Below are 121,896 nucleotides of genomic sequence, written 5' to 3' on the forward strand. Positions count from 1 at the left end.
TGTCAGTGTAATGAATTTTACCTACACATCTGCTCCCTGAAATATCTTAATATCAGAAAAATAAGTGAAATTTGACCAGTATGTCTTAGTTTTTCTGCATAATGCAGATATGGTACTGTGGTAAATGAAAGAAATCTGCCAGCACTACTCTTTGGGCTTACATTTTAAAATTACTCATTGCCCAGCCATTTACATAGTAGATAGTGAAAAACAAGAATTTATCTGTCACTGGCAATTAATTGTTTGGAAAACTATTGCATTATTTATAAAAAAAAAAAAAAATACTATTAAAAGCACAAATTCAGTTCAGTGGAGTGTTGGCCCAGTCCTATTTGGGCCACCGAAGCTTATGTTTGATTCCCATGGTCTTCTAAATAAACTCCAAGCAAACTACAACTTGATGTTTTTACACCTGAAGTGCAGTGCACAAAAAGAAAAAATAAAGCCTTCACGTCTGGATGAAGGGCATGAGGGTAAAACATTGTGATGTTTGTTGACAAGGTTACCTTTTCACTTCTGCATTTTCAACTAGAAACAAGATTCTTGTTAGTGAGCTCCATAGATTTGAAAGGTATTATTTGTTTGCTTTGAAAATCTATTTGTTCCCCAGTCGTCACACTCTTTAACCTATCAGGCTTTTCTTTATTTTTATTAATTAAAATGGTTCAAATAAAGTGATTCTACAGTCAGAATTTAAAAAAAACTAAAACAAGATCCACTTTAAATGGAAATTCCCGAGTGTGATGTCAGTCTTCTAAATTAACTCTCATTAACACAGCTCTAAAGCCTGGTCACCAAATAACAAGCATTTTTTAAAGTGTTTGGAGTTTGCAAAAGCCTCCTCTGAGATGTCATATCTCAAAGCCTTTTATTGTTGGATGCTGGTCCTGCTGACATATGTTTAATTATCTCTTTCTAAATGTTTATGACACACTGATCACCAGAGAACAGAAGGCACAATGCAGACTACCCGTTTAGGCAGCAGGAATAATGTATGTTCAGTCGGAGGTGCAGAGTGTGCTGAAGGCTGTGTGTTTCTCTCTGGTTTGTCCTTTTGAGGGAAAGCGGGCTATTTAAAGCTTTAGGGGAGGTGGAATAGGTGTAACATTGACTTGGCAGTGTAGGCTGCAAAGAGTTTGCAAAGTGGGACATAAGAGTGAGTCCCTCTATTCTTCCAGCCTCTCTGTATCTTTTCTTTTCTCCACTTCCTCTCCCCATCTCTGAGTGAGAACGAGAAACACAAGGTGCAAACCCAGAAATGTCAAGCCAATGTCAAGGGGATGGAGTCTTTCTTTTTATTAAACATCCAGCTCTTGCATAATAAACTCTTTTCCTTTCCCCTGAGGCAATGCTGCCCACACAGCACTATGAAAGATGAGAAGCTATCCTGTTGTAGCTCACGACATCAATGCAAATGCTGCATTCCCTTCTCAGACAAAGACTGGCGGTCCGAGCGTGTCAGTGTGAGTTTGTCGTTAAATAAAGTCGAGTGTGTGCTGTTGGTGCGTTGTGAGTAAAAAGCCACAGGTAAGGAAGCTCACCTCAGAATAGATTTCAAGCGGCTCCGTAGCATCAGTTGTTAATGGTAACAGACCACATATAACAGAGCTGCCTGCATCTGACCTTATTGAGTAGGCTGTGTGTACGATTGATTATTTGCTTCACTCTGCATTGCTCCCGCCTGCAGCAATGTGGAAGTAAGACCGGATTATGACACCATTCCTGCCTCACTGAAAAAGACACGTCAAGCACACAGAAGGCTTTCTTTTTGTGCTTCTTAACTAGCACATAAATAATCATTAAAAGTGCCACCGGATATACCTGTTCTTGTCATATATGCCCTCATATATGCCCTTGCAATGAGTTCCTGTTTTTAGAAGAAGGAAAAAAAGTTAAGGGGAAGTATTTTAAATACGGACACACTAAATTTGCATTTGGAAGCTGACAGAGAAATTCTACATTTAGGTAAACTAGGTTTGTACCCTGCTTTCCTTGTGGCATCTGGCAACTGCTATGCAACGTAGGCAGAGAAGTCCCAACTGAAGATATGTGATGAAAGCAAACAGAGTAGGGAGAAAGCAGAACTGGGGCTAGAGAGGAAGAACACAGTGATGAATGGTCTCTCCTTTATGTAGGACGAGGTGTCTGCAACTTTTCAGTAGCCCCAGAAAGCAAACTTTCTGCCTGATATTATTCTGGGTCAGGAAGCCTCAGGGGTAGATGAGAAGCAGAACAGGCCTGGCCTGTCTTTGGCCCAACAGCACACTGGTCTGTGTATCACTTAGTCCCACTGTGTCTTCCCGAGAAGCTCTGCACGTGAGCTGAAAAACTGACCAGCTTGGTCTCGGAACAAGCGTCACATGGACTATTTGTCAGCCCAGGCACCTTTAGGTTTATTTAGAAGCTGCTGCATGTTGAATTTTTCCTATTTTAATCTAAAGTATGTGTTGTAAACCACGAGCAAGGACACGGTAACAGAAAATCAATGACAGCCTGCCACCTGCTTTAAAATATAGTCCACCTGCCATCTAGAGGACACGAGCAGAATGAAGAGAAAGCACAGACACTGACTCTTTGTATGATCATATAGTATCTTTTACTTTGTTTTAAAATTATTGTCTTGTAAATAAACATAAGAAAACATCTAGTACAGTACAAAGTCCAAAACACTGATTATGTAGATCAGTGCAATCAGTGATTCATGTTTCAGTCCACGTCTGCAGATCCGCTCCAGCTCAGTGAGTCTTATACAAACATGGATTTATAATATACTTATTATAGGGATTTAAAATGTTAAAGACATAGTTTTCCACATTTTCCCAGTAGCTAGTATATTAAGTACAGTAGTTGAACCTTTTGGTCCCAGTAATGAATGACACTCATTTGTACAATCATTTCTTTTTCAAATCAGTGCAAAAGGCATAGAAACTACTTATTCACGTTCATCTCCACAATACAGTACATGGCAAAGCAATAGACACTATTATACATATAAAGTTACTCCCTATTTGATGCAGCCTGTGCTTCAGAGCATATTTATGGAGATCCAGTGCAAGAACAAATGTTGAAATTAAGGCATAAATAATGCATGTTTGACTAAAGATGAGGCCATTTCTGAGTTACGCTGACAGGTGTTATTATCTTTTCAGCCTCTTCTGAAGTATTCAACATATTCAAAATATTGTTAGTAATAAAACTTGGAAATAATCGACAGCATTTCACCACAATTTGGAGGAGTGACGCTGATCAGCTGCTGGGGGAAATACAGGTCACATCATTGTAATGTTCCACACTGTCAGGTATCTGGGCCAGTGCATCTCGTGGTTCTCAGCATCACACCTGCTCTACCAGCAGGCAGGGAACACTTGGAGGTTGACAAAGTAGGTGATCATGTCCCTTCTCAAAGAACACAATGTCTTCTTTTCTTCAGTCCAGCTGGCAAGTTATAACTTGTAAACCTGCAGTAATAAAACAGTGTTTGTTCCTCTTCGCTGTGGTTTCACAGTCAGAAGTTTTTTGAGGGGCGCAAGTGTGTGGAAAGAGAAAGGCAGACTTTTCTTTCAGCTTATTCTATAAAACTGTGGCTTCCTCCATGGCGTTTGCCCATCTGCACAAGGAAAAGATTTTAGATCAGAAAAGAGTCATTTTAGTCTGCACCACCTAACAATAACCAGGGCTATCGGGTGGCTACGTTATTCACTGAGCTAATTTTATGTCTTATATCTCAGTTTTTAATATTAGTCTATCTTGGCCAAGGATGGTAGCTTTTCTGTTTTCTCCCCAAATTTGGTGCTATTCATGCTTAAACTGAGTTGAAGAATTGCTGTAGATGGTCTGTGGGTTAAGGTCAAGTTGTTCTCCCAGAAAGCAACAACCCGTCAATGCGAAGCCATCATTTAGTTATTTTTACTGGCAAAGACACTGTGAGTTCCCAAGATCAACACCAGCATCCATACAGCAGTAATGCTTGTTGTGTTTCAAACTGAGTCAGGCTAAGAGCTAAGCCTCTTTCCATTTTATGGGCTATCAGGTAAATGTGCTTCTCACCTCTGGGCTGTGTTGTTATCTTCAGCTTTGAAAGTGTAGTACAAAGTGTTTTTGTGGTACAGCTGGAAGACATTAGCCTCTTCATCTCCCCTCTGCTTGTCAGGCAGCCTCACTGTGAAACCCAACAGAGGTAAACTCTCTGACGCTACCTTCTCCTGCAGATGGAAGATAAATCAGAGGAAACTAAACAGGTTATAACATACAACACTTTGTTATTAAACCTCGCCATTGCAGTCTGTATAGGTGTAAAATATGTGTGGTTTAGGTTAAAGGGGAGTGCATATTTCCCCTCACCTCTTGGGCTCTGTAGGTGTAAAGCACCTTGTCTTTTAGGAGGAACCACAGTCTCTTCCAGTTCCTTTTGCTCTTCTTGCTTCGCTGTAGACTGCCACTGATTGAGCCCTCCTCCGACACTGTCACCTGTGTAACAATGGCAGTTTTACTTAATAAAATGGCATAGCTGTCACTTCATTACCTGCGATTCATTAACCTTCATAATGCACAGACTCTGTTGAATTTACCTGTGTGAAGGATGCAGTGCCTTTCCGATGTCTCCAAATATTGGGAGGATGAATGTTCTGGAACACGGTGGAGAGCGGACGACTGGAGCGGTTTGACCGAGGGCTAGTCTGCCCTGACATCACAGCAGCATCTCCGCCTGTGGAGAGAGCCCACACTCTTTCAACCAGCGTGAAGGACAGCTGCTACAACCAATCAAATGAGAACTCACAGCACAGGCATATTTGTTGTGACTATGAAGACGTGCACGAATAACGATGAAAACTGCACAGTAACAACTGTGTGAATTCAAGTAATATACTAATGCAATGATAACACAATCACATTTATTATTTTGTCTGACCACTTACCTGTAACAGGTAACTGTACCGTGGTGCAGCTGACAGTAAAAAAGCTGTTGTACATAATAGCAGCCCAGGAGTTTCATCTTTAATTTAGATTGTTTATTTTATTTTCCAATAGTACAACTTCCTGTCTTTTCCGAATACACATTTCAAAGGTCCTGAGCTTCATTTCTTTATATTTTGCTTCCAGACTTCCAGAGGAGCCAGACTTTCTTGATTTTTTGTTTTTTGTCGTGGTTTTGAGCTAGGGGTTAGCTCTCCAGGCTTTCTCACAGTTCTTTGGATGTTGGCAGCTTTTTACTCAGTCCCATCCACGTTCTTGACCATTTTTGAGAGAATTTGTTAATTTGTTTGTTTGTTTACTGACCTATGAATCATTTAAGCATACAAAGACACCTAACTGAAGGGATGAACCAGCAGTTTTAAACAATATTATAAGGTACATATTTCCCTGTATTTTCCTGTTTGTTTGCACACGTTTCACTAAATCAATGCATCTATTTCAGATCTTCTGGCAAAATATAAAGAAAGGAGGGGCGACTCAAGACTCTTGCCCAGTATTGTACCTTTGGTAAAATAAACATTTTAATCTTCCAGCTCTGTTTGACTCCACTCACACTCAGTCCGAGCATAAACTTAACTAATCAAAAGGACCTGCATGTACAGGTGAAGACAAAGGAGATGGTTGTCAAACATATGGCTCAGTGCCCCAAAGCGGCCTGCCAAAGACTCCAATCCGCACCGTCACATGTTCGATTGATTTTCTACTTTTAACTGTATTTTCAGAAGTTTTACAGCCCCTATGGGGGCATTCGTACTACACCACAGTAATCAAGTAATAGGTGAACATTTAAATGAAAGAAATGTTTCACATTATTCACTTAACTACAACAGAAAGTATTAAAGTACATTTCAATGTAAGTATTTCTTTGTCATGTAGAGAAACTGGGACATGTTTTTGAAATAGCACTTCTTTTTCTTATATATAGATAACTGAGGGATTTAATGTGTGATTAAACTTCTTTATACTTAAAAAAAAAGGGGGGGGGGGGGCTTCACTGTTCTAATCCATTTGAGGTCAAAGTCGGCTGCATGTGACTCATGATGTAAACTGAGTTTGAAATTCTTAATATATGATATTCAAATGTATTTGAGCACATTTTTCTCACCTCTCTTCTTTAGCTCATTGTAACAGTGATCGCACACTTTGGCCATGCGATCCTTCATGTACTTCAGAGGGTATCTGTTCCTGGAGCAGCTCCGACAAACAATCTATGACACAAATATACGAAGGAACCACAAAGCGCATTAAAACAAGCTCTAATGACGATTAACACTTGTGAAAGCTACAGTTTGCTGCATCCTGTCTAAACTGTAGATTTTAAACTATCTTAAAGCTCAGTGTTTTATTTGTATGTGGCTCACCCGTCCACAGCCGTGGCAGTGGTGTCTGCGAAGAGTGAGACTAAAATCTGAGGTGCAGTTCATGCACATCATCACTTGTGAGACGGGAACAAGTGTGGGAGCCTTCTCTCCTAGAGTCAGCCGGAGGCGATCTCTGGCCTGGCACACACACACACAGAAGCACACAGATATATCAGTCTCATTGTGGTTGGTGCGGTTAAGCATGACTGAAGAAATATCAGTAAAGTATTAACACAGTTGTTTGGAAGCAGGGTTTGCTCACCTCTCCAGAGCAACTGCTGAATGTCACAGAGCCTCTCATATGTTCAGTCACAGCGCGATTAAGAGTGTAAAACCAGTCCTCTCTTTCAAAAAAGGAACTGCAAAATATACAGACAAGCTCAAAACAAGCTTCAATTCAACTAGACACCTAATGTGATAGTATCCACATTCATCTCTTTAGTTTCAAAGGTTTTAGACTTCTTTGGTAGCAAAATCATTGTTTTTTTTTTCACCACCATCAGTACCACAGATATTATCGATCATTTTTACAGGATGCTCTATATTGTGACCCACCTTGCAGACAAAGTGATGGAGATGTCTGCTGCCTCTATCTTCAGTGCATTTTGGACATTTTCAATAATGGGTTTACTGACCTGAGCAATCATTCAAGATCAGACATCCAGACATGAAGAAAAAACGTACAAGAAATTCAAACACATTCTTGAAATATCCATGTGCTTTTATAGATGTAACTTGCATGTAAGCCGGCGATTGAGCATTACTGACTCTAATCTTAAGACTGACCTTCAGCCCAGTGAGGGGCAAAGTGTTTTTCAGTCTATATTTGCCATCCTGCTGAGGGTAGGTGTAAAGAAGCACGTCATTCATCTGACAACAGGCAGACATGAGACACAGTTAGTGAGTGTAGATGAAAGGCTTTGTTAGAAGCATAAAAACAATAGTCAGCAGTTAAAACAGTCAGCTGAGCAGTTCATCGTTCATGTATATGCAGCTTTTCTCCAGTAGGCGTCACTCTAATGCAAAACTTGACCACCGTGTTCACATTTAAAAAAGAACAGGATTTTTTTTTCCCTTTTAATTATCAGCCGTTTTCTTGCACAAAGTAAAAACAGTCACAGTGTATTTGAATGCTTACAAACAATAATTTCTCATGCATGAAAACACAATCAGACCCTCTTCTAAAAGAAACCAATAATCGATTTTGACTTCATTAGGAACTTATCGGTTATTCTGAAACATGGTAAATAAAACTGTGAAGTCACCCTCTATGTAGGTTGCGTCTCATGTGTCATGTCCCCTGTATGTTTGCCCTCCAATGAGAACACCAACGTACATGCATAGTTTGACAGTAGAAGATCATTTTTAGATTCATCTCCTAACAGGGAAAGTTTCCCTGTGCTTCCAATGTGTTTTTTTATGAAACAATATCCAGCAGTTTGAAATACCAAATTTTTCAATGAGGAAATCCAGGATTAAAGTTGTGAGACAACCAATAAAAATATGCAGATTATTATTTCATGTCTGCAGGGGATCTGTGAATTGATAACTCCTACTTATAAATGTTTATGATTATACATATGTGAGATATTTGAGACAACGGTTATCAAAGTCGGTGTCAAATTGCATCATTAAAGTTTTTATTATTTTTCCAGTACATAATTTTATTTACTGTCCCTCTGCATTTTAGTACCGTCTTTGAGGAAACTGCCAGCTCCTGCAGTCTTGTTTTATTATGCTCTCCCCAACATTAATCCCAATAAGCTTGGAAATAAAAGTTATGCTGTGATGATTATCAATATTCCTCCAGAAGAGACATTTACGAGGGTTTTTTTAGTGTCGAGCTCAGACCACAAATTTCAAAAACACCACAGGAGGGAAAAACAATCCACCTCGGTCATGCTCTATGGATAATATGCGAAGGCGTTTAATTTCCCAACCTCTCTTGATTGCAGTATTTCATATTTCATATCTTTGTATTGATTTTTCAAACTGAATTTTTAGAGTAAATAAACAGAGCAATTGTATTAAGGTGGTTACTAAGTTTATGCTTTCTGTTTCATCAATGACATCCTTCTCTACTTCTTTATCATCATATCGCATGAACTTAATAAGGATCAACTGAAGGAGCTAAACGCATGCTAGTCTAATATTTACCAAACACAATTAGCCTTGTAAAACTCTACATGGATCGCTCAGTTTTTAAGGAGCTCTTGTTGACCTTCCCTGTGCTGTCAGTAAAGAACTGGCTCAGGAAGCCAGCATTCAGAAACATCCTGTCAGGAAACCCTGCTCTTAATAGCTCAGTCTGGACATGGAAATAGAACAGACAGAAAATGCCTCACTCTACATTTTACACATTTAATAAAAATAAGAAGTTCTAATTAAGCAAATAGCACACATATCTTAAAAAGTTGGTATAATAAGAGACTGGTACATGAGTCTTTAATACCAATGTCCTGCAAACAGGAAACAACATTTACCAAAAACAGATGGCGGGGCTGTCGACTCTTCCTGCTGACCTTCATCAGTGTGCCCTCCTTCACAAAAATCTGACGGTTAAAAAAAACAAAACAAACATGATTTAATCAAACCAAGCATTTCACAACTCATCAAATCCTGACACAAAGAGGGCATCTGCGGTAATTAATGTTATTTAACCAGGCGGTGTGGGGATTCCCAGCTGAATGATTGTGTAAAGGGCAGCAAGGAGTGGTGCAACACAGACAGGGTGGGCTGGCAAGCTTTAAGCAGAAACAATACTGTTATCAGACACATACCCTGCCAGGCTGAAGCAAGTCCCGCTGGCCACGAACACTGTACTCTATGTTGACCAGACGCAACAAGTTCTCCTGAGAGACAGAAAGAAAGGAGAGGGGTGAGACGCCAAAATAAGAGACGGATGGATGAAAGGGCATTATCGTCATTTTCCTGACAACATCAAGATATTTTTATATTTTGTCTGACTCCAGAGTGGAGCTATCTCTTAAATCAGACAAACATACCATATATGTTTCGCTTTAGACCATACCCAATCAAAAATGTCATTATGCCAGACATGTGACTCCAACTACACAGTTGTAGCTGGATGCTGATTTGAGTCTCTACTTATGACTCTTATTACTATGAATGTTTGATTTAAGATTTCACTCTCAAAGCGCAGCTGCAGCTTTTAAAGGTGGGGAAGAGTGTGCCCAGTTTCCTGTCAGTACATCCAGCAGTTGTTGCACTTTCAGGTATTTTCAGACGGTTCACAAAGGGTAAAAGGATAAAGTAGATGTAGATTAGAAGAAATAAACAAATATATACTACACAACGTGTTTTATTTCTTTTGGGGGGGATTTCCTGAAATTTTAGCTTATTTGCTTCTGACTGAAAATATCAGATTTTTCCTTCCAAAAGCTGGAAAGGTTGGGAATCACCAAATATGTCTCAGTTTAGTGTGGCTGCAAAATGTCTTCATGACAATAAGAAAGGATTAAATGATATTTGTTCATATTCCAACATGAGAAAGAAGAGAACTGTTTAAACAGTGTGATTTTGATGATATCTTGGGTTGAATGCATTATTAAATGTGTGCATTTAATAATGCATTCACATTGAAAAGTGACACTATTAATAAGGGAGCAGTGAACTTTCCTTCTCAACTAGGTCTATAAACCAGTATCATTGATTGTACTCCTGTATGAATGTTGCATTTGTGTGTGTGTGCTCTTAATAAGATTTTTTAAAAAGTGTGATTCTGCATCACAGGTGGTGTTGTGTGTACAAGAGTTAACGTGTGACCCTTACCCCATGTTTTAGGCTGTCATTCACTTGATCTGCGATGTCAGACATGATTACTACGGCAGCTGAGTAAAACAAACACAGACAGAGGGATCAGGGTAGAGACGTCAGAGAGGATTGTTTGGTTTCTTTCTACAATATCATAAAGTTAAGGTGTCAGTACTATTGTGACTTCGCATAAATAAAGCTGAACTGGATTTATTTCGTTTCAGTCACGACCACAATCACATTAAAGGTTTGTATAACTCATGAGATCTTTTTTCCTTGCTTCTGTGTGCAAAGTGATTAAGTTAGGAGTCTGGAAGTGTCTGCATGTTTGGACTAAGTGGCTCCCTTATGGGAGATACAGCAAGAGATAGTGTTGCTTCAACGTGCCTTCTCATGAATTACACATTACTGTCTTCAGGCAGAAAATACTTCGAATGACTCCTCGGTGGGTTACCACCAAAAACAAAGAAATCTAAATTGGCTCTCTCTTGACCATTTCTACATGCCAAATGAGCACGAATAAATTCTTTCTAAACACACAGCCACAAACAGAAGCTGGCAAAGCTCTCCTGTGAGTAGAAGAGAGTGTGAACTTTGCAGCCTCTGTGCACACTGCTGCCTGCTCTTGTGATATGTTTACTGTACCCTGAGTGTCTTCATATTCCTTGGAATCTGGGGAGAGATTGTTCAAGTAATCTGCAAGAGAAAGAAAAGAAATGAATTCCTCCAGAGAGTAAAGAAGACAACAATGTCGAGTAAGATATTATCTAAATACTGTAGGACTGACGCTTTGTCCTGATTTAATTAAAATTTGGCTCACCCGTGAGGAGCATACGATACTGAGCCACACGCACGATGACCCGCAGAAGCTGATGTTTAAAGGAGGCATTTTCCCCAGCTGGATTTTTCTCCTGAGACACATACATATTTGTTATTTCCCTTAATCACAGCTGCCCCTAAGGGCCACGTTTACTGCAGAAGCTCACATGAACACAAGTCAAACAATGCCAGAGTGATTAAAAAGGCAAGGAATGAAACTGTCCACAAAAAAGAGGACAGCTGTATCGACACACAAGCTATACAACATCACAGGAGCTTTGAGGAGAAACAGTCATATTTTAAACGTGAACAAGGGCCAATAACCCAAACTTCCTGTCAGCACAGCAGTTTGTGAGTTTGGGTGTGTGCCTGAACTTGTATTTAGTTATTTCACACAGACACTGCTAGCGACAAAAATGCAAATCTTCGTTAGTCATTAGAAAGACTTGGTTCAATGCTACTGTTAAGAATGGGGCTCGGCAAGTACTGAAGGTATTTGCCCTGTAAATAAATGTAATGGACAGTGTAACATATTTCTGTTTATAGTATTTTTGTGATAATTTGAGTTTTTCACTTTTTTAATTCATAGTGAAAAAAAAAAACTATTCTGTCAGCAGCCTCTTGTTTTAAAGGGTAGACAAAGAAGCTCACTGCGTTGGCATTAATGCACAAAGTAGAATCTAAGGACGTTTAAACGCCGGTGCTCTTAAATTAGACGGAGAAAACTGCGCAGCTCTGCAAACTTTTACAGCCAACTCCTCTCCTTAGTGGTCTGTAAAATGGATGGAAAATATTGAAAATTCCTCTGTCCATAAATAAAACACATGTACACTGTGCCACTCGACGTTGATCTACAATTAACTGGCATTATTAAAAAGCATAATACTTTGAGTAACCAAACCCTGAGGAGAAAAACAGCAAGAACAAACTTGAGACTGACCTGCTCTGAACTCTAAATAACATGCGACTGAGAATAAAACAACAGCTGTTTAAGAAATGCTTATAATGCGTTTTTGTTGTACTTATCGTTTTTTAATACTCCAAACTTATCAACTTAAAGGCTTTCCTATCTGTTGCTCTCTGGTTAGACAAACACATTCCTGTGTCTGCTCGTTTAATTGAGGCTAATTATAACTGCAGCCTTGGAGCTAAAATTAGTCGCTAATTAATTTGTGCCTGTGTTGGGAAAGTTCAAAAAGCCATTGGTAAATGCAAGCAACATAAATTTTAAGAAAGGTTTGGTGATTAAATTGTCATTCTGAAAGATTTTTTAATGTCTTTATTTGTCTTTTGGGTGCCATAACTGCTCCTTTTTTGGCAGATGAATGTAGCTGCTGCTTGAAATAAAACGATGACTTCTAGCTACTTAGTGTCTGACTTTTCAAAGCCTTATGTCTCTATTTCTTCTCTCTCTGTCATACACACATGTACACACACATATATGTATATAGAAATCCATAACTACTTAGACAAGTATCCTACATTTAATCATCACTAACTCTGTTTTTGTTCTTTTGAACATACAATAACAGTATAGGTTTTCTACTTGACTTCTTGACTATCTAATAATGTCCTTATAGTAAGAAAATGTAATCATAGCTGTGCAGCTTTCACTGAGCACAGCAAAGACCATTTGATTCTCAAAAACACCTTTTCTTTTTTCTTTTTTTTTAAATTTATAGTTAATTTTAACAATATGCCATTTTGAATTTTGTGCTACCTTTCACAAGTCAGTTAAAAGACCCTGTCATAGGTCATACCTCAAAACGTTGAACAATCTCCGCAAAAGCGGGCGATGTTCGGCAGCTGTCCTCCAGTAAACTCATGCTCCGATCGTAGTGGCCGATGTAGGTGGTAAAGACCAAAAACTCTGCTTTCCTGCTCAGGAATATATCTGCAATCGTTTGGCTGTCCTCCCTGAATGAACAAACAGAGGCGAGATCATGACAGAGAAGTACCCACTGCCCTTAGATTGCTTTCTGAGCAACACAATAGAGGAAGAAAAAGGTTGGAAAGGATTTTTTTTTCAATAATAGCTTGATGTGTTTTAGGTGTGTGTGTGTTGAAGTATTTCCTATTTAACAGTAATGTATGCTGTCCCATCGCTCACCAGTGTTGGATTCGATTCTCTAGCTCAGTAAGGATCGTGCGGTGCAGGGTGTAAACATCAGGAAGCTCATTAAGAATCTCTCGAAGTCTCTCATCATCCAGCGCAGGTTCCCCTTGGTCTCCTACTGTCGACCGAACAGCCTCACGAAAGTCCTGGCACATGGATGAGTGTGGAGGAATTAACTTTATGTCACAGTTTAGGTTAGAATATTGCTTCCAGTTTCCCAAAACCACGCAGTTAGCCTCCAACAATCCGTCCCTTTCTCCACCATAGATTAACTCTCCCACAGCAGGAAGAGCTTAAGCTAATATATCAGGGAATCTCATCATCTCTTCAAGCACTGGAGTGGTTTAGGTCACTGGTTATGCCCTATACTGTAGCAGGAAGCAAAATGAAAAAAACAGGGTTTGCTCCTGTCTCATTATCACAGCAGAGGTGCTCCACACTGTTTCAGTGGAGCTACAAAGAGGACAGAAGAAAAGTGTACTTGTGCTAAATGAGTGTGGTGAAAATGAGCTTGTGAATGAGTAACTATGGTCCGAACACACAGCAAAGCAGACGCAGGAATAAAGGTAATAAATATAAACCTGAGCTGTAATGTTACCCGTACTGAATATCTGGATGCATACAGGAGATGTAGAGTGGGTTGGTTAATTGGAAAAGGATATATATATATATATAAACTTCACTTACTTCCTGGAGCACCTTGAGGGCTTTAACATGTCTGTGGGTAGATAAATAAAGCCACAATTCAGCAGGATAGTACTGGGAACGAGACTGCTTTTAGCAGATATAGTTAATAAGAAATAATATGTTAAATAGGAAACTTACGTTCTCTCTGAATCCACCAGCTCTTTGACGATGTAAAAGGCTCTGGATCGACCGTCAGGCTGTAAACAATCATATTATTTACTTGGAATAAGCCTCATGTTGGGAGAAACTAAAGCATTCTGGCGCAGGTTCAAATGTAGCTGGCTCACCACTCAACATCATCTCCAAGCAGCAATCAAATTCTAAATAATGAGGACAGCCCTGTAGTAGCCCATTAACCTCCATTAACCTGCATTAAAATGCTGGCACTGGAGGGCATTTTTGCAGTTGGCCAAGGTGAAAAAAAAACAGTTTACTCTGTGTTATGTTACTCCCTTCTTACAATACATCTTCATTTCTACCAGTCATTTGGAGGAAAGGTGACTTCTCTGTAAAAACAATTAAATAATTAAGTTTTATTTCTGAGGATGGAGGGTTTTCTAAATAAGAGTAGGTGAATAAAAGGCTTAGTGAATGGGGACTTCTAAGCTAAGTATGTTATGGACAAGATATTTAACATTTTGTTGTGGAAATCTGTTATTCTACCTATAAAACCTTTTTTCTCCCCTCAGTGTGCCTGTAAGGAACCCAACCTGTCTGTCATAGTTGTTTTCTGTCACTGCCTCGTCTTCCTCAGAGGTGCGTCCTTGGTCTTCTTCACCCATTGTCTTTCTCACATCTTCACCCACCGGATTAACCTGTGGACCAGCTGCCAACGCACACACGTTGTATGCTTCTGTATAGGCACTGTGGGAAGCAACAAAAAAAAGGAGTGGCTGGTGTGAAACAAGGCAGCGTGCTGGATATACAGTCCAAAAAATGCTACAGAGTATATGCACACTCTTAACAATAATGACGAAAATTCATGTAGCATTTTATTGGTTTCTTTTGCACTGAATTTGGTAAAATGGAAAATTTCAAAAACATGTTTAATAATATCGCCCTTGTTGGCTTATTTTTATGAGGCTGTACCTCATTTGGTTTCTGGCTCATAACACTGATGTAACAGCCTCATAACTACTCTGCCTAATTTACAGTTTTGATTTGTTGAGAGCAAAAATATTTTCAAATCACACTTTTGCCTGGTAAAAAGGATACAGAGACTTATTTCATCTCAAATTCTTCCACAGGCCTCATAGTGTTACGGACTAAATTAAGTAAATGTGGGGTATTATTTAAGATGGACAATAGTCCAGAACGTAAGGGTTTTATGAAGATATGGAGAGCAGAACTTTAGCACCTTAACATAAATACTGAATACAAGGACACAGAGCTAACGCCGAAACAAAATAATATTTGCCAAGGAGCATCTTAAAGCTCACTAAATACGACATTTTAACCTATTTAATCCACAGAAAAGTGATTACTGTGACCAAAACATTCCAGCTGTCTCTGCTTTTTGACTTACAAAAAGTCTGGCTAAACTTACCTACCTTCAGGATCTGTAATTGTTTTCATCATTAATCGACAAAAATCAAAATATGTGGGGAAAGTGCTTGTTCCTTCTTATTCCTTAATAATAATATATCCACAGACACTTTGTTATAGACACTGGTTCAAATGCTCAATAATGTAAATATCCAATCAGCCAATCACATGGAAGCAACAGAGTGCATGTAGACATAATCAAGATGACCTGCTAAGGTTCAAACTGAGCATCAGAATGAGAAAGAAAAATGATTTAAGTGACTTTGCATGTTGTTGGGGTTTTTTTTCGGTGTCTGTTAGTCAGGCTAGTCTGAGTATTTGCCTGATCTTAACCAGGACTATAATGATGTTAAATAGCGTGTTTCTAAGCGATTTGAAGAAAAAGAGCGAACATGTTTAGATGGAGTCCAGACGGTTCTCATATTTCCTCTTTTTTCCGAGGTCGTCATTTAGGAACGTGGTGGGTAGCCGAAAACGTAATATGTTGACGATTTGTCACCTAGTGTAAAATGTTACGCTTTGGGAGTGAGAACGTGTTGGTATTTTAGACACTGCTGATCTACTGGGGTTTTCCCGCCCAGCTGACTTCTGCATTTACGAAGAAAGGTCCAGAAAAAGAGAAAAATATCCACTGAATTGCAAAAGTGCATTTTGATGCTAAAGGTCAGAGGAGGTCAGACTGCTTAAAACTGATAGGACGTCTACAGTAACTCAAAAAACACTAGTTATGAAGTTATGCTGAAAAGCATCCCTGAATGGATGAAATCATTAAACCTTGAAGATGATGGGTTACAGCACCAGAAGACCACACAAGGTGACACTCCTGTCAGCTAAAAACAGGAAACTGAGGCTATAATTCACACAGGCTCACCAAAATTGGACCACAAAAGATGATTTTGGTTTTGATTTCTGCTGTAAGCTGCTGCTGAAAGAATGGATCTATCCTATCTCACATTACCAGTTCAGGCTGATGGTGGTGGCGTAATGATGTGGGGGTTAGTTAGCACCTTTGTGTTTTGGTAGATCTAAAGACACCCTTCATGGATGTGCATCTGTCAAATCTGCAGCAACTCTGTGACGCCGTCAATGTCAATATGAACCAAAATCTCCAGCACCTTGTTGATTCTGTGCCGCAAAGAATTAAGGCAGTTCTGAAGCTAAATGGGAAATCAACCTTGTATTAGCATAATGTACCTAATAAAGTGTCTGGTGAGTGTATATTGCATCCCCTTGTTGAAAACCACTACTCTAGCCTTAAAATGTGTCATTTCATTTTTTCCCCCACACTTTGACCAAGTGATTCTATAATATGAGCTTCAATCATGTGAGAATAAATCAGATGAATTTTATTTAACCATTCAAATCATCTTTATGCTTCACATTGAAATATCACTATAATAAACATAGTCAGTGTTAGAATTAAATGTGAATAGATAAAACATTGCAGGTCTGCAAAAGCCAATAAACTGATTCTGAAAGGCCCGCGGTGACAACTGTACCCGATCAGGGACACATGTTGGTATTTTATGCTATGAGATTTCCTTCTGCGGGGAGCCCAAATGAATATGCTAATGTCTGCCGCTCAGCGGGGAATGTAAGCTACGCAAATAACAACACATCCTTAAAGTTACAGTGGTGATGCAGTAGTCCTCTACGTGACCAGATAATTGCTTTGCCAATCTTCCTGCCATGTTTCACTCCAAGCACCGGTGGATTAAATCCCACTGAGATGCAAATTAGCTACATATGAACAACATATGTGAGCAGTTCAGATCTCTGCATCACACACATTAGAGCTGCATGGCCCATTACTGTTTACTAGATCAAACTTTGATACCACAAAACTGCACGGACAGTCTCTATATTAGGCTTTTATATCACTGCCAAAGAAACTGCCTCCATCGCTTCACACGCTCCTGCCACAATGTATGACGTCTCAAGGCGAAATGTGCAGCGATAAATTACAGGAGATAAAAAATATTGTTTCTATCTTTTTCCTCAAGCAAGGTTCCCAATGAAAGCTGACTGGAGAAAAGACACCAATTATCTCCAAACTATCTGTTAATATGGCTCCTTCAGGCTATTGCAAAATTAACATCCTCAGCCTCTAACTCGACTGTCCATTTGGAGAACTGTGATTATGCTGGCTTTATTCTGTAGAAGCTGAAACACCGTGCAGAAATCATATTCATACCACTGTTTGTTTAGGATTAACATTAAAAGGTCAATTAAGCAATAAATTAGTCGTGCATAAAAATAATAATAAAAAAAAATCAGCAAATAATAAAAAAAAACAACTTATTCATTAATTATTTTAAAAAGTTTTATTTCAATCTATATAATGAAAAAATCTTGTTACTGTAGCTTCTTAAATTTGACAACTTTGCTGATTTATTGAGGTTGTAGCTATTCACTGTTTACGTAGTATTTACGATGGAGTTTTGTTAAATACTTTTTTTTTCCTGTTTTGCTTTGACAAATAAGGCTCAACTGGATTAAGTAGATTATTAGTAGTGTTATTTTTAAAATCGTTGTTGTTTTGAAAGGGAACTTACATCTCTGACACTACTAGACAGCAGGAACTGGAAGGGTTTATGGGTTTGTTATAAACCCCCTTTGTAAGAATTGAAAGGGTGATGATTCTTTAAAAATAATTATTATACATTCAGTGTTAAACTTTAAGCATTATATACATAGCTGACCATTTTTTCCCAAAATAATTTTTCTCTTGAAACAATTTTAATGTTACACGAGTCTCACGTTAATTTGCCTTTTCCAGTTAATTTGCTTTTTATGCACCTTCTCCCTGCAATTCTATCATTGTTATTAATTATTGATTTACATCTTAGCACTAGCATCATCATTATTATTATTAACATTATTAGTGTTCATTTTGTAACCCTTTCTCTTTCTGTCTCCAAAAAATCAAGATGGTGACGATTATATTGTCAAACCAGGGGGGCAACCTCTGTGAATGAAATATGATGTCAGCACAGAAGTGGCAAAAACTGCAGTTCCTCAAGACAATGCTTAAAGCTTTCAGCAAAAGACAGTCAGCCCCTACAGGCTCACACTTTAAAATGTCCAATGTTGCAGAACAGAAAAACACATTTACAGCCTGGTACTAAAAACAGTTTCAGCATCTATGGATAGGCAGCTGGAGCCAGTTGGGTAGGCCTCATCCTAGTTCAAGTCATTAAACTGGACCTCCCAACTGTGTGTGCATTTGTGAGTGTCATGTTTGTGCTGTTTGAGCACTTTTAATGTGTTATCTGACTGATATTTAGCTTTATTGTTAGATAGACCATTGCAGAAGTCTGTGCTTAATTAGCTGGTATTACCTGGTACAGCTTATGAAAGTAGCTTGCTCACCATGCTGGCTATAGTGGTAGCTTATACCATCATTTATCCATATAAGGGAATGTCTGGCTCCAAATAACACAGCAGACAAAAATGCTAATGTTGAAGCTTCAAAATGCAGAATTTCTAAGTTACAGTTATAGAGTCAGGGTGGCTATGTCTTTTATACTGTCTGTACCAAACACGAGGCTTCACAACAGGACGTCATGGAGGTATCTTTTAAATAAAGTCTGTTTTTTTAATTTATTTGTTGGGTTTCAGCCTTTACTTTGATAGAACAGTGGCGAGAAGACACTGGGAGAAAGACCAGGGCAGAAGACATGCAGTAAATGGCTGTGGGGCATAATCCAACCTGGGCCTCTATACTAGGCTTATGGCATTTGGGCCACTTGTTCAAATCAGTGAGCTAAAGTGTTTGTAACCATGACAAGAGAAAGCAGCAAATGCTCTGGTTTTTCTGTTTGTGTGCATAAGTTACCTGCCTGGTCTTTGCTTGAAATTTATCCCTTAGGTCATTTTCACATTTCTTACTTTTTTTTATTTGTCATTATTTTAAAAATAGTTTGCATTTTTTGGCCAAAATAAAGATTCTTGATGAAGCCACCTTGGGCTCTTCAATATTGTCTTTGGCATTTTCACAGTTCTCAAATGTGTAGTAGATAAACAGGTTAATTTACTCTATTAACTCACGCTGCAATACTATGGGGAGCCAGTGTGTGCACATGCAAGTGAGCACAGTGTCCATATGAAAAAGCTGGAATTTAAACAAGTCCCTAAATAATAGTATCCATGTGTAGTTTAAGGCACCAGAAAAAAAGTTTGCCCAAACCAGAGTAATAATGATATGCTCAGCCATACAACATGTTCACATGTTCATCATCAACTCAAGGTGTGTGCAGGTTGATTTATTGATTTAAAACATAAAATATTTAAGTTTATAGACTGTAAAAACTTCTTGTGAGGAAAATATATGAAAGGATGAAGACAGCAAGCTGTTCATTGATGACTAAGAGTCAGAAGTACACCTGTATGTTTTCCAATGGTTGATTTTAGGAGTTAATTTTCACAGAAATGATATAGAGTATAAAATACAACGGTCTGTGTCAAACCACACTGTGTCAGCCTCTTCAGCAGTGTATTATAAGCCCTGCTGTACAGCTTTGTTTGCACATATAGTATAACCTAAATGGTGAACATGAGGAGAGGGAAGCTCTTTGGTGAACAACTGCTGACTACAGAACATACTGAGATTGTATCACCGCCTGTTGTTTCTGAATGGCTAGAGACGAGCAATGACTCCAAAAGACTCTGACTATTAATCATCGTGGACAGCCTGTATGATATGGGCACAGCTAACAGGAATGTGGGGGTGGGGGGTAAGGGGGAGGTGGGTTAAAGTCAGAGCCTCCTGGCTGATCATACAACAAACAGCATCCCACTAGAGACACAAGAGGCTCTGCCTACAACATCAGCCCAAAAGCACCCCATTTTCTGTACCTAAAGGGATGATTTATGAATGAAAACAGCCCGTTTTCAATTACATCTTAAGCCACTACCCCTACACTAGCATTTCCTCTTCTCCCACTCAACAAGCCATGACAAGACAAGTTTAGTCTTACTGCAAGGTAAGAGGTAAGCTTCCTCTTTACATACCTGCAGGGATCATAGCATCAGGGGGGTCTCTATATAACAAATAATGATAATTCCAAGGACATTATTAAAGTGACCATGAAGTAATAAAAAATGGTAGTGGCAGGAATCACTAATATGATGCACAATTGCCATGCATGTTAGCTGTTTGGCTTCTTGGTCTTTTAGTAAGACACTCCACTGCTTTGGTGCTGATGGATTTATTGCAAAAACTCTGGGATGGACAGACATAAAAATTGTTGCAGAGATTCATAACCTTCAGACGGTGAATCCAGTGTGGAGCCCTAACTTAGATAACATGACTTTCTTCTGATAGCATCAACACGTCAAATTTGAATTGCATAAAACCTTGCGTGTGATGTTTAGTGGTAATAAGCAATTACCAAGATAACATTTTAAACCAACATTGTTATTGTTTTTAGCAATGTCATCATTTAACTCAAGGCAGTGCTACAAGCTTTGGTTCATTTACATACCTTTCTGTTTCCTGTTCAAGTGACTGAGTTTTTTTCTCAAACCCAGGGAGGCTGCTCATGTCCACATAACCATCTGTCTCATTGGCAGCAGACAGCACTCGACTGGGACGGACAAAGAAGTCTGTGAGAGGTATCTGCCGAACAGGCCTCCGCTGCGGCACCTGAAGGTTCTCGTAGTCTGAACTGATGACCGGAACATTCTCGTAGTCAGAGGTATCTGTGTTGGGGACGGAGATGGACCGAGGCTTGGTCAGGGGGAGAGGAGTGAAAGGCACACGAGAGCGATCCTCGAAGGACTCCACCCGGACAACGCTGCGATTGAGGAAGGCCACAGTGTTCCCTTTCCTTCTGCTTTCCTTGTAGAACAGGAAGGGAGAGGCCGGCTCAGGTGAAACTTGTAGTTTGCTGACTGAGCGTGAGTTCAGCTGCGGAGAGCTGTTTATGCTGCTTCTATCTAAATCCAGCAGTCTGCTGGGCGTACGGTGGCTGGACTCTGCTGAGGGCTTAAAGAACGATGGTTTGACATCGACCGCAGGCTTGTTTTCTGTCTTCCGCCTAAATTTAAGCATGAGAAAGCGCTTAAGGGAGGACTTCTTTTTCCTGTTTTTCTCTGATGAGTCCCCCTCAATGAGAAGGGAAGGAGAACTCTTTGTAATAGGCCTCTTAGTGATGTAGGCCAGCTCAAACGGAGGAGGGATATCCACTGCAGATGTAGGTGTGGATAGGGCACTGGATGAGAGAGGGGAGCGCCTGGAGAAGCTTTCAGATGAACAAAGGGCACCTCTCTGTCTAGGAGATCCTTCCCTGTAGACACACAGAGATGAGTCTTGGCCCTCCATGGACAGGGAACGGGGGTACAGGGACAAATAATGGGGTTTTGAGTAACTTTTGTGCCGTGTTGAGTTTAACATGGGGCTGCTGCTCATTGCAGGTTGTCCAAATCCACTCGTGTAGGGCTTCTGAAGAAACTGCACTCCTGTATCCTCCACTTTATTAGTAATGCGGTGTGACAAAGAGTGGGATCGAATCCCGGTCACTTTCCTATCAAAAGGAAAACCATTTTCCGCATACAAACTTTTCCCTGGCTCCTCGTATAGATGCTCATCGCTGATGTCCTGCTCTGTGTCAGTGTCATCCAGAAAGGGCACAATGTGGCCCTCCGAGTCATCGTCGTCTCTGAAGACGTCAGAGTCGTTTGGGGACAGGAGCTGGCTTCCTGAGCATGAAGAGGTCAGTGAGGTATCGGCATCTGTTGGTACTGAGATGGATATCTGCCTGAACCTCGGCTGGAAGTACAAATGATTTAATATGTCTCCCACTGCATGAGAATTATGCTCTTCAGTTTTGACAGGCATCCTTTTCGGACATATCCTTACCTTGTTTTCATGAGTGTTGTTAATGTAATCCTGAGAACCCAAACACTCCGTTTGTATATTTTCGGCTGTTTCCTCATATTTCCTGGCTGATACTCCATGGCTGTTTAAAGAAGAAACGGTACTTTGTGTGAGTGCACTCTCTAGTGGTCCACAAGTTTTGTCTTTCCTTGACATCAAGTCTCGGTTTATAATGTCCTCCGAAGAGATGTAAAACGGCTCATAACCTGGATCGCCTTCTAAGCCAGTGTGTCTCTTAGCTGCACCAGAGATCTGTTTCTGGTCGTCAGGAGTGAAGTCATAAAAACGGGTGCGCTCTTGGCTTTCACCTTTTTCTTTAATCTTAGGGCTACACCTCAGCTTTAGGATGTTACAAGTGAAACCACAGTCAGAGACTGGTTCTACTTTCTCTTCATCTTCTGCTAGAAAAACACGCTTGTCATCAGCCTCAGTTGTGGTTTCTTCACCCAGGACATCAGGTTCATCTGTACAAGACTCAGTTAGATCGTCTGCTGTATTTGCATCCTCTTCAATTTGGCGCTGGTTCTTGTTCAGGTCTCGACTTTCACCAGAATAACAGCCTGCCTCCTCATCGATGCTGTTAACAGAAAAGTCTCCCACAGAGATGCCATCTGTGTCGGCCAGCGCCTCACCTGCATCGCAACCTTCAGCATCCATGTCCTCCGTCACGTCTGTGTCAATCATCTCCACTGCCTCCTCCGAGTCAGGTCTAGCATCACTGATCCAAAGTGTTTCCAGGGAATCAGCTTCCTCTGTCACAGCACTGTCAGTTAATCTCCAGTCCTCATCCATCTTCAGAATCATATCTTCATCTTCGTTTTCCTCCTCTGTCACATCTCTGTCCTCCAGCCCATGTGACCCCGATGGTGAGTCTGTTTGTGGTGATTTGAGAATGTAAGAGTTAAATTGTTGCTCCGTTGGCAATGTGTCTATAATTGCTTTGTTTAGACCATTCTCTGTCTTGTGCTCCTCATCAGCCTCACCATCTGAGGTTACCAGGCTGCCATTACTGCATCCTCCCTGGCTGCCATTTACCTCTGATGCGACTTTAGGTTTTGGGGCTATAGAAGGTTTAGGACCCCTGGCTGCAGACAGAAGGGGGGACAGCTTGGCGTGACAAACAAATCTTGGCTTGGGAGCAACAGAGGGCTTGGTGCAGTCTGAAAGAACAACAGGAAAAGGAAACTGTAAGATTATGTGCTTTAAAATAGATTGCAGGTCATTTGCATTGTTTCACTGTGACCTAAAACTGATTAAAGATTCACAAATGATAAAACTTTGAACCGTGTGTAAGAGTCATATTTAGCTGTGCACATTTTCTTCACAAAATCTGTAGAATATTTCTTTGTAAAAATATATATATTTCCATACATGAAACTGACAGTACAAACCAAGATAGCTCCTCCAATTGGTACAGCTTGGTGGTGTAAGATTATAATAAAAAGATGCTAAATTAGTAATGTATACTTTGATATTCTTCAAGAAAGAATTGAAGGGAATTCCCTGATTCACTTCCTGTGATTCAAGCGAGAGACACTCCTGTCAGGCTGCCTGTACTGCTTTAAGAACAATAGGTCACTTTACATGTCGCAAAGGACAGTGCTAATAAATCAGCACATGTACTTCACGTGTATTCAATACATGAATTACATCAATACATTATGCAATGCACAATATCTATATAAAGGAAGTGTTAAAATAGGCAATTATGACAGTTGCCTATAAATAGAAAACATGCAGTTAAAGATTGATTTGAAGTTTTCAAACCCCAAGCTAGCTTCATTTTTTGCTAAAGCGCTCTCTTTTCTTCTATATAACCAACACCATACTTCCTTGTAAAATCAAGAAACACTGGGTAAAGGCACACTTTAATTTGCTCCATATCCTGTTGCTACAGCTGGAGTCATTCATTTACGAAGAAAGGAGCCAAAGTGAGATATATATATATATATATATATATATATATATATATATATATATATATATATATATATATATATATATCTTTAAAAAGATGATATGTCTTCTAATTTTCTAAAAATGTCGAAAGTGAAGCAGTTCGTGGCTCGAGGCAAATCGTCTCACCTGTGTTCATTTTTGGAAAGCGAGTATCTCCAACATCTCGTCCGCAAAATCAGTCAGGACACAAAAAGTAATAAAAATGGAGCAAACAGCAAACTCTGTTGAATAGTCTAAGCAGAGAGTGAGTGAGTGTGCCTCAACGCAGCCCTGCCTTCTGGGAGGGAAACGCTGCCCAGCTGATCGCTCGCTGGTGCGTCTTGGTGCGCGCCGGACGCGATTGGAAACTGGAATGAACCGCACTTGAGGAGAATCCCTGCACAGCAGCAGGTCCAGTCAAGTGTTGGAAATGTTACAGTCCGCCTACAAATGAATTTCAGCGATGATTGGTACTTTACTGTAATCAGTAAATATAACAGGGATGAGATTAAACGGAGTGATGTGGATGTTTTACGTAGACAGTCACTCAATTTATGTAAAAGAAACTTAATTTAACGCCTGTTCACGAGGTGGACTACACACAAAAACGATAATTCTGGGAAAATCCCATAAAAGCAAAAAATGCCACATTTTGTCCCAGGGTGTGTGTATATATATATATGTGTCACTTATATCATCAAATATATATATATATATATATATATATATATATATATATATATATATATATATATATTTGATGATATTTGTTATCATCATATACTTTCTTATAGTTTCTATTTTTAGCAGTTACAAAGTAACCAAATGTTAAACATTATCACGAGATAATAAAACATACAACAAAGTCATGGCTTGCAACTTATGGGCGTTTTTTAAAGTTGTTCTTGTGAAACTGAGTGTTTGATTTATTAGTGTCAAATCAGAGCAACGACTGGATAATATTCTCATAAAACAGTTTTTCTTAGCAGCATAAAATATATTTGACATTTCAGAACAGCTCTCTTGCATTGATAAACCGGCTTTGTTTCCCTGCACGCCCATCTGTCCATCTGATTGCTGTACAACAGGCTCCTTTTTTGCACAACAGGAAGCTGCTCTCCCATGTTTCCTGCACAGCCCAACTTCACATCCTTAGCAGCCTATGGACATCATTTAACCCCTCCGTGCATTTTACTGTGACTCACCGGTGGTGAAGTAAGGGGAGTTATTTTTACTAATCAATTGTAGTCAGCTGGTGAAGATTTATAACACCAAAAATATGTGTGTGTTACAGCAGCAAACAGCAGGGTTAGGGGAGTGGCTCAGTGGGGGATAAGTCCAGCATGCAAAAAAGGGGGGAGTCAAGAAACAGCTGTTTTGACTCAAAAACACATAATTCACATCAAACAGAAAACAGCAAATGAATTGATCTCTTTTTCTTTTTTTAAATATCCTTTTTTCATATCACAAAACATGAGTGAAATTAGATTACAAAATGCTAGAAAGGCTAATCCAGGGCAAATCATATGTAGTAGACTTTGTGTCTCAAACATTTATAATGGACATTTCCTTGGCTGTTATCCCATTGTACATATTTAGTGGGTTACAAGTGAGCGGAGAGTTTATGTGGCCATGCAACATAAGGATGAATAGCCTCACATTTGATATTCTTCTGCATCACACTTTAAGATCAAAAATCAGTCCCCCGACAATGCCAGTCAATCTTGCATGCATTAAACTATAGAAAATATCATCTCTGATAACCCCACAATAGATGGTTTATCACAGCCCAACATAAAGCTTGAGATGCTCTGACGAAGAAACACAAAACTAGGCTGATTTCAAACAGTTGCCTAAATGAAAAGCACCCCAAATGTGCTGCTCTATGTGAGGCCATGAATAGTCCTGTCATTAAGAGAGTGTTAGACTCATTACAAACATCATGTGGTTCCACCTTTGACCCTGATTTTGTTGGTGCAATAATTGTGTTTTCATATTGAGTCAATAAAGAGGGGAAGGTGAGCTCTAGCACCAAACAGTAATGACAGATCCGCTAAGAAAAACATGTTGAGGATGAGTGGGTGTTCTCACACACACACACACACAAACACGAGCGCACACAATAAAATAGGGTAAGGCTGGTGATGCTATTGTCAGTCTAAAGTACAGAGCTGAACAAACAATGAGTTAATTTGTCCCTCAGTACTTTGCAACTTCCCCAGTCTGTCGGCATCTGGCTGTTTTCCAAAACAGCTGGGCACAGCAAGTTTTTTTTAACAAAAATTGAGCATAAAGAAGAAAAAATGGTGTGAATTTAGGTATGCTTGTCTCAGGATCATTTACACTCTGCTCTGATACACTATTGTGCACTAGTGCAAACTCTGTCACTAAAGTACCTTCAATAAGTACCTAAAATAATTTTTTTAATTGGATTTGTTTGCAATAAGAAGAAGATAAGATCTCTCTAGACCTGCTCTTTAGGCATGCGGATAGGTGAAAAATTAAAGGATATCTTTGAATAAAGGAAATATTTCATCATAGGATAAAGGTGATTACTCTGAACAACTTTATATTGATTTGCAGTTAATCTCTCCTCTAAGAAGACAAGCCAGCAAAATACCCAAACACAGTATGACAAACCCATTGTCGGGTTTCCGAGCAGCGTGCCCCCACCACTTGGTGTGCCCATTGTTACATCCATCACTGTAATAGTACATATATATGACAGATAATAAGAAATCACTAAAGAACAATGAGTACATAACCTAATAGAGATATAGGCTACACATGTCACGTTATGTTGAAAATACACAATAACAACTAATGGATGAGAAAAGCAGTTTGTTTACAGTGAGGATGGAGATAAACTCAGAGGTTCATCTCCATCTGTGTGTCTCCTGTTTGTGTCAGACAAGAAAAGAGTGCGTCTGCTCCTCTCTCCTGCTCTGAGGTAAAACAATAAGGCCGAGGCTTAAAAAAGGAACTCCATCTTGATCTACTCCTTCCTGTCACTGTTTTCAAGCCTTTCAGTGAAACTACACACAGGGTGTAGTCAACAAACGTAAAGGATAATTCAAGTTATTTTCAACCAGGGCCTCATTGTCCTACTTTTTTATCAGCACTGAGAGGTTACTTGAGAGAAAAATGTCTCAAAACTAAAATCAGAAGGCAAGTAGGTAGCTAGTATAATATCCACACTGATGGATAACTAACAGGTAAACTTTATTTTTGTACATCCAGTGAAAAATAAAGGCGCATGTTCAGTATCCTTGAAAAGTTTTGTTGACTTTTCTCTCTTTGGCAACACTGAATCCAGTAAACTGACAGGGTCTGATAGGATGCAGGAAGAAACTTTTGTGTCATGGCGGTCTAATTTTAGTTTCCCTTCACATCATGACAAGGAAGAAAACACAGCTGGAAGGTTGTTTTTGTTCTTCTGTGAGAACTTTCATACAATAGTGTACAAGAAGTATACAATAGGGATAGTTTTTTACAAAGGAAAACTGTGACCATAAGGTTGTTGATGCAAAATTTTAAAACTGTCATTTCAAAAAAACAAAAGAAAAAATGAACTTAATTTAAACTCTGTCTTGAATATTTTGTGTGTTTCCTGTAATAAAATGTCAGTGTGTGTTTGCACGCAGAGGCCAAGTCGCTGAACTTCAGTAATAGCTCAGTGAAAACAAATATGCTGCTCCAAAAAACTTAAAGGAACACTTTTTAATCACAGTAAAGCATCAAGTCAGTTAAACTTCTGGGATGTTGATCTGGTCAGTTAAGTAGCAGAGGGGGGGTCATTAATCGGTTTTAGCTGCTTTGGTGTTAATGAAATTAACAACAGGTGAACTAGAGGGGCAACAATGAGACAATTCCCTAAAAATGTTTTATAGTTGGAGGCCATTGCCATTTTTTTTCCTGCTCATATTTTCTGACTGCTTTTTCACTGGTTTTGCATTTGGCTAGGGTCAGTGTCACTGCTGGTGACATGAGGTGATACCTTGCGCCTACAGAGGTTGCTGCAGGATGGCACATCAATATATGCCATTGCCAGAAGGTTTGCTGTGTCTCCCAGCACAGTCTCAAGAGCATGGAGGAGACCATTTCTCTCAAGGAAAGCTGGGCAAGGCTGTAAAATCTGCTCCTTTGTGCAAGAAGGAACAGGATTAGAACTGCCAGAGCTGCAAAATGAGCTGCAGCAGGTTACTGGTGTGAATGTCTCTGACCACACGATCAGAAAAAGAAGGTCCAACAACCCCTAGTGGGCTCTGTGCCCACTGCCCCATAGAGCTCGATTGGCTTTTGCCATAGAATACCAGAACTGGCAGGCCACCACCGGCACTCTTTGCTTTTCAGATATTAGAGCAGGTTCACCGCATGTGGCAAGAGTTTGCAGGCAGGTCCTAAAGGATGACAGAATTGATACCATTGATTGGCCCCCACACTCACCTGACCTAAATCCAGTAGAACACCTCTGGGACAATATATTTCATTCATCTGATAGTGCCAGGTTGTACCTCAGACTGTCCAGGACCTCAGTGATGCTTCCCACACTGATCATTTCATTTTTAATAAAACAATGTGGCATCCTTTCATTTATAACATATTACCAAACCCATATCAGTGTAGATAGAGTCTTTTCCCACTGAGATCTGATGGGTTTGCAAAGTGTTCCTTTGATTATTTAAGCGTTGTATTTCCAGAAGATTTGCAACAAAGTGAGGAAAAAAATGAGAACAAATGTTCAGTGTTTCACACTAAATCAGATTACATCAGGCGTTTTGTTGGACTAAATCTGTCTGTGTCTATATTAGAGGGATACAGAGTATCTAATTTGCTTAATGTACAGAAAGAAATGTGGATATTTTCATAAACGCACCATGTTCTCTGCCCTATCTCTTAGTAAACAAACAGAAAAACTAAAAATCAAAGTCCTTAAAGCAATGCAACAATAAGAAAAAATCAATATATTAACTAATTAATTAAATGATGGTCTCGTGTGGGAGTGAAACTCATGAAAAGTCTCATGGGTTATGCCTCTCCCATATTTCCCCCTTGAATACATAAATTTCCTAAGAGTTTGATGTGGTTTAGTTCTATGAGTATTTCATCTTTAGGAAATAAGGATACATTTACCATTTACCCAAGTGGACATGGCGCCTTGTGTATCTGCTACATCAACTGACATCCTCTGAATTCAATTCAATTCAATTTTGTTTATATAGCACCAAATCACAACAACAGTTGCCTCAAGGTGCTTTATATTGTAAAGTAGACCCTACAGTAATACATGCAGAGAAAAACCCAACAATCATATGACCTCCTATGAGCAAGCACTTTGGTGACAGTGGGAAGGAAAAACTCCCTTTTAATAGGAAGAAACCTCCAGCAGAAGCAGGCTCGGGGAGGGGCGGGGCCATCTGCCGCGACAGGTTGGGGTGAGAGAAGGAAGACAGGATAAAAGACATGCTGTGGAAGAGAGCCAGAGATTAATAACAAGTATGATTTCTGAATGAGTACTATATGTACTTATTCATATACAGTATTGGCTCTGCTGCATTGCATTAACTGAGACAACATGCATTAAGCAGCTGCACTGACACCATCATCTTGCCTTCTTTGAATTTGTGGAATGCGTCTGAGTCACAGACTCCATTTCACAACTTATAAGCATGAAATCCCTTTAATGTCCCTGATTTGGGTATTTCATTTCCAGTTTGTTTAATACATACTGAAATGTGTAAAAATGTGCTTTTTTACCTGATGAAGCTAACTGACTCCTGGCTGTGGCCTCGTATTTACCACAGAGATGCATTTGTGAAAGCTCAAAATTCTCAAATAAATACAGCAGTATTGACTAGAATGCTGATCTGTGCCTGCTGAATCTTTTAGTTTACTTTGGTTTCGGAAACTGTTGTTTGTGCTTAATTAATAATGAAGTGAAATCCAGCAGGAAAGAGGCTGTTTTACAGAGGTAGCATTAATTCTCTGCTGAAGGACACATTGAGATGCAAGCAGCCCCTTAACAGCTCCTGGATCTAACAATCAATACTGGGCATGTGACTCTGGAGCTAGCAAGAGTGACATCTTTGCTGCCAAGAAACACCGCCTCCGTTCTTTACAGCATCTAATTTAGGGAAGGTCACTGACTGCCATAGATCACCATCAAATTCAACTCAGTAGTCTGACTCTAGACACTTAGTTTTCAGCTGACACTTCTACTTTCCACATGTCACAAAACCTTCAAATTAGGTCACATGGCCCCCTTTTTTGTTAAGGTAAATAATGCATATAGTGTATTGTAACATGCACTTATAGCATTGTTTCTTCAGAAGTGTTGTTGAAGCCTGTGTGTCCCGTAGGAGGGGCGAAAAGTTGTCTAGCCAGCTAGCATCAGGTGATCTTTGTTGTTTATGTCTATTACTTTGATGTAATTGGTATGAGATGTTTGGTCAGAGGCTCAAGAAGTTGTAAAAGTTCACAAAATACTGCAGCTGGTGTGACAGTTGCAGTTAAAACACACTAATATGCACAATATGTTTATGGAGCTTTATGCAAAAGGAGGACTTTTTTTTTTCTCCAAATAACCAGCAGGTGCTGACTCGTCTGGTGCAAAAGTAAAAGTTACAAATAATCAGAAAGTAACAACGAAAAGGTCAGATCTCAACAAACATGTTCCATGAAATGTAATCATTACTTTCAAGTCTTTTTTAATCTTTTTTTTCTTTTAATTTAAAAAAAAATTAGGTCCTACGTGAAGTAAATAAAGCAGTTTTTATTTTAGAGCTTGGCTCCCACTTACCTGGCAGACCTTCTGCACATATACACCAAACAAAGGTCTGTGACCCCCAAATTATAGAATGAGTTGGTCCTCCACTTTAAATCACATTTAAAAACACACACCAGAGTTAATATTAGTTAGTCAAGATAATTTTAGTCCGTTTTTTTTTTTTTGTTTGTTTAGCCTTTCTAGTTTTATTTATTGCATATTTTATTGTCTATTTTATACCAACCGGTTGTCCCTCACTCTTAACATCTGGTTTTAAAACCTAGGATGGCAGAAAAGTAGGTGATGTTATCGTGACAATATCCATCTTTCATTTACAGGTAATGACCAAATAATAGTTTACCAGAGTCCAAACACAGCACATTATCAGCTGAACAGACATAAAGACAAAAACTGGCAGCACCATTATTCAACTATATTACACACAAATTTAATTTCCACTTTCATACAATCAAATACCCAAAATCTATCTAAAATAAATCCATAAATATAATATACATACTATTTTTGCCATTTTAGGGTAAAAGTGAATAATAGATTGTTAAAACAATATCAAACATGGTAATATAAGAACTTTAGCAGCACTTTAAAAAGGAGTTACATTCCAAAAAGAAACCATATAACCACAACATGAAGCAGCAGAGCTCTGAAGTGTATCGTAAACACAAATGTCAAATGCTACTTGCAGGACTATTTGCTGCATCTGTTAACTGCAGGTAGAAAGCTTGCTGGGTGGTTTAGAGCAGCAGGAGAATGAGTAGACTTGCAATGAGTCCCCAGTCCCTTTCCTTCCTATTCACTCCTTTTTTTCTCCCCTTTCACATCAGCAGAATTTATGAGGCCATTACGGGTGTGCATGCAATGTCAACAGTGCCCAGCTAATATCTTTATCCACCATCGTGAAGAGTGGGTGGTGTGTGTGTGTGTGTGTGTGTGTGTGTGTGTGTGTGTGTGTGTGTGTGTGTGTGTGTGTGTGTGTGTGTGTGTGTGTGTGTGTGTGTGTGGGTGGGTGGGAGAGTTGACAGGCGACACATACACTGCCCAGGAGACAAACTACCTCCAAGCTCACAGCTCAGCTCAGCCCAGAAGTACTGTATACACTTGATGCATTTTACACTCCTCAGCATCTCAGACACATTAGTTTGCTTCTATAAGGAAACAACTTCAGTAATGAATTCAGCACAAACCTTTTCTTTTAATAGAGGAAAAGTGAAAAGTGCTCAAAATCCCAGAGAATCAGGAGCAATGCAACAATACAAGTGAAGACATAAATGTACAGAAACACATCAGCTATCAGTTTTACCATAGATTCAAATCAGGTACACTTACTACTGTGTATACAGTTATTATATACAGTCTGATATTTAAACTTGTTTAATGATAGGATACATTCAAGTGTGACAAACATACAAAAAAAGGAAATCAGATCACATCACTTAAAAATAAGTATAGCATTATACTGCTTAATCATGTATAACTGCATAAAATACACTTTTTCTGCATTTTCTCACTTGCCTACAGAGTCTGTGGCTCTGAGCTTCTCACAGAGTGATGTGCTCAAATTGTCACAAATATTATTAATTTAGAAAAAAGCCCACTATTTAGCAGTTTTCAGTGAGCTTTACCAAAACTTACTCAAGGAGGACTATTATTGACTAAAGATTAATGCAGACTGATTTGGTATGTCTGTTAATATTCACCACAGTGATGAACTGAAAAACGCATCCCTGTTCATCTTAAACATGTCACCCAGCAGTGTGGTTTCTGTACCTTTATATTACTCATATACACTATACTCAAAGTCCTGGGTTCTTGTGTTGGACTTGATTCATTTATTTCAAACCTTAAAAGCAAACAAACATAAGCATATTAATGAAAAGATTAAATCCGTTTCTCCCAGTCGTTTTGCTTTGTGGTCCCTCATACAGCACTCAAATGCTGCCGGTACACTGATGGATCAGAATTAATTGTCTAATTATGTTATACACAATGTAATAGCAACCAGGGACATTTATATGTACAATTAATTTTTTCATTATTACTTTTGGGTAGCAATAAGTGTTTGCTTAATCAAGTAGGACAGTGAATGCAGTTTGTTGACTTGTTAGAAGTACTTATGGCATTTTTTTGGATACTAATACTGACTGCACTTTAGTCAGCTGATGCAACCATGAGTCTCTTAACCATACGTCTCACAAAGCAGCAGTATCAGGACCGAGTGGTTGCATTGGCAGTGGAACTGAAAAATTCTAATTGATATCACCCCCGTGTTAACAACATGTGATCAGAGGAGGCAGGAGGTGTTATTTAACAACATAAATTCAGCTGCCCCAAGTCGTGATGTGATCCGCAGCCAAACACTGTCATTACAGACTCCACGGCCCTTTTGTCCCCTCTTTCTCTGATCCATCTGCTGCTGGGGAGACATTGCAGCAGGCCTGCCATCAAGCTCACTGGCACCAGTCTGTTTTACATGTGGCTGTTTGACACAGCGCAGCAGGAGCACATTACGGCCTTGTGGCAAGAGGGGCTCAGTAGCCGTGGCAGCATTAGCTATCATTATGCTCACCAACTCATTACAGCTCACCGTGGGGTGATGCTGACAGAGCGACCCGGGCCTCCATCTGAAGCACATCCTCTCATGGTGTGGAGGTGGCAATACACATAAGTGTAAGACTGTTCACTGATGAACCATTAAGGAAGCCTACAGCAGCAAAGCAGTGCTCCCGTTGAGCAGTGTGGGATGTCGAGCTAATAATGTGATTTAATTGTCTGCTCCGTGCACAAATTTAATTTTTTTTTCTTTGTTGTTGTTGTATTTATTTTTTAATGGAGCTCTCTTTTTTAATTAATTATCTTTAGATGATGCTCATTGAAGATTTTTTTTAAAGGATGTTCTAATGACACATTTTGTTTGGGTGCCATTGCTATTCATTTTTATCAAGCCGTGGGGCAGCATGAGTTTCACCCATTTCTTTTGTAATAGCTGTAGCGAGAAGAAGTAGCAACAGTGGTAAAACAAAGGCATGAAGCCTGTTCTGATTTGTGCTTTCTTCTTTCTATCTCTCTGTTTCTGTTCCCCTGCAACTTTTCAATTAATTTCTATCATGTGGCATTTCTAGGAGGACTCTGGAATCAAATAAGTTGAAGCTCCTGCAGCGCTCCACAGCTGAGATAAGCACACAGAAGAACGCCGCGGATCCCAAAGCAGGAATCATGGATTGTTGAAAGGAAATGAAACCAAGCTGCTGTCCTTCTTTACAGAAGGTGAAATTAATTTTAGAGGCATAAAAATGCTTACGTGTCAGAAATTAAACATAATAAGCTCTAATGAATTTTAGATTTTCCACCAGTCTCTCTTTCAGGATTGCTGGACTTCACAAAAAGGCCCCCCTATTGTTTTATGACTCCAGTGAAGATCCAACTTTAAGTAACTTTGCTCAGTGAGCACATGCAGACACACACACACACACACACACACACACACACACACACCAATGTGTGCTTACCATCTTAACCTGCTCTCTGCATATCTTTAAAACTTTAATCTGATTTTTTAGTCAAATGTTTAGAAACTTCAGTTTATGTAAAAGAAAATCTCCAATACTTGACACATTCTTTCGCAATTTTTTGCATATAACAATTTCAGTAATCTGTCACTGTCTCTAAATGTCTCTGTTGGTTCAAATGTGCATGTCATTAATCAATAAACGTAATCCCTTATTACCGTTCAAGGAAATCCTGCTATTTCCTTTCTTACCGTTACATTAAACCTTAAAAACAAACCTCTTGATGAAAAAAACTTCTTGATGAAGGTTTCGTTTTATTACCAAACCTCCATCCAGCTCAGTGAACTTGCAGTTGTGTGTCCTGCACTGACAATTTATGAGTTTGATTGCTTTTCCATTTTGAGAGTTTAGTCCCCTGTTGTGCTGTTGATACTCTGCATCATAAAACTGCCCAGAGGATTAAAAACATCCCAAAGACCGGTGTGTCATCTGAGCTCACAGCTCGCCTGGGCCTAACTAAAGTAATGCCGGTACAGTGTGAACAGATTTTTGGAAAGACCTGTGTGACGTTGTAGTGTAAGCTAAACCGTGAGATTTCAGGAAGTATATAGCTCATGGCCAAGAAGTAAGTAAATAATAATTATACAAAGAGTTTGCCTTCAGACAGAGGCAGGCCAGCTGTTTCCCTTCTTCCCAGTGAACAAGTGGCTGTAGCTGCACTTTTGATTTTAGTATCTCCACTACAAAGCCAAAAAAATCTAATTTGATCAATTTCGATTAATTACAGACTTGAGGACACAGAAAATGTTTGCCTCAATATATCAATATAATAATCAGGATCAGCTCCAAACTATACAAACTTTAATACAAAGAGTCAGTGTGAAACCTCTGCACTGCTCTAGTTTATCTGAACCTCTCTGGAGCACGAGGAGAGGATTTATTTGATCTCCCAGTGCCAGTAGTTTGATGTTGCAGGTAGAAGGGATAAACGCTGCAGCTCACTGGCCTGGTTTGCTTTTTATGTCAGTGTAAGTGCATTAACAGGGGGACAGACCTTCTCTTCCCACCTCTCTGGATCAGGGCCCTGCAGAGATTAGATCATCAGTTCAAGTCTAGAGGGCATCGCTGAGAAAGTGGTGCACATCACCCCCAGTTTGCAACCTTCAGCACTGAGTGGCTTCATAGTTGCATCAACACATGTGTGGCTGTTGGCGAAACTTAATGCTTTTGATTTACCCCCAAAAAATTATTAGGGGAAAAAAAACATCAGAGTGCATTGTAAGTATCCTTGATGTGCAGATCATTTATTGTCCATTAAGAAAATGGCTGATTGCCATTTTTGCTCACCCAGAGCAGAATTAAAATGCCACACAGAAATACAGAAATGATTTCCCAGTGTGGCTGATCCGTGAGAGAAAGGCAGATCTGTCAGCAGGACACACCTTCATGTCCCTAATAAGTGATTAGATTCATTAAAGTGATAAGTCAGCAAGTCAAATCTTGTTCAGTCTTTGGTAAAACTGCACACAAAAGGCACTGACTTACTTCTTGGCCCCACTCAGTTAAGGCTGTATGGTCAGATTAGTCGTGGTCAGTGTTCGGAGCCACTCACTTTGGACAGCAGTGACTGAAACTGAGAAATATTGACTTTGATTTTGAAATTTGATGACATTGACACATTTAATTTACCACTAGGTGCATCTTGGTCGTGCTGGGCTTTTAGACATGTCTTAGAGATTTAACAAGGTGTTAGAAACATTCCTCAGAGATTTTTGGTCCACATTGACATGATGGCGTCACACGGTTTCTGCAGATACGACAGCCGCACATCCATGATGCAATTTTCCCGTTACACTAGAACTCAAAGGTGCTCCACTGGATTGAGATCTGGAGACTGTGGAAGCCATTTGAGTTCAGGGAACTTACTGACATGTTCAGGAAATCAGTTTGAGATGATCTGAGCTCTGTGACATGGTGTGCTATCCTGCTGGAAGCAGCCACCAGAAGATCACTATGATAATAAAAGGAAGGACGTGATTGGCAACAGTAATGGGGTGGCTGTGATGTTTACGCAATATTTAGCTGTATTGGGGCCCAAAACCGTATCGGTAAAGCATTCCCCATACCATTTCACTCCTGAACTCTGATACAGACGGATCATTATCATTTTCTTTAAGCCAAATTCTGGCCCAATCGAGACTAATCTGGTCAGGCAATGCTTTGCCACTCTTCTGTTGTCCAATTTTAGTGAGCTTGTGTGAATTGTAGCCTCAGGTTCTTGTTCTGAGCTGACAGGAGTGGCACTTGGTGTGCTCTTCTTCTGCTTCAGCCCATCTGCTTCAAAGTTTGATGTCTTGTGCTCTCCTGCATACCTCGGTTGTGTCGAGTGGTTATTTTAGTTGCTGTTGCCTTCATTTCAGCTCGATGTAGTCTGGCCATTCTCTGACCTCTGGCATTAGCAAGAAGTTTTCACGCAGGGATCTGGTGCTCACTGGACATTTTCTCTTTTTTCCAATCAGCCTCTTTAAAGCCTGGAAACCATTGTGTGGGGAAATCCGGAGAGGACCAGGAGTTTCTGACATGTCTGGAACCAGCAATCACAGTCAATTAAAGTCATCATTCAAAGTCACTTAAGTCTAATTTCTTCCCCATTCTGAGGCTCAGTTCGAAGTTCAGCAGCTTGACTTGACTGTGTCTAGTTTTTAGCATGTGAGTAACTGTGTCAACAAGCAGTTGAAAAGTGTACCAGTGGCCAGTCAGTGTAAGCTTTAGATGACATACAAACAAATGTGTTTTGTGGACCTGGAGAAGGCATTCGACCGTGTCCCTCGGGGCGTCCTGTGGGAGGTGTTGCGCGAGTATGGGGTGTCTGGCCCATTGCTACGGGCCATTCAATCCCTATACAACCGTTGCAAGAGCTTGGTTCGCATTGCCGGCAATAAGTCGGACTCGTTCCCGGTGGGTGATGGGCTCCGCCAGGGCTGCCCTTTGTCTCCGGTTCTGTTCATAATTTTTATGGACAGGATTTCTAGGCGCAGCCAAGTGGCGGAGGGCTTTCGCTTTGGTGGCCTCAGAATCTCATCTCTGATTTTTGCGGATGATGTGGTTCTGTTGGCTTCATCGGGTGAGGGCCTCCAGCTCGCACTGGAGCGGTTCGCAGCCGAGTGTAACGCAGCGGGAATGAGGATCAGCACCTCCAAATCTGAGGCCATGGTTCTCAGCCGGAAAAGGGTGGAGTGCCCACTCCGGGTCGGGGATGAGTTCCTGCCCCAAGTGGAGGAGTTCAAGTATCTCGGGGTCTTGTTCGCGAGTGATGGGAGAAGGGAGCTGGAGATCGACAGACGGATTGGGGCTGCGGCTGCAGTAATGCGGACGCTGCACCGGTCAGTCGTGGTGAAGAGGGAGCTGAGTGTAAAAGCGAAGCTCTCAATTTACCGGTCGATCTACGTCCCTACCCTCACCTATGGCCACGAGCTGTGGGTAGTGACCGAAAGAACGAGATCGCGGATACAAGCGGCGGAAATGAGCTTCCTCCGAAGGGTGGCTGGCCTCTCCCTTAGAGATAGGGTGAGAAGTTCGGCCATCCGGGAGGGGCTTAGAGTAGAGCAGCTGCTGCTCCACATCGAAAGGAGCCAGCTGAGGTGGTTCGGGCATCTGGCAAGGATGCCCCCTGGGCGCCTCCTGGGCGAGGTGTTCCAGGCATGTCCCACCGGGAGGAGGCCCCGGGGCAGACCCAGGACACGCTGGAGAGATTATATCTCTCGGCTGGCCTGGGAACGCCTTGGTATTCCCCCGGACAAGCTGGAGGAGGTGGCTGGGGAGAGGGAGGTCTGGACCTCTTTGCTTAGGCTGCTACCCCCGCGACCCGACCTCGGATAAGCGGATGAAGATGGATGGATGGATGGATGGACAAACAAAAACAAAATGAAAATCACTGTTTTCTAGTTTGATTGTTTGTTTTTTCATTTCACAGGCAACTTTTTTGGCAATAAACAGACTGTCCAAAGATTATACATGTCACTATTGTTATTACCTTAATTATGTTTATATAGAGTGAGTGATACTTCCAGCTTAATCCTTTTATCAGCACACTAATTTGCTTACAATGACCGTGCACCTGAAACATGATGCTGGTGTTCAGCAATTTAGATTGATTATGATCTACATATTACTCTTAGTGTTTTATCATGCTAACATTTGCTGAGCACACAGTGGAAGCCGAGGCTGATTAAGTGTCATTAGTTTGCATAAATCTGGTCATAAACCAAAGTACTGGACAAATTTAAACTCGGCCAGTTGTTGAGGGATTTCACTAAAAGCCACAAATATCACGTTTATGGTGGCTGTAAAGAAAACCCCAGAGCATTTTTAATATCCTGGGAAAAACAGTCTGTGATAATCACTCCAAAACCTGCTGAGTTATTTCAGTCTGGGCCAAAAAAATGAACCAGCTGAGCGATACCATTAAAAGGAACCATGTGGGAGGAAATAAATTATTATTTTGCTCTTTAACTCACTATATGACTTTTAGTCTGTGAGGTCCTGTTACTATAGAAACATATTGTCACCCCACAGGCAGAAAATTTACCTGGCACCAGTTTAGCTTCAACAGTGCATACAAACACATGCTTGACAGAGATACACACACAAATACATCTACCTACCAGTGACACAGTGCTTCAGCTGTCTGAGAGTGCATGGACTCAATGTGAGACTAGAGTAACAAAAAGAGGAAAAAAAACATCATGTTTAAGGTTACAATTGGGTCAAAAATCTACCTCAACAGGAAGATAAACCCAATATGTGTTGGAGAGATCAACAAAACACACAATGCGCCAAACTAACATTCTCGTTAGAGAGGAAACAAGGGAGGGAGAACCCAGGCCAAATATCTAACTGGAAGGCTAATAGGGTGATGAGGGTCAAGTGGTAAATCAGGCTTTTTATTAATCCCTTGAATAGCTCCCTGGTGAGGTGTGTTGTGATTTTTCTGTGGAGCTGCACAGGGTCAGAGGTCAGAATGAGAAAACTGATAACCGTCTGTGTTATGTTTCAGCACATGTAAACCAACATTATCCCACGGCAGAAGTGCTGTCCTTTGTAACGTAATGCTGCATGCCTGAATCTCCGTTATAGGGTAATTTTAGATGCTTTTATGTAACAGCCTGCATTCAGCCCGCATTCAGAGTCAATCATCATGATTAAAGCTAGTTTTGAGTCACTCCCATAACAGTGATGTGAGGTTATTTAGCTGAGCAGTTGTTATATTGGGCTCTGCTAAATTCTCTCCAAAGATGAACGATGGCCTGGACTTAGACATGTACACATGATCAAGAAGACCTGCTAAAGTTCAACCCGAGTATCAGAATGAAGAAAAAAAAAGTGATTTTAAGTTGTTAGTGCCAGACAGGCTGGTCTGAGTATTTCAGAAATTGCTCCTCTTCTGGGATTTTCCCACAGAACCATCTCAAGGGTTTACAGAGAACGGTGTGAAAAAAAGAAAATATCCAGTGAGTGGTAGTTCTCAGCGTGAACATGTCATGTTGATGCCAGAGCTCAGAGGACAATGGTCAGACTACTTCAAGCTCATAGCAACAAAATAGTAACTTAAATAAACAGTTTTCATAGCCAAGGTATGATTGCACATATCAAATATTAGAGATGGGTCACAGCAGCAGAAGACCACTCCTGTCAAATAAGAACAGGAAACTGAGGCTAATATTCACACAGGCTCACCATAACTGCACCTTTATTCAAGCATGTTTTTCCAAGAGAAGATTGGAGAAAAAAAGGTTTCCCAGTTTGGATTGGCAAAGGAATAAATCGAGGCATCAGAAGATGCTATGCCGAAGCCAGTTTTGAGACAAAGCATAAGAATTTCCTTAATAAATACTCAGTAAATAAACAACTAACAAAGGCTACTGCAACTCTTAAAGGAATAGTGAAGAAATCAATGAACCGTCACTTGAACTTCACATAAAAGTGTATGTGGTACCATCTGGTGGATATTTATATACTGCAACTAAATTACACACTCCCAGATTCCAAACAGCTCCGTGAGCCGACTGACATTAAACACAAATATGAATCATTTTGTGATATACTCTTGCAAGAAAAATTTATGAACCCCTTGGAAGGATTTAGCAGGATTTTTGTTTTGGTTACTCATAAAAGAACGGTTGATCTTCATCTAAGCAAAAACCCACAAATGGTTTTAACTTTATAGGATAGGATAAGCTTTATTTGTCAGTTGCAGTTGCCAGGAGCTGAAATGACAGACCTAGTCGACCATACAGACAATACATAATATACAAACTTACATTGGGGAGACAGGTCCGGCTAGGGAGCAAAAAGGGGTAGACAGTGAGATATGTAACATATAGGGGCAAAGTTCAGGAGAAAAAAAAGGGGGTTTCTGCCCATGATGACTTCCAACAAGGGAGTCATCATGAGGAGAAAACAGGAAACTCCATAGCACATAAAGAAGCACAGATCATCACACTATACGCCATGAAACACAGACAAGCACCATAGGGGCGGGGATTACGCCGATGTACACAGCGGTCGCGAACGCTGCAGTTCCTCGCGCCTCCAGCTGAGCCGCTGTCTCCATCGAGCGAGGTAAGCATCCGGGGAAGGGAGTGTGGTGAGTGCATATCAGTATCAGTGTGCATGTGTGCGTGTCGGGGTGTGTGTCCTTTCGCCTGTTAGGCAAAGATCAACAGTCCTACGCAGATGGCCTTGATGAATAGGGCAGAGAGTCAGTTCGTTCTCATTATCGTCTCTCCTGGAAGAATGTTGTTGTTCTCCTCGGCGTCAACCTTCAAGCAGCTGGCGCCGTCAGGGGTGGAGGCATAGCCGCATTAGAGATGGAGGTAACTGGTTTAGGTCGAACGAACTGCATCCATTTTACACTCGTCCTAATGTCCATCACTGGTCTCCAGTCTCTCACTGGTCTCTCTTTTAAGAGCCGTGAGCTCCTCGAAGATCTTTCCCATATTTCGTTCAGTGCACTCACCGCTCTTCCCACAGTTTCGATCAGAGCGGCTAGCCTTGTGGGGTTTTGAACAGCAGTCACCTGCACGATGACAATTCATTTTTGATCATTTCTCTCCAGAAAACGGTGTAACTTCAGTATGTCAGGTCAAGGCAGAAGATCTCAGCTGGCTTCAGGTCACTGGTCTCTGCCTGACCTCTGACCCTGAAGTAACAAGGCATTGCATGACATCCCCTCAGTCATTCTTCGTAGCTGGATTAAAGTTTTGATATTCATGTGCAGTGCTTGAGCAGAAATTAATCATTAATCCCTTCTGTGACCAAAATACACACAAACACAAATGATGCACTCTTGATATTTATTAAATATCTAAACTCCAAAAAGCTGACATATTGTGTTTTATTGTTTTTGTGATTTACTCTATAAACAAAGAGCGAGAAAAAAAGAGCAGTGTTTAAACTCACAATATGACCCAACTACACATCAAGCAGTATTTAGACATCAGGTGGAGTTCCTGTAGAAGGACAACATGTCATCCAGACTTTGAGGAGGGCCCTGGTGGAGTTGCTGGGTTTGGCTGTCACCTGCAGGTTGCGCCTGGCTCTGCACCTGAGGTGGATACTGGGGTGGATATTGATGTGGGAACGGTGGTGGAAATGGAGGAAGGAGGTGAGGTGGGCTTGCAAACTGAGGAGTAGGTGGAGGAGGAAATGGAGGATAAAATAGCGGGTGAGGGGGATACTGGGGATGAAAGGGGGGAGCCGACAGCGACGAGCTGTCTGAGGGCGGTGGCTGTGCAGACGGAGGAGGGTTTGGTTGAGGTTCAGGAGGTGAAGATGCAGTTTTAGACCGAGGTTGTGGTTCTGCTTTGCTCTCAGAGATTCCTCCTGGAGCTCTTGCCCACTTGAAGGACATGTTGGATTTATTCTCCTCATTTTTATACTTTCCTGGTTTCGGCCTCTTGTCATCTGCAAAGTATGCAGACGGAGGTGCAAATTCAGTATCCCGCTCCTCCCGACGCCGACTTTTCCACTCAGTAAACATGAACTCTGAAAGGAAACAAAGACAAAAGCTAATGTTAGGGAGGTTACATTCCAGAAAACAGAGGTGCCTTGATCCTTAAAACTCCACCTAAAAGTGACATAAAGCCAATCTGTCAATCTATTATTGGATGGTGCTGAATTTATTAGAAGAACTAGCTAGGCTTTGATCCAAACAGCCAAGCAAATATGAATGGAATTTCCAGAAAACTGGCTGAAGAAGGATGCAAATAAATAACTACTTCCATCCACTTGTGCTGTGCTAATAATAGAAGCTGGACACTTCAGGATGAACAGCTGGTGGTAGTCATTTTTATAGTCAGAAGAGGCTGACTTTGGAGCACAGCTCAGTTGGAGTTATAGATAGTTGTAGACTTGCCTTTCCCTGATATTAAAGGTGATTATCAGCCCTGGTTCAAAGAGCAAAGGAGCACTAACAAATTGCATAAAAGTGCAACAACAGTGCAACTGTGACAGCAGTCAGTCACCTCTGACATTTACTGTCACCTGACCTGACTTGCCTTCACCACCTGCTCATAGACTGCATTAAGTCAATAAAAGCTCTCACACAGTCATTATGAGTCCTGTTCATAATGCAGATCAAGGAAAAGGAAATACAAGCAATGAGCACTGTGGGGCCTGGCTCTTCTCTATGCATCAAATGTCATGAGGAGTTTGGCGTCACCATTGTTGGCTGAATGTGGGTGTGCAGAGGGCAGAGTATGAGGCTGACCACACATTTCCGCGTGGTCTATTATCTATAACAGGAACGCTGACTTTTGGCACACAAATATCTTCAGCTTTTGTGCATTTGTACTTCTTTTAGCAGTTTTATAAATGAGACTCTCTGAAGTTTTCATCTGCAAACATAGTTGCTCTGCTCTGTATTTGCAATAATTTCCACAAATTAAAAAAAAAAAATACACATCTCAACATTACTACAGCCTAAAGCAGTGTGAGCTCATCAAATGGAAAACCAAATAGTCTTTTTATTGGAGTACTGTATATTATACTATAACTATCAGTTGGGGACTTGAACTTTGGGTTTTTCACAACACATTTTGATTTGTTACAGAAGGACAAACAAGTGTTACTAATAATATCAATGTCTCTGTTTGAATCAAGGGTCCCAGTTAAATCATGCCAGTGACCCAGCATGCATGACACAGAAACCGCTGTATCTAAATAATGAATTAACTTCATCATCGACAGAAAAGAAAACATCCTATTTAACGTGTTATCTAGCTGAAACATACAGCACATTTATTATATTCATAACATGAAAGTGTTTTTTTTTTTTGAAATGAGACTTACCTTTGCCTCTGTCCCACTCTCTGACATGAGGAACTCCTGGTTTGGTGTCTCTCCTCTCCTGGATCTCCACTTCCACCTTCTTGAGTATGCTGACCTCTGGGCACTCCTCTGGTTGAGGGGAGGTCCCTGTTGTTTCAAATTCCTCTTCCTCTCCTGAAACCAAGAATTCATAACTGTTCTTACTAGCATTCGTGCGATCATTGAACTGAAGCCTGCAAACAAATTTTCTACACAAACAGCCGTGCAGATCCGAACCTTCATTCTCCTCTTCTTTCTCCTCTTCCTCTGTACCATCCAGCTTGGCCTTCTTCATCTTCCTCTGCCTTACCTTGGCTAGTCGAGCCTGTAGGATGGCCTGCTTCCTCTCCTTCAGTCGTTCTCTCTTTGTGCGCTGATCTGTAGTCTGCAGGACAGAACAGGTGGAATAAAACACTTATTAGATTATAAAGTAATAAATAATTCCTGATGGATCTAATTTAAATGACAATCACAATCTAAATATTTTTATTACATTATAAATGTTCAGTGTTGTAAACAGTTAAATAATTCCTTTATTAATTCTCTCCATTGTTATCAAATTATCTCTTTCTCTTGTATGTACAATTTTGCACTTCCTCACATAACAAGGCCTTCAATATGGGCCTGTGGTGCTTTTATCAATGTTTTTTTTTTATTATTCTTTATGCTGCTGCTATAACACAGTCATTCCCCTGGGATGAATAGAATATCTATATGTCCATCCCTCTATCAGAAACCATAATGCTGTCCTGGGCTGGCATTTTACATGTGTTTAATAGCTCACCTGATCTCTAAGCATGTCCAGAGTTTCTCTCTGTTTTTGCCGCTGCTCCTGATCCTGAGAGAATGCGTAGTACCCCACACCAAGGTCCCGAGCCTCTGAGATAAGAACAACAACAGTAAGACAACAGTTTCAAACCTGCAAACCAAACTTCCTCTGTTTCAAAGTGTAGCGTAGCATAAAAAAAGACCTTATTTTCAGTCCATAAATTCTTTTGGTATATATTATTTGGCAAAGAATTCAGTGGCGATTAAGCAAAACCCACAAAGATCTAACTTCAAACTCTCAAGATCACCATTAACTCTGTAGCCAACTATGAGGAAAGATGACACAGGCTCAATACTAATCTGTAACCACAAACAAATCGCCTTGTGGCTGACTGAGTGAAAGACGATGTAAGGGCTCAAAGCTCTTTGCTGTGACACTAACCCTGTTGTCTGATATCCTCATAGTGAATCGGTCCAACAGGCCTTTTCATTGCCTCCTCTTCCTCCCTCTCCCACTCCTGCCTCTGCAGCTCTCGTCGCATGTCTTCTGAGAGTAATGTCTTGTCTGATGAAGCTTTTCTACAGGGACCAGGCATATCCAAAAGAGTTAAGAGTTTCAAATATTTCATTACCATCCTTGAAGAAAAAAAAATCACAATACATAAATAATTACCCTTTCCCTTGAAGGTCTTGGTCCATTTTCTTAAAGTCTGGCAGGTCTTTTTTCATGCACCGCCGAGATCGTCCCAAAGCATCCACAAAGTCCACCCTGCAGAGAAAAAAAATAGTTGTTTTTGTTTTTTTAAATATTGTGACAAATAACACAAGGCCTTTTGTTTATCTGTAATGTCAAAAAGCAGTGATAGAGTCTGATCACTCCTTCTATATTCGCAGAGCAAAAATTGTTATTTGCATATAGTGGCTGATAAAAACTTTCTGGCTTCTCAATCATTCAGTTCATGGTAGTCTAGAAAACTGAACTAAGTTTGTGAAGATGTCTCAGCTCTTATACAAGAGGCTTCTTCTGTTCTAAAAACAAAAGGTGGCAAGCCCCAGGTGCTTCTACAAACATTTGTGAAAGAATGGGTCGCTCTTAGGAGCTCCTTACCACCTGTGCAACAGGTTCAATTGTGAAATTTACTCGCTACTAAATATTCAACACTCAGCTGTTACTGGTATTATAACAAAATGGAACTAACTGTAAATTCACAGAGCAGTGTCAGCGGATGCTGAGGTGTACATTGTGCAGAGGTCGCCAACTTTCTGCAGAGTCAATCGCTACAGACCTACAAAATTCACGTGGCCTTCAGATTAGCTCAAGAACAGTGGGTAGCCAGCATAATGGAATGAGTTTCTATGGCCGAGCAGCTGCCACTGGATTCTACAGCAGTGGTTTCAGCTTCTTGGTTCCAGTGAAAGGAACTCTGCATACTGAGACATTTTTGACAATTTCATTCTTTTAATATTGTGGAAATAGTTTGGGGATCGGCCCTTCCTGTTCCAACATGACTGAGCACCAGTGCACAAAGCAAGGTTGATAAAGACTTGGATGAGCAAGTTTGGAGTGGAAGAATTTGACTGGCCTGCACAGAATCCTGACCACTGCTGAATTAGAGTGCCAACTATGAGCCAGGCCTTCTCATCAAACATTATTGTCTGACCTTGCAAATGTGCTTCTAAAAGAATAGTCAAAAATTCCCATAAACTCACTCCTAAACCTGTGGAAAGCTGAAAGATATGAAGCTAAGCGTGGGCCAGTATTATCTTAAACCCTATGGATTAAGAAAGGAATGCCACTCAAGACAGAAAAGTGAATATTTTTGGCAACATAATGTATTAGCAAATACTGGAAAACATATAAGCCTAATATTGATATGTTATATGATGCCAGCACAAGTTGAATATTGATGAATGCAATCAATGTGAAGTTACCATTCTTCATCCGGGTTCTCAGGAGGAGGGACGGGTGATGAGCTGAGTTGCTCCTCGTCCTCTTTCTCCTTCTGGGCAAGTGTTTCTCTCTTTTTGTCAATAATCTTCTGGGTGAAGTCAACAAGGAACAGCCCTTCCGTCTCTTCATCTGATGAGTTACACAACAAGGTAAATACAAAGTATGCCCACTTTGATGCTGTTGTAGCAGACATAAGGCACAAACAGTTCACCAACCAGGAAAGTCTCCTTTAGTCATCTGTTCGTAGAGTCTCGCCTTCTCCTCCAACTTACGCCTGTCGAGAGAGTAGAAAAAAAAGCTGTGAGAGGTTTTGGTCCACCTGTTATACAGAAAAACTTCAGCAGTACTGAACTCACCTTGCTGTATCGATGGTGCTCCGCTCCTCTTCCAGCTGCTCTGCATCTTTAGCAGCTCTTGCTGAAACACCCGCATTTTGTTTATTCCAGATGTTGGGCTTCTGCAGAGGAACATGTGGAGAGGAAAATTAGAAACGTGAGTCAGTCATTGCACGCCATTATAAAAAAAACGTTCAGAAATCACTCGTGCTGTACCTTATCTTTTGATTTTGCTTTGAATCCTGCTCCAGAAGTTTCTTGTCCAAGTTTCTGCCGTTTGAACTGCTCCTGTTTCCTGTACAGCTCAGCTTTAAGGTCCACTAGCTGCACGAAATAAAACCGAAATTTAAGGTTTAGCTGTTTATTCTCCAAAGAAAAAAAAACTAACAAACGTTATGTATTTCTTCTAAATACAGTCCATGCTCGTTGTATGTGCTGCTAGCAACCATGAGAGTAAGTTAGCTATGTTTATCCGTATAATTAAGCTTAAGCGTCTACAGTTTCTGTCAAACAAATATTTGAAGAGCTGCCTGTACATTCAACTCACCGATGAAGCAGTCACGTCTAAAGGTTTCTTCTTTTTATCCATTTCCCCTACACCTTAATCTCCAGTTTGTTGCTGTTTGCTGGAGTCCGACTTCTTCGTTGGTATTTCTGTTGCTACCAAACTGTCGCTTTACAGCCAACTAGTGGCGTCTCTCCGACACTGCACGCATTTCCGTTTCAAACGTTCATTCTTACTTTCACCGTTTTTGTTAAAAAGTAACTATAAACTAAAATAAAATGAGATGACTATTGTCTAGTCTAGATAAAGGAAAACAGATTTTATAAGGAAGGGAAAAAAAGTCGTGCAGACTCCCTCCTGCACGACTTTTAGTAGTTTTATAGTTTTCTTTTTCTTGTCTTTTTTGCTTTATGGGTGATTATATGCATTTATGTGCGAGATAGTTATGAAAATTGCTTTAATTGCAACAGGGCTATTGGCATTAATCCAAGGTTTAGAATCCAACACAATTTCAATATGTTTAGGAGAAAAGTGTCTGCACCTTTGTTGGGTAGAAGCTTTTTTGGATAAACTTACCATTTCCTCAATGAAAATTAAACACATCCCAAAAGTGTTTGGGGGGGTTTGTTTTTGAAATTGAGAGTTTTCATCAAAAGATGGGTACAGTGTGTTCATTAAGGGGTGGACATGGTCGGCAACAATACTCAGGTAAGCTGTGGAAATTAAAGGATGATCAGTTGGTATTGAGGGGGACAAAAATGTCCCCTGCAGACTGATCTGCTGTTATGAGACAGGATGGATACATGCTTCTGCTTATCCTTTTCAGGGTCGCGGGGAGCGCTAGAGCCTATCCCAGCTGTCATAGGGCGAGAGGCAGGGTACACCCTGCCAACACACAGGGACAGACAACCATTCACACTCACACATTCACACCGAGTGGCAATTTGGTTTATCCAATTAACCTATCCCCACAAGCTGCATGTCGGTGGACGGTGGGAGGAAGCCGGAGTACCCGGAGGGAACCTACGCAAACACGGGGAGAACATGCAAACTCCACACAGAAAGACTCAGGACCTTCTTGCTGTGCGGCAACAGTGCTAACTACCGTGCCACCGTGCTGCCTTGCTTTCAGACTGTTTATTGTTTATTTCCTGAACATCTTAATGTCACAGCCTCATTTTCCTATCCTGAGAAACCGAGTGCGGTCTTCTGTTGCTGTAACCCATCTGCTTCAAAATTGAATGTGCTGCAAATTCAGAGATGCTCTTCTGTGCACATTGGCTGTAACGAGGGACCGAGTTACTGCTTGACTACCAGTCAATGATTATTTTCTCTTATTTCATACCATTCTCTGTAAACCCTATAGAAGGTTGTGAAATACTCAGGCCAGGCCATCTGGTGCTAACAACCATGCCACACTCAAAGTCACTTAAATCACCTTTCTTCCTCATTCTGATCTTCCATTTGAACTTCAGCAGGTCGTCTAGATCTTGTCTACATGGGTAAATGTATTGAGTTGAGGCTGATTAGATAATCGTGCTGAGTAATTGGACACGTGTACCTAACAAAGTATTGAGTAACCATATGATAGGTGTGATGCCTAAATAAGAAAAAAATTAAATACAGATTACTTTCCTAAATCAAAGAAATGTAATTACACTTCTTGGAGTAGCTGTCTGACCAATGCAAGTTTTTCCATTTCATATAAACTGTCCTTCATACTGTGTCTTATGCATGATGCTTTAGGCTTCGTGTATTTTGTCAATTGGTAGGCTGTTGATTTAAAAACTAAAAACCATTTTGAACCATCACAGTTCCACTGAAAGCACAATTACACAACACAAGCATGTAAATGTGAGTGAAAATCCTTGTAAATCAAATGCCACATGGCTGTGTCAATATCCGCTCCAGTTACTTTGGTTTATTTGTTTATTTCAGAGATATTAAAGTAGCATTCATTCCAGCTGAGCACTGATGTAATGATAACACTATGCTGATATAAATTTAAGTTTCCTGTCTAATCAAACATTAGATTATTGCTAACTTTATTACAGCTCTTGCCTGAGAGTCAGTGCTGCTGTAGAAGTCTGTGACTGCAATACTATTCTGTCCATAGCCCACTGATAAGATGTCCATCACACCTCATATCAGATCACAACACAGAAATGCCCACTTTGCTATCAGATTAAACATTTGAGCAGTCTTATGTTACCAAGATATGATCACACAACATCCTGTTACCGTTGTGTTCAGTGTTTTTTTTTTTAAACCAGCATGAAGGAGGATGAAAGGTATATAAAGGTACGAAGATGGACAGAAAACAAAGAAAGTTAGATCCATATCAGAATCAGGTGAAAAGCATCAGAGCTGATTTTTAATAGACAACATCTTCATACTGTGTGCAGCAGATCCAGCAGTGGAGACGTTTTTCTTCCACCATGCTTCTGAAAAGAAACACCTGCCTGTTGGCTTTTCTCTTGTGTTCCTTGACCTTGTGGTGCAAGTCAACCAGTGCGGGCTCAAGCTTCCTCAGCCCATCACAGAAACCTCAGGTGAGATACTTTGTCCTAATTTATCTTTTTTTTTTAAACTACATTTTTATAAAATCTTTATGAAAACTTCACTCAGCGTTGGTTTCTTTTTAACGCTTGTAATAACCTATAAATATTTCAATGCTTCATGTTTTTTGTTTTCAGCCTTTGAGTTTAAACTTATTATCACCCATCATAACCACCAAAGCTTTAAGATGGACTAAAAATTAAAACTCTACCAGCTATTTAGACTGTGAACTCACCAACCAACCAGTGACATTATTCTGCACTGTACCTCACCCATGCCATTTGAATTAGGGAGGTTTTCTTATGTTAATTAAACCTCTTAAGTGGAAATTATTTCATAACAATGATGAGATGTCATTTTTAAATCACAGAACAAAGTGAAGTCCTCCAGAATCGGTCGCCAAGCCATGGAGGAGCCAAATCAAACCAATATGGACAAAACCATGACAGTGAGTTGGGGAAAAATACAAAACAAATACAGCCCATCTCCCAGCAGTCAATCCTGCAGCTTTGTGTTTTTTTTCTCTTCGGACCAGATAAGTGCGCCCTTTGAAATTGGCGTCACCTTGAGAGCAGAAGACTTGGCGGACTACATTGTAGAGCTGCAGGAGATTGTGCAACGCCTGCTGGGAAACACAGAATCAGCAGGTTGTCCCTTCTTTCTGGTTTATACAGTAAAAAAAGTGTTTCCTTTAAATATTACAATATATTTATATATATATATATTATTTTCCCCAGAGAGACCATCTCCTCGTTGAAGATCAGAGACTGTGTCAGTGTTTTCCATAATCAGCTTTAGTTATCTAAGTTATTAGACTGTGGTTAAATAACATGAAATACAAGATAAATGAATGATGCCTAAAACATTAAAATGCTTACCATGTGACCCTGTGTGTAAAATGGAACACATCAATCAGCCAAATAGCATTTCCTGGAGATTTCAGCCTCAAAGATTATGTTCATCATCAAGGGGTTGGTTCAGCTGTCATTATGAATTTCCCGGGGTGCAGCTTTAGGAAAAATGTCTCTCAAACACCCAAATGTTTAACTCACACTCTGACATTTTGCATTCATTATTAAAACTCCTGTGTCGGCAGAGAAATACGATCTAATGTTAGTCAACCTGTAAAAAATGATACCCTGTATAGATCACTACAGCACACACTATACCATCTGTCTCTTTAGGATTCGGGTATGCCTTATACAATAAAGCATCAATCAACCTTTTGTCTCACTGTATTATATTTAATGAGTCTTTAAATCAGAAGGTCTGTGATGCAACAGCTCATCCGGTTCATGATTTACAGGTTACCTGATGGGTGAATAACAGTTTTCTTGGTGGTAATTAGCTGTACTGCAAAAACTAACAATTAAAATCCACTGAGAAGTCAAGGAACCTCACAAACAGTTGTCCATCCATTTTCCGCCACTCACCCTGGGCTGGGCTGGCCGTGGGGGGCAGCAGCCTAAGCAGAGAAGCCCAGACTTCTCCCCAGCGCAGCTCAGGGAACACCAAGACATTCCCAGGCCAGTCGATTATATCTCTCGACTGGCCTGGGAATTTCTTTTTGCACGCAAAATTTATTAATAAGAATGTTTTGTTAACGACTTTGCTAAATAACCTGAACTGAATATTGTTGAATACATCAGGGAGAAAAAAGTGTAAGCCTTGTGCATAAACATTATGCTTGACTTTGAGTATGATTTGGGTGAAGACCCATTAGGTGACCACCGTGTGCCAGTTTGATTAAATTCTGACCCTCATGATATCATGGATCATGAATGTCTCACCATGTGAACTTTGGTTGTATGAGCTAAAAATATCAAGGAAACAGATGCTTAGGATGCAAACACTTGAGTAAAGACTTAACTGGTACCTTTAAAGCTACAATTAAAAGGCTAAATGTCTTACAAAACACAAAATGACCATGTTTTTTTTTTTTAAAAGAAAAAAAGAAAAAGAAAAAGAAAAAAAAAAGGAAGAAGGATGTTGAAGAACATCTTGTCCAAACCTCAGTGACAGAGTTTACTCTGACCTTTTTAAAGGCTCTATAATAAGAAATGTGCTAAAATAAATAAATAAATAAATAAAAAAAAAACTGGCAGGATGAACACACATCTGCTCACTCTTGATATTGTTTAGATTTAAAAAGAAAAAAAAGAGCACTTAGACAAATGTGTGTGACGAGCAGGGCGTCATTAAAGTGGAGTAATGGACCGCTCCCGCAGCCCCTCTCCTTCCCTCAATGCAGAATCGGCTTTGTTCAGTGTACACGTTTGCTCCACTGTAGACTATGCTTTCCTGTCTCCGTGCGCTCCTCCATCAGCACCAGTGTTCGCACTGATGACTAATTTAACAAAACATGTCTCAGAGAAAAAAGAAGCACTATTATAAAGACTTTTAATGCATCTCTACTGCATCACACCAAGGCAGCCAAACGTCCAGCAAACCAAACAAGCGAGCAATGTAAAACTACAGAAACACACATAAAAGAAAAACACAAACTGCTTAGAAATTAATCTATAATAACAACGGCATAAAAGAAATATTCAGATAAACAATTATACACTTGGATCTCTGTTAGACAAGAGATATTTTCATTCCAGTCAGGCTTGTCTCCTTTTTCTCTTTCAGGTTGTTTAAAATGAAATTTCTTCTCCACACGTCAACATCCATATATGGAGAATTGACAAATATAAAACAAAAACAGGAAACGTCTCTCTTCTTTCTTGCCAGTTTACAGCGTTTTCTCTAAAGGTCATATACCATACAGCTGAGTGGTGTTGTTTCGGATGGTGTCAAGGACAGTGGCCATGTCTTCCCCCTTCAGTAGGCTCAGCTCCCGCAGAGTATGGATGCCCATTCCAGGATGGGAAAACTGGCAGACACCTTTCCCAACCTATTAAAGAGCATGACATTCAAAAAGGTCAACATGGAGTCTCATAATAATTAATACCTCAAATATAACAACACGGATATTTGCTTTAAATTCTGATAGTAGTTTTAGACTCAATAGAAATATGTGCCCAGTTTCACTCCACTCTTGGAGGGAAAATTTCGTTTCAGATCAACAAGAGATCAAGCAGTCAAGGAACACAAGAGACAGGCCAACAGGCAGGAGGTTCTTTTCAGAAGCATGGTGGAACAAAAACGTCTCCACTGCTGGATCTGCTGCACACAGTATGATGATGTTGTCTGTTAAAAATCAGCTCTGATGCTTTACATCTGATTCTGATATAGATCAAACTTTCTTTGTTTTCCCAAGACTGTCGTCATACCATTATATACCTTTCATCCTCCTTTATGCTGGTTTAACAAAAAACAAAACAAAAAAAACACTGAACATAACGGTAACAGGATCTTTTGTGATCATATCTTGGTAACATAAGACTGTTCAAATGTTTAATCTGATAGCAAAGTGGGCATTTCTGTGTTGTGATCTGAGACCAAACTCTCTGAGAACTGACCACTTGTTGAGTCTGTGCCACAAAGAATTAAAGATCCTCTGAAGGCAAAAGCAGGTTTAACCAGCACTAGCATGGCGTACCTAATAAACTGTATGACATACCTCTAGTTTGTTCAATAATACATTTCTAATATTTTGCAATTTAAAAAAAAATGGCAGAAACCTTTTCTTTCATTAATGACACAAGATGTTTGTTTTGGATTTCCCGAGCCTCTATCTACACATACCTGTCTTGGCAGGAAATATGGCGCATCTGTCTCCAACACAATGCGATTCAGAGGGATCTGGGAAACGGCATTCCGGACCTCTGTAGCCCTCAAGTAGGTGATTAGGGCTGTGAATCCCACATACAAATTGGGGAATTCTGCCAGGAAGGGCTCAATCACTGGATAACTGTTTGTAAAACAGTGCCTGGAAAGCACAACGTAATTCAAATTAAAAGTCTGATTAAAGGCACTAAGATTTAAACTCCAAAGGTCTTTAGAGTTTAAAAATCCTCAGGTTGTCAGTTCTGATGTGGAAATGAGCAGAACAGCTGTTGTGTTTCAGACATATTAAATAATTCAAATTCACTTTATGACCGTTTTCTGTTCTTCTTCATCACCATCGAAAAATGACAACTATTACGAGTCAATTACAAAAAGGCTAGTCAGAAATAAAGTGCAAGCCTTTATCTTATTTCTCTAAACTGAAACATTTGAATTTCTTACAAAAAAAATAAGCAATTAATTTTAAGAAGAAGCTATAAAAAGAAAAACTGAGTTTAAAGGGTTTTACTCCACACACAACACACCTATGAATTTTGTACTCCCTGGGAACACACTTCTTCATGATTTTCAGCAGGTCGTCATCTGCATCCCTGCAGTGGATCACCAGAGGTTTCTGCATGGCCACGGCCAAACGCAGCTGCCGCTCAAACACCTTCACAGAGAAGCAGAGAAACAAAACAAAGACCACGACATTCTTATTTTCAATATCCAGGCATACGCTGCTCAAGAAAAACTGAGTCTCAAATTAGAAAATCCACTTCAGATTTTACCTTACCTCTTTCTGCGTTGAGGTGTCAGTAGAGTTTTTGTAGGAGTAGTCCAGGCCCATCTCACCAAAGGCCACGGCTTTTGGATGCCTCATCGCCGTCAGTATATTGCGCTCTTGAATACTCGAGTAGTTTTTGGCAAAATGCGGGTGGCACCCAAATGCCCCCCATACCATGTCTTCAGCCAGCAGACCTTCCCACAGCGCCTCTTTCACCATGATATCTGGGTTGCAGAAGTTTGTAATACAGCCTTGAAACTCTCCAGTGAAGCTACTCTGGTACAGCCTTCGAAAGCTGCTGAACGTCCCGCAGAAGCCAAGTTTTCCATAGAGCATGTCCAGATGGCAATGCGTGTCTATGAAGCCAGCTTCACTGCTTGAGCAGGGGTAGCTGGTCCATAAAGGTTCAGCCCCCAAGGACAGTCTTCTAGGAGTCCAAGTATGAGATGAGGAGTAACCAGGGTAACGCATGCGGAAAACACCGTCCGACTGCCTGCGTGAGGCTGTGGGGTCGAAGCACAGCTTTGACGCTCCCGTATTTGAGTGTCGGGGCAGAGCAAAGGGATCCGATGAACGTCCCCTAATGATGGATGAGCAAATATTGTCAGCCTCAACTGCAGATGCATTTAAAACGCTCACGTGCGGTGAGTGGGGCTGCTTCAGTGAGACAAAAACTTTCCTCTGTGGTGATGAGAAAGGCACCTCCATGTCTTTAGCAGCTGCCTCGAGGGTCCCAGTGGTTTCATTAGAGGGTGTAAACGTAAAAGTGGGAGTTACACCTCCCTCACTATCGACTAAAGTTTGATGTTGATCACAGCTCTGGTCAGATGAGAAACGAGATGAAGAATCTGGTATGTACTCTAGTGCAGGGAGGGCGGAGTCATGGTCCTCAGCTTCCAGCTCATTGTCTGGAGGAAATGGTCTGTCTTGGAAGGTCTTCTCCAGAGAAACAGAGTCCTCACTAACAAACATCCTGGGAAAATCCTCTCCTTCAACCACAAAACGCTGAAAAACAAAATCTTGATTCAGCGCCATGATAATTTTATGGTATGATACATTTAAAAACATTTTAAAATAAAAACTGAAGCTGCTTTAGAATTCAAAAGAATCAGTAACAACCAATGCACAACTAAAACATTATAACAAGAAGAAATGCTATATTACTTTTATTACAAGTTGTAGTTGCTTACCCTTCCATCTGTCTTTGGCTCTGAAGCATCACCTTTGATGTCTGAGTCTTCCAACACCTGCAGGGTGGGCCACTGATCTCCTTTGCTACCGCCTCGGTCCTCAGGTGCAGTGTCATACTGGCTCCAGGAGCTGTTAATATCCACAATGGTTGTCTCAAGGTAGGCTGGACTGGGACGTTCAGTCTGCAGAGGTGAAGACAAGCTGTTCATGTCAGTTCTGATGATATTAGTAGTGCTGCACGTTGTTTTTGTGTTTCCAAGGGCTGCCATCAGTGCCTTCCTGCAGATAGCCTTTAATCCCTCCTCAGGTGTCCTGTCTTTCTTCTTCAAGATAAAAGAGTGGGGTGGAGGTGGTGAAGCTTTCTGGATGTTTTTGGACTCTGGCTGTGCGGCTGAGGTGTTCATAGGTTTGTCCTGTGCCAAATTAACCACAAACAGATAATGTATTCACTGGAACCAAGCAACTTGTGAGACTCAAGATAGATTCAAAACATTCATTCTAAAATTATAATCCAATGGCAAAGGTTTACCTTCAAAGTTTTAAATGTTTCACTGTTTTTTCTGGAAAGCTTCCGCAGCTTAAGTTTGCCTACAGAGGGCAGACTTTCAGAGAGCACCTCGGCTTTTCTCTTGGGAGTATCCAGACTCAGTGCTCCAAGCCACGCAGATCCTGGAGAATCACTGCAGGGCAAAGTTTCTGAATCTTCATTTTGCGTTATGGTCCGGCAAGGCGGTGTGACTGAGTCAGCGTTTCCACCCTGATGATGTGCTGGTGAAGTGACTGTAGTTCGGCGCCAGCTGAAGGCCACCTTCTTTCTTCTGCTATCCATGTCTAAGATCCTGATCCAAAACGCAGTTAGAAAAGGAATGAACACATCTGGATAAGCTTCTTGATAAAAATGACCACGGACTGGCTCTCATGCAATGATGATCATTTTATTAGCTTCTACACAACATTAACTCTACATAAAGTGGGCCCAACACTGGGTTACCTGGTTAAGAGAATTTCTTAAAAATTCATTCCACAGTAATCATATCTCTCCAATCTTACCAGCTCCTTTTATCAGTGTTGGCACGTTCTTACTGGAAGTTCAGAACAAGGACACCACATTCAGCAGTGGAGCTTCTGCACTGAATGTCATGCAAGCATTTTTATACTCTTATTTGACTTAATGAAGCTCTCCTGTTGTGGTGAAAACCTTTTTTGGTCTACCTATATCTGATTAGCAATTAAAAAGGAGATTGATTAAGAACTAGCCCTGTAATCACGGCTGTTATCATCCTGTTATCACGGCTAGAATTTCATGCTGGCCTAAAAGGATCTGCCCTACAGTGGTTTCGTTCCTATTTGTCAGAAAGGTTTTTTTTATGTCAATATGGGCCCCCACAACTCCAAAATAGCCCCTCTTAAATACGGTGTACCTCAAGGCTCTATTTTGGGTCGTGCCCTGTTCGCACTCTATTTGTTGCCATTGGGCTCCATCTTCTCGCGGTACAGCATTTCATTTCATTGTTTTGCTGATGATTTGCAGATTTATCTACCTTTAAAAGCAGGGTCAGACTATTCGCAGCTCTTATTACGCTGCCTTGATGATGTCAAACAGTGGTTGTCATTAAATTTTTTTAAACTAAATGAAAATAAAACTGAGGTTGTCATTTTTGGCAACTTTAATCATATCAACAGCACTCTGGGCACCCTTTCCTCGTATTGTAAAACACATGTAAAAAACCTCGGTGTCTACATTGATGGTTCTTTTAAATTGAATAAGCAGGTGAGTGCAGTAGTTCAGTCCTGTTTTTTTCAGTTAAGACAGCTAGCCAAGGTAAAGCCATACCTTCCGGCTAACGTCTTTGAGCGTGTTATTCACCCTTTTCTTACTTGCAGATTGGACTACTGCAATTCATTGTATTATGGTCTAGATCAGGCCACCATCCATCATCTTCAGATGGTTCAAAATGCTGCTGCTCGCCTGCTAACTGGTACCAAACGGAGAGAGCATATAACCCCAGTTTTAGCTTCTTTACACTGGCTTCCTGTCTCCTACAGGATCCAATTTAAACTTCTACTTTTTGTTTTTAAGTCACTTAATGCCCGAGCCCCTCCTTACCTGTCTGAGCTCTCTGCCTATGCTCCAGGAAAAACCACGAGGTCTAGATCAAAACTAATGTTGTCCATCCCACAGACTAACCTCAAATCCCGTGGTGATAGATCCTTCTCTGTGGCAGGTCCTAGACTTTGGAATAGTCTCCCCTTAAATATTAGATCTGCACAAACACTTGAGCAATTTAAATCTTTACTAAAGACACATTTCTATGCCCTGGCTTTTAACACATTATGACCCAAGCATTTTGGTCTTATTTGAATTAGTTTAGTTATTGTTTTAATTCTTTTACTGTCCTTTTGTTTTTTATTGTTATTATTGTATTACATTGTTGCTTTTTAATACCATTTTTATATTGTTAAGCACTTTGTGCAGCATCGGCTGTTTGAAATGTGCTATATAAATAAATTTGACCTTGACCTTGTAAGCAGAAGCAATAATGCGAGTAAATCTATACTTATCAATATTAATCCCTAGGGGCTGATAATTCCCTGCTCGAACCACAGCTCTAAGTGGTCATATGCACTGCTAACCTGGAAAAGGCTCCGGAAAAGCGTGGATGTCTTACTTTATCATCTGACCTTAAACCCTTGTCTTTCAAACTAAGATTAACAAAAATAATCTGGCCTCAAATAAGTTTGAGTATCTCCATCTCAAAGTTCTGCAGAATGAGTAGCCATTCATTCATTAGTTCAGCTCGTCAAACCTATCCCTGTTTATTAATGAATTAACTTGCAGGGTTACTTGTGGGTCTATCTGTTTCTAAGTGCAGGGCTGGGCTCCGCTGGTTGCACCTGGAGGGAATTTTAGGTGATAAAATTATTAGCGGGATAAACAGTAAAACACAGCTTTAATAACCTATATACAGCAGGATTGTGTATTTTTTTAAAGCTGTGACACTAAATTAACCGTGTGAAAGCACTCCGCGGGGGGGAAGCGCCTTGACGGTAAAACTTTGGCAATAACTGTGTGCTAGCTAGCAGCTTGACTGCCACAAAACTCCCGGTCACGAATGTTTGCAAACAATAATCATTACCTCAAAATATTCAATCCAACTAGTTAAATCAATATCACTATAATTATTTGACATTTATAAAACGTTAATCTAGCTAAGCCGCTTGTTTTAAGTAGCACTGCCTGACGTTGAGGAGCTATTACCTGGTGGGTCTCCGCGGTGGAAACGGCAATTAAAGCGTCAACCGGCAGCTTAAACGGCTCCTACGGAGATCGGTCTGTAAACTAAAGCACTGATACGTTTCACTGTCTTCACGTATTATTAATGTATTGAGTTGAACCAAGAAAAGTTTGTTATAAAATTAACCACTAGGTGGCGATAAGAGCGCACATTTAAAAGTTCCTTTGCGCTTTCGTCACACAATCGTGTTAGATCTCGCGAGAATTGTTTACACCGGCTAAAGCAGCAATTACACATTAGTTTTCTCTATATTTTCCTTCCAATGAGCCAGCCTTTCTTGCTTCTTGTTTACGTCACTAATTAAAGTAGTCTTGAAAAGTAGTCCAGTATTCAGTCCAGTCTTTGTACCTGACAATTTTCCGAAAACATTTTTGTCTCTTTGTGAAGCTAGGCTTGATGTTTTGTGTCTGCTACTGAAGACTATAACTTAAAATTTCAGGTTGTTATCTCAAACTTTTGAACAGGGCATCGCAAAAATATCGAAGAAATAACTCAAAAATTACAAAATTACTTTAGAGTTTGAGTTATGTCCAAAGTTTGAGATAATTTTCAGTATTTTTTGGGTTCTGTTTTTGATTTTTATCAGAAGCAGAAAGAAGCTTCCATGTATGATCTATGAATTATTAACACATAAAAAAAAACACGCCTATCTTCAGGAATTTGTAGGCGAGTGTTGTCCTGCACCAAAAGTTCACTTTACCAGAATAACAGGTCAAATTAAAGCAAACCAAAGTTTATTTTTGTGACACAGTGAATTAAACATTTTTAATTTTGTTTTTTTCATTTAAACCTTCCAAAAATGTAAAACAAGCTCTAAAGAGTGTGTGCAAAAATCAGCTGTATTCTGTATATTCACTTAAGAGGCATTTCTGAATGAATTGAAACTAAAGACAAAGTCAACCATAAAAAAGACGAATACAGCGTTTATAGCACAAGGGAATATACAAGATTTTCACTCAACTTGTGAAGGTGATGAGAGGTGAGGCTTAACTTATTAAATTTAAATTTTCCATTATCATTATTACTTATGCTAAAAACAAAATAAAGATGTTTTGCTAAGAGAACTTGAGTAGGCTATATATCAAGTCTCTTTTGGAAATAAAATTTTGTAATTCGCCATACCTCATTACTTATGCAGAAAAAAATAAGAAAATTAAACAAATTTCTAGAAGTATGTGTATTTCTGATAATACTTCTTTACAGATTTTCAAGTAAGTGCAAGCTCAGCTTTTCAAACTAATGTGGGCATCTTTAGAAGAGGTCTGGTGAACTGTTTCTTCAAACTTTTGGTAATCCCAGAAAGGTTTTATATGCACCCAAGCTGCATCCTTTACCTACAGGAATGAAAAGAAAAAGATGTCAATGTGTAAACTGGTCATGTATCATTATCCTTCCTTATAACAGCATCCCAGTCATGAACATTCCTGTATAAGAATGATCTCTTATACAATCATCTGCTGTGGTGCAGCAGATTTTGATTGTGAGAATCACTTGATTCATTTTATGGTCTGCCATCAAAAATTAGATTCACAATAGAACATAAAATTTTTCTATTGTGAGCATTAAATTGTGAAGACTTTGAGTATCTCATCATCTACTTAATATCATCAAAAGATTCAGGGAATCTAGAGAAATTTCTGTGCACAATGGACACAGCTGAAAAAAAAATCGAATACCCAGATGATGTACTTTTCAGGGAAGGCCTCACCTATTTTAGATAATGCTAAACCATATACTTGATCTACTACAACACCATGGCACCACAGTAGAACATTTAATACATTATGAAACGGAAAATATGAGAAAGAAGACCCAGAATTGCTGTGAAGCTAAAATCCTGTATCAGACAAGGTTAGGACAATATTCCTCCCCCAAACGTTCAACAGCTGGTCTCCTCTGTTCCCAGATGTTTACAGGCTGTTGTAAGGGAGAGGAGCTGACCGTACACATTGGTAAACACAGCCCTGTGTCGACTTTTTTGGGATGTGTTGCTGTCATCAAATTCAAAATAAGCAAATATTTATCTTAAACTGGTAGATTTTTCACAGTTTAAACATTTGATATGTTTTCCATGTTCTGTTGTGAGTCAAATATGAGTTTATGGGATTTGCAAATCACTGCATTCTGTCTTTATTTACATTTTACACAGTGTCACAACTTTTTTGGAACTCGGGACGTCAGTATCACATTAGATAATCCAGCAACACGTGAATGAAAGTTGCAATAAGCAGATTATTGTATGTGTTATATTTTGCCTTCAGTCAGTACTAACATGTTGGACTCTTCTCCACAAGCCAGTAGCAGAAGCCCGTCCTAGCGCGCTCATTGAACACATTCCTGTACTGGGACATGTTTCGAGGTGAAACACTGGTTTTTTTTAATGTGCCTAAAGGGAAAAAACATAAACAAAATAAAGATTCAGCAGTGAGACCGATACCTAAATTAAGAGTTCATCACCAACTCTGATGTGACACCTGCTATATGCTCACAAGAGGGAGGGAAGAGAATCATTACCTGCACCTTCGTCTTGAGTCAGGGGAGGTAACGGGCTGCCGGTGGTGCGGTCTAGAGCAGAATTACCTCCATGAGACGGAGCCACTTAAATAAATTATAAAATCAAACACAAATTGGAAATTAGAGACATTTTTCTTGAAAAGGCCAGTTTCTTTTACTTGATTATTCTCACAAACCTGATTCTTTTAACAAGGATGGTGGAAGTGACGCAAAATAAACTGGTACCTATGTGGGAATAACCATGACACCAACTCACAGTAATTTATGATGTAGTAATCTGTCTGCGGCTCTGCAGGTAGGCAGGATTTCTTGTCGTTTTACTCTTACCATTGTTTTCATTTTGCTCCAGTGATCTGTCTGCAGGTGTGGGAAGACAACTGGGTGACTCCTCGGCCAAAATGTTTTGCTGGCGGAGAAAATGAAAAGGATGATGAACTCTGGATCCAAGATCTAATTATTTACAGTTGTGAGAGACGCAGAGAAAAGCTGAGGTCTTACAGCTCTCGCCTGAAACGACCTGAGTGCTGTTTTTTTTCCTTTTCCCCCGCCTGCATGCTCCTGATACACGGCACCCAGCTCAACTCGTTTCACACACACACACACAACAGTGTGTTGTGTTACTTTGTCACTTAGCAACATGTCTGGCAACAGTGCCCCTGCTGAGCAAACAGAAGCACGTTATGATTTCAGGTTGTGATCTGTTCCTGAAAGAGGGCATCCACATGTAGGCTGTGAGTGAGATGCTACAGAAGTGCCAACAGCATGAGGTTATTCGGGTATATTACACGTGAAGTCTGAGCAGTGTCATTGCTATTATGATACAATTTTCAAGTATTAATTTAAAAAAAAGCCATATCATAAATTAATATAAAATATAAATGGATACATTTTTGTATTATTAACCAGAAGAGCAACAAATTAGAGACACTAATACATGTAACTCAGTGATATCCTGGTCGTTCCTTTATTTACTTGTTATCCTCACAGAAAGGGAAGCGGGCATGTATGACTGCACACAGAGGAGGTTACGTTGTTCGAGATGTCCTTGAGATGCTCATTGGATGTTTAATTGTTTTGTTTTTGATACAGCATACAGGATTGCATAAATTGCTTTTACACCTGTGTACCCATTTACGCTGTTACCTGTATTAATTATACCAACTTGTTAGAATTCATCTATTCTTGTTTTAAAATGTAAAGAAATGCATTAATTATCTTGGCATTAATTTACACACAGTTCTATTTAAGGTCCCACCACAGCACAACACCTTGATTGTTTTCTTTTTTAGCCATTCTTTTGTAGATTTGCTGCTGAGCCTGGGATTGTTGTCCTGTTGAATGAACCAGTTTGAGCAAAGCTTTACCTGTTGCACAAACAGCCTCACTGGATTCTGTTTTGGTATACAAAAGTGTTCCTGGTCTGTTCAATGACTGCAAGGTACCCAGGTTGTGTGGCTGGACAGTTGGCGTCTGTGTTTGGTTTTCTGGAAATGTGGCACTGTGCATCTCCTCTTTGCTCTCATCTGTCTAAAGGATATTGCTGCAGAAATCTTGTGGTTTGTTTAACTTTGCAAAGTTGATTTTTCTGAGCATTGCACATGTTTTTCAAAGGACTGCATAGACTCTTGTGAAAATGTGCTTTTCGAGGCAGTAAGTTAGGCACAGCTGACTACACTCAGCTAATTGCAGAGATGTGTAGAGGAGAGGATGGTCTGTATGGCATTGGTCTTTGTAATGTTTTAGTAGAGGACACTTCTTTTGACCACGTTGTAATTTTTGCAGCTTTTCTGTTACTGCTGAATCCAATGGCTTATCTCAGCACAGCAAGATCTGTATCTTCAACAGCAATGTGAAAGCAGTGCTTCTGTATGGGTCCGAGACGTGGCGGGTGACCAAGACCACTACCAGTAAGATACAGATTTTCATCAACAAGTGCTTGAGACACATCCTCAACAGCAGATGGCCTGAGAAGATCTCAAACACAGACCTCTGGAAGAGAACCAGCCAGAACCCGGTCGGTCAAGACATCAAGAAGAGAAAATGGGGCTGGATAGGCCACACACTTCGAAAACCACTCGACAATGTCGCAAAGCAAGCACTGGACTGGAACCTACAAGGCAAAAAAGGAAAGTGGGGAGACCCAAACAGACTTGGAGAAGATCTGTCGAGAGCGAAGTGAAGGCCGTCGGAATGACGTGGTCCCAGCTAAAGAGAGCAGCCCAGAACAGAGTCCGTTGGAGTGGTGTTGTTGCGGACCTATGCTCCCCCAGGAGTCAACAGGAAAATTGAATCCAATGGCTTAGCGGTCACCCTGAAATCTTCTTTTTCTTACAACTATTACTTCCTCACATCCCCTGGACATCCTGTGAAACATAACTGTTATACATTTGCTTTATTTAGAGACAGCACCAACAACTAAAACAGCAATGTAAACTGAAGAGTGTTCCAAGGTATCAAGGCGTCCATCCATTAATAAAACTTGTATATATTTTATTCATTATACAAATAAAACTCTTTTACATACAGCAGCAATGTGTCATCAGGAAAATTATTACAAAGAAGACAGAAAAGAAGACAAAAACAAGAGGATAAGCTCCTCGGTCACAGTATTTTCCCCACATTGGAAATCATCTGCGAGTTAACCTTTATGACAGTCTCACCTGTTCCTAATAACCCAATATTTCTGACAGATTACAGCTACAACAATAGAATACAACACAGCATCCATTTTTGAAGGGAATTGTGCAGGTATGGCAAGATAACCTCATATCAAGCATTACTAATAAGAATATGAACAACACAGATCTCTGAATTCTAATGTGGCTACATACAGAAGATGGATTTATATTACATATAACTCTTACTAAAAAAGGAAAAAACACATTTTCTTCTGTTCAACAACTGTGACAAACAAACAGAAGATCAAACTGAAACTGATTTCCAAAAAATGTGTTTATAGCCACTGTGAAGTAAGTCCTGTGTTTCATCTTTAAAGTTCTTTACGTTCTCGGAAAGTGCAAGAACATCTGTCCTTATGTGATAAATATCCATTCTGCCTTAATCATCACTCCTCCTGCCCTTGTGTGTTCTCTTTCAGATGTTGGGCTACTCGCTGGTTTATGCGTTGGAGATCTTTCAAAACACTCGGGCGATCTTCGAGCTCCTCGTGGAGGGACCACGCTATTTCCAAGCTCCTGTAGTCGTTTGGTCGCACAAGACGCCGAGTAACCTGAAGAGCTCGATCCTTGAGACTGTAAACTGTGTAAACAAACGCTTGTTAACAGTGTGGGATTTTTTGTCAACTCACAAATCCAAATATAGATCAGTTTGTCTCTAAATTTACCAAAACTTCTTATGCCAAAAGTGAATCAAACAATACTAACATCAGAGTTTCTTAATTAAAACATTACAACATCTGTCACACTATTTTGTGTGGTTTCCCCTGAAAATTGCTGATGAAAAAAAGAAAAACAACTGGTAAAATTTCTATAATATCCAGAGAAACTATTACGTATTTTTTCATGAAATTATCCTGTATGATTTGATCAATATGTCAATCACTCTGTATACTCTGAAACTAGCTTAATACACACTTACTACTAAATCATAATTGTACGGCACAGAGACTTCAGGTAATATAACTGATGTTTTACCTGGTAAACTGATATTGGCATATGTCACATTTCCACCCCCTGCTGGCTTAGGAAGAAACAGCTCTTTGCTGTTGACCTTGAGAGGGTCATCGGTCTCTGCATCTCTGAACATCCACGGGTGACCTGGAAAAGATACAAGCGGAAACACTGTTTAAGAGTTAAAGCCTGAGGCCTGTACTACGAACAGTTAACCCTGGGTTAACTGCACACTGGGGTGGTGGTTAAATTCCTGTCAGGGTATATCGCCATGATAACTTGCGTTGTCCTTTTGTTGTACCTTTTCGAGATTAGGGATCAACAGGTACAAAATCGCAGCCTAACGCTCACCATAAAATAGCGTAACCCAGAATGGTCCTAAGACCCCACCTACTGTACCAGAGCCACACCACTGTGCCTGCCTCTCTCTCCACATAGCGCTGTCGCCTCCGGTGAGAATCCTGACACCCTTCCCACACCCATCACTTTCATTGCAGACCAGGTTCAGATGCAAATGAGGAGACTCCACTCAGGCAAGTCTGCTGGACCAGACGGAGTGAGTCCCCGCATCCTCAAGGCCTGTGCCCCCCAGCTTTGTGGAGTCTTCCATAAGCTGTTCATGCTGAGTCTGGGTCTGCAGAGGGTCCCAGTGCTGTGGAAGACATCATACCTCGTCCCTGCACCATAGATGGCACGCCTCAGTGGCCCCCAGGACTACAGGACTGTGGCATTGACCTCCCACATCATGAAGACTCTGGAAAGGCTCATCCTGGACCAGCTCCGACCCATTGTCAGACCACATCTGGACCCCCTTCAGTTCGCTTACCAGCCCCGTCTCCGAACTGAGGACGCACTCATCTATCTGCTTAATCGTGTCTACACCCATCTGGACCAGCCAGCGAGCACTGCGAGGGTCATGTTTTTTGACTTTTCCAGTGCTTCCAACTAGGGCTGTGCGATATGACCAAAATCTCATATCCTGATAGACATCATATAATTACATTTTCTGAAAATTCTGTGAATCTCGGGCAGCTCGACTTGCGTGAAGTGTTTCCAGCTGGGCATCGTGTACCTGGAGTCCAGTGTTTTAGCCGATGCATGAAACTATACATTTTTAGACATAAGTTGTAACGGGCCGTTTTCTTTGTGAGTATTTATTACACAGCGTGCTGCGGGGAAAAGCCTGCTCTAACCTTTGAGTCTAAGGTTTATTTTCTAGCACCTGGCAGCTGTTGTTTACTTCTCATCCGTAAACTCTCTGCATACTCTTTCACGTGATTCAGTTTATTTTGAAAAATCTCAACAGGATCTTGAGCTTTATTGTGAAAGGTTTATGTGGAAAATAAACAAGCGGACACGTGTTGATTTTACCGTCGTTGTTGCTAACGACAACACATAAAAACAGGCGCTTGTCCGTCCGTAGTGTGGTTATATTAAATATAAGAGAAAGAGAGAACTTTAAGAAATTAATATAAGTTTACAATAGTTAATTTCAGTTTATTTTGCGACACCACAAAACAAACGATAGCGTAAAATGAAACGATAGACGCTCAGGATTTTCTACGAGTCTGTTGTGGCCAGTGCAATCCTCTATGCCGTTGCATGCTGGAGGAGCAGGCTGAGGGTCGCTGATGCCAACAGACTTATAAACTGATCCGTAAGGCCAGTAATGTTGTGGGGATGGAGCTGGACTTCGTTAAGGTGGTGTCGGAGAGGTGGATGTTGTCCAAAATAAAGACAATGTTGGATAATACTTCCCACCCACTCCATGACACGCTGGTCAGTCACAGGAGCCCGTTCAGTGAGAGGCTGAGAGTACCAAAGCACCACTGAACGACACAGGAAATCACATTTTTTCAGCACTATATACATATGAACAGTATAAAGAGAAAAATACATATAAAATGTACAAATATACAAGAGTAATGCTTGAAAGGTGATACTATTTCATGATTTTCGTGATACAATTCTAGGTTCAGTTTCCAAGACATGGCTTATTATTTTTATTATTATTATCATTATTATGAATCTCGGTATTAAAAGACAGACAAAAATACTAAAACATATTATTTAAACAAAGAGAAAAACCTCCAATCAACCCGTCAGTCAGTACAAGGATCAAGACAGAATTAAGCACATATCAATAAGAGCTGGCAACACAGATGATAATCAAAACAACTGAAGGCTCACTTCCAGTCTGTAAAGACATCATATGTAACAGACCGCATAAAAACAGGTCTATATATATATATGTGTGTGTGTGTGTGTGTTTGTAGTAAACCTAATCCTAGACATCCATCGGTTTCCTTTAGTCTGGGCTGGGTTCTTCTCTGAGAAAGCTGCGTTCAGGTGATACCAGCATTCCGAGAAAACTCATTGCTTTTTTACACAAAACAAAGCTTCTCTAGAAATACCTGAGTAAGCACCCTTGCTACAATAAAGCTACAAAGAGCCACTTGTTATCTAATCGCTTTATGCACTAGTAACGTGCAAGCAGCCGTCTTACCGACGTAAGTGTTCATCCTCAGTCCAGTCCCTGGTTGTATGTCATTGTAAGGATGCGGTTCTCCCTGGTAATTTATCCACAAAGGCCGTACGACACGGGGACTATGGTTATAAAACAGCACTTTAACTGGTATCTGACTGTTCAGGGAACGAACCAGAAGAAGAGTCTCCTCTCTTTCTTGAGGCATTGGAGCTAAATAATGCTAAACTGTTATCGCAGCGAGAGTCGCGTTCTGTAGCTAACGCTAGCAAGTAGCTCCCTAAATGTTTACAATCGTCCGAGACGGCAGCTACTCGAAATTATAAAAATCGTATCAGTTAATCTGTCTAGTCGCTTACTTATCTTATAAAACAGAAAAAGTTAAAAACATTTTTAAACGCCGCAGCGAGAAAACTACTTCTCAACTAGTTTGTTTACAATCACTTTTCCGGTCGAAAGTGTGGAACGTTGAACTGTTCTGATCTCTGATTGGTCGTGACATGCAGTGGCAGCTCCAAGTGATGCGTTCAGGACGCGTTGTACGTGGACTGTCAGACTCTCACACACCTCCACCTAGAAAATAAATAAAAGCGTATATATATTAAAAAAAAAAAAACACCCAGCACGCCCCTGCGGGCGGTTTATCCTTCAAACTCGGGTCCTCTACCAGAGGCCTGGGAGCTTGAGGGTCCTGCGCAGTATCTTAGCTGTTCCCAGGACTGCGCTCTTCTGGACAGAGATCTCCGATGTTATTCCCGGGATCTGCTGGAGCCACTCGCCTAGCTTGGGAGTCACCGCACCTAGTGCTCCGATTACCACGGGGACCACCATTACCTTCACCCTCCACATCCTCTCGAGCTCTTCTCTGAGCCCTTGGTATTTCTCCAGCTTCTCGTGTTCCTTCTTCCTGATATTGCTGTCATTCGGAACCGCTACATCGATCACTACGGCCGTCTTCTTCTGTTTGTCTACCACCACTATGTCCGGTTGGTTAGCCACCACCATTTTGTCCGTCTGTATCTGGAAGTCCCACAGGATCTTAGCTCGGTCATTCTCCACCACCCTTGGGGGCATCTCCCATTTTGACCTCGGGACTTCCAGGTTATACTCGGCACAGATGTTCCTGTACACTATGCCGGCCACTTGGTTATGGCGTTCCATGTATGCCTTGCCTGCTAGCATCTTGCACCCTGCTGTTATGTGCTGGATTGTCTCTGGGGCATCTTTACACAGCCTGCACCTGGGGTCTTGCCTGGTGTGATAGACCCCAGCCTCTATGGATCTTGTACTCAGAGCTTGTTCTTGTGCTGCCATGATTAGTGCCTCTGTGCTGTCTTTCAGTCCAGCTTTGTCCAGCCACTGGTAGGATTTCTGGATATCAGCCACCTCCTCTATCTGCCGGTGGTACATACCGTGCAGGGGCCTGTCCTTCCATGATGGTTCCTCGTCTCCCTCCTCTTTCTTGGGTTTCTGCTGCCTGAGGTATTCACTGAGCACTCGGTCAGTTGGGGCCATCTTCCCAATGTATTCTTGGATGTTCCTTGTCTCATCCTGGACTGTGGTGCTGACACTCACCAGTCCCCGGCCCCCTTCCTTCCGCTTAGCGTACAGCCTCAGGGTGCTGGACTTGGGGTGAAACCCTCCATGCATGGTAAGGAGCTTTCTTGTCTTTATGTCAGTGGCTTCTATCTCCTCCTTTGGCCAGCCTATTACCCCAGCAGGGTACCTGATCACGGGCAGGGCGTACGTGTTGATGGCCCGGATCTTGTTCTTACCATTCAGCTGACTCCTCAGGACTTGCCTGACCCTCTGCAGGTACTTGGTGGTTGCAGCCTTTCTAGCGGCCTCTTCATGGTTCCCATTTGCCTGCGGGATCCCCAGGTACTTGTAACTGTCCTCTATGTCTGCAATGTTGCCTTCTGGTAGTTCAATCCCCTCAGTTCTGACTACCTTCCCTCTCTTTGTTACCATCCGACTACACTTCTCCAGTCCGAACGACATTCCAATGTCATTGCTGTATAGCCTGGTAGTGTGGATCAGTGAATCGATGTCTCGTTCACTCTTGGCATACAGCTTGATGTCATCCATGTACAGGAGGTGGCTGACAACTGCTCCGTTCCGTAGTCGGTATCCGTAGCCAGCCTTGTTAATGATCTCACTGAGGGGGTTCAGGCCTATGCAGAACAGCAGTGGGGACAGAGCATCTCCTTGGTAGATCTCGCACTTGATGGTGACTTGTGCTATGGGCTTGGAGTTGGCCTCTAGTGTTGTACGCCACATCCCCATTGAGTTCCTGATGAAGGCTCTTAGGGTCCCATTGATCTTGTACAATTCTAAGCATTCCAGTATCCAGCTGTGGGGCATTGAGTCATAGGCCTTCTTGTAATCAATCCAGGCAGTGCACAGGTTGGTCAGTCTGGGGCCCGTTCTTCGTACGTCGCTTACTACATCCAAGATTAAATGACACATCCAAGATCAAATCATCGCGCTAACCGTGAGCTCGCTAATCCGGTTCCCCGAACACACCTGCTGTTGACGATTACTACAGCTGGACGCAGGAATGTGACATCACTGGGTGTCGTAAAAGGGGCTACGCATCGATAGTAGAAACATTGATCGGCAACCCGCTGATTGGTCGGCGAAAATGTCCAAGGGGCGTGCTCGGTATTTTCCGGCAGCAGAGCAAGAACTCATGAGTGAGGGATTTCAGGAGTTTCAGAGTTTAATTAAAACGCAAGAGAACACTGCAAAGGCTGCAAAAGCAAGGAGAGAGGGCTGGCAGAAAGTTGCTGACAAATCAAACTCGTAGGTAATTTAATAATAATAATAATAATGGATTGGGTTTATATAGCGCTTTCCAAGGCACCCAAAGCGCTTTACGATACCACTATTCATTCACTCCCACATTCACACACTGGTGGAGGCAGCTACGGTTGTAGCCAGGCTGCCATATCGCGCCATCGGCCCCTCTGGCCAACACCAGTAGGCGGTAGGGTAGATCTATCATATGACACTATATTGTCCAATATCATATGGCATTATATTATATTATAATATGTTATATTATATCCCCTTTCACATTAGAGCCACAACAGGACCCACAAGAACATGGGAACAAGTAAAAGTGGAATACAGGAGTATTCTACAGAATGGTAATATTTATCTCTTAGATTGCTTTGCGTCTCTTGGCAAGGTAATACTGGCCTGTAATACTCTGTTAGTTTGTTCATAACAGCAACCAAGAAAAGGGCAGAGGAAAAAAAGACAGGTGGTGGTCCTGCACCCCCTCGTCAACAAGTTGGTTAAGTAAATAATACCCTCACGGGAATATCGATATCTCTCTATGAGCACACTGTCGCGCTGAGCTAAAGGATCCTGTCTGTCCCGCAATATACGCTGAATTCTGAGGACTCTCCTTATCAATCTTGCACCTTCCGCAATGGGTTGGTCGCGTATACGGACAGGACATGGCTGCGACAGGCTTCCCAAATCCACCTTCGCTTTTATAGCCGTGGTCTCTCATCTTGATTACACGAAGTAATTTACAATTACTACTCTGAAATATGAATTACATCTGTAATAATCACATACATGTAATAGAATGTTAATAGTACATTTCCCTTTTTTAGGAAATGACCTGTATGTATCTGTGTGACATCAATAAAAGGATCAAGTGCTGCATTATCTTTAGTTACATTGATAATATTTATTTATGGTGAAACAGTGGAAAAATATCGCTGTTGCTTTCGTATAAATGAAGCGGACATACCTGCGTGGCCGCGATCTAATCCTGTTTACATAAAGTAAACCTGCTCCCGAGCAGGTTTACGCTTACGGCTCTGTTGCTATGACAGCAAGTCCCGGATGAGCTTCAGGGAACCGACTGATCCAGGATCACGCGAAATCGTCAACAATCTAATCCGGCTAACCTACTTAGCGAGGTACGAAGAACGGGCCCCTGGTCTTGCAGTCTCGGCTGACTGTTCTGTCTACCAGTAGCTGGTGTTTTGCGCCTCTGGTATTCTTGCCAATTCCTTTCTGTGTCCCACTCATGTATTGACCCATGTGCCTGTTCATCTTAGCCGATATGATGCCTGACAGGAGCTTCCATGTGGTACTGAGGCAGGTTATTGGTCGGTAGTTGGAGGGGACCGGTCCCTTCTTGGGGTCCTTGGGGATCAGGACTGTCCAACCTTCGGTTAGCCATTCCGGGTGTCTCTCGTTAACTAGCAGCTGGTTCATTTGTGCTGCCAGACGCTCGTGGAGTGCAGTCAGCTTCTTTAGCCAGTAGGCGTGAACCATGTCAGGCCCTGGTGCTGTCCAACTCTTCATACTGGAGACCCTTTCTTGGATATCTGCCACTGTGATGGTTACTGGACCCTGTTCAGGGAGGTCGCTGTGGTCTGCCCTCAGATCCACTAGCCACTGAGCATTGCCGTTATGGGTTGCGTCCTTCTCCCATATGCTCTTCCAGTATTGCTCCGTCTCCAGCCTTGGTGGTGCTGTTCTCTTATTATTGTTCCCTTGCCACTGAGAGTACACCTTTGCTGGTTCTGTGGAGAACAGCTGGTTTATTCTCCTGCCTTCTATCTCTCTGGTGTACCTCCTCAAGCGGCTGGCCAAGGCTGTGAGTCTTTGTTTGGCAGTTTCCAAGGCCTCAGGTATGGACAGCTTACTGTATTTCTTATGCACCTTCTTTGTCGCACCTTTCTGCAACTCCGTTAGTTGGCTAACCTCCCTCCGTGCTACTTTGATCTTGCCCTCTAGCCTCCTTCTCCATGGAGGGTACTGCCCCTTGTGGCTGTTCAACTTGTAGCCAAGCATCTCACTGATCACTGCTGCCGTATTGTAGATCAGCTTGTTAGTGTCGGTAATCGTGGTTGTAGGTATTGTCCGTAGTGCTGCATTAACATCATCTAGCAGACCTTCTGAGGGTACTTCACGTAATCTTGGTAACCGGCTACGGGGGATACAGGTTTCAAGCTTGGCCATTATCCTATTTTTCAGGTCAGTTCCTCTCGCACTCAACGATCCTTCTCCTATCGCACTTGGGGCTATGTACCCAATCTCGGGTGGGGGTGATGATATCTCCCCCCTGACCTGGCGTCCTGACTCCTCCTTGCCGTAGCATTTGTGTTGTACCTCGTCAATCTCTAGCTGTGAGAGCAGTCCCTTCTTTCGAATGTTGGAACACTGAGCTACTAGTTGTTTCGCCGTCATTGTGGATGTTGGGTATCGAAGAATCCATAGGTCCGTCATCCTATTCATGAACCCCCTTCCGCCGGGGTTACTTGCGTAGTAGCATTCCAACAACGCCCTGTTTTCGTCTCTTGCCCACCGATGCCTTCTTGTTCCAGTAGCCCACTTTTCGTCAGGGTGCCCTGGTTCCTCAACACCTGACGCGGACCTTGTTGATCCGGGCGACGTCCGAGCCGGCATGCCTTCATATTTATCTGTCTCGCTCATGTCTGCGGTAGGCTCGCTTAGCATAGGGGGTCTAGCCTTAGGACCCTTACTGGATACAGACGCCCCAGGCAGGAATCGAACTTGCGATCCTGGGTTCCAAAGGCACAGTAGAAACCTTCCAGATTAACACCAGACAGCATTCGCAAGCTGAACTCGACTGCAGGAGTAAAGCTTCCATTCGCCTTCAATATTATTTGAGGTTTAAGCAGGTATACAGAAATAAGCCACATTGCAGTTACTTCTATGGAACAGAATCTTCTTTTCAACAATATTTTATCATGGGAAATTACGTTTTGACTTTTGTTTGTTTGCATAAAATGAAAATATTCAATTTTTCCTTCATTTCAGATACTTTTCGTCAACATCGAAGGTCTTCAATCACAATGAATGACAGTGACTTTGTGGAGGCACAGGATGTGCCAAGAGATGAGAGTCTGGCCAAGGTGGAGATCGCGCTGCTCACGTGTGGACGAAAGGTGCAAACGCATAGAAAAATCTCCGTTTTCAAAAATACCCGGGTACGTGTGGACGTAGCCTTAGGGGCATTTCTGAATGAATTGAAACTAAAGACAAAGTCAACCATAAAAAAGACGAATACAGCGTTTATAGCACAAGGGAATATACAAGATTTTCACTCAACTTATGAAGGTGATGAGAGGCGAGGCTTAACTTATTAAATTTAAATTTGCCATTATCATTATTACTTATGCTAAAAACAAAATAAAGATGTTTTGCTAAGAGAACTTGAGTAGGCTATATATCAAGTCTCTTTTGGAAATAAAATTTTGTAATTCGCCATACCTCATACTTGTGCAGAAAAAAATAAGAAAATTAAACAAATTTCTAGAAGTATGTGTATTTCTGATAATACTTCTTTACAGATTTTCAAGTAAGTGCAAGCTCAGCTTTTCAAACTAATGTGGGCATCTTTAGAAGAGGTCTGGTGAACTGTTTCTTCAAACTTTTGGTAATCCCAGAAAGGTTTTATATGCACCCAAGCTGCATCCTTTACCTACAGGAATGAAAAGAAAAAGATGTCAATGTGTAAACTGGTCATGTATCATTATCCTTCCTTATAACAGCATCCCAGTCATGAACATTCCTGTATAAGAATAATCTCTTATACAATCATCTGCTGTGGTGCAGCAGATTTTGATTGTGAGAATCACTTGATTCATTTTATGGTCTGCCATCAAAAATTAGATTCACAATAGAACATAAAATTTTTCTATTGTGAGCATTAAATTGTGAAGACTTTGAGTATCTCATCATCTACTTAATATCATCAAAAGATTCAGGGAATCTAGAGAAATTTCTGTGCACAATGGACACAGCTGAAAAAAAAATCGAATACCCAGATGATGTACTTTTCAGGGAAGGCCTCACCTATTTTAGATAATGCTAAACCATATACTTGATCTACTACAACACCATGGCACCACAGTAGAACATTTAATACATTATGAAACGGAAAATATGAGAAAGAAGACCCAGAATTGCTGTGAAGCTAAAATCCTGTATCAGACAAGGTTAGGACAATATTCCTCCCCCAAACGTTCAACAGCTGGTCTCCTCTGTTCCCAGATGTTTACAGGCTGTTGTAAGGGAGAGGAGCTGACCGTACACATTGGTAAACACAGCCCTGTGTCGACTTTTTTGGGATGTGTTGCTGTCATCAAATTCAAAATAAGCAAATATTTATCTTAAACTGGTAGATTTTTCACAGTTTAAACATTTGATATGTTTTCCATGTTCTGTTGTGAGTCAAATATGAGTTTATGGGATTTGCAAATCACTGCATTCTGTCTTTATTTACATTTTACACAGTGTCACAACTTTTTTGGAACTCGGGACGTCAGTATCACATTAGATAATCCAGCAACACGTGCATGAAAGTTGCAATAAGCAGATTATTGTATGTGTTATATTTTGCTTCAGTCAGTACTAACATGTTGGACTCTTCTCCACAAGCCAGTAGCAGAAGCCCGTCCTAGCGCGCTCATTGAACACATTCCTGTACTGGGACATGTTTCGAGGTGAAACACTGGTTTTTTTTAATGTGCCTAAAGGGAAAAAACATAAACAAAATAAAGATTCAGCAGTGAGACCGATACCTAAATTAAGAGTTCATCACCAACTCTGATGTGACACCTGCTATATGCTCACTAGAGGGAGGGAAGAGAATCATTACCTGCACCTTCGTCTTGAGTCAGGGGAGGTAACGGGCTGCCGGTGGTGCGGTCTAGAGCAGAATTACCTCCATGAGACGGAGCCACTTAAATAAATTATAAAATCAAACACAAATTAGAAATTAGAGACATTTTTCTTGAAAAGGCCAGTTTCTTTTACTTGATTATTCTCACAAACCTGATTCTTTTAACAAGGATGGTGGAAGTGACGCAAAATAAACTGGTACCTATGTGGGAATAACCATGACACCAACTCACAGTAATTTATGATGTAGTAATCTGTCTGCGGCTCTGCAGGTAGGCAGGATTTCTTGTCGTTTTACTCTTACCATTGTTTTCATTTTGCTCCAGTGATCTGTCTGCAGGTGTGGGAAGACAACTGGGTGACTCCTCGGCCAAAATGTTTTGCTGGCGGAGAAAATGAAAAGGATGATGAACTCTGGATCCAAGATCTAATTATTTACAGTTGTGAGAGACGCAGAGAAAAGCTGAGGTCTTACAGCTCTCGCCTGAAACGACCTGAGTGCTGTTTTTTTTCCTTTTCCCCCGCCTGCATGCTCCTGATACACGGCACCCAGCTCAACTCGTTTCACACACACACACACAACAATGTGTTGTGTTACTTTGTCACTTAGCAACATGTCTGGCAACAGTGCCCCTGCTGAGCAAACAGAAGCACGTTATGATTTCAGGTTGTGATCTGTTCCTGAAAGAGGGCATCCACATGTAGGCTGTGAGTGAGATGCTACAGAAGTGCCAACAGCATGAGGTTATTCGGGTATATTACACGTGAAGTCTGAGCAGTGTCATTGCTATTATGATACAATTTTCAAGTATTAATTTAAAAAAAAGCCATATCATAAATTAATATAAAATATAAATGGATACATTTTTGTATTATTAACCAGAAGAGCAACAAATTAGAGACACTAATACATGTAACTCAGTGATATCCTGGTCGTTCCTTTATTTACTTGTTATCCTCACAGAAAGGGAAGCGGGCATGTATGACTGCACACAGAGGAGGTTACGTTGTTCGAGATGTCCTTGAGATGCTCATTGGATGTTTAATTGTTTTGTTTTTGATACAGCATACAGGATTGCATAAATTGCTTTTACACCTGTGTACCCATTTACGCTGTTACCTGTATTAATTATACCAACTTGTTAGAATTCATCTATTCTTGTTTTAAAATGTAAAGAAATGCATTAATTATCTTGGCATTAATTTACACACAGTTCTATTTAAGGTCCCACCACAGCACAACACCTTGATTGTTTTCTTTTTTAGCCATTTTTTTGTAGATTTGCTGCTGAGCCTGGGATTGTTGTCCTGTTGAATGAACCAGTTTGAGCAAAGCTTTACCTGTTGCACAAACAGCCTCACTGGATTCTGTTTTGGTATACAAAAGTGTTCCTGGTCTGTTCAATGACTGCAAGGTACCCAGGTTGTGTGGCTGGACAGTTGGCGTCTGTGTTTGGTTTTCTGGAAATGTGGCACTGTGCATCTCCTCTTTGCTCTCATCTGTCTAAAGGATATTGCTGCAGAAATCTTGTGGTTTGTTTAACTTTGCAAAGTTGATTTTTCTGAGCATTGCACATGTTTTTCAAAGGACTGCATAGACTCTTGTGAAAATGTGCTTTTCGAGGCAGTAAGTTAGGCACAGCTCACTACACTCAGCTAATTGCAGAGATGTGTAGAGGAGAGGATGGTCTGTATGACATTGGTCTTTGTAATGTTTTAGTAGAGGACACTTCTTTTGACCACGTTGTAATTTTTGCAGCTTTTCTGTTACTGCTGAATCCAATGGCTTATCTCAGCACAGCAAGATCTGTATCTTCAACAGCAATGTGAAAGCAGTGCTTCTGTATGGGTCCGAGACGTGGCGGGTGACCAAGACCACTACCAGTAAGATACAGATTTTCATCAACAAATGCTTGAGACACATCCTCAACAGCAGATGGCCTGAGAAGATCTCAAACACAGACCTCTGGAAGAGAACCAGCCAGAACCCGGTCGGTCAAGACATCAAGAAGAGAAAATGGGGCTGGATAGGCCACACACTTCGAAAACCACTCGACAATGTCGCAAAGCAAGCACTGGACTGGAACCTACAAGGCAAAAAAGGAAAGTGGGGAGACCCAAACAGACTTGGAGAAGATCTGTCGAGAGCGAAGTGAAGGCCGTCGGAATGACGTGGACCCAGCTAAAGAGAGCAGCCCAGAACAGAGTCCGTTGGAGTGGTGTTGTTGCGGACCTATGCTCCCCCAGGAGTCAACAGGAAAATTGAATCCAATGGCTTAGCGGTCACCCTGAAATCTTCTTTTTCTTACAACTATTACTTCCTCACATCCCCTGGACATCCTGTGAAACATAACTGTTATACATTTGCTTTATTTAGAGACAGCACCAACAACTAAAACAGCAATGTAAACTGAAGAGTGTTCCAAGGTATCAAGGCGTCCATCCATTAATAAAACTTGTATATATTTTATTCATTATACAAATAAAACTCTTTTACATACAGCAGCAATGTGTCATCAGGAAAATTATTACAAAGAAGACAGAAAAGAAGACAAAAACAAGAGGATAAGCTCCTCGGTCACAGTATTTTCCCCACATTGGAAATCATCTGCGAGTTAACCTTTATGACAGTCTCACCTGTTCCTAATAACCCAATATTTCTGACAGATTACAGCTACAACAATAGAATACAACACAGCATCCATTTTTGAAGGGAATTGTGCAGGTATGGCAAGATAACCTCATATCAAGCATTACTAATAAGAATATGAACAACACAGATCTCTGAATTCTAATGTGGCTACATACAGAAGATGGATTTATATTACATATAACTCTTACTAAAAAAGGAAAAAACACATTTTCTTCTGTTCAACAACTGTGACAAACAAACAGAAGATCAAACTGAAACTGATTTCCAAAAAATGTGTTTATAGCCACTGTGAAGTAAGTCCTGTGTTTCATCTTTAAAGTTCTTTACGTTCTCGGAAAGTGCAAGAACATCTGTCCTTATGTGATAAATATCCATTCTGCCTTAATCATCACTCCTCCTGCCCTTGTGTGTTCTCTTTCAGATGTTGGGCTACTCGCTGGTTTATGCGTTGGAGATCTTTCAAAACACTCGGGCGATCTTCGAGCTCCTCGTGGAGGGACCACGCTATTTCCAAGCTCCTGTAGTCGTTTGGTCGCACAAGACGCCGAGTAACCTGAAGAGCTCGATCCTTGAGACTGTAAACTGTGTAAACAAACGCTTGTTAACAGTGTGGGATTTTTTGTCAACTCACAAATCCAAATATAGATCAGTTTGTCTCTAAATTTACCAAAACTTCTTATGCCAAAAGTGAATCAAACAATACTAACATCAGAGTTTCTTAATTAAAACATTACAACATCTGTCACACTATTTTGTGTGGTTTCCCCTGAAAATTGCTGATGAAAAAAAGAAAAACAACTGGTAAAATTTCTATAATATCCAGAGAAACTATTACGTATTTTTTCATGAAATTATCCTGTATGATTTGATCAATATGTCAATCACTCTGTATACTCTGAAACTAGCTTAATACACACTTACTACTAAATCATAATTGTACGGCACAGAGACTTCAGGTAATATAACTGATGTTTTACCTGGTAAACTGATATTGGCATATGTCACATTTCCACCCCCTGCTGGCTTAGGAAGAAACAGCTCTTTGCTGTTGACCTTGAGAGGGTCATCGGTCTCTGCATCTCTGAACATCCACGGGTGACCTGGAAAAGATACAAGCGGAAACACTGTTTAAGAGTTAAAGCCTGAGGCCTGTACTACGAACAGTTAACCCTGGGTTAACTGCACACTGGGGTGGTGGTTAAATTCCTGTCAGGGTATATCGCCATGATAACTTGCGTTGTCCTTTTGTTGTACCTTTTCGAGATTAGGGATCAACAGGTACAAAATCGCAGCCTAACGCTCACCATAAAATAGCGTAACCCAGAATGGTCCTAAGACCCCACCTACTGTACCAGAGCCACACCACTGTGCCTGCCTCTCTCTCCACATAGCGCTGTCGCCTCCGGTGAGAATCCTGACACCCTTCCCACACCCATCACTTTCATTGCAGACCAGGTTCAGATGCAAATGAGGAGACTCCACTCAGGCAAGTCTGCTGGACCAGACGGAGTGAGTCCCCGCATCCTCAAGGCCTGTGCCCCCCAGCTTTGTGGAGTCTTCCATAAGCTGTTCATGCTGAGTCTGGGTCTGCAGAGGGTCCCAGTGCTGTGGAAGACATCATGCCTCGTCCCTGCACCAAAGACGCCACGCCCCAGTGGCCCCCAGGACTACAGGCCTGTGGCATTGACCTCCCACATCATGAAGACTCTGGAAAGGCTCATCCTGGACCAGCTCCGACCCATTGTCAGACCACATCTGGACCCCCTTCAGTTCGCTTACCAGCCCCGTCTCCGAACTGAGGACGCCATCATCTATCTGCTTAATCGTGTCTACACCCATCTCGACCAGCCAGCGAGCACTGCGAGGGTCATGTTTTTTTACTTTTCCAGTGCTTCCAACACCATCAGGCCGACCCTCCTGGGAGATAAGCTGACAGCGATATAGGTGGATGCTTCTCTGGTGTCCTGGATTGTTGATTACCTGACCTCAGCAGAGATGATGAGACAGAGTACCGGGCTGTGGTCGACTCCTTTGTCCCGTGGTGTGAGCAGAATCATCTTCAGCTCAACGTGGCAAAGACCAAGAAACTGATCGTGGACTTCAGGAAGACCAGGAAACACTTGACCCCTGTTTCAATCCAGGGGGTCAATGCTGACATTGTGGAGGACTATAAATACCTCAGAGTATACATAGACAATAAACTGGACTGGGCTAAAAACACCACAGCACTTTACAGGAAGGGCCAGAGTCGCCTCTATTTTCTTAAGGCGACTGAGGTCCTTCAACATCCGCCGGACAACACTCAGGATTTTCTACGAGTCTGTTGTGGCCAGTGCAATCCTCTATGCCGTTGCATGCTGGGGGAGCAGGCTGAGGGTCGCCTCATGCTAACAGGCTTATAAACTGATCCGTAAGGCCAGTAGTGTTGTGGGGATGGAGCTGGACTCCGTTAAGGTGGTGTCGGAGAGGTGGATGTTGTCCAAAATAAAGACAATGTTGGATAATACTTCCCACCCACTCCATTACATGCTGGTCAGTCACAGGAGCCCGTTCAGTGAGAGGCTGAGAGTACCAAAGCACCACTGAACGACACAGGAAATCAGTTTTTCAGCACTATATACATATGAACAGTATAAAGAGAAAATATATATAATATGTACAAATATACAAGAGTAATGCTTTAAAGGTGATACTATTTCATGATTTTCGTGATACAATTCTAGGTTCAGTTTCCAAGACATGGCTTATTATTTTTATTATTATTATCATTATTATGAATCTCGGAATTAAAAGACAGACAAAATACTAAAACATATTATTTAAACAAAGAGACAATCATTAAAATTACACAAAAAACCTCCAGTCAATCAGTCAGTCAGTACAAGGTTCATTACAGAATTAAGCACAAATATCAATAGGAGCTGGCAACACAGATGATAATCAAAACAACTGAAAGCTCACTTCCAGTCTGTAAAGACATCATATGTAACAGACCTGCATAAAAACAGGTCTATATATATATGTGTGTGTGTGTTTGTAGTAAACCTAATCCTAGACATCCATCGTTTTCCTTTAGTCTGGGCTGGGTTCTTCTCTGAGAAAGCTGCGTTCAGGTGATACCAGCATTCCGAGAAAACTCATTGCTTTTTTTACACAAAACAAAGCTTTAAATCTCTAGAAATACCTGAGTAAGCACCCTTGCTACAATAAAGCTACAAAGAGCCACTTGTTAGCTAATCGCTTTATGCACTGGTAACGTGCAAGCAGCCGTCTTACCGACGTAAGTGTGCATCCTCCGTCCAGTCCCTGGTTGTATGTCATTGTAAGGATGCGGTTCTCCCTGGTAATTTATCCACAAAGGCCGTACGACACGGGGACTATGGTTATAAAACAGCACTTTAACTGGTATCTGACTGTTCAGGGAACGAACCAGAGGAAGAGTCTCCTCTCCTTCTTGAGGCATTGGAGCTAAATAATGCTAAACTGTTATCGCAGCGAGAGTCGCGTTCTGTAGCTAACGCTAGCAAGTAGCTCCCTAAATGTTTACAATCGTCCGCGACGGCAGCTACTCGAAATTATAAAAATCGTATCAGTTAATCTGTCTAGTCGCTTACTTATCTTATAAAACAGAAAAAGTTTAAAACACTTTTAAACGCCACAGCGAGAAAACTACTTCTCAACTAGTTTGTTTACAGTCACTTTTCCGGTTGAAAGTGTGGAACGTTGAACTGTTCTGATCTGTGATTGGTCGTGACATGCAGTGGCTCGCTACAAGAGATGCGTTCAGTACGCGGTGTACGTGGTGCAGAAGCAGCAACAAGAAAATAAATTTCAAATGAAATCACAACAGGAAAACTGTCAGACTCTCACCCACCTCCACCTAGAAAATAAATAAAAGCAATTATATATATATATATATACATATATATATATATATATATATATATATATATATATATATATATATATATATATATATATATATACATATATATATATATAATTGCTTTATATATGTGTGTGTGTGTGTGTGTGTGTGTGTGTGTGGTTAGAACTCTATATTTTACGTTCTAACCACTTTTACTAGACCTGATCTGTTAAGACTATATATATAATTGGTTTATATATATATATGTGTGCGTGTGTGTGTGTGTGTGTGTGTGTGTGTGTGTGTGTTATTGGAATTGACTGGCCCTCGGATTACTCTGTGTGTTGTGGTTTATCGTCCGCCTAAATACCACAAGATGTTTATCTCTGAATTTGCTGACTTTTTGGGATCCATTCTTTTTAAATATGGTTCTGTTATTATTTCTGGTGATTTTAACATTCATGTCTGTTGTATGGATGATCAATTGGCTAATGATTTTCTTGCACTGACCGACTCTTTTAATCTTACTCAGTGGGTGAATGAGCCTACCCATGTTAAAGGCCACACCCTTGATTTGGTTTTCTCATACGATGTGGATATATGTATTAAGGAAATTCGAAACACTGGACTTTCTGACCATTCCCCGGTTATCTTCGATCTTGACCTAGATAACACCGGATCACGCTTTGAGGCTCCTCTTTGCCCTACGCGTACTGTGAATCCTGATACTGTGTTGAATTTCTCTAACTCTTTTGTGAACTCTCCATTTACTACGTCAGATTGTCTTACCCAACATACGCTTGAGAATTTTGCCAATACTCTATTAACTACATGCTCCTCTATCCTTGACATTGTAGCACCTATCAAAATGAAACGCCCCAGAACCTACTCACAATGTTGGTTAAATGATTCTGTTCGCGCTTTACGACGTATGTGTCGGCAGGATGAGAGGAGGTGGAGGAAAGATAATCTCCAGTCATCATATGACATTTTATGTATTAGCCGCTTGAAGTTTCAATCAGCTGCCAGAACGGCTAAAGCAGCTTTCCTATCTAAAATTATCACCACCAATGGCAACAATCCTCGAATTTTATTTAAAATTTTTAACTCTGTGGTCAACCCCTGCCCCTCTATGCCTCTGCCGTGCTCCCCGGGTCTTTGTGAAAATTTTTCAAGTTATTTTTTAGACAAAGTCGTATTTCTTAAATCTACTCTTCCTTTGGTGACAGATCGTATGTCCATTCCTGATTGTTCTACTACTTTTTGTCAATTTGAACCCGTTTCACTCTCTACTCTGAAGCATCTAATTGAGAAACTGAACAATACTAATCTTGTACATGATGTTCTTCCATCCCGTATAGTCAAGGACTGTTTTAGTGCAATTGGACCTTGTCTATTGTCCATATTGAACTCTTCCTTGCTTTCCGGTTATGTACCATCAGCTTTTAAACATGCTATAATCCAACCTGTTCTTAAAAAAAGTAACCTCGATCGAAATGATTATGCCAACTATAGGCCGATTTCTAAGCTTCCCTTCGTGGCCAAAATTCTTGAGAAGGTAGTTCTGCTTCAACTTCAGTCCTACCTGGATGAGAATAACATTAATGATAAATTTCAATCGGCCTTCAAACAACATCACAGCACTGAATCAGCGCTGCTCCGAGTTTTTAATGACCTTTTATTAATGGCTGACAATGGACGCCCCTCTGTCCTAGTGCTATTGGATCTTTCATCGGCATTTGACATGGTTGACCATAACATACTATTGGCGAGACTAGAGCACACTGTAGGCATCAAGGGCGCTGCCTTGGATTGGTTTAAATCTTACCTCTCCAATCGGCTCTCTTCGGTTCACTTGGCCACCTCGTCTTCTTCCGCTGTACCTGTTTGCTGTGGTGTCCCCCAGGGATCTGTGTTAGGCCCTACCCTGTTCTCATTATATATGCTTCCTTTAAGTGCTATCTTTGAGAAATACCACATTGCTTTTCATTATTATGCCGATGACATCCAGATCTATTTTGAGTTAAATGATGATCTAGCTCTGTCCTTGAGTAGCTTTCGAGAGTGCATGTGTGAGGTCAAGCAATGGCTTCTGGCAAATACTCTTATCCTTAATGATAAGAAAACTGAAATTATGATCTTTGGTAGTGACGCTCTCCGTGCCAAACTTCGTGATGCCTTTGGTTTTCTCACTAGCTCTTTCTCTGACACTGTTAGGAATCTGGGTGTGCTACTTGACAGCTCATTTTAACTTGATAAACAAGTGTCTGCTGTCGTCAGATCCAGTTTTTTACCAACTTCGCCTTATTTCTAAGGCCAAACACTATATCCCGCACAATGACCTGGAAAAGCTCATCCATGCCTTTGTAACGTCAAGGCTAGATTATTGTAATTCACTTTATTTTGGTCTCCACTCTACCCTTCTACATAGATTACAGACAGTCCAGAATGCCGCTGCACGCATTCTAACTAAAACTAAGAAGTTTGCTCACATCACTCCCGTCCTTGCTGATCTGCACTGGTTGCCTGTGAAATTTCGTATTCAATTTAAAATTCTGTTGCTTACTTTTAAAATTACTAATAACACAGGACCAAGCTATCTTAAGGAACTCTTAAACTCATATGCTCCTGCGAGGGCTTTAAGATCATCCTCACAGTTATTGTTGGTTCAGCCCAGATCTCGTTTGAAGTCTAGAGGTGATCGAGCGTTTGCTCTAGCTGCACCTGAGCTGTGGAACAATCTCCCGATTGGCATCCGGGCGTCTGATTCTATTCAATCTTTTAAATCACGGCTTAAAACATATCTGTTTGAACTTGCTTTTTCTACCAGTTAAATCCTGGCCTTGTTTGCAGTGAGTTATTCTATTAATTTTTCTGTTTGTCTTGCGTTGTCTTGCGTTGTCTATGTTCTCTATCACTGTGTTTGATGGTACAGCTTTACTTTGCTATAGCTATGTGCTATAGTTTACTCTTATTAGTGGTTTTTACCTGTGAACATAATTCCACACTTATATGATTCTGATGTTGGCTTTTAAATGTGCTCTATAAATAAAGATTGTTGTTGTTGTTGTTGTGTGTGTGTGTGTGTGTGTGTGTGTGTGTGTGTGTGTGTGTGTGTGTGTGTGTGTGTGTGTGTGTGTGGTTAGAACTCTATATTTTGTCAAGGCACACTGTCAAGGCAATACACCAGACAATTACATCCACGCTCTTTGGTTCTGTCCACCAGTGCAAAAGTTTTGGCGCGAGATATGTGAAGACTTATCAAAGTGTCTGAAATGTAACATTCCAACTTCCCCCTTAGTGTGTCTACTGGGCAGCTTAGATAATGTCACTTCAGAAAAGAATATAGCCCATATGATCTTCACTGCCCTATGCATAGCCAAGAAAACAGTCCTCATGAACTGGAAAAATAAAAATAATCTTAATTCTAACCAATATAGAAATTATCTATTAGATTACATTAGTCTTGATACAGCCTCTGCCACCACATTAGATCAATTGCTCTGGGCCCCTTTTATCAGCTCCATCACCTAGTGGGGGTGGGGGGTCATAGTTTGGTCCCGCCTTCACTGTTGTGATTGGTGAGGGGGTAGGGACAGGCTTAGGGCGTCGGGGGGTTCCCCGGAGGCATCTTCCTTGGGGGGCTCAACCCGGGGTAGCGGTCACGTCCGGTTGGGGGCTCTGTTGGCTCTCAGGTGACTGTTTCCTCGCGGCTGCGTGCAGCGGGGCTAGGGGAGGGTCTGTGCTGACGGACGTGGGTTACTGACCTGGCAACCTGGCTGCCCCTGGGTGGGTCCGGGATGGGCGTGAGGTTCTGGGGGCGCCCCGTCTCTGGGCTGGGGCCCGGGCCGGGCCTCGGGGGCTTGGGTCCTGGTTGGTGTGTTGCCGGGGTTGTGGGCGGGTGGGTGCATGGGGGCCCGGCCCTGGAGCAGGGTGCCGCCGGTGCGTCGAGCCGCCTGGGGGGCTCTTCATCTGGTGGGGGGGATGGTCACATCTTGCAGGAGCTTTCTTCTCTTCAGGAACTCTCTGCGGGAGGGGGAGATACAGGAGAGGTGGAGGAAGATCTCAGCCTGGGTGTTTACCGTCTTATGTAGTCTGGAAGATGTGTGGATGGTGGGGTGGGTGCAGTTTTCTCTGTGGTGGGGTTGGGTGGACTGTCCAGGGCTCTGTGGAGCCGGAGGGCGCTACTGCACTGGGCCCCGGTCTGATGGGCCTGGGCCCCCCTTCCCTGGCGGGTCGCGGAGGGTGGGGGTGCCTACTGGGGTCAGCGGGGGAGCTGGCCCCAGGGAGGGGTTACCTGCCCCTCCCTTCCTTCCCTCCCCATCTCCAGCTGCCTCCCTCTTCCCGCTCCTCCACAACCACCCACACATGCAGGGCCTTGGAGTGGGGGTATGTCACCAGGGTGCAGAGGAGGCTACGCCCCCCCCCCCCCCCCCCCCCCGTCCCCTTCTGGCTGCCTCTGCCTCAATTTTATCCCACAACTTAGACATCCACATTATTCACACTCTCATTACACATACATATAGGATCTTGGGGGTGGGCACAATCACGGAGTCCAATTTACCATCAGGGTGTATACCTCACCCCTGACGTCGTTGCCCACCTCCCAATTTTAAATACACTTAGTCATTGAGGGCTAGCAGGAGGGACTATGCGCTTACCTGCGGCAATTCCCCCCTCCAGGGACAAGGGTACCTAGACCCGGTTTGTAGAGTACGCTTGGGGAGTGTGATTGTGTGTACAGCGTCTCTTTATGTCTGTCTCCACGTTGGTTGAGTGTGGAGTGAGTGCATATGAGAGCATGAGGGTGGGAATGGATGTTTGTGTCTGTGTGTGCCTGTATGTCTGTGTCTATATGTCAGGTTGGGTATCAGACGCCACCTCTCTGGGGACACCTCAGGCCCTCCAAGGTTTGGAGGCCTATCTCCACCCACCACCACTTCCCCTGCCGGTGGCGGACTCCCTCAGGTGTCGGTGTGTTGGTGGTTCTTTGTGTCTGGGGGTGGGCGTCCGGGTACACACCGGCTCACTCCTTGGCGGCCGCTTGTCGGGGCCTGGGGCCTGGGGCTCGCTCGGGCCCCTTTGGAGGTGGGGTGCCCCCGGCCTCTCGGCCTGGGGCTCGGTCACTCAGGCGCAGCTGGGGACCGGCGGAGCTCACGGGCGCGTCACTGCAACTCCCCCTGACTTCTGCTCCGCGGCTGCTGGGCGAGCCCTCATCTGGGACTCTCCTCAGCTCTTACTGGAACAGTGGCGCGGCTGCCCCTCTGTTGGTCTTCCATGGTCTCTTGTGTTCTGGGGGCCTCTGGATGTCTGGAGTTTTGATCTCCTCCATACCCGCTTCACACCCTGGAGGACGGGGCTGTGGCCCCCCCCACACTCCCTAGCAGATCATTACATGGAGAAACCTTTGGAATGCAAGCATGCTGATCCACACAGGTATGCACACATGGGTATTCACAGACGCGGACTAAAGCTTTCTTGGCTGCTGCCTCAAAGCACACTGTGCGCTGTCTATCTTGCGTGCTGCACAATATCGTTTATTATTTAGTAAATATTGATATCTATGACTAGCTAGTTTATTGTGATGGTGCTTTGTTTTCTCTATTATTATGTTGCTCTTTGTTGTTTGCTGTCTCCTCTGTTTGTTTTTTTTGTTTGTTTTTTTTTTTCTCTCCATACAGGTGACCCAGGAGTTCTCTTTTTTTTTTTTTTTTTCTCTCTCTTCCCCCCCCTTCTCACCGTCTCTTCCCCCCTTTGGTTTTCTTTCTTTCTCTCCCCCTCTTTCTCTCATTCATTCCCCCTGTCCTATTTATAAAAAAAAAAAAAAAAAAAAAAAAAAAAAATGACAAAGGATGAACTGAAGCTCTGCCATCACGTAATGTCGCATACTGCTGTTTCTGATGTCATTTAAAAGAAAAAGAAAAAAAAAAAAAAAAAAGAACTCTATATTTTACGTTCTAACCACTTTTACTAGACCAGATCTGTTAAGACTATGCATGCGAACCAAAGTTTCAGGTTATACAATAATAAATAAAAAGATATAATAACAGATTCTTTAATTGGTCCATTTATATTTGATAATACAAATGCATATAGGCCTAAAGTATTTACAATTGCTGAGTAAAGGATCTGTGGAGAAGAGATAAATCGGTCAAAATCAAGTAGGCTAAATAGTACTATATATACTATCCTATACTATTATACTTGATATTAAATATCAAAAAATCATTTTTAACATATTGAAAGTAAAAATGCAATAAATATCACATGATATCTCTTCTTTAGCCTAAACAACAGTCCGCCAGCACTAATCTCCCATATGCTTTATACTTAATTATCAGGATTAACCCATGGCTTTTTTTATGTGTAAGAAATGCTAATCAGATTCAATGAATATGAGCTCCACCCAGTTTCATTCTGACATAAAATACTGAGGCACAGTAGAAACCTTCCAGATTAACACCAGACAGCATTCGCAAGCTGAACTCGACTGCAGGAGTAAAGCTTCCATTCGCCTTCAATATTATTTGAGGTTTAAGCAGGTATACAGAAATAAGCCACATTGCAGTTACTTCTATGGAACAGAATCTTCTTTTCAACAATATTTTATCATGGGAAATTACGTTTTGACTTTTGTTTGTTTGCATAAAATGAAAATATTCAATTTTTCCTTCATTTCAGATACTTTTCGTCAACATCGAAGGTCTTCAATCACAATGAATGACAATGACTTTGTGGAGGCACAGGATGTGCCAAGAGATGAGAGCCTGGCCAAGGTGGAGATCGCGCTGCTCAGTGTCGTCTTCGTGAGCGCCGCCGTCCTCAACACCAGCCTGCTGCTCGTCCTGTGGAAACAGCGCAAACAGATGTCCAGAATGCGCGTCTTCGTGTTCCACCTGTGCCTGGCGGACCTGGTGGTCACTTTCTTCCAGGTGTGTCCGCAGCTTTTGTGGGACATCACAGACAGGTTCGTCGGACCGGACTTGGTGTGCCGACTTGTGAAATATTTGCAAGTTCTCGGCATGTTTTCATCGACCTACATGATCGTGGTGATGACAGTTGACAGGTACCAGGCTATCTGCAACCCGATGGTAAAGTTTCAGCGGACACGCACGAGACTAAATGTCCCCGTGTGCGTTGCGTGGGGGATTTCTCTGCTGGGCAGCTTGCCTCAGGTCTTCATTTTCTCACAGGTGGAGGTTGCACCGGGTGTGTTTGATTGCTGGGCTACATTTATCCAGCCATGGGGGCTGCAGACTTACATCACCTGGACCACGCTGGTCATTTTTGTTTTACCCGTTATCACAGTTGTTGTTTGCCAAGTCCGCATCTGCCGAGTCATCCAGATCAACATCTACCAAAAGACTCAGCAGAAAGGAACGGTGGGTTTGCCATCCAGAGCCAGCGGTGTGGCTGGCATGTCGAAGGCTAGAGTGAAAACACTGAAGATGACGGTGGTCATAGTACTCGCTTATATTGTCTGCTGGGCTCCGTTTTTCACTGTCCAGCTGTGGTCCGCGTGGGACAAGCAGGCGCCTAAAGAAAGTAAGTATTGCGTATATTTGCTGTGTGATCGTCATAATCAATGTAGTTCATTTGGTCTTTTACGTTTTCTAATTACACAGAACCTGAGCATATTTACGCACAAACACAAATTACTAATCTCTAGGTGGCAGATGAGATTGCTTGGCAGACACGTGACACTTTGCCCTCCTCTTTTAATTCCAGCTGCTACTTTCACCATCCTGATGTTGCTTGCCAGCCTGAACAGCTGCGCGAATCCCTGCATTTACCTTTTGTTCAGCGGTCAGGTTCCCAAGAGGCTGGTGTCGCTCCTGTGCAGGAGGCATTCAGGCGGAAAGGACTCAGTGCACGAGGAAGCGACGCTGGTCAGCACTTTGTATCTAAGCTTAAAAAATCCCCCCGAGTCCAAGTGAAGGTAGCGCATTACTAAAAATGGGAAACTCCTGCAGGGCAAACCGTGCAAAGTCTGCGCGCCTGGATATGCTGCCTCTCTGAATTTTAGCAACCGTTTCAAAGGGTGAAGGCAACGCATGCTGTATGTTATTTGGCACATAAAAAGATATAGTGTGTAGTAAAAAGCAGCCAACAAAGGCGAGAGAGTGAGAACAACATGCTGTTGGATAACAGCATCTGGAGAGACTAAACAACTGGTGTGGATCATCAAGCTGTTTGGATAAATCTTTTTACTTTGAGAAATAAAATGTTCATCCCATTTAGTGGTACCTGAATGAGCCAGTCTTTTCAGCCAGATTGGATTCAGCTGTATAGTGTTTTGCATACTGCCATATATAGAAACATTCCTTGAGTTGATTTCACCAATCTAAAGTAAATAAAATCTATTCATAGCTTTCCAAACGAAAGATTAAAAGCAAGCATATGTGTTTCACTGATGTAACAGAGAGGAAATAGAGGCACACTTTATGTTGGAACAAACTGTATTTAAAGATTGTGAAATATGTTTGTCAGCCCTTTAAATGTTTCTATGGTGAAAACCTACTCACTGTTCACAAAATCACACACCAGGTGCTTGTATTTTGTAAAATACTGTTCATGCCATGAACAACTTTGTTTATTTATGGAATAAAATGTTGTCACAAATGTGTTGCACTGCTGTTGTATAACACATGAGGTAGCCTTTGTAATCCTAAACATTTACAAATGATACAGATCGTATTTATGGCACTAATATTTAGATATAAGTCCATGCGGTCCCACCTAATGTTAATGTGTTTTAAAACAAGGATTGAATTGTCTACATTGTCAACATATCTTTCCACAAATATTACAGCTGGAAGAATGTAATCAAAAGACAAACAGACAGATGGACAACCCTGTGCTATGTCATGCAACATCTGCAGGTCATCAGAGTGAAAAACCTTCTTTGAAAGAGCAGGTTCTTTCAAAGAAAGAACCCCCGTTTAGGTCAATAATAAATCAGGTTACTTTAATTCATCAACACTTGATTTTATTGACAGCTCATCAATATTTCTCATTAATAATATTGATGGGTGCAGTAATCAGCCAATCTTTTCAAATCAGTGTAGCTGCTGTTTTCTCAGGGGCCCAGGAACACATTGTTGCCCTTTGGTTCCACTGGATGTGAATGCAGCCCTGCAGTGATCTCATCTCTGCAGCAGCTCTCTGAAATCCAGGACGTCCACCATAAATAAATGCCAATGATAAAGAGCTAACGTGCATTTTCATATGGTAATATTCAATAACTTGTGAGTAAGACTGAACATTAGCTTTGAAATTTAATATCAGCTCATTATGCCATTTTAGCATCTCCGACGAGGGTCGGAGTGCCAACGAAAACCGTGAGGAAGGAGCACTTCCGCCTGCTGTTGTGGTTGTGATTCGCCCATCTTGCCTGCCTGGATGAGGTGCGGCAGCTGGAATCAGAAAGATCAAACACCATGGCTAAAGTGAGCATAGAAACGAGACACAAGGTGGTGAGCCTGCACCAGCAAGGTCTCTCACAGGTAGAAATCTCGCGGCAGACAGGTGTTTCCAGATGTGCTGTTCAAGCTCTTCTGCAGAAGCACAAAGAAACGGGTACGGTTGAAGATCAGAAACGCAGCGGCCGACCGAGGAAGCTGAGTAAAGCGGACGAAAGACTCATTAAGATGACTTTGCAGCGAAATAGGAAGATCTCCAGTAGCGCCATCACCTCAGAGCTGGCGGTGACCAGCGGCACTCTGGTGCACCCGTCCACTGTGCGGAGGAGTCTGGCCAGGAGCGGTCTAAATGGGAGGAGAGGGAGCAAAAAGCAGGTCCGGATGTGTGAAACGAGCGAAGACAAGACACTCTCAGGTGAACAGAAACAGCAGAACTGGGATGACAATAAATGGGAGCAGGAGGTCTGGACTGAAGATTCAGAAGCTGAGATTTCTGACTCTAACACAGAGGCTGGAGAGCCACAGGACTGTGAGGAGACAGATTAGGCGACATGTGAAGCACGCTGGAGCTTCCTGATAGGTTTGGGATTGCATGTCTGCAAAATCAGGATCACATTATCCTGAGACAAGCATGTCAACAATCTCAGAGTTATATATTTATATAGATCAGTTCATGTTAAACTTAAAGCGCAAAACTATCATACATGTTCAGCTGCCGTGTGTTTGTATTCGTTTCAAAGAAAAATTATTATCTGAAATATATTTTTACACTTCAGTAGAAAGTGCAATAAATATGAGATGTTTGAGAAGTTGTTAAGTTCTCCTTGTTCTGCCTATTTAAAAAGTTTATTTTTATTTTAAAGAGGCAGGCATTCACCAGGTCACATAGACATATTTTTTTGTGAAAATTGGTGGACATCCATTTAATCCATGTTGCATGTTATCCTGTAAAAATGATTAACCTTTCCCCCCGTGGACCCTTTTATATTTGCTGCACCAATTCAGTTTCCCCAGGGATAGCAGTAATGTGCAGTCTGATCTTGAAATTGGTGGGTTTAACCTGATTAAAGGCCTTAACAAGATATGTATTTCACCATCACCTTCAGTTATTTGACACTCTTGTCTCGGTAAAAATACAAAGCTCAGTAAAGGCAGAAAGACAGACCATGTGTGAGACTGCAGGATATAGAAGAGAAGACAGCAGCTCATGTGCTTCGTTGTTTTCTGTGCTCCTCTCACACTTTTTAAATGCGCTGATTAGAAAAAAGCAAAACAAAATGGGAGCAGGATCTAAAAATGTAAGTGTCACTGTATGATTTTTAGAATTTTTGAGTTGTTTTGCAGCATGTGCTAAAATTGAAACCGGGACAATAAATGCAAGCATCCAAAAATCTACCAATTAAACCCTAAATTTAGAATCACACTGTTCATGGTGAGTTCACCTGGTGCTGCAGCACCCCTGAATATGTCTGGACACTTGTAGACAGCAATTTAATGTTTTATTGCAGGTACAGTTCAGGCTCGCTGTGAAACAAGCAGTCCATTCAGACTGCACAGGCACTCCATCTCAACCAGTATGGTTTGCTGTGTCTCCCTGCACAGTCTCAAGACCGGGGTAGACACAGGAAGACGTTTTTAGTCAGTCAGTTTTTACAACCCATGTAGTAGGCTCTCACTGGAATTAATGAATGCCACTCAGAAGTAACTATTGTTTTAGACAAAGAGCAGTTTGTTAGTTAAAATTTAACCATAGTATTATTTCAGGATGTAAACTTTGATAATAACTTTTGATTTTGAATAATTGTGGATAAGCCAAACATGATAGGAAGATTTCATTTTACTTTGAGTCCATATTATTGTTTCATATTAAATTAGTATTTTCACACCTGTTTGGTTTCTGCATACTTTTTCTTTATTACACTGCAACAGCACACATCTTAGACTCTGGCATCCAGGAGTAATGGAGGCTCTCCTTCTAGCTGTGGAGTCAAACAGTTTTCATATCATGTCTACGAGTGCATAGTACTGTTTAGTTTAACTTGTGACATAACTGAAATAAATATTTGAAATATAATAAATTACTTCACCTGCACAAGAGACACGAGGAAGAAATGGAAATATGGAAAATGTTTTATGTCTAAATGATGGAAGTTGGGACAGAATCAGTATTAAAGCAGATTCAGCACTAAGAGAAAATCTAATAACCAATCTTAGTGAGACATCTAGAAATATCTTATTAGAGCTGTGTAACAGAGACTGGGAGGCTCTGTTAGCAGTGGTAGTAACAATGTGAAAACCAGGGAAAGATGAGAGAGAACTAGGAAATTACAGACCAGTAACTTAAAAAATCCAAATCTGCAAAACAATGGAGAATATATGAAATGAATGGTTAAAGTACTATATAGATAATAAAATTGAAAGTGGGCTTAGAAGAGGGAGAAGTACAACTGAACCAGCTTTATGTTTAAAACATGAAATTAGAAAAGGCAATGTAAACAAACAAAGTGCCATGACATACAATATGACACAATGTGAAGAGAAGGTCAACTAGTGAAAGTGAGGAAAATAGGCATTACAAATTATTACACAGATACATTTCTTTTAAAAACTACAGAAGGATAAATACATACATGTCATGGGAAGCTTTACACTGAAAATGTAAGTAATCAAGAGTTGGTCGTGGTTTCATGAAAGGATTACATGGGTCACACACAATGAAGAAAAACAGTAAGAAATGCAAGAGTGTTAAATGTAATCATATGTTTAATTGAAAATAACTAAGCAGACAGGAATTCTATGAGGACCATATACAGCAGATTTATCAGGCCAGTATTAGATTATGGAGTATTGTAGTGTATGGTTCAGCATCAGATACATACAAACATACAATTGCACCCAGCGCACCTGCGTGTAAAACAACCCCAATAGCAGCATAATGAGCAGAGCTGGGTGGAATGCCACTAGAAATCAGAAGGGAGCAGCTAACACTAAATTGCTGAGCAAAGTTACAGGGCCATGAACAGGGTCATCCAACATGAGGCGTTCGTAAGAGCTTTATGGGAAAAGGAAAGAAAAAACAAAGCGCTTTGGCTTGTCTCAGAGAGCAACAGAACTTAAAATAGGCCAGTTAAACATTAGTCAGACCGTGCCATTACAGGCAAAAGAGCAACAAATACTTCCTGTCGCCACAGAAGAATTTACATTAATGGAAAAGAAAGAGTAAGGATGGGGATTTTATTTTAAACATACAGTACAGGCATACATTCATCAGCACTGCAGTTTTGTCCACATTGATGCAGATGCATCAATTAGAGTGATGGTCACTGTTTCTGAGTTTCTTATCAAAGTAGAGGAAAACATTACTGACAGATTATGAATGAACATGGGAGAAATGTTCATAGTACTTGAAGATGCAAGACCAATAACTTGACTCAAATTCACTCAAAACACTCACATAGTGTACAGTATATCTATCTATCTATCTATCTATCTATCTATCTATCTATCTATCTATCTATCTACCTACCTACCTACCTACCTGTCTTCATGTATATACAATTTTAAAATGATCTTGTGTTTTCTTTCTCATTTCCCAGCACAGCCACCCCACCTTGTGTATATAGGTTATTTGAATAACTATAATAAAAAGACACTAATGATAGTTAATCAAGACAACTATTATGAGTGCCTTTTTGTTTGCACTGATGTTCATGAATAAAGTTCTTTTTTTAGAAAAAAAAATGTTTTAGTTAAACTCAGGCTGACAGGAATAAAGAGCATCGTGATGCAGAAAATGTTGAAAAGGTGGCAAAAGCAATGAAAGGACGAAATGAAAGGGTAATGGTTCTGGGGAGGAGCAGGAGAGATTCCCATCTGTCATTCGTAACAGGAAAACACCAAACATGTTGTATTATACTATGAAAAATATGAAGACAGGAGACGCAAAGTGGTCCAAAAACCTCAAGAAACTAAAAGTTAACCTGGCTGTTGAAGTCTTTAAGTGGTGAACGCTATCGGGACCAGCTGGTGGCGGTAATGCACCAATTAGATGTGTGCCAACCTCAAGTATGCATCAAGAAGAAGACGCAGAAGAAGACGCTCTTCCGCCTGCTGTTTTGGTTGTGATTCCCGTCGTCTGGTCTACCTGGTTAAGGTGAGGCTGCTGGGATCAGAAAGATCAAACACCATGGCTAAAGTGAGCATAGAAACGAGACACAAGGTGGTGAGCCTGCGCCAGCAAGGTCTCTCACAGGCGGAAATCTCGCGTCAGACAGGTGTTTCCAAACGTGCTGTCCAAGCTCTTCTGCAGAAGCACAAAAAAACGGGTACGGTTGAAGATCAGAAACGCAGCGGCCGACCGAGGAAACTAAGTAAAGCGGACGAAAGACTCATTAAGCTGACTTTCCTGGAGAATCGGACCATGTCCAGTAGCGCCATCACCTCAGAGCTGGCGGTGACCAGCGGCACTCTGGTGGACCCATCCACCGTGCGGAGATGTTTGGCCAGGAGCGGTCTTAATGGGAGGAGAGGGAGCAAAAAGCAGGTCCAGATGTGTGAATCGAGCGAAGACAAGACACTCTCAGGTGAACAGAAACAGGAGGACTTGGATGTCAACAAACTGAAGCAAGAGGAGGAGGAACAATGGGAGCAGGGGGAACAAGGGGAGCAGGAGAAGCAGGGGGAACAAAAGGTGTGGACTGGAGATTCAGCAGATGAGAGATCTTACTCCAACTCCGAGGGTGGAGACAGCCACAGCGACGAGAGGCTTTAGGCAGCCTGTGAAGCATGCTGGGACTGCATTTCTGCAACTGTTGTTGAGTTTTTTGTCTGAATGTGTGAATTCCTTAAAGATACATCATGGGGGGAATTCAAATGATTTACTTTCATGTTTTTTATTTGGTTACACATTACCGTTTGGTTTACTTCTTTCTATTTAGTCACTTTGTTAGTGTCTGTTTGCCTTTATGTATCTACATTATTGTGATCAGCCAAAGATCTCCTTTGTCTTTTGTCTGCTTTGTCAACTTTGGGCACTTTATCTTATCTCGGCCTTAAAAAAAAGTCAAGTTGTTTAATTTTATGTTGCATTTAGTTTAGTTTTTGATCTTTTTGTAAATTGTTTTTCACATTTTGGGGGTAGAGTAAAACTTACATGTGCCCTTCACGCTGCATAAGCAGAAAAGGAATCCGGTGCATGTCCTCAAACGATGTCACTTGAGTCTGCATGGCACAGGCGGAAGAATGGAAGTTTTAAAATAAACAAGGAAGTTAGAGAAGCGTGAGCTTGTTAGGCATATTCTTATAATAATCAGAAGACTGGGGATATATGCTTGAACCCAAATTAGCTGATAAAAGCAGAATGTTTAAAAAAATCTTCATTTTGACATGATGGCCTCAAACAGCCGCTGCAGATTTGTCTGCTGCACATCCATGATGTGAATCTCCTGTTCCACCACATCCCAAAGATTCTCCATTGGGCTGATACCTGGTGATTTAGGTACTCGGTCATGTTTAGGGAACCAGTTTGAGATGATTTGAGCCATCAGACAATGGGTAGTGTGGTCGTATAAGGATGGATGTGGTCAGCAGCCATACTCAGGTAAGCCGTGGCATTTAAACAATGCTCAGCTGATATTAGGGGGCCCAAAGTGCAAAGAAAATATTTGATACCATACCAGCAGCTATCCAAGGTGTTGTTTACACTAAATTCTGACACTACAAATGTCACAGCTTCTTTTTCCCCCCCAGTTTTCTGTTGTCCAGTTTTGGTTTGGTGACAGAAGAGGCACCCAGTGTGGTCTTCTGCTGCTGTAGTCCATCTGCTTCTAAGTTGGACCTGTTTTGCATTTAAAGATGCTCTCCTGCATACCTTGGTTGTAATGAGTGGTTATTTGAGTTACTGTTACCTTCCAATAAGATCAAAGCAGTCGAGCTATTCTCCTCTGATCTCTGGCATCAACAAGGTGTTTTCACCACTACTGGACATTTTCTGTTTTTCTGACCATTTTCTGTAAACCTGAGAGATGCATGTGTGGGAAAGTACCATCACTTCAGTAGTTTCCGAAATGCTCAGACCAGCCTGTCTGGCACCAACAACATTCAAAGTCATTTAAATCTGTCTCCCTTCTGATGACCAGTTTGAACTTTTGCAGGTTGTGCACCTGCCTAAATGCATGGCATTGCTGCAATATGATTGGCTAATTAGACGTGTGTTTAAAAGTGCTGAGCGGGTGTACCTAATAAAGTGACCTGTTAGCATATGTGTAATATATATAGATAGATAGATAGATATACACACACAACACATACATACATACACAGGTATATATATATTTTTTACAATATGAAACTTATGTGAGAATAAAAACCTCACTTTAATTAATAATAATGAGTCAGCTGTCATCAATTTGGACTAATTGTAAAAAAAAAAAAAGTACATTTACACTTACTCAAAAAATAATTAAAGCACTTTACCAGTTAGCCTATCAATGAGTATCTACATTTATATCTAAACAAATTCCAATAGAGAACTGTAGGGAGGATTTTCTATATTTACGTGATTTTTGTTGACCACAAATCGAGGAACGACTTTACAGAAACTGGTCGCAGACTAAGGAAAAAGCACCACCTCATCATCCCTTTCATAAAGGAGGAAAGAGAGAAACAAAACAACTGCTAAAGCCACAAAACAAGCTGACCAATATGCAAACAACAGTATGCTAAATATTTGTTTTCTGTGGTGTAGCAGTTTAAACATTTTCCTAACAAGCCTCCCCTCCTGGGAGGACACACAAATCCCCTGGGGGTTGCATCTGGAAGGGCATCTGGCGTAAAAATCTGCCAAATTAAATACTGCAGAGGTTCCTGCTGTGGTGACTGTGAATAATTTGTTTTTGTTTTGAATAATTTTTTTGTTTGTTTTTCAAATGGTCATCGTACGGTGCCTTCCATTTTTCGTATAAAAATGAATGAAGCTGTCTAATGTTTTACAGAGAAAAACAGGGGGGCAACATTCATGACAAAAATCATACTATGAGAAATATAGTATATGTAAGCATTTATTCTTGGAGGCATGGGTAAATTTTACTTATGGGACCTGTATTTTTGCTCAACTTATGTTAAATTCATAATGACATAGTGTAATATTTCATGTGTTTTTGTTCTGAGGGTGTATTAACCTCATTTAAGACCTGATAATGACCAGAAGATCTGGGATGAGGTGTTTTTACTTTTTAACCACGACCATAGGTCACGTAGTCCACGTGCGAAACCAAGTGAACTTTTTTTTTTTTTTTACTATAAATGCTCCTCTCCGATGGGCCCTCACGTTCAAGGCCACAGTGGCTGACAATTCTCCGCTCCCATACATGGACTGATTAGATTCTCACACGTGCTACAGAATATCAATGATCCTCCAGCCACTTGCATCTGCATAGTTGCACGTAGTCACATCTGCATACTGCACGCTGCAATGAAGGCGCATGGTAGTTGGTTAGCTCTACCTGCATGTTACAGCTCAGCAGATCATCTCAAAAACCTCCCACAGATGTCCTCTTTAGACAAACATGAGACAAGAGCTACTGCTTGGAACCTGCGTGTTTATTTAAATTTGTGGTACAACGAATGGCTTGGTGAAACGAGCAAAGGCTTTTGCAAACAGATGATTTATCCAGTGAAGCATCCAGGTTATAGTTTTTAATATGTGAGTGTAAATCAGACGGCATGGCAAACACTCAAATCAGTTATATGATGGAGAATGTCATCAAAAGATCACAAGACAGTCATTTAAATTTCTGAGCTCCTCTCAAAGCGGATATATCTGCTCGACGAAACAAAGTGTTTTGATATGAAATATGAAGATTATGAGTAAAAGCTTAAAAAATAAATACTCGGAAGCTCACATTTTCAGATTTTTGAGGGAACAGCAATAATATGAAGATTGGTGATTGGATTACATCTAGATAAACTATTAAATAACAAAGGTATTTCCCCACCAAGTATCAATACAACTCTGTACACTTCATGTTTCAGCAGTAAGAATAACAAGGAAGAAATTTGAAATTGTAAGTTGCTCCCCTTTAGAGAAATAGATTCTTTTTTTAAATTGGCTTGTTAGTTTTTTTTAATGCTGAGAGAAATATGACATGTCTGTTAGAAGAAAGCCCAGAACCAGCTGCTGGTTAGGTTAGCGTGAAGACTGGAAACCAGTGAGAACAACTAATGTGCCTCTGTCCTAAGGCCAAAACAAAAAACAAAAAAAAAACAAAAAAAACAACTTTGTACCATCATCTCCTTTCTTTAAGGTTTAATAGTTAAGTAGTAATATTATGAGCCTCTGCCTGATTGAACCACTAATCTTGCTTTTCAATTTTTGAGTTAAATTACTGTCACATACAAGCAGTTTCCTCCAGCTTTCTGTTTAACAGGCAGTGGATGTGGCTTAAAGTGGCAATAATTACTTTAAATCCTCATTAAGAAAATGTGGATTACATAATGTACACATTTACACATTTGCCTGACAAGCAAACAATCCCTGGTTAAATCCCAGGAGGAGAAACATATCCCTTTGGGGTTGCATAAGGAAGGGTATCAACTGGAAGTCAAATATTTGGTGGCCCCCTTTGACTGATGCAGCAGCTGAAAGTAGCTATTACAATGTAGTGGCTATCAGAGGCTCCAATGATAAAAATTCTATGACTCCATCCTGAAAGAGCAGAAAGTATACTTGATTTAAACATGGCCAAGCACCTTCTGTCCCTTAAAGGACTTCTCCCGTTCCTGGGCAGCTTCTGTCTCATGACGGCTTTCTGGAAGACCTGTTTGGATCATTTGTACATCATTTGAGGGTAGGTGTAGCCAAATTTAAATGGGATATGTTCCTCGAATGTTTGGCACCAGTTCGCGGAGGTCTCTGGCTCTCACTGGATGAAATCGTAAGCAAACACGATGTTTCACCAAAACCCACAGGTGTTGCATGTGGTTTTAATGTTCGTCTGCAAATACTTCCTATACACTAGCCCAACTTGAAGAAAAATTGTGGCTTGAATAAATTAGCTGCAGAGCTGAGACAACTTTTACTGTGAAGGTGAACTTTCTCTATTTCCTGTCTGTGTCACACTCAGACACTTAAATTCAAACTACAACCACAGCAATATGCTAGCAACCAAAGCAATCACAAGGAGATTTTGGTCAACTAGTTGGCAGTTTTTCTCCTGGTGCCTGCTGGTTGCCATGGGGTCACTGAATAGGCCTGCACAACTGGATCTTTAGCAACCACTTCCCCAGCAGCTACCATTAACCCCCAGCAACCACTCTTAATCAGTCAGGAAATGCTCATTTTTCCCTTGTAACTGGTGGTTGCTAGATGGTTGCAAACCAGTCTGTAGATGCGCATACTACTATAGCTTACACCAGGCAGCAATAATAGAAGACTGCAGAACAACCAGAGTAACAATCAAGGGTAGAAAGAAACGGGGGGGGGGGGGGAACAGAAAGTGTTGCAGTTTTTGCAGCATTGCTGGAAGGGTAGAGGGGTAAAGTTAAAATGTATCTATTGCCAGTTTAATGTGATCCACAGACATGAACAATGTTTTCCTCTCTCAGCAGAAAAAGTGAAGAAAAAGACGCGTTTATCCAAAAAATGATGTTCTCTATCCAAAAACATGTCATCAGACAAACATTCGAGATGATTTCTCATTGTGTTACTCAGCTTACTCATAAAAAGATAATTTCCTAACAAAGAATCAGCAAAAGAGTTTTGCAAAAAAATAAATAAATTAGACTCTACAAACAGTCGGTCGACAGCCATATAAACAACAAATACTGCCTCAGTTTTACCGTACATAAATACAGACGTGAGCCATTACCCTTGCAACAGAATCCTGAAAACTGTCACCCTACAAACCCAAGAGAATATTAAAATAATAATAATAATAATAATAATAACTCTTAAATCTTATCATCATTTTGCCTTTCTGAATCCGATTCCTCGCACTTCAAAAGACACCGAGCTGGAGCGTAGGCACACCATTTTAACATACCACGCGTGAACAAACTAAAAGAAGGGTAAATGCTCCTCTTGCTCTGTCTCAGTGGGCTTTGACCTTTGATAAACAGTCTGCCGCAAGGCACCGATGCATCGCTAATTTTCACTCGTGCAATCAAAGATGATGCTCGTCTCCAGATGGGATAATGAGTCTCTAGTGAATACAAAACAGACACAGATTATATCAGATATATTACACAATATCATTATTGTCACTTCAGTTTCTTTTGTTTCGAACAAAACAAATCCACTGTGATAACAAATTGCAGTTTCACCAAACATCAATGAATATGTTAGCTTAATTTCCAACCTTCTTGCATACAAAAATACATCCGCTGTAATTCCAAAATTCAAAATATCTCCTATCGTGACAGATCTACACATACATGAGTGCACTCTCTTTCTAACAGTTTTCTCCACCGGTCTCTCGCAGCTGATAATAATATTAGAAATCCTATCTGAGAAACTCACAAAGGATCTGAATGCTAGACTATTAAATTACTGTGTGCGGATTTTACAACAGCTTAAAGTGGCCATCGCAGCTTGCCGACGACATCTCAATTTTAGCTGCATGCAGCCAGCTAAGACAGAGGAGAGGAGGTGAAGGTAAAGAGTATTATGCATTCAGCGTCCCCCTGTGGGTCTGTGTGTTCTTCTATTTGGAAAACAGCTGGAAAGAGGTGCAGATCAGGCAGCTGCATGCTGGGATCTTAACCACATATCATGGTCTATTCTGCAAGTCTCAGTTTGACTCTCACTCTAACAGACTGCTTTCAACCTCGACACTGCCTCCGCATTTTAAGAACCTTTTAGAATAATAATTACATCCAGCCTGTTCAAATATGCACTTAAAAATTGCCATCTGAAGGCCAAAATGACCTTTCTGCTAATATGCTGAATTTGTTGCCAGGGGTGACAGGCATTGTGATTGAAGAAACTGCAGCCAGACAGTGGCTAAAGATGCAGACTGTGGGAAGTTTGCAGGAATTTTCTGAATGAGGCAAATAGATGGTCTGGTATCACAGACAGAAGAGGCGAGAACCCTCTCTGCCCTCCTCCCCTTCACTCTGTGGGATACGAGGGAGCATGGCTGAACGGGTCAGACCCCAGAAACGAGGTGGAGACAAGTCCTTCTTGGTGGCTGTGAACTTCCAACCCATGTGGGATCCGCAGGTTCGACACTGAGCAATCGTCCAGGCGTACCTGAAAGCAATTAAAGTGCCACATTTTCACATTTGTGATCAGTAGTGCATACAGTACTGTGTATACTTTTGGCACTTTGCTACAAGCAGAAAGCCTGAAGAACTGTTGCTCAGGACCACTTTAAAAATTACAAGGAGGTCCGGCTCTTTGGAGGCAAGAAAACAATGCAAATAAAAAAATAAAGTGCAACTTAAGACTTATGCACTGTACTCTATTGCCGCATGATTAGATGACTTCCAAGTTCCAAGTTAATGCCAACACAGTCCTCCCTGTGAGTGTGCCATAAGAATAGATTCAACGATGTCTCAGTAAAAAACGCGCCGAATCACATGTACAGTAAAGGTGAAACATACAAATGAAAACTATGTACAGAAAGTCAAATATACCTTGAATTCACATAACTAAGAAGTTCACAGTATTACTCTGTAAGCCCAGAGTCAAAGCAAAAACAAAACAAAAGCAAACCATGTCTCAAGAAACTTCTAGAATAACTCTGTATTATACTGGAGTAGCCCATTTTATCATGTGGCAGAAAAAACATAAGTAGTGGTTTGCAACTACAGAAACTGTTGATTTTGCTCATCTGTGTATCAATATTCAGAGCATGCACAGCTGCTGGAGTTGTTTATGTGTACATCTCTCAGATGAGTCGGAATGAGGTCAGATCACGTTTGCACTGAAAAGTAAAATTGATCTAGAAGTCATTTGTGTCCAAACTCATTCCTCTTAAGAGTGTGACTGTTTTTGTCTGCGACAGAACCAAATCACAAGTCCCACTCTGGAGTCTGATTCGCCTGGTCGAATCTAAACCTCAACTTCTAAAACTCTGAAACAGATTCTTACAGGTCTGTTTAATTCTGTTATCATTCACCAAATCTCTCACAGTGTAGTTCAGCGATACAACCTTAAAAATATCTTAAAATTTTAAAAGAAAAACTGACATTACTGTCAGCATAAAGTGCTTTGCACAGGTATCATGTTGCAGGAATTTAAATTGGGTTATTTAATTACTAAATGAGCCCAGTGACAGCCTGATGGCCTGTCCAGGGATTACCCTCACTTTTGCCCTATGGCAGGTAGGACAGACTAACACCCTGTGACCCTGAATGGGAAAAGCAGGAGAAGAAGGATGAGCGGATTATTAGTGTAAGTAATTTGGAGGCTTCACTGACTGCAGAATCCAAGATTGCACAACCTGAACATGCATAAAGAGATGCACCATTGATAACCAAGTTGACACAAAGTACAGTACAAAGCATTTTAATTTCAGGCACTGAGCAGTGTCACAGCAACTTGCAGCTACACCAGATGCCATTAAATTCTAAGCCCTGGGCTGTGAGGTATCAAGAGATGTGTCTCTTACTTAAAACATCCATTTATGGAAAGCACACTCATGCTGTATGCTAAAAATATTTACCCTGGAAACCAGCTGTGCAGCGTAGATGGCCTTCCAACCAGGTTAAGGTTGTTGGCTTTGTAGACAGTCAGCGTTTCGTGGACGTAACCGTGAGGGTTGACGTACGCAGCCATGGGGCCGTACAAGGACAGGCTGCAGAGAGAGGCAGAGAGAGAGAGAGAGGCAGGTGGAAAATGTGTGAATTCAGTAAACTGTTGAGCCAAAACAAAACATCATGAAAGTGAGACACTGAAAATGAAAAGGGGAAACGGGCTTTAAGAGGTCTAAAATTGAAAATGCCAAAAAGTTCAGCTGTGCTCATCATTTTTATATTAACAATGAAGACAAATTTTCTGTCTTCATCGTTTCCTTCTTAGAGCATTTTAACTCTTTTGGGTAATGTTTTCAGTGGAGCTTCTTAAGAACTTTGAATCTCATCTGTGCTATTTTCAGCTAAGCTAAAAATGCAACATAAAACTGCAGGCGTACGCATGACTCACACAATTTTAAAAACTGAATGCTTGACCACTAGATGGAAGGACTTTGGCTCTGATATACCGTGAAGGCATTTTACTGGCATGGTTGGTATCCACTTCCTGCCTTAGTGGGAGAAATCACCTCTCTCCTGTTGGTCATGATCTCTTTCAGAGTGACAGAAGAATATGAAAATAACATGAATCTTATGCTAAGACCTTAGCACCACCAGATAACAACCCATTTGGTCTGATTACACAGTGGCATCATTAAAACAGGGAGAGAAAAAAAATGAGGAAATGTCTTTTAGAGGAGTGGTGTTCATCTCCAGGACCAGTGAAGCTGTTATGTTAGGCTGAGGTTAAGGCTTCTTATGATGGGGGGTTTTTTTGCCTTTATTTGTCATCTACCTTTAGCTGGAGGAGAACATTTGCTCCTTTTCATGGAGCTAAGAGTGAAATTTGGAAACTCAAAAGGACTGCGCAAAAGTTTCAACTCATCCCTGGAGAAAAATGGGAAGAAAGTGCAGTGATTTATTAAAACATGTGCAATGATACAATGAAATACAGTATCTAAGGTAAAATAAGAGTTTGTAAAATGAGCTTGAAAGTCAATATTTACTATGATCACCTTTATACTTCAACACAGCCTGAACTTACTTATGAAAGCTTTCTTCTAATTTATTTAAGGAGTCTTCAGGAATAGTTCTCCAGGCTTCTTGAAGGACATTCAAAGAGCTTCTTTGACTGTCTTTTGTTTGTGCTGTCAAGATTACCCCACACTGTTTCAATAACCTGGAGAGGCTAAGCCAAGGCTGATATCGTTCCATTGTGCATTTTTCAAATTTGGATTCGTCTTTCAGACTTTCCGATATTGTTCATCTGCTGATGTTACTTCAGCCTGTCATTTCTTCTTTTGTCCTGTCCAGTTTTCCTACATTTCTTTAAGGACAGACCATAGACAATGGCAGGTTTTCCTAATATCTCTTTGCGAATCACCTTGTTGGTGCAAAAAATACTATTTTATGCTGTAAACTGTATTATCTGTGGCATTTATTATAGAGTCAACAAAAACAAATGTGATTAAATTATGTGTTTTGTAGTAGGCTGACAGTAACAAAGTACCTAAAGACGCCATTTAAAATTGGTTGTTTGTATTACGTCTAGACACAATACTGGTTCATCACTTGAGCTAGGTGTCTTTTTTATGCTTGAATGATCCATAGGTCAGTGTTACGTGGCTTAATAAATAAAAACATTCCTCTCAAAATGGTCAGTTACAAGGTTTACACTGAAACGGAGTGAAAATGTCGAACGGAAAACTTCCAAAGACCTTCAGAAAAGCCTGAAGAACTATTGCTTAAAACAACTTGAAAAGGTTACAAGAAAGTCTGGCTGCTTGGAAGCAAAATATAAAGAAATGAAGATGACTCGAGACTTTTGCACAGTACTGTAAGTGGTAAAATTGTAAATTGACTGATTCTTGTATAGCTCTTTTCTACTCTCCTGGAGTACTCAAAGCGCTCTATACAACATGCCACATGCACCCAATCACACCCATTCTCACAAGCACTTTCTCTATACTGAGTGCTTCCTAACTACGGTCACGCACATTCATACTCCGATGGATGCATCGGAGAGCAACTTGGGGTTGCTCTCCAATGCCCAAGGACACTTGACATGCAGACTGGAGTAGCCAGGGATCGAACCACCAACCTTCCGATTAGTAGGTGACCAATTCTACCGCCTGGCTGCTCTACCGCTACAGCCAGGCGGTAGAGCAGCTCCTGTACAGCGCTAAACCCACACCATGAATAAGGTTTGAAGTATCAAAAGCCAAACACAATCAGAAATGACGCATCAAAAGACATTTTGATGTCCCACACACACAAACACACTAAGTATAATCAGCCCCAAAAACTTCATTTTCAGTCAGTCTTTAAAGCGGTAATTTGGTTACATTTAATGTACTTCTGCTCTGGCATTGAAAGAAGATGCATTAGCACCATACAGTATGTAAATTCGTCAGAGGCAGTGCTTCAACTATTAGTCTGCTTGCCTCTCTCACACATAATCACTCACTGACTCAAAATATATGGATGACAAAACAGAGAGTGCACTTTTCTCATAAACCCCTAAGAATGTTCTGGGCAATTTCATGACTGTTCAAGGTTTTTTGTGTCACTGTTGGACAAACAGATTAACCATTACACAGCAAACCGTCAGAAAATGACATTATATAACAGTGTGCATATAAGAGAGTGCACTTAGACTGTGTGAGTGAGGAGGTGTAGAGAAGCACCACTTACTTTGCTGATGTAATCCCAGAGTTTACGTAACTCTCAGACAGACAAATTGGTCTTAACTTTGACGTGCTAATAATTTCAGTGATTACAATGAAGAAAAAAAAACAAGAAGAACTTGGATAATAAGACCTAATAAAACTGTCATAAACCTCCACCCCCAATTATGCCAGCTGCTCCGGAAACAACTCAAAAAACTATAAAAGTCTACTACACTCCATTATTGTTAAAAGCAGGAAAAACTGCCGACTTGAACATGGAAATCTGTGAAATCTGTGAAGTTGGTTACATCATCTTTTATTCTATTACTGAATCCAAATTTCCAGTGAGGTGAGAAGGATGTTACTAGTGCTGAGACGGAACCACTATGTGCTGATCACTATCAACTACTATTTTAACAAAAATCAAAAACAAGCGCTCACCTGAAGATCTCATTTTTTGTGGTGATTTCCGTGTCCTGGCACTGTTTACAGCACAGCGACGTGCACTGAGGAGGAGGAGAGAAAAGAGGGTTTTAACAATATGTATACATGTCACATATTTTCAAAGCAAAGCGTCCACTGTTGAGGCTCATTGAGGGCGTTATATTAATCATGCCATTCGTCACGCTTCCACAAATGCGACTCAAAACATGGCCCGAGCTCAGGTCACGTCAGAGTCGTTGGTGAGAGGGATTATTATCCTCAATCAGAAAGAAGGGACAACAGATAATGGGCAAACACATTTAACGAGCACTTCACAAATCAAGCTTCAGCTTCTGATTCAACACAAGTGCGACACACTGATCACTGTTTATATAAACATGCCTGGAAAATCATTAACATTAACTTACCATCCTCCTCCTGAATCAGTCATCTGAGCTTGCTAACCAATTAGATGTTTGTTTGTTTTTCTAATTTTACTCCTTATTATTTGGATTTGGCTAACTGACTAGAGCCACACCTTTTTTTCTTTTTTTTTTAAAAACCATTTTTCATTCACAACATAGAAAACATGTTAGTAAATCAGTCTGTAAATGACTAAGAACTGACGAGAGGAATGTTGTCCTATTCTTCTCCGAGTCATTTGATGTTACGTACTGTATGTTTACACTGAGGAACAATTTGTTGCAGATTGGTGAAGGCCAGCCCATCTTTACTTCTGAGGAACTCTACCTCTCTAAGGTGCTTTTTTTTAAAAAATGTTATACCCACTCATGTTACTGGCCTCTTGTCAATTTAATTCATTAGTTGCAAAATGATTTCTTTTTAGTACCTTGCTTCCTTTCCCAGACTTTTTTGTTTTCATCCCAGCTTTCAGAGACATGGTGCTGCCATCAAACAGCTTAACATATCCTCTTACCCCAAACGGTCGCAGCAGATGGCCACCCCTCCAGGCCAGCCTAGTTCTGCTGGAGGTTTCTCCGTGTTAAAAGGGAGTTTTTCCTTCCCACTGTGGCCAAAGCGCTTGCTCATAGGGGGTCATATGATTTTGGGGTTTTTCTCTGAATTTATCATTGTAGGGTCTACCTTACAATATAACGCGCCTTGAGGCGACTGTTGTTGTGATTTATATTTAATATTTTTAAGTACCTTGATTGCAATCTTTTTTTTTTTTAATTTGTTATTAGATTAAGACCCTGATATCATAGTGTGAGCCACTACGATATCAGATGTGTTGTCCATTCAGAGAGCCGCCGGTCATGGAAGAAAGGTGAAGAGCATATCAGGATGATTTGTGATGGAAGTAAAAGGAAAGGTGGCAGTGAGATCGGGTGTGTCATATACAGTTAGGTCCATAATTTGTTGTAATTAAGCACCTTTACACCACCACAGTGAGTTTCAAATTAAAGAATCAAGATTGTAGACTTTGAGCTTTAATTCCAGACGCTTCAAGTCCTGCATTAACTGTGTGGGGATTTCAGCCATTTTTATACAGTCTCCCATTTTCAGAGACTCAAAAGCAACTGAAAAAAAAATTACATAATTTGAATAAGGAGCCTAAAGTCTAAAACTCATGAAGAAGACTCTTGATTGGAGAACCTGACAGAACCTGACTTAGTTAGATGATCTTAACTTACATATATTACATATACTTTATTTCTCATTAAATAACGGGGAAAAGGCTTCAACTAGCCTTGTCAGTCAATCGTCCAGTTCATTTTGTACCTCTGAAAATGAGGGACTATGCACATAAATTGCCAAAATTCCTAAACAGGTAATACAAAGCTTTCTGTAAAAAACCTTTGAATGAAAGCTAAAACGCTGCACTTCAATCACTTCAATCTTGAGTATATAAAATCCACTATGTTGGTGTACAGAGGCAAAATGACAAGAAATGTCACAGAAACTTATGGACTCAATTGCAGGTTCGAGATAAAAGGTCAGGAAGCAGAACTGTAGGTAGTTTCTCATGCGAAGGAGATTTACACTGGGAATGAAAATGATGGACAGGATTAGGAATGAGCATATTAGAGGGAAGGCTCAGGGACAAAATGGAGAGGAAGGAGAAATGATGGTTATCTTTAAGAGAAGGTTATTAAAGTTTGAGCTTCTGAGCAAGAGGGGAAAAAAAAGAAGGCACAAGAGGTTTGTGGATGTTGTGAGAGCAGACAGTCAGGTGCTGGACATGTGACAGAGAAAGACAAAAAAGACTGGGAGAGATGAAAATGGATGATCGACAATGTGGAATCCTAATGGGAGTATCTAAGAGAAGAAGGAGTAAACAATGTGTGTTTGATGCTGATGAAAGCCCCGTGAGGGCGTAACCCGTCTCCGTATTAACCAATACGCTACACAATATAGGAGCTTTAATGCAACTCCTCTCCTTCCCTTCTTTGATTTTACTCTCATTAAGCACTCACACATAGCTTTTTGTCATCCTCTTCAGATGAACACAAACAAAGTAGCTATTGCTGTTCTCCACTGAGCATGTGTGGAACATGTCTTCCTGTGCTCAAGTATGGCAATGACTGAAGAGGGCCTGAAGAATAGTCTCTGTAAATAGCGGACCTGACTAAAGGGATTAGAAGAACAGCTACCAGACCAGAGATGATTTCAAATCATCTGGAGTGGGAGTTAAATGTTTTTGCCAAATGTAACAATTATGAAGCAATTTCAATCGCAGCAAAGTGATGAAACCACTGACCAGCATAAGTGTCCTTACTACAAAGCCATACTGCTAACACGGCTAAAAACAACCTGTGACTGCTTTGGCCCACATGACTGAGTAAAAGCAGATCTACAGTGGCCAGAGTGCTTTGTTTTGAGTTTTTTTCTTTAATTGAAATATGGATAGCTCTCTTGCTGTGTCCAACCTCTCCTTAAAATCAGATCAACCCCTTCAAGGTGACAAACAGCTGATGTTCACTGCATGCTAAATACCGGTCCATTAACCTTAAATGCTGCAATGGCTGCTTTTGACTCTGAAAACTGAAATATTGCAGCACTAACACATCTGTCAGCCCCCGTCAGACATGGTTAAATATAACAAGACACACCAGAGGGACACTGTGTGCTCAGTAAAGCACAAGTAGGAATCTTATCACTGCATAAGACAAATTATGTCTGAGGTTTGGGGCAGGTCAGCGAGGCTGTTGGTGACTTTTACTTACCCGATCCATAATGTCTAGCTCACAGCGAAGTCTCTGGATGGCGCTGCCAATCTTTAATAGCTGGAGCCGCAGAGCATCATCTATGGGCAGACAGGCTGCTACTCTGTAGGAGAAATCTGACAGAGCGTAGACAGAAGGACAAGAGAGCGATGAAATAAAGAGGACAGAAAGTACAACGAACACAAACAAATTGCGAGTGTGCATGTTTACATACAGATGAGGACAGAATTATTAGCCCCCCTAAAAAAGTAGTTCCCAATAGGGATTGCGTACCATATTTTACTTTGCACACAGAAACAAAACAATTTCACAAGAAACAGAAACAATCAGGTGAAAATTATTAACCCCCCTGATGCTAATAATCTATTGCGTATCCTTTTTTCTGGGTAACACCTTGCAGATATTTGTTGTGGTTTTCACACACGTCTTCTGAGCAATCCCAGCCCATTCTTCTTTGGTCAATCTCCACCACCCCCTCCTCCTTCTGGTCTTCGGTACACACCATAAATTTTCATTCGGATTCAAGCCAGGGCTTTGTGCAGACTAGCCAGTAATGTTCACTTTGGTCTTCTGATAGCAATTCTTCACCAGGAGCCATGTATGTTTTGAGTCACTGTGCTGGAAGACAAAGCAATGACCCAGAACCAGTTATGCTGCTGACTGCTTTCTTTTAAAATCTCCATGTCTTTCTTCTTTATTCCTTCCACCTTGATGAGATTCCTAGTTCCAGATGCACCGAAGAATCCCTACATGATACTCCGACCACCATGTTTCATTGTGGTGCTCTCTGGGCTGTCCACCGCTCTTCTTCCTCCAGATATAAGCAACGTTTCTGTGGCCAAATAGTTCTGCGTAATCTTTTTCCAGGTTGTCTTTAGCATATTTCAGTCTGGTTTAAAAGTGTCTTTTTCTACAGAAGTGGAGTTTTTCCCCTTCAGCAACCTTGCAGTCCATTCCTGTGCGGCGTTCCAGTGAGTGTCCTTTGATCCTACAATTTCTGACTTTGCTAAATCATTTACTAGTGTCTCTGCATTTTGTTCTGGGGTCTTTAAACACATCTCTCACTAGTTTTCATTCCAGAGCCTTTGGAAGCCTTTTTGGCTTCCTGCCTCTGCCAGGCTTGCTCTGTATTAATAGCTCTCTTTGAATTTATTATTGATACGTCTCACTCCAGTTCGTGACTCTCAGAAAACCTTGTATATCCATCTCCTGCCTTGTGACCATCAACAATTCCTTTTCTTAAATCTAAACTTATTTTATTTTATTTTTGGAACAACACTTTCTCAAGTGACATTCTGCAAAAAAACTAGTGTGTTTAGAAAAGCTATGTAGAAATTCCCCTTGACTTCATCACTTTAATAATAGGGGAGGTAATAATTTTGTCTGCATCTGTACCTGTACCTTCTGGAATAAAATCAACATAGTCTGACCTACTGCATTCGCCGGGAGGGAATCATCCTTCAGATTCTCATCCCATTCATGAAGCTGTTTCTTCACCCTGTTCATGAGCGACTCCTGTGAGGTGAACCACCAAAAGCCGAGAAATCTTGGTTTATATTCATTTGTGTGTCATGTTTATATATAGAGGAGGAAGTGCCGCGGGCTGCAGTACTTACTGAATCATAGAGTGCGTAGACCCAGGGTGGCCATGGCGTCAGACTGGCACAGTGAAACTTTCTCTGTGGTCAATAACACATGTATCACTTAAATCAAATCTAATCTGATGATTATGGAAGCAACACAAGATCCGTCCCTTTGTCATATAGAGAAGTAAAAGTAGCATGTTCCAGGTCACGGTTTTGCACATGGGCTACTTTCACATCCAGTGTTAATGTCACCTGCACAGATACCTTAACATGTCATCTACTTATTCTCCTTTAACAGTAGACATTAACATTTTCTCCTACTAAAACAATCTAACACCTGCCAACACATCTGCACTAAGTCACTTTCTCTACTGTTTTTAACTGTATTGATTTATTTCACATCTTTACATTATGAAACACATCAGCTGCAACAACTAGTCAATTCATGTGAGTGAACTGGATTAAAATGAACTATGTACTAACTAAACACACCATAGGTTATATGTACAGGTTGTATTTGGAAATGTCAAACAATAAAGATTAGCATGCCCAACTCCAAACATGCTGAACCATAAAAATATCAAGCTAATTCAGCACTCAGTTAAATGTAGGCAGTATTTAATATTACAAGACAGAAAAAAGCCGCTTATCTTTTTTTTACCACTTACAGTTTATGGAGGTAAAAATCCCAGAATTTTTGGACAATGACACATTTTTTGCAATTTTGCCTCAGTACTTCATCACAACAGATCTGAATCGGACAATCAAAATGCGTTTGAATTGGCAGGATTTCAGCTTTAATTCAAGTAGTTTTACTAACTGCATTAACAGTTTAGGAGTTAGAGACTTTTTTATCTTGGGTTTTTTTTTAAATTGTTTTTAATAACAATTTTCAGGGGCTCAGAGGTAATTGGACAATTGAATGTTAATCAGTATAATGGGCAGATAAGGTCTCTTCCCTCGTTGGCGAGATGTTGTTGGAAGTGAGGGAGGCCATCATTAGACTGAAAAAAGTAAATAAACCTACGAGGGACAGCACAAACTTTAGGTCCAAATCAACAATCAAAGGCCTGAAAGACCACAGACGACCCCTACCAAATGATCATAACCAAATTAATTTAATAGCAACATCTGACCAAGTCAAGAACACTCAGTGAGATACAGTTGCATCATTGTCAAAGTCTACAATTAAGAGATGACTTCATGATTGGGAAAGGAGGATTTACAAGAAGGTGCAAACTACTGGTTACACTAAAGAACAAAAACACTGATAATCGCCAATGGTATGACTCACCCTAGTAGCAGAGACACCTGTGGGATCAATTTCAAAACCCTACATGAACTTCTTCTTGTGTTACTGCGTTTAAAAGATTTTCAGAAAACTTGACCTTGGGCTCAAACTCAAGGTCGTTGAGATTTTTATTAGCTGCACCCACTGTATTAAATTCAAACATTGCCTCATTCTCGAGTTATCACATTCACAAACTCACAATCATCCCGCTAACTGTGATGACGACAATACCCCTTCAGCCATAAGAGGACAGATTAGACTTTCCCAGAAAACATCTAAAGAAAACATCTAAAAGAGCCCGCGTCGGTCTAAAATAAGTTCTTTGGACAGATGAACCCAAGAAGAACTTGTACGAGCTAGGAAGAGAAAAGTATGGAGAAGGAAAAAAACAGCCCTTGAGCCAAATCAAAATACATCTGTGAAACATAGTGCAGGAAGTGTCATGATACAGGCATGTATCGTTTGCCAGTGGAACTGGACCACTAGTGTTTATTGACGATGTGACTGCTGATAGAAGCAGGAGGATGAATGACTGATAAAAGTGTACAGGGCTATGTCTGCTCAGATTCAACCAAATCCTGCACTTCACACTGCAAATGGACTATGACCCAAAGCATACTGCAAAAGCAAGCTGAGATTTTCTCAAGGCAAAATATTTTAGATATTCTTCGGTGGCCAAGTTAGTCACCTGATCTCAACCCAACAGAGCATGCTTTTCAGTTATCAAAGACAAAACTAAAGGCAGAGAGAGCCAAGGTCTAGCAGAGGATCTCAGGGGAGGAAACAGCTTTTGATTATGTCCACAGACTTTCATCAAGTATTAAAGACATTCCATGTAATTAACATTATGTTAGTTTGTCCAATTACTTTTAGGTAGTTAATGCAACATTTTAGGAAAAATTGTGATTTGATTTAAAATCTACTGTGGTGGTGTAGAGAGGCATAATCTTTTTTTATGTCACTGTCCAAAAACCTTTGGATCTAACAGTATAGGATTAGGGTGGGATTCAGTGAAAAGGATTCAGGTGAAAATGCTCATTTTGCTCATGATTCAAATGGAAACTTCACCACATATTTCTAGTAATTCTTTGAATGTATTTCAGGTCTTCACTTTCACACAAAACTAGACTTTGATTATTTAGTTGGTCCGCGCAGGACCTGACAGCTCGAGGGTCGTCAGGTCCTGCGCGGACCAACTGTGTGGGGTGATGGAGCACCTCTTCAACCTGAGCCTGAGGTTGGGAAGAGTCCCACAGCTCTGGAAAACCTCCTGTGTTGTACCAGTGCCAAAGACTTCACGCCCCAAGGACCTCAACAGCTACAGGCCGGTGGCTCTGACATCCCACCTGATGAAGACCCTGGAGCGGTTGGTCCTGGCTCAGCTTCGGCGCCTAACAAGCTCATCACTGGACCCACTTCAGTTTGCCTACCAGCCTGGCATTGGAGCGGATGATGCCGTCATTCACCTCCTACATCGTTCCCTCGCTCACCTGGAGACCGCTGGAAGCACTATGAGAATCATGTTCTTTGATTTCTCCAGTGCCTTCAACACCATTCTTCCCTCGGTTCTAAAGGACAAGCTGGTGAACTCTGGAGTGGACCATCACCTCACTACCTGGATCCTGGACTACCTCACCGACCGACCACAGTATGTGAGGACTCAGGGCTGTGTGTCGGACAGGGTCGTCTGCAGTACGGGGGCCCCACAGGGAACGGTTCTGGCTCCGTTCCTCTTCACCATCTACACTGCAGACTTCTCCCACAATTCCACCCAGTGCTTCCTGCAGAAGTTCTCTGATGACTCTGCAATAGTCGGCCTCATCACTGATGGGGACGACAAGGAGTACAGAGGACTGACCCAAGACTTTGTGGACTGGTGCCAGCTGAACTACCTCCAGATCAACGCCAGTAAAACCAAGGAACTGGTGGTAGACTTCCGCAGGCACAAGCATTCTCCACTGCAACCACTGAACATCCAAGGTATGGACATTGAGGCTGTGGACAGCTACAGGTACCTTGGTGTTCATCTGAACAATAGACTGGACTGGACTCATAACTCAGACGCCCTCTACAGGAAAGGGCAGAGCAGGCTGTACCTGCTGCGGAGACTCAGGTCGTTTGGAGTGGAGGGCCCACTCCTGAAGAAATTCTATGACTCTGTGGTGGCTTCTGCTATCTTTTATGGTGTGGTCTGCTGGGGCGGCAGCATCTCTGCTGGGGACAGGAAGAGACTGAACAGGGTGATCCGAAGGGCCAGCTCTGTTCTAGGATGCCCTCTGGACCCAGTGGAGGTGGTGAGTGACAGGAGAACGGCGGCTAAGCTGTCATCCCTGATGGACAACATCTCCCACCCCATGCAGCAGACTGTGACAGCACTGAGCAGCTCCTTCAGTGGGAGACTGCGGCACCCACGGTGTGGGACGGAGAGATTTCGCAGGTCTTTCCTCCCCACTGCTGTCAGACTCCATAATAAAGACTTTAACTGATCAAGCACACACATCCATACATATGCAATAATACTAAGTGCAATAATCCTTTCTGTCATCGTTGTATTTTTACTCAGTTGTATATAGTATTTGTATTCTATTTTTATCTTATTGTATATTTATTTTATTTTATTCTACTGTATATAGTATTTTATTTTATTCTATTCTGTACAGTTGTGTACTGTATTTATTCTTATTGTATTCTAATTTTTGCCACATAACTTTTGCACTGTCCACTTCCTGCTGTGACAAAACAAATTTCCCACGTGTGGGACTAATAAAGGTTATCTTATCTTATCTTATCTTATCTTATCTTAAACAGGCACCGACTGATCTGATGTTTTACTGAACAGTTTCTCAAAGTGGAAAAATACATTTTGCATCTTAGATGAGGAAATTCATCTTAACTTTCTTGTCACTGTCATCTGATTCAAACATCTCCAAAAGTAGAAACTGTTACTTTTAGAAAGCGCACACAGATTTCACGTTTGTGCATGATTCTCTGTACCTGTTTGTAGTTATTCCACCAGCACTGAGCCTGTTTGCAGCTCTGACTTGGAGGTTTGGAAGAAGGGTGCATGTGGAGCCTGGACAGAGGCGTTAGCTGCACAGCGGAGAGGGGGTCTGGAAGGATTCGTTCTGGAAGGATCTGCACTTTAGCCTGTTTGATCCTGAGAAGAGGAACAAAAGCAGACAATAACAAAGACCCGTGACACAAAAGAAGGGAAATGTGAATGATGACAGCAGAATATGACTGAAACTGAGCAGGCGAATAGTAGATTAAACAAATGGTGCACTGGCCAAACGCTACATTACAGGATGTTTGGATCATTGAGGTGATCACAAAAAGGTGCCATCTGGGTTTTTTCCTCACTCGACAATAAGAAATATTTTGCCAGTGCCCGACACAGATTATTCTCAGTGAACTTCGTGCAGAGAAATACAAAGCAAAGCCAGACCACAGAGAAACAAGAAACGCTGCCTCACAGCTGTAGGGCTAAATCCATGTCTGTCCAGACTTGACCTTTTAATCTGATCTAAAATATAATTACTAAGCCATTTCATCCCTTTACACATCTGAGAGACATTTTGTCATAGTCCCCTCCCAAAAAAAAGTAATAATTCAGACTCAAATATCAAATTATGAGCTTCCACATAATGAGCTTGGTGCCATTCTCAAAGAGGGGGGATAAAAGTCAACAGATTTTAAGGGTTTGTTAACTGGGGTGTAATTTCTGTAGCATGATACACATTTTGTTTATCAAACTATATAAAATATTGGGAAAATGCACAGACCTCTGTCAAATAAGGTAACACAGACTCACTGTCTCTACTGGATGTGACTGATAACCCTCCACCTCCACCCATGAAAGGCAGATTCTTATCCCTGACACACCCTACAAATATTTCCCTCTGCAGGAAATCTTAGAAACATTACAGGGAGGATGTTTACTGAAATAGAAAGAATAGACAGAAAAAGTACAAAGTATATTTTAATTTTAAACAAGAGAAAGAGCAGACTGCATGTAATTGAGTGATTGATTAAATGCTGTATTTTCCAAGAGTCACAACAGAAGGTCAACACAATCATGGCAACCACTGTATGTGTATTATATAACCTCAATTAGAGAAAAGGAAAATGCCTTAATAAAGCCTCATTTTTATGGACAGTATGTGCCGATGATTTCCAGGGAGGATGTGGGTTAATATGATCTATTACATGACTTCAATAGATACATCTTTATCAATGCTTCCTTTGTTTTCAGTCCAAAAAGACAATATGCTTTGCATTTACGCAGCTGCACTGAACTCTGGAATAAGTCAGAAACGTAAATCTGTTGTTGCAACAGCCCTCTTCACAAATTTCAACATGTGAGGATGATTCTAGAGGCGGTGAAAAAAAATATTGCAAAAGCATAGTATTGTGATTGTGATTTTGTGTGGTGATATTGTATGGATCTGGAGACACTAAATATTGATATTTTATTAAATACAATTAAAATACTCTGGGAGTACTATGCACGAGAGGGCATCTCATGCATCATCATCCTGTGATAATGTTAGCCAAGTAAACTTACATTATATAAGATAAGAGATAAGATAAGATAGAACTTTATTAATCCCTCGGGTGGGTTCCTCTGGGAAATTCGACTTCCAAAAAAAAAAATAATAAAATATATATATATATATATATATATATATATATATATATATATATATATATATATCTCATCTCAACCGAAAAACCATCCAACACTGGACACGCTTAGCTTGACAAAGCTACTTCCAAATTAAAAGCAAGCTAATGACTCAGTGACGCAAGTAAAAATAGGACTTATGGTGGCGAGATGGTTGCCCAGAACTTGAGTGTTGCACAGTCATGACCACTTGTGCAGTCATACGGCAAATGCACAGATCACCCAATAGGAGACAACCTTTCTGCAAACAGTCACATTCTGATTTGAACTGACTGCAGTCACTCACAGAGAGATTGTTAAAGGTTTGCACAGACATGCTGTCTAATTTATAAATGCAGACAGTTTGCCATCAGTCTGAATGAGTCTTTGTCAATGAGCACAACTCGAGGGGACTCGACACAACTGGCTGTCAGCTGGTTGTATTCTGGTTTTGTTCCAATGGAAGAGGAAGACTGCTGAGCATAAATGTAATAGATAGATGTGAATTTCAGTTTATGTAGACAGCAACAGATATGCAAATTTCAATGATTTACCATTGAATTATTAGAAACAGACTGCGTGTACTTGCCAACTTGCCCCATTCAAAGGTAGACTGATTACAGACTTTTAGTGATAAGTGTTGTTATGTTTGACAATCTCATTTTGCAGCAAAAAGAAAAAAAAGGAACTAAAATGACATAACATTATCTTACTGGATAAAAGGGATACTTTGCAGTTGATGATAAATTGCAATATACAGTATGTTATTAAAATACACAACATTTTGCAGAATGTTCAAAATCATAATAATCTCATATTGTGTAGTCTGTTTACCACCTCTTGGTAATATAGATAGGTATAGAGCTGACATCACCTCTACACATCCACATGCACATCCGCGCGATGCTGAATTGCTGTAATCTCTGGTTTCCACAAGCAAATGTTTTAAGAAACTACATTTCTTTTAAGTACATCTATTAGAGACAGCCTCCATGCTACTTGTTTTGAAGCAGTTTGTGACGCAATAAAAACCTGTGTTTCTAGTTGATTTTATCAAGTGTTAGATTGCCCCCTAGTGGTCAAATACTGTGTGACTGTTGACGGAGTGTCTCTGTGCCATTATTGACATAGTTTTCCTTCTCATCTAAATGTGTTTCTGACTAGTTGTCCGGCTGAAAACCTGCAGGTATGCAACTCCTGTAGAAAACAGCTGTCTCACTAAATGCAAGAAACAAAGTTTCCTTTTTTTACTGCAGAAACTCTGAATTAAACAAGAAAAATGTTTTGCACCCATTTTCTGTTCCACAGCTGGCTGCATTTTTTTCCTTTGCATATATTTGATTTCATTTGGCATTTTTTAAGGGTTATGTGTGGCTTTGTTGATTTGTCGCACATCTTTGAACCAGGGATTGGCAGTAAGAATTCAGCCCCCACCTTTGGTTTAATACTTTATGAGGGAACTTCAACTTACCCATCTGCTTGAGTTCTTATCTCGTGGACCTTAAATCGCTGCCTCCCTATAGCCTTCACTTTGACTGTTTCAATGCCGTACTCCTGCTCCTCTCTGTATGCATAGATTTCAGCCGTAGTTCCAAACTCTGCATCCGGCTCACCTGTATCGCTGCAGACACACATCAGATGCAGAAATTGAAATGAAATGCTGAGAATTATCCACCAGTGACCCACAAGAAACAGTTTACATAAAGAAGAGTCATGGAAATTTGCAGCTGTGGTCACAAGGTTACACACACACTCAACGTGGACATGAATGCCATAGTAATTTTGGCTTAAAAAAACAACAACAACAAAACAAACAAACATTAAAACAAGAATTAGAGTACACAAGCCTGAATTTATCTGGGATTTTCTATAACCCATTTTCTATAATCCACAGAGGATCTGCCACTCTTCTTGGCAGAATTGTTAAGAGTGCGTTTCAATTCATTGATTTCCTGGTATGGACCTGGCTTTTAAGTGTTGTTTACAAGTTTTCAATTGATTTGAGGTCTTTAGAAAGACCATTCCAGAAGCTTTTACCTGCTTTAGCCATTCCAAAACAAGTTTTTGTGTGTGTTTGGGATCATTGCCCTGCTGAAAGATGCAATTCTATACACGTTTTAACCATCTAGCTGTGAGTGAGTTAAAGTTGAAGAATTTAGAGGTGGTACACTTTCATTATTTCATGTACTTTGTGCCATGTACCAGAGCCACAGGCAACAAAACAAACCTGGACCATGATGCTATCACCACCATATTTATGCAGCTAGTACTGTGTTACTAGGTTTGCAGCCTCACCTGACGCCAGTGTCAGGTAAATAACATGTGACCACACCCTCATGCAATCACCTGAGGTGCAGGAAAATCTAAACACCTGTGCCACCATAACAAATAAACAAAACATAAACATTCATTTTGGTTTTATAGTGAGGTCCTTGGACTTTCCCATTGTTCTAAGTATTGGTCAATCCTGGGAAAGAGACACTACCAGTTGTAGTCAACCGTGATCAGAAATGAGATATTAATAGACCTAAGACTTGTCAGGTTAAAAGACACTGCATAACCTTCACATATTTGAAGATTTAAGTGAGTGTGTGTAAGCCAGAGTGTATAACTTTAACCCTCCATGGATTAGAGAAAATCCAAAAATAATTTCAAACTTCTGATATATGTTTTACAATCATTCAACCCTGGGGGAAAAAAACAGTTCAAAGACATCATTAAAAGCCCAAAATTGCAGTGACATTCATGCCTATGATGAGTGTGTGCAACCTTCTGACCACAACTGTATTTTCTTCAAATGAAAACAAAAAAATGCTTTCCATTTGTAGGAGTTGTGCATCTTTCCATGATTGCCAGCATACACAGAGATTTTAACAGCATCACACACCTGTGTGCGAGCACAGCAAAAGTGCGGTCTCTCTGGATGACGCTCCTCATCATGCTGACCTCCTGCGGCCTGAAGAGCTGCAGAGGCAGCGTCTGGCCCGGCACCAGCATCACAGCTGTGTGTGGCAGCACGGGAATGGTCTGACAGCTGTCGTCATCGTGGACCGTACGGCCATGAAACTCCTCCATGTCTGAACCCAGGTACTGGCACACAAAAAGGGGGTTAGATTAACACAGCAGCTGCAGAGAAACTAAAACTCTGAGAAGGATCACATGCATGAAAGCAAATCATGTAAAAAAAGATGTTAGAATAAGAGGGATTGTGATGCATGACTCACTGAATGTGATGTGGGAAGACTAGGGTCAAAGGTGATGATGTTGGGCTTTTCTGCCTCCTCACTGTCTCGATCTTCGGTCTCCATGTCATCCTCCTCTTCCTCCTCCTCATTGTCTGTCACAGCGCACAAGTGTACACAGAGAGGCTAAGTTAGGTAGCTCGTTGACAAGCCTTAGACGTAAAAGCTTCACCTTAATAAATCGCACTGATGGCATAATTGAAAAGAAAGCGAAAGCAGAGGGTTGAGACAGTGAGAGTGATCACTAACAGTGGCCTGCTGTGGAGGTGTGTTAGCTAGCATTTAGCAGGAGGAAAAGAAACGCACTGTCCCGGTGAAAACACCGAGCAGGCTTTCGGTCAGCTTAACGGGTACCTGGTAAGAGCTGTAACTGGTTCCCCATGTTGTCGTTGGCGTTGTCTTCCCCTCCACCCCTCTCGTCAGCCATATCCTTGTGTTTACAATACTAAGTCTTCTTCTACGGCGTATCAATGTGCAGGACCCGGTGGAAATATAGCGCCCCCCGGCGACATCGCTACATAATGTACACTGTTGAAATGCCATTTTACTACGGTGGCCCCGAGGGGCCAAACGAAAGCAGAATAAATGCAGCAAAAGCATAAAAAAAACACGTCGGGGGAAAAAATAGAGAAAAAAGGAAACAAATTAAAAAAGAAATTAGAAATAATAAATAAATAAAAATTTTTAAAAATGGCTCAAACGCGACAGCCAAAAAGTAAAATTTTAAAAGTAATTACTGGGTTTTATCTCACTTATTTGTGCAGCGATACAAATGTTCCAATGACAAAGATCATGAAAAAGTTCAATTTGGCTGCATGTCAGCAAAGTTATCTGACATTAGTGATGTTAGTTAGTACTTAATGCAGGTTCCACTTGCTTTTAAAGCTTTTACTTTATGATGCACGCCATTCAAAGATCGACTTTAACGTTAAAAAGACATTACGATTTTATGAATAACTAATGCCAGAATATTCACAAACAGAACAAGC

The 121,896-nt window shown here is 41.0% G+C and overlaps 10 protein-coding genes across 13 annotated transcripts; 2 read left to right on the top strand and 8 right to left on the bottom strand.

The window, feature by feature from the left end:
* Positions 1 to 2,571: 2,571 nt before the first annotated feature.
* fgd5b (FYVE, RhoGEF and PH domain containing 5b) lies at positions 2,572 to 24,474 on the bottom strand. Of its 3 annotated transcripts, XM_082534846.1 has the most exons (22): positions 24,242 to 24,474; positions 22,139 to 23,316; positions 20,763 to 22,048; positions 14,442 to 14,595; positions 13,870 to 13,928; positions 13,732 to 13,762; positions 13,039 to 13,190; positions 12,689 to 12,845; positions 10,930 to 11,020; positions 10,755 to 10,805; positions 10,128 to 10,186; positions 9,116 to 9,187; positions 8,819 to 8,887; positions 7,122 to 7,205; positions 6,891 to 6,970; positions 6,598 to 6,694; positions 6,336 to 6,473; positions 6,080 to 6,182; positions 4,569 to 4,705; positions 4,342 to 4,467; positions 4,048 to 4,202; positions 2,572 to 3,607 (listed from the first exon to the last, which is right to left on the bottom strand). In XM_082534846.1, exons 1-22 carry the CDS (start codon positions 24,249 to 24,251, stop codon positions 3,571 to 3,573), a joined length of 4,326 nt encoding a protein of 1,441 aa, XP_082390972.1. In that variant the 5' UTR covers positions 24,252 to 24,474; the 3' UTR covers positions 2,572 to 3,570. The 3 variants fall into 3 exon arrangements, with proteins under 3 accessions (XP_082390972.1, XP_082390971.1, XP_082390970.1); XM_082534845.1 differs by having other exon boundaries at positions 4,369 to 4,467; positions 20,763 to 23,316; XM_082534844.1 differs by having other exon boundaries at positions 20,763 to 23,316.
* Positions 24,475 to 40,571: 16,097 nt separating this feature from the next.
* ghrl (ghrelin/obestatin prepropeptide) lies at positions 40,572 to 51,200 on the top strand (the record flags this gene model as incomplete). Its single annotated transcript, XM_082534715.1, has 5 exons — positions 40,572 to 41,262; positions 49,721 to 49,867; positions 50,245 to 50,322; positions 50,410 to 50,521; positions 51,181 to 51,200. The coding sequence occupies exons 1-5, from the start codon at positions 41,257 to 41,259 to the stop codon at positions 51,198 to 51,200; spliced, it is 363 nt and encodes a 120-aa protein (XP_082390841.1). The 5' UTR covers positions 40,572 to 41,256.
* Positions 41,806 to 47,481, bottom strand: ccdc174 (coiled-coil domain containing 174). Its single transcript, XM_082532650.1, has 11 exons — positions 47,358 to 47,481; positions 47,027 to 47,134; positions 46,832 to 46,932; positions 46,691 to 46,749; positions 46,457 to 46,604; positions 45,198 to 45,293; positions 44,967 to 45,103; positions 44,541 to 44,635; positions 43,994 to 44,141; positions 43,739 to 43,891; positions 41,806 to 42,433 (listed from the first exon to the last, which is right to left on the bottom strand). The coding sequence occupies exons 1-11, from the start codon at positions 47,397 to 47,399 to the stop codon at positions 41,886 to 41,888; spliced, it is 1,635 nt and encodes a 544-aa protein (XP_082388776.1). The 5' UTR covers positions 47,400 to 47,481; the 3' UTR covers positions 41,806 to 41,885.
* Positions 51,201 to 52,260: 1,060 nt separating the features above from the next.
* tatdn2 (TatD DNase domain containing 2) lies at positions 52,261 to 59,077 on the bottom strand. Its single transcript, XM_082535018.1, has 7 exons — positions 58,826 to 59,077; positions 56,096 to 56,405; positions 55,566 to 55,979; positions 54,385 to 55,380; positions 54,134 to 54,261; positions 53,568 to 53,751; positions 52,261 to 52,773 (listed from the first exon to the last, which is right to left on the bottom strand). Exons 2-7 carry the CDS (start codon positions 56,393 to 56,395, stop codon positions 52,633 to 52,635), a joined length of 2,163 nt encoding a protein of 720 aa, XP_082391144.1. The 5' UTR covers positions 56,396 to 56,405; positions 58,826 to 59,077; the 3' UTR covers positions 52,261 to 52,632.
* Positions 59,078 to 59,701: 624 nt separating this feature from the next.
* LOC309706108 (uncharacterized protein) lies at positions 59,702 to 61,931 on the bottom strand. Its single transcript, XM_082532342.1, has 6 exons — positions 61,875 to 61,931; positions 61,704 to 61,782; positions 61,553 to 61,601; positions 61,377 to 61,460; positions 61,135 to 61,248; positions 59,702 to 60,196 (listed from the first exon to the last, which is right to left on the bottom strand). Exons 1-6 carry the CDS (start codon positions 61,928 to 61,930, stop codon positions 60,141 to 60,143), a joined length of 438 nt encoding a protein of 145 aa, XP_082388468.1. The 5' UTR covers position 61,931; the 3' UTR covers positions 59,702 to 60,140.
* Positions 61,932 to 63,849: 1,918 nt separating this feature from the next.
* Positions 63,850 to 67,933, bottom strand: LOC309706691 (von Hippel-Lindau disease tumor suppressor-like). The gene is made up of 3 exons (XM_082533429.1): positions 67,512 to 67,933; positions 65,030 to 65,152; positions 63,850 to 64,634 (listed from the first exon to the last, which is right to left on the bottom strand). The coding sequence occupies exons 1-3, from the start codon at positions 67,696 to 67,698 to the stop codon at positions 64,441 to 64,443; spliced, it is 504 nt and encodes a 167-aa protein (XP_082389555.1). The 5' UTR covers positions 67,699 to 67,933; the 3' UTR covers positions 63,850 to 64,440.
* A 5,922-nt stretch (positions 67,934 to 73,855) lies between these two features.
* Positions 73,856 to 75,702, bottom strand: LOC309705967 (uncharacterized protein). Its single transcript, XM_082532052.1, has 6 exons — positions 75,646 to 75,702; positions 75,475 to 75,553; positions 75,324 to 75,372; positions 75,148 to 75,231; positions 74,906 to 75,019; positions 73,856 to 73,968 (listed from the first exon to the last, which is right to left on the bottom strand). The coding sequence occupies exons 1-6, from the start codon at positions 75,699 to 75,701 to the stop codon at positions 73,913 to 73,915; spliced, it is 438 nt and encodes a 145-aa protein (XP_082388178.1). The 5' UTR covers position 75,702; the 3' UTR covers positions 73,856 to 73,912.
* Positions 75,703 to 77,620: 1,918 nt separating this feature from the next.
* Positions 77,621 to 81,583, bottom strand: LOC309706905 (von Hippel-Lindau disease tumor suppressor-like). Its single transcript, XM_082533897.1, has 3 exons — positions 81,100 to 81,583; positions 78,801 to 78,923; positions 77,621 to 78,405 (listed from the first exon to the last, which is right to left on the bottom strand). Exons 1-3 carry the CDS (start codon positions 81,284 to 81,286, stop codon positions 78,212 to 78,214), a joined length of 504 nt encoding a protein of 167 aa, XP_082390023.1. The 5' UTR covers positions 81,287 to 81,583; the 3' UTR covers positions 77,621 to 78,211.
* Positions 81,584 to 87,823: 6,240 nt separating this feature from the next.
* Positions 87,824 to 90,304, top strand: LOC309706082 (vasopressin V2 receptor-like). 2 transcript variants are annotated; one of them, XM_082532325.1, is made up of 3 exons: positions 87,824 to 88,233; positions 88,373 to 89,236; positions 89,420 to 90,304. In XM_082532325.1, exons 2-3 carry the CDS (start codon positions 88,408 to 88,410, stop codon positions 89,626 to 89,628), a joined length of 1,038 nt encoding a protein of 345 aa, XP_082388451.1. In that variant the 5' UTR covers positions 87,824 to 88,233; positions 88,373 to 88,407; the 3' UTR covers positions 89,629 to 90,304. The 2 variants fall into 2 exon arrangements, with proteins under 2 accessions (XP_082388451.1, XP_082388450.1); XM_082532324.1 differs by having other exon boundaries at positions 88,208 to 89,236.
* Positions 90,305 to 98,691: 8,387 nt separating this feature from the next.
* crbn (cereblon) lies at positions 98,692 to 121,395 on the bottom strand. Its single transcript, XM_082533146.1, has 11 exons — positions 121,262 to 121,395; positions 120,890 to 121,002; positions 120,553 to 120,755; positions 119,137 to 119,286; positions 115,997 to 116,159; positions 111,742 to 111,804; positions 111,556 to 111,640; positions 110,126 to 110,241; positions 106,956 to 107,020; positions 103,779 to 103,910; positions 98,692 to 102,361 (listed from the first exon to the last, which is right to left on the bottom strand). Exons 1-11 carry the CDS (start codon positions 121,332 to 121,334, stop codon positions 102,178 to 102,180), a joined length of 1,347 nt encoding a protein of 448 aa, XP_082389272.1. The 5' UTR covers positions 121,335 to 121,395; the 3' UTR covers positions 98,692 to 102,177.
* Between the last annotated feature and the right edge of the window lie 501 nt (positions 121,396 to 121,896).

This window comes from Aulonocara stuartgranti (genome assembly GCF_965226115.1).
Source record: "Aulonocara stuartgranti genome assembly, chromosome: 5".
NCBI lineage: Eukaryota > Metazoa > Chordata > Actinopteri > Cichliformes > Cichlidae > Aulonocara > Aulonocara stuartgranti.

What these genes read in the sequence shown, in the direction of transcription:
- fgd5b (XM_082534844.1), bottom strand. An exon ending in AAAACAACTATGACAGACAG is followed by an intron (nt 13,929 to 14,441) that starts GTTGGGTTCCTT and finishes GATTGTTTACAG; the next exon opens with CCTGACGGTCGATCCAGAGC. An exon ending in ACTTGCTTCAGCCTGGCAGG is followed by an intron (nt 8,888 to 9,115) that starts GTATGTGTCTGA and finishes TTTAACCGTCAG; the next exon opens with ATTTTTGTGAAGGAGGGCAC.
- ccdc174 (XM_082532650.1), bottom strand. Translation starts at nt 47,399, where the DNA reads ATGGATAAAAAGAAGAAACCTTTAGACGTGACTGCTTCATCG. An exon ending in GACTAAAGGAGACTTTCCTG is followed by an intron (nt 46,605 to 46,690) that starts GTTGGTGAACTG and finishes GTAACTCATCAG; the next exon opens with ATGAAGAGACGGAAGGGCTG. An exon ending in AGAGTGGGACAGAGGCAAAG is followed by an intron (nt 42,434 to 43,738) that starts GTAAGTCTCATT and finishes GTTTCCTTTCAG; the next exon opens with AGTTCATGTTTACTGAGTGG.
- tatdn2 (XM_082535018.1), bottom strand. Translation starts at nt 56,395, where the DNA reads ATGGATAGCAGAAGAAAGAAGGTGGCCTTCAGCTGGCGCCGAACTACA. An exon ending in ACACCTCAACGCAGAAAGAG is followed by an intron (nt 54,262 to 54,384) that starts GTAAGGTAAAAT and finishes TTCTCTGTGAAG; the next exon opens with GTGTTTGAGCGGCAGCTGCG. An exon ending in CATATTTCCTGCCAAGACAG is followed by an intron (nt 52,774 to 53,567) that starts GTATGTGTAGAT and finishes GCTCTTTAATAG; the next exon opens with GTTGGGAAAGGTGTCTGCCA.
- LOC309706108 (XM_082532342.1), bottom strand. Translation starts at nt 61,930, where the DNA reads ATGCAGGCGGGGGAAAAGGAAAAAAAACAGCACTCAGGTCGTTTCAGG. An exon ending in GGAGCAAAATGAAAACAATG is followed by an intron (nt 61,602 to 61,703) that starts GTAAGAGTAAAA and finishes ATTCCCACATAG; the next exon opens with GTACCAGTTTATTTTGCGTC. An exon ending in TGTGGAGAAGAGTCCAACAT is followed by an intron (nt 60,197 to 61,134) that starts GTTAGTACTGAC and finishes TCATTCCTGTAG; the next exon opens with GTAAAGGATGCAGCTTGGGT.
- LOC309706691 (XM_082533429.1), bottom strand. Translation starts at nt 67,698, where the DNA reads ATGCCTCAAGAAAGAGAGGAGACTCTTCTTCTGGTTCGTTCCCTGAAC. An exon ending in GAGGATGAACACTTACGTCG is followed by an intron (nt 65,153 to 67,511) that starts GTAAGACGGCTG and finishes TATCTTTTCCAG; the next exon opens with GTCACCCGTGGATGTTCAGA. An exon ending in TGCCAATATCAGTTTACCAG is followed by an intron (nt 64,635 to 65,029) that starts GTAAAACATCAG and finishes TTGTTTACACAG; the next exon opens with TTTACAGTCTCAAGGATCGA.
- LOC309705967 (XM_082532052.1), bottom strand. Translation starts at nt 75,701, where the DNA reads ATGCAGGCGGGGGAAAAGGAAAAAAAACAGCACTCAGGTCGTTTCAGG. An exon ending in GGTCGTTTCAGGCGAGAGCT is followed by an intron (nt 75,554 to 75,645) that starts GTAAGACCTCAG and finishes TTTCTCCGCCAG; the next exon opens with CAAAACATTTTGGCCGAGGA. An exon ending in TGTGGAGAAGAGTCCAACAT is followed by an intron (nt 73,969 to 74,905) that starts GTTAGTACTGAC and finishes TCATTCCTGTAG; the next exon opens with GTAAAGGATGCAGCTTGGGT.
- LOC309706905 (XM_082533897.1), bottom strand. Translation starts at nt 81,286, where the DNA reads ATGCCTCAAGAAGGAGAGGAGACTCTTCCTCTGGTTCGTTCCCTGAAC. An exon ending in GAGGATGCACACTTACGTCG is followed by an intron (nt 78,924 to 81,099) that starts GTAAGACGGCTG and finishes TATCTTTTCCAG; the next exon opens with GTCACCCGTGGATGTTCAGA. An exon ending in TGCCAATATCAGTTTACCAG is followed by an intron (nt 78,406 to 78,800) that starts GTAAAACATCAG and finishes TTGTTTACACAG; the next exon opens with TTTACAGTCTCAAGGATCGA.
- LOC309706082 (XM_082532324.1), top strand. Translation starts at nt 88,303, where the DNA reads ATGGGAAATTACGTTTTGACTTTTGTTTGTTTGCATAAAATGAAAATA. An exon ending in CAAGCAGGCGCCTAAAGAAA is followed by an intron (nt 89,237 to 89,419) that starts GTAAGTATTGCG and finishes TTTTAATTCCAG; the next exon opens with CTGCTACTTTCACCATCCTG.
- crbn (XM_082533146.1), bottom strand. Translation starts at nt 121,334, where the DNA reads ATGGCTGACGAGAGGGGTGGAGGGGAAGACAACGCCAACGACAACATG. An exon ending in ATAAGAACTCAAGCAGATGG is followed by an intron (nt 116,160 to 119,136) that starts GTAAGTTGAAGT and finishes TCCTCTTCTCAG; the next exon opens with GATCAAACAGGCTAAAGTGC. An exon ending in CTGCACAGCTGGTTTCCAGG is followed by an intron (nt 102,362 to 103,778) that starts GTAAATATTTTT and finishes AATTGCTTTCAG; the next exon opens with GTACGCCTGGACGATTGCTC.